Source organism: Oreochromis niloticus, linkage group LG15, assembly GCF_001858045.2.
Source record: "Oreochromis niloticus isolate F11D_XX linkage group LG15, O_niloticus_UMD_NMBU, whole genome shotgun sequence".
Taxonomy (NCBI): domain Eukaryota; kingdom Metazoa; phylum Chordata; class Actinopteri; order Cichliformes; family Cichlidae; genus Oreochromis; species Oreochromis niloticus.
In genome coordinates this window covers 10165637-10275703 of record NC_031980.2, presented here as the reverse complement: position 1 = coordinate 10275703, position 110067 = coordinate 10165637, and the positions used below count along the sequence as shown (strand labels likewise).

Here is a 110067-nt window from a genome sequence, read left to right as displayed (position 1 = left end):
TGCTGTCTTATCATTGTGGCATTGTATTTCCATAATCTGTTTCCCATTTGCAATAAGACTCACTGGAAGATTGGGGAAATGATTATTTTGGTGTGTGTTTCAATCAAGTACCAAACAACTTGTGACACCTGCACCATTTTCACCTGTAAGAGCACAGTATTCTTTAATTTTTAAATATTTAGTTTAACATTGCACTTTACTTATCTTTTTAAAGAAAGTTTAGAGAATCACCAATTGACCTAATCCCTCACATGTCTTTGGACTGTAGAAGAAATCCATATTACCAGGAAGGAACACACACAGACATGCAAACCCTACACAGAGAGACCCCAGTCTGCATTTGAACCCAAGACCTTCATGCTTGCTAAGCGGCAACACCAATAACCACCAGACTACTGCGCTGTCCCAAACTTTTGTTTTTATGTTTTAACTGAGCTTCTGTAACAAAGCAATTTCCCCCCTGGGATCCATAAAGTATTCTAATTCTGATGACCACACAGAAGAAAGAAAAATAAAATAACAACAACAATGTATTTCTGGGGCATAGCTGTGATCCAGACCCTGTTTGATTTTTGTTTTTTCTCACAGCCATTGTTTAAATATTTTTAGCTATTCAGTTTCAGATCAGAGTGTCTCTCGTTTTAAGATGTGTTGAACTGTTCAAAGGGTTTTTTTCCTCTTGACTATTAGCAGTTAAAATATTCAGGCAACGATACAAAGCTGCTGAGTCACTCCTTGACAAAATCTTTAACAGTCTGATCTCATGTTTACTATAGACAGCGACTGCTGGGTTAAGCATGAGCCACTGTGTATTCATTTAAAACTCTCATTTTCAAAGACCTCTGGTGCCCGGGGAAACAAATGGCACATTATGCTGGTGGGCTGGCCTCTTAAAATAGCTGTAGTTTAGCTTAGCTGTAGCTTAAGACCATTCACCTGATTCAAAGATCCGTAAATTCCTGTCTCAATGCCTCATTATACAGTAAGCCAGCTGGAAATGCAAGCCAGGTTGTAAGATGTGTAAGAGAGAAAAAACAAATGTTATCAGATTTATTTATTTTTTTAGAAAAGCACACACACACATAGAGTGAGTGTTTTTGTGGGTTTTATGGGTGTTTCTAATGCCTGGAATAGTGTATGTTTTTGGTCACAGGTGTTTTAACCCAAACAAGTTGTTGTGCAACACTTCACTAAGGTTGTGTTCTGAATTCATTAGTGGGGTAATTTTACTACTTCAGCCACAATAAGGTGCAAAACAGAATCATTACACGACCGACACCGAAAACAGTGTTACATCACAGACAAATGTCCCCAATAACCTGTTTCAGTTCATACTATCGCTCGTATATAAAGTTTAGCGTCAGCTGACGTAAGCCACGACTGGCCATCAGGATCCATCTTCAGTCAGGTCAGTGACCTTTGATAATAAAGATAATGACAGGGTCAACTGTTCACCTGAGACCATTTCTTGGAAATGCATCAATGCATTCTTACTGTATCAACACAGAGGTTATTTACGGGCGAGGTGGCTCTGATGCAAACAGGCACATCCCTAATCAATCCCCTTAATTGTCTTTACCCACACACAATTAACACTTCCCCCAAATTAGAAATTTAAAGGATGGAGTGACGTGTGTTCTTTTATACTTTACTGGGACCTCCTGATTGAGATCTGTGCATTTTTTTGATCCCTTTATTTATGAAAAAAATTAAAAAACAACATTTTTAAATTGAAACCCATTGAAAGAGCTATTTTTATTCTCAGTGTCGTTTTCTCGTTTAGACATTTATGATATAATTTTAACTCAGACGGTGAAGTTCTTGTATTTAACTTGTCAAGGCTGGAAAGGCTAGTGGGAAACTAAATGCATCCATACTAAATTACAATCCTGTATACACTGAATTTACCCGAGGCTTTAGAAAGCACCTACAGTGTTTACTAATACTGAGTGTCTAATATCTAATAGACTTTTAATGTTTCAGCAAAAATAACAGTGAATGTTATTCACTGTGGTCACTGACAGGAAACATGACAACAATAATACTGTTTAACTGACACACTTACAATTCATTCTTTGAGAAGTGCTTGAAGGTAAAGTATTATAGTTACTAGAAACTAATTACTCATGTTGTGGTAACAATACCCATTAGTGGACTAACTGCTGCTGTACATAGTCACGTATGCGTCAGCTGCCCCGATTGTTGAGATAGTGGGTCAGGTATGATCGGTCGTGGCGGGACACAATGGGGATTATCCGGCCTGCTTTTAACGTCTGACATGGACACACACACGTACAGTAGAGCTTAAACAGGAGATTTGGGCCATTGTAGTGCTTGTTAAGCATGCTTAACCTGTTAATTGTTTACCTGTCCTTCACTAATACACTAAGACAATTACATGTGGTTTAAAAAGTGATGCAGCGGTGACGTTGCAGCTTCTTGTCATTTTAATGCTGTTTTAATACCTCTCTGTACTACTGAGAGAATGGAAGTCTTGTAGCAGGGCATTTTGGTGTCATTCAGGTGAAAGCTTTGGTTTTGTTACCTTTGACCACCTTCACTTCATCATTTTGGCTTGTACAAAGAGGAAAAGCTTTAAAAGTGAATTACATGCTCTCTTTCCAGCAGAGGATGACACATAGACAAAGTCAGCAACTAATAAGTGAGTGTAATGCAGAATTTTGCAGTTAAAGAGCTGAACTTTTCTCTCAGGAACTGGCAGAGAATAGAAACATGAAATGAACAACAATGTTGCCTCATAATGCTTAATCATTAAATAAGCAACACTTAAACTTAGTTGACTTAAATAAATATGTCAGTGTCATCTTTGCAACTTATTTCTGCTACCATCATGTGGTCAAAATTCAACATTCTGGGTTTATTTTAAACAAAGAAAAGGAAAATACTGATAATTCAAAGTTTCTTGATTGTTAATAGCGTTTAAGTAACAAACCAACCAAAACTGTTATTGTAGTCATTCAGAAGAGGACACTAGGGATAGGGTGCAATGGATGATCCACTGCCACAAAACCCTAAAAGGCAGCAGCTGAAAGAAGGAGAAGAAGATTAAATAGCAAAAAAAGGTTACTGACACTGTGGATTATGCAATGTTAAAGGAAAAAACCCCCACAACATATCAGAGAAGAAATGTGTGATAGTTTGAAAATTATCTGATGGGGGTGTGCCACAGGGATCCGCCCTAGGACCTCTCCTACTGGAATGTCAAGAATGCAATGTTTCTTTTTTCATGTATCACTGTGCACCAGGCTCTAAGACTGAGTTAGTATCCCACAACAAATAGTGAGGAGTTATAATTGGTGAAAGTGTCAATTTTATGACTCACAGACAGCAACTGGTTTTAAAAAAAGTAAAGTTGGAGTCTGGGTTTTCTTTTTTAAAACTTTGTAATTACATCAAATACTTCCTTTAATTTGATATACTGAGATCAAATTAAATCTACTATCTACTGAGCACTGAGATTCATCACAAATCTTAAAGCATTTAACGGTTACCGCCTATTTTATGCTTGGGTTATGCTCGTCCTTCTTTTAGACTCAGTCTATCAAGGGCTGGGTCTGTGACCCAGCGTTTTGAGTTTATTTTACATTTTTGAGTTCTTATATTGGAAATATGTTAAGTTCTTGTGTGATTATTATCAGCTAGGATTTAGTTGAGTTTTGGTCTAGTTTATGTTTCACCTATGTCTCCTTTTTTATGAGTCTTTTTCTGTTTGTCATATGTTATCTCCTCTTCTATGTAGGTTCCCCTTGTGTCTCTCTCCTCTGTGTCTCTCTCTCTCTTTCTCCTCTGTGTCCCTCTCCCTCTCTCGCTCCTTCTTGTATCAAGTTTGCGTGTCCCAGTTCATGTCGCTCCATTTTTTTTCTGTTTTATTTTGAAAGTTCTGGTGTTTCCATGTTCAGTGTGTTTAGTTTTACTTTTCCCTGTGACGTCATGATCATTTGTGTCAGCTGTGTCCCCCAGGTGTTTTCACTTCCCTCAGTATCCTTCTGTGTATTTAGGTCCTCTGTCTTCCTCTGCTCTTTGTCGGGTTGTCTGTTGTCTTCACGTGTCACAGAGTTTTTTGGCTGTTTTTTTTTTCTTACTACTGCTCAGGTTCATGTTTTGCATGTTCCTGTTCAGTTCCATGTTCCTGTCTCACGTCTTAGTTTTCATAGTTAGCTTAGCTGCTCCCAGTTTAGTTTCTAGTTTTGTTTTGTCCCAGTACGCCTTGTCTTGTTTTCTGTTTTTTTACATCAACCTGAAATAAACTGCTTGCTTTTTTATTAAGGATTCAGTTCCGTCTCTCCCTTGTCTGCTTTTGGGTCCACACCATAAACACACCAGCGATCCCCGCCGTGACACAGTCACCTGTATATTCATTTCCACAAAGCAATTTTACGTCTGCTCCAATCTTCCTTAATGCCCTACATACGTCAACAAAATTGTTTGGGTCTTAGAGTTATTCCCTCTGTCAATATCCGTGAAGCTACTTTCAGATACTCACTTAAACAGAGAGATACCACAACATGTTTGCAAAGTTGAATCTGCTCCTGAGATCAAATCATGGGTCTTTTGCTTGTAAGGTGTGTAACCCACTACACTATGGAAGCACTATTTGTGTCTACAACACATACTGAATTTCACATTTGCTGCTCCATTCACTTACAGACTGCTGCTTATCCTAAAGTTTTAAGTTACCTTAGCTTTGTGGTTGATATTTGGGAATCTTTTTACTTTTCACTCTTTATCTTGGTTTACTTAATTTGTTTATTTTGCTGTGTGTGCATTACAAATCTTTGTAACCACTGCTGATTGCTTATAGCCTGTCTTGAGCGGTGTGTTTTTGCAAAAAGAACTTTTAAAATCATCTTTCATATTTTTCCAGTCTAACAAATGTTGGAAAACTAGCTATTTTTAACACCTTATCTTCTTTACACTGCATTTATGCTCACTGTGGTTGCTCAGCAAACAGGAGCCGGGCTGAGATTAACTGTGACTCAGCAACTATCTGATGAGACCCACAGGTCATTGCAGCAGAACTTGTTAGCCAAGAACAGAGATTAAAGCTTTAATTACTGTATGTCCACAGGCCAACTCACCAAGATGTTCCTAAGAGAATATCTGCTGAGCTGAGCTGTGCTTTAGTCACATAAAGAGTGACTTAAACTCGAATGTTTGCTCTCTGAACACTGCAGGACATAATATATATGTTTGATTTAAACATTAGGTAAGAGTAAAACCACCAAACACTCATGAAAATCACGCAATATGTGCCTAAAGGTATCGATGGGCGAGAAATTAAATGAAACCCTGATGGTTGTGTTGCTGCCTGTATTTATGGGGCACTGAATGATCTCATGAAGATGAATATTACATGAATTTATGCTACTGCCTTCACAATCATCAGATCTCAGCCCAGCAGCCCTCTCCATCACCATCATCAAAATACCAAATGAGGTTGTACATTCATGCCTCAAGTAACGTTTCAGAATTCAAACCCAGACCATTCTTACTCAAATGCAACCATTCCTTCTGTATATTCCAATAAACATTAAAGTCATTATAGTTTTCCTCTCTTTCCTTACAAAACCCTGCCTGTGCGTTCAAGGACTGTCAATGAAGGGCAGGTTAAACACTGCTCCCAGTTAGAAAGGTGAAGACAGAAAAAAGGAAAAAAGGAAAGGTCAGAAACAGAAACCGTGAGGGTAAGTCAGTGAAACAGCATGTTTTAAAGCTGTTTAGCAGGTTTTGGGGTTTTGGACACCATCAGGGCCAGAGCTTGGGAAATGCATGCTTTTTCAATCCTGCATTTGGGATTTTAAACGTAAATATAGATCATGTTTCCACTGGTCTCACAGGCAATTGCACAAATTGTGCTGTATGTCTGAGGGCATTTCCCCTAAGGTAGATGACTTGGCAGTAGCGATGTAGCTCAGCTGTGCTGTTATATCTGCCAGAGGATTTTCTACAGAAGCGTTATCAAACACTTGTAACTCGCTGCTTCAGCACAAAGAGAGGAGACATTTACGTGATCACACCTCGTTAATTTTGAAGTGCAGGCCTAACACCGGTTGGATGTGTCTTTGCATATACAGCTCCTCCTTACTGTTTGGGAACAATCACGCACCCACAAAGCTGCTGTTTCCTCTTTAAGTCTATAAATAAGCCCAGGAAGGACAAAACATTACAAAAAAATACATTTCTAGAGAATTAGAGATCATTGATTGAATTTCTTTTTCTTTTGACTAATGAATCTGGGAATACGTGACTGTGTTTGCATAGGTGTGCACTGGAAAAGATAATGAGCTGCTGCGTTTTAATAAGGTTTATATTTTATTGTTCTATTTATTCTTTTACTTAGTAAATGTGCAAACTTTCCTTTTAGTATTTTTCTAGCAATTAATTCCTTTTAATAGTTCCATTCATTTACTGTTTAAACAAACAAATGAAATGAATGAATGAAAAAACTCAGAAAGCATTTTATTTATTTTAAATTCCAAAAATATAACTTAAAAAATAAAGCTCTTTTGTTGTTAATGAGGTATTTAAAAGGAGAAATAACGTGTGAGTACAACATACAAATTCATAGGGTTAAAAAAGGAAAGGTGCTTTTTCACATAAATCTGTTTATGCTTATATGTTTGTGTGTGAGATACATGTTCCAGAGTCTTTATTTCCCTCTTTATTCTTCACAGACTTGAATGTATGAAACTATTTGCTGAAACGTTACATTTCAGCCTATAAATCATCTATGAAAATCAAATCATAATTGAATGACAGTTCTAAAGTCAGAATAGAAACAGGAAAGTATATAATAAAAAACATTTGGAAAAGCTACATTTTTAATTCTAGTTATCTTGGTGTATTTGAGGGGGAAAGACAGATTAGATATCTATGAGTAGCAACAGTTAAAGCGTAGGAGTCTCTCTCTGCTGATGCTGCTGTTGCTGGTGTTTGGTTATTTCTTGTGAAAGCCCTTGCATAACTGCTGACATTAGTGGGTCTCATTTTGGCAGCACAGTTTTGCAAAACTACCTTTTTTCTTTGATAATACGTGGAGCTGATTTAAGAAGAGGACATAAGCTATAAGAAAGGGACATACAGTATGAGAAGAATGCTTGCTTTTCTTGTGGCCTGCTGTTGGTCAGAGGCTCTTTAATTTTTTTGTTGTCTACATTGACACACTGTTTCTTGTTACAGAGCCCACTGGAGGTGCTGCTGTACAATACATATTATTAAGTCAGGCCACCCTGTTACAATTTCCCTCTTTTCATGAACATGTGGTTGTATTAGGTGATTATAAGGGAGAAAGAACTCTGAAAATACCTACACACACATACAGTCTCACCAGCGGTATCAGGCTTATATCAGGTTTTGTGGATATGCCCCTGATCCCCTCTCATCCATCGCTCTGGTAGAAAAGACATTCAGCTCTTTGTTGTTGGCTTTAAGGGACGTAACAAGAGCCTGCTGAGGTGACGGCTCTGAAACACAAAGGACTTCTGTGTGTGTATGTGTGAGTGTGTGTGAGTGTTTTTGTGAACTTGAATGAGGCAAACTAAGAAAATGTCTCTCTGTCCTGATTCCTGATGTTCTTCTCTTTTTCTTCTTTTGACTGCTCCCTTTAGGGGTCAACACAGTGGTTCATCTGCTGCAGTTTCACCTCATCATGTGTGTGACACCAACCCTCTGCTTGTCCTTCACTGCATTCATGAATCCTCTCTGTGGTCTTTTCCTCATTTCTGGCAGCTTCATCTTCAACATCCTTCGTCCATTATATCCACTATGCCTCCTGTGCACGTCTAAACTGTCTCAACCTTGCCTCTCTAATGGTTGCTCATTAGTAAGATTTCCTGATGCTCCACCCTGAGGAAACACATTTCTCTTAAAACCCAGAAGAATAGGCGTGTTTAGCTGTGCCCACTGTGGCCACCACACTGGTGTGACTGTTGCCAACAAGTGGTTAAACCCCATTTTAATCACTGCAAGTATCACAAGTTCCCAGTATACTTCCACCCATTTTCCCTGTGAGTAGCACAACTGCAACCATGACTGGCTCCTACTGACATAGAGCAGGGCTTGTTCCCAAAGCAGCTCACATGTACATCTATAAGTGGGTCAGCCTTCACCACGACTTGTTAGCAGTTCAATGGAAATGTGACTTTCTGGAGTCAGTTTGGCTGATTTGAAACAGCATGAATCGCCAGCTGTTAGAGAACAATATGTTATTTCCCTGCAGAAAGTGACTTACCAAAAACCTTTAAAAAGCAGAAAGCAAGACAAATATCTGTTTAAATCACCAGATATGATTTAAGCACATGCTCGGGGGATTTTTTTTTTCTCTACTTTGTGAACTGAAGTGATTGACAAACCAGGTGGGACTGCAGTGGAAATTTATGAAACACCAGTATTCCTTCAAATATTTGTTTTGCTGATAATGTTCCCTCAGCTTGTGTAAATGATGGGTCATTTCCTTTCCTCGCATATTGTCCAGGTTGTGCACTTGTTGCCTCCTGAGAAAATGGCTAAAAACAAGTATGCTGACATCTAGTGAGCACATAAAGCATTACCTTCTTTTCATTTACATAGCAGAAAGTTGTTTTTCTTCTGATCAGGACTCTGAAATTTGCAGGATACACAAAAAAGACCTTGTGTTGAGTTCTACTTATTTATTAGCACACACGAATACACTGAACAGTACAAAATAATGCATTTTCAGAGGTGCTTAGTTGTGTATTTAGAATGCTTCAGGTAAACCTTAACGATCCATGACACCACAGCTCAGTTTTACTACTTATAAATTAAAAAATAATAATAATAATAACACAGAAGCACTCTAGTGGCATGCAAATAATCTCCTCTGGCCTTTTGTGACGTCAAAAGGACCTAGTTAAATAAATAAAGGAGTGATGATGGGCTTAAACATACACAGTTCTCATTACAAACTCAGATAATCAGCAGTATTTGAGACATTTTATGCCATTAGTCCACAAACACTAACAAGAAAGCTAAACGAGTAAAGCTTCAGCAATAATAAAGCATAACAACAGCACATTATTTAAAATCACCCTACGGTGATCCATTTGAATCTTTGCCATGCGGTTAACAGACATAAATAAGCACACTTCTTGAACTGCAAAGCGCATCTATATCTCTATTTCAGAAGCCTCTCACCTTTAAGTATAAGCTGATCTAAAAAAAAAAAGACAGAAGATCTTTGAGGGATTGCAGCATAACTGCACCTCCTCTGTGACCTGTTCACGTGCTAAACTGCTTTCGCCAGGTGATTATAACGCAGTCATCTTCACAATTACAGTTTAACTGCTCAGTTTTATTCCCATAGGCGATACATTCATATGCTGTCAAAGTTTTTTTTCCATTGAAATGTATTGTGCACAAAAGATACCCGCCCCCACTCCCAGAAAAGGAGGCTACCTATGTTAAGAGACCGTAGTGGTCATTCATCTACATTCACTTTGATTTACAGTGGGGTGCAAATGGGAGAGATCCAGGTGGATTCACATGTCGGTCCAGGTGGTACCCAGGGTGGCTGTCCTGGTCCCTCTGCCTGACACCAACACAGCAGTGCTGTGTGTCAATCCAGCCAGACGTCCCCCAGTCCAGCTCACATCACAGGCTGGTAGCACGCCACGTCATAGGCTACTAATCTCATTCAGCATGCAAGTGATATGTACATGATTATATACAAAATATGTACACACAACAAAAAAGTGCAAAACAGCATTGCTCGCATCTCAAAGGCTTCACATTTCTGTTTCTGTTAAAGCTTTTTTCTTTGTGCTCTTCTGAGCAGCCAACTGTGAGGAGGCAGATTTTCTTCACTTCTCTGGCATTTTGATAGAGCGGAAAGAGATATCAGAACCCCACACTGTCAACTCTCGACAAGAATTGAGAGTGAAAGCAGACTTCAGTTACCCTGATTTAAATATGCTTCTAATTTGATCTCTCTGTTACTCAAGAAATGCAAGAAGCACAAACAGGCCAAGACATCACAACGCTGGCTTTCCCCCTCCAGAAAGAAGGGGGAGCTGGGATCTCTGTGTTACATCACAGAGTTTGCCAAAATGTCACAGATAAAGCAAGGAATGATTAAAAGATTGAGGATTTTGGAAGAGATTTCTTGAGGCTTGGCTAAGCTGTATTTAGTGTCTTTGAAGACCGCTGATGCATTTTGCTAAGTGCTTTAGCCTGTGAATCTGTCTCAAAGGCCAGCTCTGACTAAATACTCCCACAGTAAGGCACCAAACATGGGCTGGGACTGTGGCTCAGGTGCAACATCAACAACGTTCAGCAGAAACATCAAAAGCTGCCTCTGTTTTACTGCATATAGGTTGAAAAAAAAACAAAAAACACACTGTACTTGAATTGAGAGGGATTTTTAAAAATATATGTTTTGCTGCTTTTTAACTGCACTATCTGAGCCTTAAGGCAACAATCTTGTCAACTCAAATACCACAACATTATAACAAATTAAAAACACAGAGGATATTGAACTTGAACCACATGAAGGGAATAATTAGTAGGGATGCACATAAGAAAAAATACAGAACAGAAACATACAATGTGGTAACATCACTTCAATCGGTAGTTTGAGTTTTTGGGAAATAGCCTTATTTATTATTTATCCCATCATTTTCACTTGTTTCTGCTTAATGTGAATTTTGAGCCAGCAGCAGAGCCTGGAAACAAAATTCATCAACATCCCTAAACCTCACAAAACTGGAAAGTGTAGAAATCACAGTGAGGTTTAGGGGTGTTAGACAGTTTCTTAACAACAAAAACAAACTTTCTGGAGTTCATATTTAATAAGTGTATTTCCCAAAAGAAAAAAAAAAAAGTCTGTGTGTTCTCCATCCATTTCATCTGAAGAGGTGATTTGAGGGCTTGTAGTGCAGTGTGAGCTGGCGTGAGCTGTAGCCGGACATGCCGATACCCACGAGACCCAGCAGGAAAGCCATGCGCGGCGTAGCAGGGCCCTCCCGGCTCTGCACCACAGTCTGAGCTGCCTGGGTCTGAAAGAGAGAGCAGGGGTCACCACCACCACTCAGCAGCCGCGACAACCTCCACCACCGGGCGCCACCATCATCGCCAGGGACAGTGATCCTCCTGGCTCTGGCCGCGGTTGAATCCGTGAACAGGTGGCCCTGGTCGCACACCTGCTTCAGCCCAGCAATTGTCTTACCATAAGGGAACAGCCGCGCCAGAATCTCCACTTTTGTGAATATTAAATATTTGTTCAAGCACCCCATACAGCTGACGCCAGTGTTTCAGTCCTCTGTGGGGGCTTTTGGAGGCGTCTCAGAATTTAGTGCCAATCCAACACATGCCCTGAAGTCAGATACAGATTCAGTTACTTACTGAGCTCAACGCTGGTGTGCCAGTCACTATCCAGTGAAAACTAGGAGTCTCCAAATTTGTTGATTTTATTTTATTTTTTTAAATGGAGAGATCAAGCGTTATATTATGAACAGTTTTTTATTTAAATCTATTCCTAGATGTCTGAAAAATGCATTTACACAGAGCTAAAAACATGAATATTCTTCTTATTTAGGAGATAAAGTTATAAATAGTTAGCAAAGAAGTACAGCCTTTTTTATATTGCTCTTAAAAAATGAAGTTCTGTTTACACAAATCACAATCCTGTTTTACTGGAGTACGAGTTAAGCTCCTGAACATGAGCTGGGATGAGCTGAGACACAGTAATAATCATTTTTAAAACAAACACAAACCATACTGGTGGTTTCTAAAACCAGTACAGTCCCATATACCCTCCAGGGTCGCATGCCATGCTTCTAGAGATCTAATTAGAGGGCATTAACCTGACCCTAGGAAGCGAAGGAATCTCTGACTCAAATCCATTTAAGACAGGCTGCTCTAATCCTCTATCCTCAATCCGACCATGACACACACTAAACCTGGCACTTTGAGCACAGCGATGACTTAGTGGAATCATTTTCAAAAAGGATTTGTGGTGGTGGCCAGTGCAATACAATAACAGAAACCTCATTTTTACCTATGTTATGGAAAATTGTTTGCTCAAATGGCTGCAAAAAGAAATATTACTGAGGTGAAAGTTCTGGTGGTTTAGTTTAAAATCTACAGACTATGGCTTTTTGTTTTTGTTTTACTGAAGCACAGTTAAATTTGTAGGGTCTTGGCTTCAGAGATCAACAGTTGTTTGTTGTTTGAGATACTGCCTCCACTGTTTTTGCCACTGCAGATGCTCCCTAATGTCTCTACTCAAAAAAGAAAATTACCTCGAAGCATCTTACGTACCTGGAGGTATCTAATGTATCCAGGGGTCAGTCGAGGGATGCGAAAAAACATTGTTGTTGTTGTTCTCGCCGATGCTTCACAGGTGAGACCAAAAAACCCCTCAGCGAGTTTCCCTCAGGACGTTCAGCCAGGCAACCGTTTCACTGGTTATCCCTCTGCTTCTTGGTGTTAAGTGACTCTTTGGCCTCGGTTCGCTTCCCCAGCCTTGTGTGGCAGCAACAGCAACTCTCCCCCGTGTCCAAAGACACACACACAAACACACCTCACCCACTCACTCAGACACACACCTGCACAGTGATGATCTCCCCTGAGGGAGTCCAGCCTCTGTAGGTAGTATATAAACCCTTGACCTAATTCCGTAAGCTGGTCACATGGTTTTGGACCGTGCTTGTGTCTTCATGCGGTTGTGCATTTGTGTCACTGATGGATTAGCAGAGCTATTGGAGGTGCAGTGAATTATTATTACACTTGTGAGTGATACTCCAAGTCCAGTGGCCACCGAAACGGTCAATCAACCGATGACAAAGCAGCATGGGATGTCTGGAGTCTAGATCTGCTACCCATGGAAAGCATTTTGTTTATCAATGGAAATCTGTTCTGTCAAGGATGGGGAAACATTTTGCACACAGAAACATCAGTTTCTGAATGAGAACATAGTATTCAAAATAAAAAAAAAAATTTTTTTAAAAACATGTCTGCTTCCACCCTTTGGTAGAATACAGTGCTTAACAAATTTATAAGACAACCAGCCATAAAAATAAGAAAGCAAATCATTTTTAAGTCTCTCTAAAAACCTCCTTAAACTATGTTTAAATTTTGGCAAAAAACAAATTGAATTCATGTTTTTATTCCCCAAAATTTGAGCTGGGACACTGGACACTTTGATAACTAAAACTAAAGTTTCCGTTCAGGAATGAATGTAAGTAACTATAAATAGGCATGTAAAGAATAATAATGTGCGCTACTGTTTTATTTTTCTTCACCCTTCCAAACTAACCGTACTTGGTCAGTCTTTTTCTAATTGAACTTTAACATTTAACATGCAAACTGAGGCCTGTAGAGTTTGAGATGTAGCTCTTGGGGTTTTTGCAGGTTCTCTGAGCATTGCATGGTCTAACCTTGGGGTGAATTTGGTGGGACACACGCCTAAATGGTCCAGACCAGCAAACTACCAAACATCTGCTTTTATAGAGGTGCTCACACTTGCTGATGATCAATTAATCAAGTGCATTTAATTAGCAATGCCTGGCTGCTACTTTCCAGCTGATGGGGTGAGGCAGAATCAATAGATTTGTGTTCTAGCAATAAACATGCTTTACAATGGGAAAAGCCATCTTCACTGCTCAGTAGAAGTCAGGGCTGCTATGTAATAAAGTTGACAGTGCTATTGTACTACAGTTCAAAAATTGGAAAATAAAAACTGTAAGGAAGCAGGACTCTGGTTATGTGTTTGGTGTCACGAAAGCGAGGATTTGACAGTTACTTCCAAGAAGGATTTCACAGACTCATCGATGGCAGCATGTGACTGACAAGCTGCATCACAGAACAAAGAATGTGGAAACTTAATAACTCACCACTATCCACAGTGCTTTGTTCAGTGCTCGGATTTTGAAAGTACACCAAAGGGAATATAAATTTAGCCAGTGGAAGAAAAATTATTTTCACTCCGTGTGCAGACTGTCTGGAGCCACAAAGGTTATGCTCACTTGTTCCTGAGTGCCTTTCTTTCTCACAGGAAAGTATACAAGATACTTTTTTTTGCAAATGATTACAAAGTGCCACCAGGAAAAGTCTAATATTTGTCTTGAAGGGAAAACAGCTCAGGATGTCTTGAGTCACATGCCAGGAACAGATTAGCTCAATCTTATAGACATGCAAGCGTGATTAAAGGAATCTCTAATCACTTAATCACTCAAAAACAATGCATTTGAAGTTTTATGTAAATTTGCCTTCGCTATTATTAGGCACGGATAAATACAGATTCCTTGAATGCGACTTCAAGCTGCCTAAAGCCAGGATGTTGACCTTAGTGTGAGCAGGCAAACAAGCGAGTCATATGATTCTGCAGCAGACTGAACCACTGTAAGAGAAATCCATATAAAGTCTATCAATAATCTGTTATTCAGGAAAGTTGTGAGGCTGGTTTTAAGTGGGTACCTGAGAACCTGAGAAGTACATAAAGATTATTGGACATTATGGGCTTAGGAGTGGGTTGAACTGGGTAAACAAGTGCCTAGCAAGCGTGACTCCTGAGAAACGGTGATACATGGCCAATAATTGAGATCAGACTAGGAAGCGTCAAAATGTGTGTGTGTGGGTTGTTGTTTTTTTTTTTTTTAATTTAACAAACACAAATACAATATGCAAAATAAACAGACCTTTTTCAATTACAAAAGAAGCATATGTAAGTTAATTAAGAAAATACTTCAGGGCATTTTTTGTCCATCATATAGCACTGAGATCTAAAAAAAATATTTTAAAATCATTCCTCCATCCACTGATGTGGGGCTTGATCTGTATATGTTCACATTTATGAGCAATATTTTTTTTTATAACATACTCAGATTGTTTGTCAGAAAATCTTTAAAATATGTTTAATTGTTAAAAGAAATAAAATTTAAAACAAAAAACAAACAGGAGAGGGCAGCAACACTCCAGTTTAGTCTGTCTGCCTCAGAAGAAGAAGAAGAAGAAGAAGAAGAAGACGTCTTTACGCGTCATTATTGCGCGTCCTCAGGTAAAGAAGGACCCACGAAGGCTCCAAAAACAACGCGGGCTAATGTAAACTTCGAAACCGTATAGTCACTACAAATCCTCCATATAAATAAACTGTAATTGGGAAAGCCTGAAGCATATACGGATGTTACGTTCTGTCGATGCTGTGTTACAACAAAGGAGTGAAGTTTTCCCTCCGAGCTGGTAAAAACGAGCCGGCTAACGGAGCTAGCTAACGACCAAAGCTGCTGTGGCTGCGCAGTTTCGTTTCAGCTGAACTCACCGAAAACACCCAGTAGACCTGCCAAGTCTGTTCACGTTAGCTGACCACATATACTTTTTAAATCGGCATGGGTCAGTCTGCAAGACACCTGCAGCGAAAGCAGTAGATAACGGGTCATATTTGAAGTTTTTTTTTCCTCACCTTTGAAGATTTAACGTTTTATGTCCAGTCCTGGTAACGCAGGCTAACAGGTACTCCTCGGGTTTCCTGTAACGTTAACTCTGTTCTGTTTATGCTAATTTTCAATGTAACTAAATAATTTGACCTGCTTATTATATTCTTAATTGATGGTTAGCTGTGCTTTACATCAGCTATCATAACAGGACACAACAGTAACTTTGCGCCTTATTATCCAACTACTGAAAAAAAACCCGATTTGTGCTCTTTGTGTTGTCTTCATATTGAGCATTCATATTTTATAAAACATTTAAGGGTTACAGCAAAAGTTTGTTTCTATCCTCAGCTTTTTAAAAATTGTTTTGACAGCCTAAAGTGACATCTTAACCATAATACAAAAATTGTCGACGATGATTATTTATTTAACACTTTAATTAAAGTGATAATGAAATAATCCACTTATTCTATATCAAAGTGATGAACTTGGATATAGATATAGATTCTTAATTTTGTAGTGAAATCACTGAGAATTACTGAGCCACTAGTCTTGAGCCGTCTCTCATTTCTTTATATTTTGCTAGAAAAATGGGATAAAACATCTGCGAACATAAATGGAAATACAGTTTAAAAGGCACAGAGATAGTTTGTAAAATTCAAGAAAGCTTGAAAATGAATAATTAATATGATCACCTTTACTCTCAACATAGCTTTGAACGCTCCTTGGCAAGTTTTCTTGTAGTTTCTTTAAATAGCCTTCAGGAATAGTTCTCCAGGGCTTTTTTGAAGTTTCTTAGGTTGTTGGCTGCCTTTTGTTTTTTATCAAAATGATCCCACACTGCTTGAGCAATGTTGAGGTATGGGCCTTGGGGAGGCCAATCCATGACTGATAGTGCTTTAGTGTGTGCTTTTACTGAATTGGCATTGCGTTTGGGATCATTGTCATGCTAAAAAATAAATGAAGCTGTTGCCAGTCAGATGTGTTTGAGATGGTATTGCGTGGTTGATCAGATTCTGGCAGGACATTAATTTTGATTAGATCTCCAACCCCACTTGTTGAAATGCAGCCCAGAACATGACAAAGCCTCCAACATGTCTTACAGATGGCTGTAGACACTCACTGCTGTACCTCTCTCCTGACCTCACTTCATGCTGTTGACAGTTCAAAACAAAATTTTTTATCCTTAAGTATGGCTTCTTGACAGCTAACCCTCCACTGAGACCATTTCTGATGAGGCTTAAGTGAAAAGTAGATGGATCAACTGAAGGGCTAGATGCATCTCTCAGGGCATGTCATGTGCTGTAGATAGTTTTTTAGGTCTGCTATTCCTTCTTTTGTCTTCCTTGTGTCCAGTTTCCACAATTAAAAATAAATAAAGGAAAGAAAGTCTGGCTGTTTGGAAGCAAATTATAAAGAAATGGATGTGGCTTAAAACTTTTTCCAAAGTCCTGTATATAAATTAATGTTGTCTTGTTAGGTCCTGTAAGGGCTTGTTTGACCAAATGTTTGGTATTTTGTGCTCTTGCTGTTTGATAACCTTTGTTTTGTTTTTTAATCCATTCATTAGTTACTTAATTAAATCATTATTAAAGAGTTCATAAAATATGAGTCCATCTCATACATGTTTGCATCATGTGCCTTGCATTTTAGTTGACATAAACTTGTAATATTTGTAATACTTATACTTAATACTTATAATCTGTATGCTGTTATTCTTATTTTTTTCTGTTATCTTGGCTCTTTTTCAGCCGTGATGAAGAGACGAGCCGATGTGTCTTTTGCATCACTTCATGGGACAAAGAGGCATCGTGATGACAGCAGTTCAGATGACGAGTCAAGACTATCCCGTCAAGGTAGATAATTAAAAAAAAACAAAGACAACAACAGAAAATAGTCTTATATTTAGGTACAAACCGGAGCTTTTCTTACTATAGTTAAAACTGAAGCACCTACTAGAGATTTTCGGTTATACATGGGCCAACAGCACACTCCTATTTCAGTTTCTATTGTTAACTAAATCATTAAACCAGGCGAAGATCATTCCTGCCTTCAACTGCACAACCAGTTTTATTTTATATGTGGTCTTAAATTCTAAACTAAGGATGCCTCTCAAAAAGCCCATGCCACAGCAGCAGCAGCATACAGATGATTATGTGGAGGAAAGTGCCACTGCAGACTCTGGGGAAGCCGACTTTCAGTTTGAAGTTAGCTCCAGTATGTCTGCTGAGCCTAATCTGGCCTCTTTGGCCAAGGCGTTTAAGAGCTTCATACAAATTCAAATGGAGAGAGATAAAAGACAGGAAAAGAAGGCCGCCAAGCAGGAGGAGAAACTCGGCGTACTGTCGCGTCAGGTCATGCAGCTTCAAATGGACCTTGAAGCCATCAGAGCTGGTCAACCACCACGAGTTCCAGCCAGAGAACCCACGTTACAAAGGTTAGAAGAGTCGGACAACATTGAACATTACCTTTCCACCTTTGAAAGACTGGCAGAGGTCTATAACTGGCCACAGCAACAGTGGGCTGTCCGACTAATTCCACTGCTGACAGGGAAGGCGTTAACCGCTGTTCTGGCCATGGACCCAGCATACACGAAAGACTATTACCTGCTGAAGACTGTTATCCTGAAAAAGTATGGGATTAACAGAAATGCTTACCGCCAGAGGTTTCGATCTTACAAGACACCTGCTAAAGAATCCCCCCAAGAATTATATGCACGTCTGAAGCATTTGTTTTGCAAGTGGGTGGCTTATGACACCTGCACAAAAGAAGACATTATGGAGAAGATGGTCCTTGAGCAGTATCTTAAAGTGCTGTTCCCAAAGGTGAAGGCTTGGGTCAAAAGACACAACCCAAAGACTGCTAAGGAGGCTGCTGACCTGGTTGATGCCTACATGATTGGTCACAAGGGACCAAGGGTTAACTGCTATGCTGGCCTGCTCAGACAAACACGGGGTAAGTTTGGGGTAGGTGGTGGTTCAGCAAACTGTAGTAAACTATATTAAACCCTTCTGCTTGGTACAAAAAAAACCCACACACAAAAGTATACTCTGTTTAAAATGTAATATTTACTTCCCAAGATACACTCTCTGTCACTTTTAGTAAACATATTGATAAACGGGACATTGTATCCCAAATACATTCCTAAAGAACTGTGGGATGTAGAAGACAGTACCCACTGTGTGTGTACATAGATGTAGTTTGAATTTGCCCACTGTATAACTCTGCAAGCACATGAAGTACATACTTTACCATGACTTTGGAAAGTAGCAGCAATTCCTGAGTTGCCATATCCTGTTCTTATTCTGTTAAATCTAATACAAGAGAGTAACACCACATTGTGTGGGAACATCACCAGGGCTAGAAGAACGTAATCAGAGGCTCCAGAAATGTTAGAAAACCAGTGTTAGTTCAGTTAGACCTTGTATGCTCAAATTCTGCCACAGCTGGTCTTGCTCGGGTCATATTCAGTCTCAGTCCACTTCTGGAGAAGCTGCACCAGTAACACATGCAAGCTAATATCGTTCTACAATGTGGATTTCAAGGGCAGCATATGAAGAAAGGCTGGAGAGGTGCAGAGGGCAGTTTGGAGGAAATGCTGGTTCTGTCCTCAGTAAAGGAGTTACCTTTTCTCAAGTGGGATAAGTTGATGCCATCATATCTAAAGTCAAGTGATACTTGGACCTGTGGGTTGGTATAGAAAGTTCATTCCTAGATTCTCTACACTCTATAACTTGACAAAGAAGAACCAGGCCAGTAGGGTTCAGTGGATTTGGTCCATGAGTGTGAAGAGTCCTTTCAGACCCCTACCGAAGAGTTACAGCAGATATTCATTGCTCAGGCTGATGCATGTGTCCTGGGCTTTGGAGAAGCTCTGCTGCAGGTTGAACCAGGAAGCATGCATGCAAGTATTTGAGGATGCAGAATGAACGCCTTGGCATAAAGTGGGAATTGGACTTAAGTGTGATTTGTTGGAAAGAAAGTTCATCCTCTAGAATGGCAACCAAGCACTATAATCGCTGAAGAACATGAGGGATTCCCCCTCCAAGATAACAAGGTGCTTCCTGGCCATTCAACACCTTTGACAATGTCTACAAGACTGTAAAACAGAACTGCATAGCTGACTGCCTCTCCAGGATCCCACAGGTGCTGTCTTCAGCAGGAGGAGGGGGAAGTTGCACGGAAGAAAATTTACATTTTCAACACACTAGCAACTCAATTATATTCTGTTTCAACAAGCCAGCAAAATCTCATAAAAATATCAACTACATGGGAAAAATGAGTGCATGATTTGTTCCTGTAAGAGGAGCTAATCATAAGTGTGCTTCCTCCCCATTGAGCCAGTTCTCATTTACAAGTACATTAATGAAGATATGGTCAGCCATTGCAAAGAAGAATTTTGACCTAGTGAGAGTCCTTTCCAGGTGCAGTGGTATACCAGGAATGGACATGAGGCTGTAGCTTTTAAATGTATTTTATAGATGCGTAAGATGGTCTAAGATTGTTACATTTGATGGATAATTTGTGTGTGTGTGTGTGTGTGTGTGTGTGTGTGTAGACTCTAGTCAAAATGACTCCCTTAGTGACCAGGAGGATCAAAGACCCGGGTTCTCGATGCCCTCCATATCATCATCATCATCATCCTTTGATACCCAGGACAACGACGCCCCCTCGCAAGCCGCCTCCAAGTTCGCTATGTACAACAGTGTGTCACAGAAGCTCATGGTAATGTATCAAAACCCTCTCTAAGCTGAGGTGTTTGACAGTTTTTATGTATTTTAAATTTTGTGTTTTGTTTTGTTTTTTTCAACTTTTCCGAATATTTCCAAAAAACAAAGAATTTGACCTTTGAGTTTTATTAACTTATTTGTTTTTGTTGCTACTTCTTACACTTTCAGGCCAAAATGGGCTTCAGAGAGGGCGAGGGTTTGGGTAAGTTTAACCAAGGACGCAAGGAGATCGTGGAGGCTTCTACTCAGCGAGGGAGAAGAGGTCTGGGTCTCACGCTGCAGGGTTTCCAGGGAGAACTTAATGTTGACTGGCGCGATGAACCCGAGGTAGGCAGTAGTCCTTTTTGGCATTTGTGTTTTTTAATCTTCAGGTTTGAAATAATATATGTGAATGATCAATCAACTGTCCCTTGATCTCTGTTTTGTCTCTTTTCCTGTTTGTCTGCACAGCCCAGTGCTGTCGAAAAGGTTGATTTTTTCCCAGAGTGCACCACAGAGATCCCAGACGCTGATGAGCTTAGCGACTGGATGATCCAGGGACCGGTAAAACCAGAAACTCAGATTCTCACTTACAGATATGCATGCATCGCTTTTGCAGGCTATTTGTATAATTCCTGATTTTCACTCTGGACAGAGAAAACTTAAAATTGAGGATGAGACTGAGTTTTGCACAGAAGATCTTTTGCACACTCTTCTACGATGCAAAGTGAGTTACATCAAGAATTTGCTCCTGTTAAATTTATTCCCACAATGTATTTAAATTGTGGCAAGTGTACACCGGGAAAAAAATGATGGAAGGATCATAGATTACACAAGTTTACATATTTCTCAGCTGTGTAATCACTGCGCCTCTGTGATGTTTAGTCAGTATTTGATGACCTGGAGGGCGAGGAGATGAGGAGAGCGCGGACACGCTCCAACCCTTATGAGACTATTAGAGGAGGTATCTTTCTCAACAGGTCAGTCTTTGGGTAGTAAAAAACAGGAAGGATGAGTAGCCAGTGTCAGTAATATATAAGTCATTTCCTTTTTTAATAGTAGTTTGCTGCTGTGAGTATTAATTTAGGTTGCTTTTTACATTTTTTAAATTTTGCACAGTATTCTATGGCCTGACAGTCATTTAAAGACAATGACGAGATGTATTATGTGCGTTGTGTATTTAGAGCAGCTATGAAAATGGCCAACTTGGACTACTGTTTCGACCATATGTTCACCAACCCAAAGGATTCCCAAGGGGTGAGTGGGTCAGCTAATTAATACTGAACTTTTTTTGTTGTATCACAGCACAAAGTTCCATATAAACAGATGGTGACGTAAAGCTTCTGTCTCATTATGCAGAGACCTCTGACGAAGGACCGCGAGGGCGAGCTTCTTTACTTTGGTGATGTGTGCGCAGGACCTGGAGGCTTTTCAGAATATGTGCTGTGGAGAAGACGCTGGCATGCCAAGGGCTTTGGCATGACGCTGAAAGGACCCTGCGACTTCAAGCTGGAAGATTTTTATGCAGCACCGAGCGAGCTGTTCGAGCCTTATTATGGTACGTTTACAAAAGACGCACGTCACACCCAGGGGACAAGAGACACGGCTTTGTGTTTCCAGTGATGAATGATTCAGTGAAATCTTCACCTCCCTGTGTCCCAGGTGAGGGAGGCGTGGATGGTGACGGTGACATCACTCGGCCTGAAAATGTGACTGCCTTCCGAAACTTTGTCATGGAGAGCACGGAGAGGAGAGGGCTTCATTTCCTCATGGCAGATGGGGTAAGAGTAATATTTGTAGGATATGAGGATAAAATAAAGGTGGACAAACTTCACAAAAGGTTCCTGTGGCTTAATGTTTGGATCAGTTTCAGTATGGTCTCTGTTTTTTCCCAGGGCTTCTCCGTGGAAGGCCAAGAGAACCTCCAGGAGATCCTGAGCAAACAGCTGCTGCTTTGTCAATTCCTCACTGCAATTTCTACACTCAGGACGGGTATGCATGTCTCTTTAAACGCTTGTAAATTGACACACTCACTAGTGTTCCTAAACTTTCTCTTTAACCACCTGTCACAGTACAGTGCGCATGTGCAGTATGTTTATATCCCCACATTATAGCTGTGTCCCAAAACATAGGCTGCATCCTCCTGAGGCTGCATTTGTAGACCGGTTACATCACAACGACGTGAAGAAGGCTGTCCCAATTTGTAGACTCCTCCGAATCCGGCCAACAAATGCATCCTCCTTTTCCCCAGATTTGAAGGATGGGTCGGGTGTATCTTTCGTGGCCCACCATATCCCAGAATTCATAGCGCAGCCCAGCCAATTCCAGTTTCCAACAATGGCGGCCGCTACTAAGTTTTAATCTTAATCTTATTAATCTTTCTGGGTCACAAAATATACTTTTAAGATATTTTCAGGCGAGAATGTAGCTGTGTAAACTTCAAATATCTGCTTGGTTTATCAAGACATCACATATTTGCAAAAGTGCTGGAACGTTTTCGGAGACGTCTGTTACCCGAACCGCTCGATAGCTAGCCGGGGGGTTCAATGGTCACTTGAGCCTGCGAGAACAGCAGACTCCCGGCTTCATTGTTTTCAGGCCCCCGCGGTCTTTCGCTACTCAGGCTAAACATGATATATAAGTCGCTCGGATAACTTAAAAATGTTATTGTTGGGCTTTTTTCAGTGTTTTATTTGTTCCTGAGTAAATCGGTTTGTCTGAGATCAAAGTTATTAGATTGGATTAGATTAAATAACTTTATTAATCCCTCGGGTGGGTTCCTCCGGGGTTTTTACACAGCTGAATAAACGTCAAACAAAAAACTGATTAAACAGAAGTGTGAGATGGTCGAGAATTTACACCAGCTGTTATATTTTAGATAGCAAGGAGCAGACGGCTGAGTTTATTAAACTCCTCCGAAACAGCGGTGACGCAAATCTGAAGGCTACACCGTCCCATTTCACAGCCTCGCACTTCTGGCCTTCTTGGTCCTCGAAGGACCCGGCTCACGTAGACCGCGAAGGACAGGTCCTCAGGAGGATGCAGCCTATGACTTTGGACACAGCTTAAGTCTCACTTTCTCTCCCCTAGGTGGCCATTTTGTCTGTAAGACTTTTGACCTCTTCACTCCCTTCAGCGTGGGTTTGGTGTACCTGCTCTACCTCTGCTTCGAGAGGATCTCGCTCTTCAAACCTGTCACCAGCAGGCCTGCAAACTCTGAGAGGTGAGCCCATGTTATAATGTGTCGTTGTACATGTGAGAATACGATCAGAGTGTGTTTGTAAAATAGCTACATTTTCTGCCACCTACACGCTACACTTAAGGAGCTTTTGTGGCATCCCATTCACCAAGATGGGCTTATAGGGATAGATCGCCATGGTAAATTGTGCTGCAAGTCTAAACTGCTGCAGATTAAATCTCTCAGCCTGCTGCGGGGAAAGTAGGATGATCTATAGATCCAATATTGGATTTATTAGGGGGTTTATTCTCACATTGTCATCCACAGGTACATTGTGTGCCGTGGCCTGAAACCTGGCTCAGACGCAGTCAGGGAATACATGTTCAGAGTCAACCTGAAGCTGAACCAGCTGAGGAACACGGACAGAGACGTTACAGAGGTGGTTCCGCTGAATATCATCAAGGATGACACTGACTTCTACCAGTTTATGGTCAACTCCAATGAGAGGTAGAAATACTCAGTATCCACAAAGCCTTCAATCACTGCTTATCAAACACAGAGACTGACAAAGATGGTGTTTAATTGTCTCTTCAGCCTTTGTGCAGTCCAGATCAAGGCCTTGGCTAAGATCCACGCTTTTGTTGTAGACTCGTGAGTAACCACTGTTGAACATTTATCTTTGCTGCACTATAACCACGTGTTTAACATGGTGTTTTTGTCTGGAAACTGACTGGGTTACACTGCCCCTAGGAATCTCTCAGAGACGAGGCAAGCTGACATCAGGAAGGAGTGTTTGAAGCTCTGGGGAGTGAGTACAGAAGCCGATATACATACCAAACTGAAAGAGAATTTTGAAAGAATGAATAGAAAAAAATACAAGTTTTTATGTACACTTTATGTTTATTTATGTCAATTTTTAGGTCCCAGACAAGGCCAGAGTCGCTCCTACTTCGTCAGACCCAAAGTCAAAATTCTATGAGCTGATTAAGGTCAGTTAATAAATTTGGGTTTAAAGCAAATCCTACTGGGTACTGTACAGCGCTGATAAATGAGCTCTGCCATATAGACGGTAGAAACTAATTAATAATTAAAAGACAAATGATTTTTTCATATGAAACAGTGTTATAAATAGGCTCATTAAACTTCTGAATGTGTCTCACTTTCTGCTCTTGTTCTGCTTCATATCAGAGCCCAGACGTGGAGTCGTTCCAGTGTAAGCCGACTCCTCTCAACTCCACCACACTTGAAAAGTTGCGCCATGTCCTGGACTACAGGTGCATTGTGGGAGGTGGAGAGCAGATCTTTCTTCTAGCGCTGGGGGTGAGTTGGATGAAAAAATGTGGGTCTTAAACTTGTGCTTTGTGTGACACGGAAAACAAAACATAACAGGAAGCACTCCAAGACCTCAAACCTCCACCAAGGCAGCTCCATCTGTGGGCTGTATTTAGTGCTAAGGGAATAGTATTGTATTTTCTGTATGTTGTCAACACACACAACACTTGTAAGAATCATAGTTTCTAACTCATAAGGCTTTTTGTTAGTTCCAGTAAATGGTTAAGATGACCTTGAAGACCTCGGTGGATATAAGCTAAATTTTAATACATTGTTAACACGATCCCACTCTACACTCCTACAGTTTTATCAGCATTACTTCAGGCAGAAAGAATGACACACTCGCACAAACACTACCAAAAACACAACCTTGTTGGCGGAAGTAATGACTGAAACATGTAATATTATTATTAAAAATAAGGCATGGCTAAAGGTCAGCAGTGAATTCCTGGTAGTTAATGCGTTGGATGGAGGAGGAAACTGTCATGTCGCATATTGAGGCAGGGTTTGATGGATGTGCCAGAACGAGTTTGATTCACTGCAGTTCAAAACCTGAAGGGGACTTGAAAGGATCTGTATTAAAGCCGGAGACCATGGAGTGCCTTCAGAGTGCATATTTGAGCTGTTTTGTCAGCATACAATGAGCCAGCAGCGTCATAAATTCTGTTGTGTTTGCTCTTTGTTTTGATTGAACGCTATAACTACCCCAGAGACTTTACTGTCTGCGCGACTTTGATCAAACCTGGTTTCCGATGACTTTTGCAGAAGTCTCAGATTTACACCTGGGATGGGAAAATGCCTGTGCGCTGGAGGAAAATGGAGAATTTCAAGCTGGAGCTGCCAAGAGATACACTTCTAAGTGTAGAGATTGTCCAAGAACTAAAGGGCGAGGTGAGAGAATGGACTAAAACTCTGTGACAGACTCAGGTTTTCTTATCACTTATTATTCTGATCCTCTTGGACTCAAATTTTCTGTTTAAACATTTTTTAAGGTATAGACCTTTTACAGCTAGCCTCAATCAGAATGCGTGACTTGCATTGCGGTTTATGCGCAGCTGAGTAGGATGCTTTCTGAGCTGTGTTACACTCTCCCTTCGGTCCTCAGGGCAAAGCTCAGCGCAGAATCAACGCAGTTCATGTAATGGATGCACTAATACTGAACGGCACTGATGTAAGAGATCAGCACTTCAACCAGCGGTGAGACATTTTTATCCTCTAGCTTAAAAATGGGTCTTTGTATGAGAAAAAAGTAGAAAATCATTAAAAAGACTAGTAAAATATTCCCTGTATATTCATTTTTATATTGTAATAGTTTCAGATAATCTTCATTGTATCTGCTAAATGATGTTTGTTATGTTTCCAGGATCCAGATGGCTGAGAAGTTTGTGAAGGCGGTGGCTAAACCCAGCAGACCAGACATGAACCCCATCAGGTACTCCCATCTGCTTTCTTTTAATTTTATTTTCTTACTAACTAAATATTAGTTTATGTAATCTCACATGGAGTATAATACCTAAAAATAATGCTTACAAGTACTGCTGTGGTAGTTGTGATTGAACGCCGAGCAAAATTGTGAAAGAAATCTTACATGCAGTTTGGTAAATTACAAAGATTACAAAGCATCATCTTTTTTTCCCCCAGAGTGAAGGAGGTTTACAGGCTGGAAGAAATGGAGAAAATCTTTGTCAGGTATGGGAAGACAACCCTCTGAGTTTACTACTGCAGCTTCTTAGATTTGTCCTGTTTTTCAAGATCAAGGCTCCTTTTATGGCGCTTGTCAGAAAAACTTGTCATTTCCTTCCCCACCCAGACTAGAGATGAAAGTGACGAAGAGCTCAGGAGGCGTCCCGCGTCTGTCCTACACAGGAAGAGATGACAGACACTTCCTTCCCACGGGCCTCTACATCATCAAGACTGTCAATGGTCTGTATGTTGTGATTTGTTTTAACTGCGAGCGCAAACAATGCTGCGAGCAAAATTTATTTATTTATTAGTAAGTAAATAAATGCGGGATTTCTTTTCTCCTCCACCATTCAGAGCCATGGACAATGGCGTACAGCAAAAACTCCAAGATGAAGTTCTTTTATAATAAAATAACCAAGGAGTCGACCTATGCAATGCCACCGAACTCTGCTGCTCCTTTCCAGTATGTACCGTCCTCTTAATTTCTCTCTTTATTCCAGAAATTCACATCTGAAAAAGTTCATATGCTTTTTAAAATAAAAATAATAACTGAATGTAATATATTTTAAGATCTCATAAGCTCATATTTTATTCACAATAGAACACAGGAAACGTGTTAAACAGCGTTTAAGCTGTTTTTACTATTTCATGGAAAATATTGACAATTTTTTTTCCTTGCAGCGTATGCCACTCCGAGCGGCTCTTCTGGGCCTGGGTGGATGGGGTTATAGTTCATGATTCTCAGACCAGAGTGGACCCTGAGAAACTGTCCAAAGGTGACGTGCTGGACTTCATACACCAGCATTACCAGCCCTGAAAGACTCCCAGTCACAAGGCTTCGTCAGCTGCAGACTGTACGCTGAGTGCGCCGGGTTGTGAAGCCTTGGCAAAGGGTGCAATGCAGTTCACTAATCGTCATTTCATTTAACAATCAAAGGACGGTTATTAAAATGACTTTACAGCTGATTGTTTTTATGAATCCAATGCTTACTGTCTCGTTAAATATCAATAAACTGCTTTGAAGGTACCTCCATGTTATCTTGTTATCAGGTTGGAGTTGTTTGCTGCTGTTTTTAGCAGTGACATGTCCTCGTAAAACTGATGTTTGACAGACCGGTCTATTTTTCAGTCTTTTCCACTTCCTTTGACTCGACCTTTGATTTTGAATTGTAATGAGGAGCATTGCCTTATAGGACAACATGGAGACAAAGGTGTTTGCTGTGCCCTATAGATTCAGTTTCTCCAGTTCCTCCTCAATGCCACTCTTGTTTTTGCGCACACCGCATTAGCAGTGACAGATAGGGTCACAAGGTTAAACAATGAATCCACATCTGTAATTATTCTTTCTCACTGCTGGAAGCATGACTGGTCTTCTAAAGAAAACACAAGGGTCTGTTTGCCTCATCTTTACGCTAACAGTGTCCTGGTGCTTTCCCTTGCAAAACTGTGTAGCATGTAAATCACCCTTTAAGTCGTTCTCACAGTCATTTCAACGTGCATTCAGAGATGGAGCAGCTCTCTCCTTTCCACACTTCTCTGTCATCTAGACTGCGTGAGTGAAATTTGGAAGGTGTCCCCTTTAGTTTTGAGGTTGTTTGTAGCCCACCTGCTCTTTAAAATTGTGCCTCCATATCTTCTAGTTGTGTCTGGTTTTTGTTTTGTTTTTTTTAATGCTGCAAATGAGTTATTTTTCTGGTGTAAATTTAGCTCTCAATCTCTTTGATGTAAATATTAATAAATAAATAAATGGGAGACGCTTTTCCCACAATATATGTTCAACTGCCTGGTGATATTGGGTGGAGACAGTAGTTGGAGTAAAGGCTGGATTAAGCTTTTAGAAGGCAATGGGTGTGCTCATATACCAACCAAATTACACAAGTGCACACAACATGTTGTAGCTTAGTTGTTTTGCACACAGCTTTAGAAATGTGGTCAGACTGGGAATGTGTTAATGTAGATTCAGTAAAACCCAATTTGAGCCCAGTATAAGAAAAATAAAGCTTTGGGGATACTAATCTGTTCACTCTGGAAGCATGAACCATTATGAATCCATTTCACCTGCTGTGTAAGTACAAGCATTAACAAGTGCAAGTCAACCCTCAAGGAAAGCAGCGGTTTTGCAGGTGGTTGCCACAGAACTGGCTTTCTCCTGATGACTACTGGGGTGTTACCTGCAGCCTATTTAGGTTGCACAGGTCATCCACACATATATGTGGTATTGCAAAAAAGGTTTGCTGCGTTTTCCAGCACACTCTCAAGAGCTGCATGGTGCTGGTCTGTGAGCACTGGCCCCACTAAAGGATGTCAGAAGCTCATGCTGGTCCTTGTTGAGTCCGTTTCTGATGGTTTGGTCAGTAACACACAGGTGAGCAGCCTGCTGGATGTCATTGTGCAGGCCTCCAGCAGTGCTCCTGTTCCTCCTTGCACAATCCCCTGCTGGGTTGATGTTCAGCCTATCAGGTCTGTCCATAGATTCCTCCACTATGGCACATCCACTGGTATCTCTGAATGTGCCATCCTAATAATAAAAGGTCTGATCCTCTGGGTCATTTATTCCACATTAACTTTCTGAATTCTTTCAGTTTGACTGGCAGCTCATAAGATTGAGAGTCGCTTCGATTAACAGCCTCGCAGTCCTCGCAGTTCTGCTGCTTTTTACACATTACACAAGAGAAACATTGTGTTTTACTCAGTGAGCGTTACTCTTTTACCTTCAACTTTGAGCACAATAAAATCCTATTTCACTGGAATTTTTCAGACACGTTATCATTTCATCATCTTACATCAGAATAATACATCCCAACCAATTAGAGTAGAAGGTTATTATAGATGACTAAAAGTAGACGTGAAAATTGTTTCTGTTAACTGAAATAAAGATAAAATTGGATGTAAAACCTGTACTAAAATAAACGTATACGGCAAAACTCTTATGAGTTATGAAAGAAATAATCAAACAGATGCAAAGTTTCAGTAACTGGTTTAAAAATATATATATTTCTAGTAGAAGAATTGTTGTAAATGACTTCATATATAATTGATTTGCCATGATAAAAAGTCTAAATGATGTTGAGCAGAAATTGCAACAAATAAAACATAATTCTATAAAAACTGTAAGTGGCTAGAAAAGACTGCGCTGATTACAATGTAGAGCACAGTATGTATAATAATAAGGACAAGGATACTTGCAAAACAGGTCGTTTCTTTATTTTACATATAACCCCTTTTATAAAGCCTGTTGACTACAGCCTGTCTGCTAATATAAGCAAAGACATTAGACATTAAATAACACACACACACAAACACACATCGGAAATCACTTTTTGGTACGAAAGGGTGTACACAATCAGACCAAACCGGTTTAAATTCAGGCTGAAGTTGAACTTTCCAGGAGAAGGCTTGTATTTACTCGGGGGCGTGTCCCATTGTGACGAGACAATCGGTCCGCCAATCAAAATGCGCATTTATGTAACAGGAAGAGATGTTACGAAAACAAGCGCTCCTCACAGCACACACCTTGTTCGCCCAGACATTGGTTACCAAACACTCGAGTTGACTGGTAATTATGTCTTTTTCTATCTTTATATATTATTATTATTTTACTGTAAAAATAATTTTGCTGTGTTTTGATAAAAAGCTACACGTCCACCGAAATAAGAAAAAAAAAATCGTAATTGCGTTTGTAGAGAGTTGTTGAATAACCTAAGATGCGCGGTTTTACATCATTGTGTAACTTTGCAGCGGCTGGAAAGCTGAGTTTGCGTTTGTCTTGTCCTTGGAAAAGGAGGTTTGGATCATCAGTCATGCTGAAAGCTGTGGGACAAGTGTTGTTCTCAACTGGTCTGCAGAATCCGAAATTCACTGCAGAGGAGAAAAAGGTAAGTGCTCTGCAGTTTAGCTCATAAAACTGAATATTGGACCTTTGGTCTGAGTTTGTCCCCACTGTCACGGGACAACAGGGTGATGTGCATTAAATGGGTGCTTGATGTTCAGTCGACAGCAGAGGAAACCACAGTAAACATGGTTAAACTATTAACCCCTGTGTCGTGTGTGCACCGCGTTATGCATATTTCCACTTTTTGAATTTTAAGTTGTTATGATGCTGATTTTATCCAGTAGATCATCCAGATGTTTGTGCTGAATAAAGACAAATTCGAGAAAGTCTTGTCTGATATAAGTTTTTAACTGATTAACAGCCCTTTTTTGTTGCATTTTTAATTTCATAATGAGCTAAATGTTTTCAAGTGGTGAAATGTGTGAACTGCAGGCAGGTCAGTTCCGCACCCAGACTCTCCTGTTATGAAGCTGTGCTATTGTAATAGATGGAGTATGTCGTTAAGCATAAATATAAAAGGCCTTTTTTGAGAAAGACGTCATCTGGATGCCAGCTGTATACGTTGGATAAGCTGTATGTGTTGTTGTAAAACCTGTATATACAGCAGGGGTGGAACTACAGGAGGGGGCAGACAAAAGAAATGTCTGACAACAGAAATTTTCCATTTTGCTTCAGTGCATTTTAAATGAGCGTTGGCCCAGAGAAGAAGGTAGTGTTTCTGGATCATGTTTCATATAGCTTCCTCTTTGCATGACAGTATTCATGGATGGTGAACCGTGTTCATAGACAGTGATTTATGGAAGGGCTCCTGAGTCCATGCAGTGATTTCCATGACAGACTCGTGCCTGTTTTTAATGCAATGCTGCCCGAGAGCACAAACGTCACAAGAATACAGAATTTATTTTGGGGCCTTTTCTCGTGCACACGGAAATTTCTCCAGATTCTGAGATTTTTTTGATATTATTGTGGCGAGCTCAGACACAGAGGAGACAGTGGTTTCTTGGGAGCACAGCCGTTTATTAGAATCGGCCCAGAACACTGCCGCTACCTCCCTCCTCAGCGCGGCAACAACAACATAACAACAAAAAAAGGCGCTCTCTCACCGGAAAAACCGTCACTCATCACCATGACAACAGAAACATAACTATAATAACAAAACCCCAAAACAGCCCTGACCCGCTACATAGCCCCCACCTAAGGGGTCAGTCGTCCCCGACAGCCCCATTACCCCACACAAAGTCCTGTAAGTGTCCAGGTGCCTTCTTTTGGCACACCGGCCGGTCTCGACCGGCGGGGGAAAAGTCACTCGGATCAGAACCTGGGATGTCAGCAGCATCCCCTGCCCCGGCGTCTGCTGAAGCGAGCGGTCGGTAGGGTGAAAGCCTGTCCCGGTGCAACACCACCATGCGCCCCGGGCCCGGCATGCGGATACGGTATACCACTTCCGTTAGCCGCTCCACGACCTCCGCCGGCCCTTGCCAGTGACTGCACAGTTTGGGGGACACTCCTCTCTTGCGAACCGGGCAGTACACCCAAACCTTGTCGCCAGGCACAAAAGCCTCCCCCCGGCACTTGGTGTCGTAGGCTCTTTTCTGTCGTACTCCGGCCCTGGCCTGGGCCTGGTGGGTGTAGTCGTGAACCACCTGCAGCCGCTCCCTCAGCCTCCTGTAGTAGTCCATCTCTGGCCCACCATCAATCTCCGGCTCGGGGGGGGACCCAAACACCAGATCCACAGGCGTCCGGAGCTCCCGCCCAAACATCAAAGCGGCAGGTGTGCACTGGCTGGACTCCTGAACCGCAGTCCGATACGACCAAAGGACCAGGGGCAGATGTCGGTCCCAATCCCGCTGGTGCCGACTGGTGAGAATGGCGAGCTGGGTAGCCAGTGTGCGGTTAAAACGCTCAACCAGGCCGTCGCTTTGCGGGTGGAGCGGTGTGGTTCTTGTTTTCTCCACCCCCAGCCGCCGACAAATCTCCCCGAAGACCTTCGATTCGAAGTTGTGCCCCTGGTCACTGTGGAGCTCAACCGGGACCCCAAAACGGGCGAACATCTCCTCCACCAGGCTCCTTGCCGTCGTCGTCGCACTCTGGTCCGGCACCGCGTAGGCCTCCGGCCACTTTGTGAAATAGTCCATCGCCACCAGCACGTACCGGTTCCCTGACTCCGTAACGGGGAAAGGCCCTAGGACGTCCACTCCCACTCGCTCCATCGGGGCCCCCACCAAGTACTGCTGAAGGGGGGCAGTGGAGCGTTGAGTGGGGCCCTTCTGCGCCGTGCAAGTGTCACATCAGTGCACGTGAAGTTCCACATCCCGTCGACAGCCAGGCCAGTAGAACCGTCCTCTGAGGCGGCGGAGAGTTTTGGCGTTCCCATAGTGGCCTGCCCCCACCGAGCCGTGGACAAGCTCAAGCATCTGCGACCGCAGCGACCGAGGCACCAACAGCTGCAGGAGATCTCTGCCCTGACCGGGGCCCGCCATCTCCGGTACAGGAGGCCGTTGTGGGTCTCCAGGTTGTTGTGCTGGGAGTAGTAGACCTTCATCTCGGGCTCCTGACCCGACACCCCCGTCCAGTCCAGGCGTTGCGCCGCCTCCAGCCAGGCCCCCACCTGAACCAACGTCGCGTCAGCCTCCTGCTCCCGCTTCAGCTGCTGCGTTGTCAGTGGGAGCCACCCCCTCCGCTGGCTGTAGCCTGAGCAGTAGCCACCCCAGCGCCTCCTGGGCCCGCTCCTCCTGTCGCAGACCGTAGCGGCACTCGACGGCCATGCAGGGCCGTCTGGAGAGGGCATCAGCGTTGCCATGCTGCCGACCTGCCCGATGCTGGATCTCGAAGTCGTAGCCCTGAAGGACCTCCAGCCAGCGGACCACCTGACCTTCTGGGTGTTTGAAGTTCAGGAGCCAGGTCAGAGATGCATGGTCAGTGCGCAGGAGGAACCGGCAGCCGTGCAGGTATGGCCAGAAGTGCCGCACCGCTAGCACTACGGCCAGCAGCTCCCGCCGGGTCACGCAGTAGTTCCTCTCGGCTCGCCCCAGAGCACGGCTGAAGTATGCCACCACTCGTTTTCCGGCCTTGCCCTGCTGGGAAAGGACCGCCCCGACTCCTACATTGCTAGCGTCAGTGTCCACAATGAAAGGTTTCCGGGCGTCGGGGTAGGCCAGAACTGGGGCTCTGGTGAGGGCCTCCTTCAGCTGTGCAAAAGCCGCAGCGCAGGCATCACCCCAGCCAAACGGCTGGCCCTTGTCAGTCAGGGGGTGGAGGGGACTGGCTATCGTCGCAAACCCCTTGATGAACCGATGGTAGTAGGAGGCTAGGCCCAGTAAGCTCCCCAGTTCTTTGACGTTCGAGGGAGTCGGCCAGTCCCGGACTGCAGCCACCTTTGCGGAATCGGTGGCGATACCTTGAGCGCTGATCACATGGCCCAAGAACGTAGTCTCTCTCGCCAAAAGCCGGCACTTCGCAGGGTTGAGCCGCAGCCCAGCTCGACGGATGGCGCTGAAGACCTCGCTCAGGTGAGACAGTGCACTGTCGAAGTCGCCACCGTGCACCAACAGGTCATCCAGGTACACAACACGGCGGCTACGAGGGATGTTCACGAGCACCCTCTCCATCAGCCTCTCAAACGTCGCCGGTGCATTGCAGAGCCCAAATGGCATGACCCTGAACTGCCACAGCCCCTGTCCAATGGTGAATGCAGTCTTAGGCCTTGCTTCGGGGGCTAGCTCCACCTGCCAGTAGCCACTGCGTAGGTCGTGGGAGCTGAACCAGCTGGAGCCGGTAACGTAATCCAGGGCCTCGTCGATCCGTGGAAGCGGGTACGAGTCCTTCTTGGTGACTGCATTGAGACGGCGAAAATCCACGCAGAACCTCGGGCTGCCATCCTTCTTCCCCACCAGGACCACGGGTGCCGCCCATGGGCTGTTGGATGGCTCGATCACCCCAGCCGCAGCCATCTCACGGATCTTTTCCTCCGCCACCTGCCGTTTTGAGAGGGGCAGCCGGTGTGGGCGCAGACGGATGGGTTGAGCAGAGCCGGTGTCGATGGTGTGCTGGACCAGCCCCGTCTGCCTGCAGTCTTTGTCACTGGCGGCAAAGATGTCCACATTCTCGTCCAGGAGGCACCTCAACCGCTGGCGCTGGTCAACATTGAGACCTACGCTGCTGCGCTGCCACAGCTCACCAACAGCCTCGGTTGTCTCGGTCGAGGGAGATTTGTCGGGCTGAGAGGCCGGGGCTGAGGTGAGTAGAGATGACCTGGAGCCACCGGCACCCGAAATCTGCTGAGCGGCAGCGGCCCGACACCTGTCTCGTCTGGCTCTGGTCACCTCCTCTCCCTGCTTTTGACCGCACTGGAGGGCAAGAGTCTCTGTGCCAAAAGTGATCGCCCGCTTTGCGGTGTCGACGGAGGCCCCCCAGTGGGTCAGCAGATCAAGGCCGATGATGCACTGGTCTTGAATGTCAGCAAGCCAGAAGTCGTGCACCAGCTCCAGATCCTTCACTCGGATCCGCAACGGTTTCTTCCCCCGCATATCAGCCCTCTCACCCATCACTGTAATCAACTGGGTGTCGGTGGGCGACCAACCCTGCACCAATGGCCCGGACGTTCCAGGGAGCACGCCAGGTCGTATCAGGGAAATGGTAGACCCCGTGTCCACCAGGGCCTGGCATGGCTGGTCCTCAACACAGCAGCTCAGGTAGAGTCCCTTGAGGTGCCCAACTCGGCCCACCACCGTGCATCGTCCTTGGAGGGGGGCAGGAAGCTGGAGCGGTGGTCCCCTCGCTACACCACTCCCTCCCCGTTTCCCTGAGGCTGCATGGTCCTGGTCTTCAGAGCAGGGGCTGGGCAGTCGCGCGCCACGTGGCCAGGCTCATCGCACCGGTAGCAGCGGTCGGTCGGTCGACGAGGACGCCTCCGGGGCACCGAGGGTTGCAGCTGGCATATCTCGGCGACCTCCCCCTCCCCGTCGCAGTCTGCGACTCTGATTTGGGGGTAGTTTGGGGGGGGCACCTGCTGGTTAGGTTGCGAGGTGGACACCAGCTCGGCCCTTTCAGCCTCAAGGAGCGCCTCACGGAGAGTTTGAGGCATGGCCAGGCGGACGTGTTGGTGTAATCGCTCTGGAAAAAGTCCTCGCAGAAAAGCATGCAGGCTAAGCTCCTCACGGGCTGCTGCTGGGAACTCCGGGTAGCCACGACGAGCATGCAGCAACACGTCCGCTGCAAAGGTGCCCAGGCTCTCCCCCGGCCGACGGCTCCGGTTGGTCAGCTGCTCTCTGCTCTGATCAGTGGAGTGCCGCTGCCCGAATCGCCTCTCGATTGCTATGGTGAGGGCCTGGAGCTCATGCTGGTCTGACGGGGCTAGGTCAAGGAGTACCTGCAGTGCATCTCCTTCCAATGCTAGTGCTAGGCGTGTAGCAGCCTCTTCGTCGCTCCAGCCATTATGCCTCGCGGCTAGCCATACTTGTGAGAGGTAGGTCTCTAGCAGGGTTAGCCCGTTGTATTTCGGTACCTTAGCTGGCGTTGCAGGCATCACTGCTCACTGTCGGGGGCTCGGTGTGTCGGTCGACAGAGGCAGCCCATGAAGCATTGCCCCAGCGTCTGTCGCGACGGGCCGCCGCCGCGGTGCGCTCGCGCCGTCGGGACCCGTCGGGGGACTTACATGGCCGCTCGCTTCCTCTCTCCTCAATCGCCAGCTTCCCAAGCAGCGGATGCTCTCCTCGACAGCTTGCTCCAGCCTCCGAATGTCTCTCTCCATTATGGCGGGGGTGAGCTAATCCCACTTCTGACACCAATGTGGCGAGCTCTGACACAGAGGAGACAGAGGTTTCTTGGGAGCACAGCCGTTTATTAGAATTGGCCCAGAACACTGCCGCTACCTCCCTCCTCAGCGCGGCAACAACAACATAACAACAAAAAAAGGCGCTCTCTCACTGGAAAAACAGTCGCCAAGAGAGCGCGTCACTCATCACCATGACAACAGAAACATAACTATAATAACAAAACCCCAAAACAGCCCTGACCCGCTACATTATATATTGTAGATGATGCGATATTTAAAGTCTGAGATGTCCTTTTTATACTGTGTCATGTTACTGATGGGCTGACAGTTAACCTAATTAGTGCAAATTAGTGTTACTTTTTAACACCACCAACACCACCTTGAAACATGTTGCAGCCATCAAATTCAAAATGAGCCAATATTTTTCTTAAAAGTTTTATATTTTCTCGGTTTAAGCATTTGATATATTTTTTCTGTTCTACTGTGAATAGAATATACTTTTATGAGTTTTGCAGATCATTGGGTTATGTTTTATGTGCAATTTTCACACAGCAATTTTTTTCACACAACCCCAATTTTCTAGATTTGTGGCTAAATGAGTGATATTTTTGTTGTAACACACATTTGAAGATAAATGTGATTGTATTTCTCAGTTTCGAGGCATTTTGTATACAAAATCTTGGATTTTTTTTTAATTGCTCAATAATAACCAATTGTCATCCTCACTGTGTGCCTGTGCGTGGCAGGGACAGGACTATGAAATCCGCACCTACCAGCCCACTAAGTGGGTGAGCACCTCTGTGAGCGGGATGCAGCTGGAAGCAGCCTTGTCTACTGGCTTCCGTAGACTCTTCAACTACATCCAAGGCAACAATAAAAACAGTGAGTTTCATGTTACTGCTATTACCTTCACGCAAGGTAAGCTGAGCCTGTGTTGCTGAGGCTGTGGGAGTTGTTTAAGGCTTTCATTTTGTGGCGCTGTGGCAAATCTGTTACAAAACCTACACGTCACAATGGCAGTATTTTAATGTTGCACAATAAATTTACAGAGGAGTTCCAAGGCATCAACGGATGGAAAATTCAGAGAAAGTGCACTTTAGTTCCTGCTCAGCACTTTGCAACAGTTCCCACTCTCTTACTTTTGCCTTGCTCAGCAGTTTGCAGCAATATTTATGAGAATATATATTGTTTATGTTGCTGGCTCCTGAGGTCAGCAGCATAAGGAGATTGTGATCTGTAAACATGGCGTTTAATCCTGTTCATCTGGCGCACATCGTGGTTACAGCCCAACCATCTGTTCAGCTGTCACCATGCACCAAAGTTTCGATTCAACAGCTGGCGACTGATAGTTTGTTTAGGAAATTTAACATCTGTAAATCTTACACAAGCTGGTTATATTTCAGCCCTATTATCATCATGATGTTTGGCATGTGCGGCTACTCTTTTTTTTTTTTTTTTTTTTCAACAAAAGAACCTCCTTTCTTGCCGGTTCTACAGAGGCCAAAGTGGAGATGACGGCCCCCGTGACATGCCACGTGAAACCCGGGGCCGGCCCTGCGTGCGAATCTCAGTTCACTGTATCCTTCTACATCCCAGAGGAGCATCAGGCCACTCCTCCCGAGCCCAACGAGTCCGAGGTGTTTATAGAGCACAGGAAGGAGTTAACGGTGTATGTCAGGTAGGGTACAAACAGAGCCGCCAGGTTAGACTTTGGATTGTTTATTTTGTGAAAGTCCAAAACACATACAGTGATCAGCCATGAGTGGTTTAGTTTTTTTTCTTTTCTTTTTTTTAAAAAAAAAAGAAATCAATCTTTTGTCTATTCCTCCAGGACATACGGTGGTTTCTCCAATGATAACATGAAGCGTGAGGAGCTCCTGAAACTTATGGAAAGTCTGAAGAGGGATGGAGTCCAATACGTCGAGAAACCGTACTACGTAGCCGGGTACGACAGCCCTTTCAAACTGACCAACCGCAGGAATGAGGTCTGGGTCCTCAAGAACGAAGAGGAGCAGTAGAGCGTTCCTGGGTCACACTCTATCCTATCAAAATGTTAGTGATGGGAATTTAAATGTGATGATTCGATACATTTCGGTTTGACCAGAAAAAAAAGTTAGATTTGCTACTTCCACTAAAAGTTACTGATTACTCACTGGAAAACTTGATAAGGAGACTAATTACATGACAGCTAGAGGTCCTGTCGGCCATATGAAGCAATATAACCAGCAGGTGGAGCCAAGTAGTCAAGAAAATGTTTCTTATGTTAATAGAAAACCCCACAAGTGCGTCTTAATTAAAAAAAACAAAACAAATTTTAATGAATATTTTCAAAATACACTAATTTTAGGCTTTTGATTATGCATGTTGCTAACCTCCTTTTTCACAGCAGATGTTTTAGCCTGACAGGGCAGGGACAGCACCCATGTAACCGATAACATTCACAGTGTGAGCCGGTTCCAGGGGGGCAGTGTAGGCTGGCTCACTGTGGGAGCACACTGTGTACCTTTCCTGTGTGCGATGGACACGAAGCTTCTTGCTTTTCATTTACACGCCTACGCTAGCAGGTGAGAGCAGCCACGTGTCACTCAGGCGACGCTGCTTAGATTTGGCGTGTCATCAGATGTTTCCATCAACAAAGATCTTTAAGTCATGCTGACACCATAAATATATCTATTTTAGGATCATTGGCTACACTCAGAATATGTGAGACTTGCAAAAGTAAACCAGAGTGTGTGTGTGTGTGTGTGTGTGTGTATATATATATATATATATATATATAAACCATTCTTCAATTGCATGTAAAGAAAGAAGGCTACATGTGTATTGTGCACCCTCTTCCTCTTGAGGTAGACTAACAGTTTCAGCTGCTTTTTCCTGCAACGTCAAGTCGAAGCCTTTGCTGTGAAAAATGTTCAAATAACATGGCAACTAACTACTGCTTGTTTACACTCACATATTGATGTGACAGGACTGTGTGTAGGAAACAAAGAAAGCAAAGGAAATGTTTGTATTTGGTTCTGAAGTCAGTCCTGAAATAATACCAGTGCCTTTATGGACATTAAAACACGGATAAATCCAGTCATCGCTGTGTGTAAAAGTGCAGTCTGAAGGCTATTAGATGCAACTGTGAGGCTTTGTCAGTCAGAGTTACGTGAATCAGCGGTCAAAATGGGGGAAAAAATAGTGTTTTGCAGTTTAGTGAGGACTCACGGTCCATAAAAAAGTAAATCCACACAAAAATTATCAGTGCATCTAAAAGTGCAGAAGCCTCATATTTGTTTTCACTGAACTTTGGAGTATAATATTTGCACACGCCACGAGTTCAGCCTGTGAAAATGTGTCTCCTGGTACTTGGATTTGAGTCGCATTATAGAAAGGGATCTCATCAAATCCGTTATGACCAGAGGGATCAAGTGCAAGGGATTAAGCATTAAACATATTTTGACTTTGTAGATCAGCTGCACAGTTTAGCAGAAGGTTTTGTTGTCAGTCAGCTCTGGCGCTGGGAAGGTGACTCTGCCTGGCAGGCGGCCGAGCGTCGTTAAATCTCAGTTTATCTGCTCTCAGACTTCACTTACTGCCACTGCGACCGCATCTGCATCCATTGTGATGAATGGCTGGGCCCGTCACATCACACGTCTCATAAGCTGTCATTTTTGTCGAATATAAATGTGTGTTTAACCAGCTTTGTGCTCAGTTGCTCAGACTGACCATTTTTGGTTTAATATTGGCAAAGAGAGCTAACAAAAATGTGCCTTTTTTCTTTTATATCTTCATATAATCATTAAGTGTGTGTTTATTACTCATGGTAGTACTTTTATGAAGAATGATGGGACGAGCACTGCACTGATATGAATATTGGGAAATTTGAAAGTTTAAATAATGTAAATTGTGTTATCTAATCAATAACTCATGATTAAACCATTATTCGGATCATAAATGTGTGTTTAAGTATTTGTCATTTGTATTTCATGCTGGGCTTTTTCAGTCACTGACCACATGAAACTGTAATCTGTAACAGATAAAATCTGGATCGTCCTCGGCACTCGTATTGATGGTTTGTCAGCCGCGGCTCACTTCGCCCTTCATCCTCACCTCACCTCACGTCTCCTCTCGCGCCCTCAGCCCGATTGTCTGCTGAGTCACTCATTTTATTTGTGGCAGAATTGTTCCCAATATCATGTTCACACACTCAGCAGAAATTGTCCTTTTTTTTTATCCTCTGTGAATGCACACACACACACGCATATTGATCTCATTGGCCGTGCTCAGCAAGGCGAAACATGCTGTGGAGGGGATTGGTATAATGAGGCTCACTGTTTTAATCTAAACACCACAGTTTTGTATTTTAATTTTATCAAAGTTCTGGTGAGATTAACTGGAGAAATTTACTGCTCAGTTTGGACGCAACAGAAACTGTGTGGATGTACAGGAGAAGTCATCCACACATCTCCACATTTTGGCAAATCCAACACTGAACCAGTTTCACGAAACTTAGCAAGCAGTTTGCTAACTGTAGCATGGGAGATGGGTGGTCTCGTAGGGTGTCTTGCATTGAAATCTGCTGCAATGACCCGGTTACTGCGTTCACCAGATATCAACACAATTTCGATCCGCTCCTCACGTGTTAACCTCTTCGACATGTCAATGGCTGTGAACAAAGAGAAACTTGTAAATAACTCATGAAAGAATAAAGTTACGTTGAAACCAAGCACACCATTGTTTTTCTTGTGACATTACCAATAAGTTTGATGTGTCACATGGCCCTCTTCCTATTGAAAAAACAAAAGTTGTATCCAAGATGGCTGACTTCTAAATGGCCACCATGGTCACCACCCATCTTGAGGAGTTTGCCCCCTCACATATACTAATGTGCCACAAACAGGACTTTAATATCACCAACCATTCCCATTTTATTACGGTGTATCCATATAAATAGCCCACCCGGTAGTATTCATATCTCATAATGCACATGTAAGAACTTTGTCTTCTTTTAGATTAATATAACTCCTGCCATTCATTAACTATGGTAGTTTGGCTCAGCTGACTGGTGAATGAATGCTAGAGTTTAACACAGTTCAGACAGAAACACCTAAACACCAGTATTGGAAAGGTTTGGGCGAAAGGAGTCTACATAACTGCTTCATTATCCTCTAAGCGGGTCCCCAAAAACTGTTTTCTTCTGTGGTTTAAGCCCTTATGAGTTAAAGCGGAAGTATTTAGCTTGATTAAAACACTTTCTTCTACTATTATGCTTTTTTTTTAATAGTGTTCTTGTGTTGGAATCTTTAAATACTTTCACATTGTAAAATTTTATGCCCTCCAAATCAGTCCATCCACCTTTCTTTCCCTTATCCAGACATGAGAAGGTGCTGGAGTCTATCCCAGCTGTCATATGACGAAAGGTGGGGGTACACACATAGGTCTAACACCTATGGTCAATTTAGACTAACCAAATTACCCAACATGCACGTCTTTGGACTGTGGGATGAAGCCGGAGTAACCGGAGAGAACATGCTCCAACAACTCCACGCAGAAAGGTCCCAACCTGGATTTGAATCCACATGAAAATTATTAGCATAAAAACGGTGGTTAGCACTATTGCCTCACAGCAAGAAGGTCCTGGTTTGATTCCCCCATCCGGCCGGAGTCTTTCTGTGTGGAATCAAGTGCAAAAAAGGTAGATGTTTAATAAGTGAAGCAGCACTCTGTTCACCAGCCTAAACACATGCGGTTACTATTCCTGGCCTCCCTGCGATCAGCCCTGTTTTATTTGCCATGCCTTATAAACACTCTCCATTGAGTGGTCTTGAATGTAAGAAGACTGGGGGAAGCGGTGACGTGTCAATAGTGTGATTATAGCTGCGGGGAGTTCATATTGATTCCCGTCTCGCAGCCAGATGGACGCTGCGTCAGAGGGCAGGTGGCTGCTGAATCAGAGGTGACGGGGCTTCATTTAAAATACTAAGACACTGTCTGCGTTTCTGTTCCCCTGAGAAGACTGAACGGGCCAGTGGCACAATGGTATTTATAGGTCTCTCTCTGCAGGACGTTGTTGCAGGAATATTGAGAAGTTGCAGCGTCAACTCTGGATGGCTCAGCGCTAACTGGGAGTCACGCGAGAGGCTCTAACCCAGTGTGTCCTAATAGGATGTCCAGAAGGAGATATAAGTGATGACCCCTGCAGAGGGAGGAGGGTGAATAATGGGAGTTTTCCAGATGACAGACGAGTGTGGGTGCCATGGCGACGGCTCTAATGAGGCTGTGATTTGGGGTGTTGAGCCGGCAGATGGCCGTGAATCACACACACACACACACACACACACACACACACACACACAGAGAAATGACACAGAGATGCGTTCTTTAAATATCACCTTGTTTTTATTACACAGACATACACGAGAGCGTTAGCAGCCTGCCTTCAGCTCCACTCCCACTACTTCTTCTGTCTTCTCTGTCTTTTCACAAGCACAGATGCTTTCGTGAGCGTTCAATCACAGCCTGGCGGGCTCTGGGAGACACATTTTTTGGTCACAGGTGATTAACACACAGGCAGTTATGGCTGTTAGGAGGTTATGAAGTCTCACGACTGTCACCTAAAGAGACCACGTTTATTCAGCTATGAGCACCAGTGTGGCATGACTTCAGATTAAAGGCTGGTTAAAATTGATATTATTATCTTTTTGATGCGTCTTTAACAGAATAACGGCTCGCTGGGGTCAGCCAGCTAAATGTGGCGCTTTGATTTCTCTGCTTAACCCCTAACCTCTCTTTCCTGTGCCTCAACCACCCGTCAGCTGACTCTGACCAGTTAAACCATACCGACGCCCTCCTATGTGAAAATAAATAATCTACAAAAAAGGAAACCACTCCCTTTCAGCAAACAGAGGGTTCTAAAAAATGTACAAAGTCTTTGAAAATAGGTCAAGTGTGACTTAAAACTCAATTCTCTATGTATTTACATACAGAACCATATAAAACTGCAAAAGGATAAACAGAAAGGTCAACAGCATTATAGAAATTATATAGAAATCGGCCCCCACAGGGTCTGGTGGATGCACGGGGGTGTCAGACTATCAGATTGCTGTCACGTCCAGCTCCGTTTCATTTTTCAAGCTCTTTGGTAACCCACACGATCACTAAAAGATAATAAAATATTCTTTTACTCTAATGTTATCGTTTCATACTTAACTTCCAAACACGTGACATGACATGATATAACTGGTTTATTAAAACAATTTTTTTTTAAGTCTCAAAGTGAAAAAAAACCTGTGCGCAGTGCAAATTCTACAAACTAACTTTTATGAGCCTTTTCAGAGAGTAATTTTGATGTTTTGGTTGAACCTTCGTATCCCCCAACTATTTTTCCACACAGTTCCCCGTCACTAGGTGGCAGCACTGAGCCCTCTGCACTTCCTATGGACCCCTGAACACACCAGCTCTGCAAACTAAAACCACCGATCAAAGAGCGGGAAAAACAAAAAACCCCGGTGGTAACCGTAGGTGAAGTTGTACCCCGGAGCCATCTGCTGTACCACGTCCTCGCGCCCGTTCCACGTATTGATTGGCTGTTTGAAGCTGACACTTGCAAGCCATGGTGCTCTCAAACACTTCCCACAGCCAGCAGAGGAAAAGCAGAAACTGAAAACACACTTTTACATTCCACTCTCTCCTAGCTACGTAGCACCACAGCAGCAAAGTTAAGCGAACAGTCAGTGACTTCTCCATTCCTTCAATTCACTTAAGTTTGCCATCTTAACTTTTAGTCCTTTGGTGAAACTAAAAGGACTCCTGCGGGATGAAGTTAGAAAGAAAACAGAAAAACAAATGGCAAACAAAACTAGGAACACCAGGTCTAAAAGAAACACTATTCTTTGAACAAAAAAAGGTGAATCACCAAACGAAGGAAAGAATGAGAATCATGGCAGTCTTAAAAAGCTGGAGCAGGTCCACTTCTCTGCTTCAGACTGCGCTCTGTCCGGTCCGTGATGGAGCCGCATCCAGGCCCCGCATCAGGACCAGACATGTCCACTCCCTCAGAGGGCGGGGGTGGAGCTCAGGAAGGTGTCTCTAGAGGGCCTTGTGTTGGGCTCCTCTTCCAGCTCCCTGCCTGGCTACAACGAATAAGTTCAGCTCCCCAAAGCTAAGGGGCGGCTCCTGCTCTTTTAACTTCTGCTTTCTTCAGATAAAGTGCCATTGGAGTCTTTGAGCACAGGGACAGCCTGAGCCGCTGGCTGACACAGACTTTCTGCCGTGTCTCCGTACTCGCTCTCAGCCAGTTCCCCTTCCCGCTCGCAGATTACCGTCATCGGGCTGCTGAGGATTCGGCTGCGGGCGTTGTACTTGCTGCTGGCAGCTGAGGGCGGCGTCCGAGAGCGCCCGTACTTAAATCCGCCCATTGAAAAGGGCGATGAAGTCGGCGAGGACAGGGTAAAGGCATCATAACGGCCCCGCTCCTCAGCTGCCCTCTTACCCCGGCCTGGGAACCAGCCGGGCTGTGCAGAGCCATCGGTGAGGAGGGCGAAGCAGTGGGGGAGTCCAGCGCCGATTCGGAGCGCGTTCGCTGAGAGCGTGGGTCAGTGGAACGAAGCATTTCAGCGGCAGACATCCTGAAACTGGTCTCAGAGCGGCTTCCCTTTTTCAGGAGAAGTGCCTTGAAGTTGTCGCTGCTGGTGGAGGACTTGCGGAGGTTGCGCTGGATGGATCCCGACTGACGGGGCAACGACGACGTCATCCCTGGAGACAGGCTCGTTGGGGTGGTGGGTGGAGATTGCGGGTGGCTCCCAGGCCGGGTCTTGTCTTCCTCGGACTCCCTGCGACCCAGGACCTTGCGCTTTGACCTGTGGAAGAAAAGATGATTTTAAAATCGTCTTGAGGAATTCTGCTTAGCGAGCGAGCGGAAGCACTGCTGATCAAATTCATTTTAGGGCAAATAAATGCTGACTCGACAGAGCAGAATACAGGACTTTGAAGAGAAATGACTAAGTTACTGGGGCAGTGTTGTCAGGGAGCAATGAGCTCAGATTTAACTATTCATCCATGTGATTTCACACATGTAAACCCACTCTTGTTGATGTTTGTGCTGCAGCTTAAAAAAAAAAGATTACATTTAAAACTCTGCTGCCCACGTTCCACAAATCTTTGTCCCAAATTTGCCATATGTCAGCACTGCCCCCAGCAAACAAACATGGCGGCGTATCTTGTAAATAAATCAGGGCTAAGCGAGTGGCATGTCAACACAACAGAAGGATGTGAAGAAGAAGAAGAGTTACACATTTCTGGTTAAAAGAAATCCGGTGAGGTTTTACAGCAGAAGCTGCAACGCTGCACGAGAGCTCAGACGCGGCACAATAAAATTAATCAAAAACAAACTGAGGAAAGCGCCCAGAGCAGTTTTAATCACATGAGGACGAGGCGGCCTCCTCTCAGCAGGGGGCGGTTGGTGGTGGTTGTGGTCGGTATCAGCGTAGTCTGCTGCACCACTCATCCTTGAGTGTTGATAACTCCTGCACCAAAGCATGGCAATAAAAGCTGCAACTGGCAGAATTAGGAGGCGTTAGGGCTTGAGGCGAAAACAGCCTTATTAATCTGTGTCTGTGATACCGGGGGTGGTGGGTTGCACCAAGGGATTACTGCTGCTAATCCCAAGGCAGCATCAGCGTGGCGGTGGTGAAAACAAGGCTCGCTAATTAAAGGAAAGGGGCTACTTGCCACTACGCACCTCTCTAGAAACACTGCACCCATTCCCTCTCTGCACAGTGGAAGAAGAGAGGAGAAACATGATTAAAGGAATTACAACTACACATTCTGTGATAAGGGAGACAAAATTTTTTAATCCTCAGATTAGATCGTTGGAGGGAAATCTTCCCTAAAGGGCAAATAACCTGTGGGGATGTACAGCGCTGTGTGAAGGTCAAAAAAGTGCGAGGGAGGACTGAAGGGATGGAAATGGTTTGTGTGAGAATCTAACGCTGCAAAATATGTCTGTGCCCTAAATTCAACCTCCATCTAGCGTCATCCCCTGTGAGCTCCCTTTCCACATTAGCCCATCAGCATTACATAAGACTTTTCTCACGCACAATCCCACGTGCGTGCACTCAAACACACCTGAATTCAATGGCTCCGTTGTGAACTTGCAGTGGCAAACACCCAAACAGAGAGCGCAGGTGCCAATCCCAGTTATAGAGGTAAACAAGGAGGCAATATAAGCATGGGAGCACTGGATCGATTTCTTTCTGCTGGCTGGATTACATTCGGTTTGGACGATTTCTCTCACAACAAACTTGTGTTTTTGGCCGCTGCTGTGAAGGAATTTCAACTCGAGGCTTTTATTACTCTCTGATTTCACAGACAGTGAGAGAGAAAGGATGGGGGAACGTGAAGGTGAAAGAAAATAAAAACAAAAAGAACTGGGCAGGTGGTATTACAGGGGTGTTACAGTTAATACCCGGTGCTTCCACCCTTGAACAGTTCTCGATTGAATTTACAGTTTAGGGCACTTTTTGCAGATTGAATTTGTGCGAGTTCATTCTTTTGTTGGAGGGATCCTCTTTAGTTTTAACAGCACCACTGGGAAATGGTCATCACTTCCCAAATCTGCGAAATTATTCTATATCTCCCACACTGTGAGGGTGCGATAGGAGGAGGAGAGTGGTAAGCAAATGCTGCCTTGACTGTAAACGCGCACACGCAATATTCACGTTTAATTAGGCAGCGCAATAAATGATACATGCACACGTGACGTGGGGACCATAAATACAGCAAAATGAAATCCTGGGATGCTTAAGAGAACTCCAGAATGCTGCTGCTGTTGCTGCTGTTGTTGCACGTGACCGCGAAACCCAAACTGGCGGGCTGCATGAGAAATTTATGTCTGTGCCGCCTTCAGTCACAAGAGCACGTATGCAGTATATGTCAGAGACAGCGGAGCACAGCGGCAGCGGCGTGTAGACGGAGAAACGGAGAATGAGAATGTCTCCAGTGGCCTCTAACCCAGATTAGGACCAGGGGGTGTCGAGTAGTAAATAATGGATGAAGCAACAGCCTTTTTTTTTTCCTCCTTTCTTTTTTCTTGCTGAAAATGAGCAATTCTAATCTAACTACACTCCCAAACACTTACTATATAAATTAACTGTTGCCTTCATGCTTTACACCCCATCGCTGGCCAGAGATCAGCTTTCTGACAGATGTGTACTCTTCTGTATGTGATAATGCTGGATAAAGTTATGACTGAGAGGTGGAGGGCAGAGAGTGGGGGATGACTGAAAAACACAAATCAAGGGTGACACTGTGGTTTATGAGGATGTTGGAAAAGCAGGAATGACAGAGAGAGAAGGGCAGGTGGAGAGGGAAAAAAAGTAGGAATAATAGGAAGCAGGACTAGATCGGGGAAATAAATTATGTATCCAGAGCCGAGGTGGGAGAGGAGAAAATAAGTTGCTGTGGTGCTAGAAAAATGAGCAAGGCGACAAGGACATTAGATGAGTGCATTGTCGTACCTGTGAATGGCAGCAAAGAGGTCCTCTGTGGTTCGGGGTCGCGTGGGAGTCGGGGTTACCATGTTCTTTTCGGACGCCCCGTTTGCTGACGGGGCTGGAGACGACTCGGCCGTACTGGATTCAAAGACGTCACCTGGGTGGAGGGGGGCATATACAAGTTACATCCAACACAGTCAGGAGAGAGCAGACTTTTAGGGAGCACACACTCCTACATCCATCCTGTCGCATTAACCTGGCCGCCTATGAAATCTGAAGTCGTACGGAGGAGATGCCCAACTGTCTTCTTACATTCTCTTCCCTCTCTAGATTTTCCTCTTCTTTCTTTTGCTCTAGTTTAGCCTTTTTTCCCCCTCCTCCTCCTCTTCCTCTTAACCTCCACGCTCACGTCTGAGCTTCGACTGCCTGAGCCGCTGCAGGCAGTCTCACTTTACGCTCTCCCCATCCTCCCCTTCATCCCCTTACCAGATCCGTTCCCCTCCCCTCCGATACAACCGAGCCCCTCCCCCCTGTCCCTCCAACCACATAAAGCATCTCCTTTGGGATACTTACCCCCCTTCCCTTAACTCAGAGAGGGAGTGGGACAGAAGGACAGCTGAGTAGGAAAGACACGGGCTGAGCGATTAACACAAAAAAAAGAAAGAGAGCAAGAGAAAAGGCAGAGAGGCAAAAATGAATATTTGGACAGAAGAGAAGGATGGATAGTGGAGAGGAGTCGAGTAGACGGCGGAGGCTGAGGTGTGTGTACGTGTGCAGCAATGCAAAGGGGGGGGGGGGGCAAAAAAAAAAAGAAGGGGACAGCAGCCAAAAGAGATCTCCGCATATAAAATATAGAAGGAGGAGTAGAATAAAGAGTAAGCGGGGATGATTGCATGAGGCTGCAGAGCTGCTGTCCCAGTGATAAGGCGTCGCTCCCGCTTCGTTTTCACACTTTTCAAACCTTTAAAAGCTTCTGCCTTCAAGTTTAGCTCGCTTGCTCTGGAGGGCAAAATGAATTTTACAGCAGCTCAAAAGAACCCATCGCACAACCCTCAGTCTGCTGGATCACTTCTAACCTCTTAGGATTTTGGCAAATAAGTACATTAAGGCTTTCTGTTTCCGTTTCTGCATTTCTACGTTTGTTTTGTGGAAACATATTCAATAAACTACGAGTCAGACTCACCTGCATCGTCGTCCTTGGAGCTGATGGACCCTGTGGTGCTGCTCGTCCCATCACAGTCCTCTTCCTCTTCTTCATCAGCCTCTCCGTTGGTATAAAGCCCAGAGGCATTACTCGTCTCCTTGCTAACAGATGTAGTGATACAAGATTCGTATCGGGTTTCAGTGGATGCTCCTTTGCGCTCTGCTAAATGCTCTAAAGTGTCTTCTCTCTCCTCCTGATGCTCACCGTCCCACTCTTTTACCTCTTCTTTTGTTTGTCTTCGCGGAGAATCTACTTGGTCTTCTGTTTGGGGGATGTTAGTCTCTTCCTGCTGAGATAGAAACAGTTTATTTATTGTTTGGGGGCTTACTGGTGGGACAAGGGAAAATTTAGGTTTCTTGGAGACTGCTGGGGGTGGGGCCTTCTGCTTGATGGGAGAGCTTTCGTGGCTCTGTGCGGGACTGGGCAACGCTAGTTCCTCCTCTTTTTCATTCCCATTCACAAGTGTGTAACTCTCATCATCAGCTTTTCCATTTACAATGGCAATGTCTAGTGAGTCCTCTGTGATGCTGTCATCCAGTGACAACTCTTCCAGGAGCTTTGACACAGGCGATGGTGAGGAATAATGGGAATCCCCTTCCAGAGAGCTGTTCAACAGGGGTAAGACAGTGGGATGCTCCTGAGAGTAACAGCTATCCAGGCTCAGAGGCTTTAGCCCCTGAAGGAGGTCCATCCCTGTTTTCTCAGCTTTGTTGTCATCTGTGATCTCCTTCTCTGGTCGCTTGACTGAACGAAGCTGAACGCTCTGCAGTGCAAATGGTGTGATGAGGGGCTTAGGTGAGTTTGTGGGACTGTTAGAAGGAGCTGCTTTAGGAGCATCATTTAGTGCCTTCTTAAAAGATGGGCAGGAGGAAGCTGTAACAGCAGCCGGCAGAGGAGGAGGAGGTGGGGGTGGTGGAGGAGGAGGGGGACTGAAGCTCCCATTGGGAGATGAACTCGGGTGAATCAGCATCTCGGGGGATGGAGGTGGAGGGAATTCTGGGGAGGTGGAGCAAGTAGAGTTCAGGCTTAGAGAACCTCCCTGAGGAGTGGTTGGCAATGGGGGAGCTGGTGGAGGAGTCAGGGAAGCTGTGCTAGAGCTTGCCGGTAGAGGGGGAGGGAAGGGTGGAGGTGGGCTGAGAGGGGTGTTGGGAGTTGAGGAGGAGGAGAAGAAGAGAGGTGGTGGTGGTGGAGGAGGAGGACCGTTGCTCTTGAGTGAGTCTGAAGTGTTGGAGGAAAGGGAGGTGGAAGAGGAGGAGATGGAAACTGATGAGAGGAGAGAGGACTTCCTCTCGGGGACTTTGGGTTTAGGCCGGCCGCCCGAGGGAGACATGGACCTGGCGAAGGCGGGCACTGGGGTTCCAGCTGTGGGAGTGTTGGACTGGCTGGAGTAGCCACTAGATGGCGAGGTGAGTCTATGCACCCGGTCTGGGGAGGAGGTGGAAGCTTTGGGCTTCGCCGACACCTCTCGCTCCTGACCTGGAGCTCCAGGTGTCTGACTGTTGTGAATCCCTCCTCCATTCTGTAAGACTCCTGGGTGAACGCCAGCTGACATGTTATCTGCGGCATGGGCCGGGGCTGTCTGCTCCCCCTGATCCCCGTTGTTACGAGGGTAGTCCATGTAGTAGCCCCAAGAGTCGGCGTAGTCAGAGCGCAGGCTGCTGGTGTCACTGTGGGCAGGTGTCACATGGCATAGAGAGTACACGCTAGACACGCCGCCCCAGTTTGCGTTAGCTGCTAGTGATGCCGCAGAGCTGCCTGCACTGATGCTGCTGTGACTGCGTGGCCTGAGGACCCAAGGGTCATCATAATCGCTGCTCGGGCTGTGAGAGGTTGATGATGGCGACGCACCCTTTCCCTTCCCCCCTCTCAACCCCATCTGCAGGCTCTGCTGCAAGCTTGCAATTAGAGTTTCATTAAGTGTTGTACCCCTGTCCCCATTAGCACCGTTGATGGCGCTAACACCTCCGGGGGGCATTTTTGCAGCTGGCTTGCGTCTGAGAGAATCTGTGCGAGCTGGTGGCAAGGGAGGCTTCTTGGATTTGCGTAGGGAGATGCTGCGTGATAGCGAGCGGTCACTGTACAGGCTTCCAGAGTCCTCTTGATTGGCCATCTCGCGGCACTCGTACATGCTATGTCTGGTGGCCCGGCCAGCTGCCACCCCGTGCCCGCTACCGTGACTGCGGGAGCGCAGGCCTGAGTCCAGGTGCATAGAGGTGTAGTATCCATCATTGTCCTGGGAGTAAAGAGAGCTGGAATCAGTAGTGGTCCTAGAGGACTGATCCAGGCTGCCATAGAGCTGGTTGATTGGAGTGGAGCAACTGGAGGTCAGAGTGCGGTGTGGAGTCACCACATTTTCTGGTGTGTCGTAGATCCAGTTCTCCTCCGGCAGACAAGATGGTGGAGTGGGGGCCAAGGTGCTGTGGCTGTGGGCGCTACTGTCAGAGTGACCTGACTCACTGGCAGGTGCTCTGACTTTCAGGCCACTATCCTGTGCTGTGTGAGTAGGAGTAGACGTGGCCAAGGCAGGGCAGGTGGAGCTGTGGGTGAAGGCTGCTGGACTAGAGATCAGCGGGTCAACGTTAGTCGGGGAAGCCAGACTGAGCGCTCGAGCTGTGGGGTAAGCTGAGACCGGGGACTGGGTGAGCTGGCTCGAGTTGTTAAGGGTAATAACCTCAGCAGAACTGGACATGGTGGCATTGGGGATGAATGAGGTGGAATAAGCAGCATGAGGGGAAACCACACATGCCGGACCCCCGCCCCACTCACTGGACTGTGTCCCCTTCACCTCCTGGGACTTGGGCCTGGGCAAAGTTCCTGTCCTTGGGGCGTTTCTCATGTGTACCACAGTATCGTCGACCTGAAGCTTTCCAATTTGCCTCTGCAGATGTTCCTCTGACTTGATGGGCGTGCTGCTATAGATGGGATCGGCACTGAGGGACACTCTTGCGCCCTGTCGGGGCAGACTGTGAAAACGCGACGGGTCTCCATTAAAATGCTGCGGCAGCATCAGTATTCCAGAGCTGTCGCTGCTGGAGATGGATATACTTCCTGTTGAAGAGGAAGCGGATATGCCAGCCATCTGAGCAGCGATTCCCTGTCCTCTCTGCGCTCGAATTCTTCTCATGGACGGGGGCACGATCTTTACTTCTTCTGTCTGGCAGCTCGAGTCTCTGGTCACCGAACGTCGGAGAGTTGAGTTGACACTCCCAGTACGGCCAAGTGTGGAGTACTGTCCAGGGAGGAACATCGAATGTGGCCGGAGATCTCCGCCGTGTCCTTTTGCTGCTGTCAAAACAAAAAAAGAAACATATCAACATGTGATTCCTCTTCCTGCTACCCCACCTTCACCCCCCCTTGCTATAACTTCTTCAGCCACAAACCTTTCTGCTCTTCTGGCTGGAATGTCAGATAAACTGTGGTCACATGGAAGCTAATTAATTTGATTTGGCGTAACCTGATTTACGTTAATAACTTCTGGTGTTCTTCATTATGGAGAAAAGGATATGAGGAGAGACAGAGAGAAGGAACAGGGCTCTCCTACTACGCTTCCCCTGCGCTGGCTACGTCAGATAGAAAAATGAAATAGTCTCCTTGGGTGCCAGGATAGGCAGCTGGTTAAGCATTAGGCAGAGAAAAACCCCCACAAAAAACACAAATAGGAACACAGACATACAAGAAGACACGTGTGCATGCCAAGCCAGCCCTGTCATGCACAAGGACAAACATAGAATGCACATAACAGAAAGATGCACACTGAACATACCAGCTAATAAACAAACAGTTTGAAGATTGAGTTGTAAAACGAGAGAGGATGTCTACTGTGTCTCCCATCTGTGGTGGCTTCTACTGTTGATGCTCGTCTTCCAAAACATACACACTCTTGCGTCCTTTCTTCTCTCTCTCTCTCCATTCGCTCTGAACCACACATACACTCTCCTCCTCCTTTGCTAAAAGCTGGACTGACAGCTCGGCTGTTGCTGCTGCGATAGATTAAGCTGCAGGTCTACTTTGCAGGCAGCTCTGGTGCAAGGAGAGGGGAGGGATGGAGCACTGGGACAATTATCCCGGCCCAGTAATCATGACATTCAGAGGGTGTTGTCAGCTGGGCACTAACCAGACTTTAAAGCTCTTTTCCTATCAGCCTGGGCGATGTTATCGCACAGAGCAATGACATTTCCCTTAAATGGTGCTGTCATCCCGAAGCTCAATGACGTGTAAATAAACATTAGCCATGCGGTGCTGTCAGAAGAACACGGTGTCAGCTTAGTGAGCTTAATACTCGCTTAACACTGGGCTCAGCTGAGTAACTCTGAGGGGACCTCTGCATCTTTACATTTCTGATGTAGGATATGATGATAATGCTCAGAAAGTGATGGGAGCATGTGAAGGTGGCTTATCGACCTGTGATCAGGGCTTGTAGTCTCATAGTTTATTAATAATCTTATGCTACCAGCATACACTAAGGCACAGATATACACACATCACAGCAAAAAGGACTACAGAAAGTTGATCCAAATGATCAACCAATCAGAAGCAAAGTCTGACGTTACCTTCTACCATGTGACAGAACTGGCAAACTCTAAAAACAGCTGCTGTTATGTTAGAAGTTTTTTAATGAGTAAAAAAAAAGACAAAAAAACAACTACAAAAAATGATTTCATAACTTGTGTTTGGCTGTGGATACTCGGGTGGAGGAGAGTGAATGAGGACAAATGATAATGTAGACATCAGCTGTAGCAGCTGCACATCCTTTATCCAACACTGTGAGCTCACATGAGTCACTCTGTCCCTCCCGGGCTCGCCAAGTTTCCAACTGTACATAGTTATGTGTGATAAAAGCATACACCTATAGAGAACAAGGTTGCTGGCAGTAAAGAAAGGAAGAAGGGATGCTCGTCTAGCGTGTTGGTACAGGTCTGTGGACAGCAGAGGGCAACATGTAGCTCCACAGTGATCCATACCTAGCTCCAGGTTGATGTTGTCAGGCAGCCCTGATATAGTCTTTCTGCGTTTGACCTTCTTGGGGCGGCGGGACACGGTGTCAGTGTTAATGAGGGAGCGCCGGATGCTCGCCTGTCGGTCAAACACTGCCCCTGGTAGCCGGGAGGGCGAGAGCAAGGCAGGCGGACAAACAGGCAAACAGCAGTCGGTTAGTCAGAAGGAACAAACTCAACGGACATGCGGAGGGTTTTTGTTTTTTCCAAGTTGGACATGCAACGTCAACAGGGCAGGAAATATTAAGGTCAGTTCAACCAAATTACAAATCAGCATTTTCTTCCCTTGCTGTTATTTTAAGTCTCAAACTGATTTGTGCTTCTAAAAACTTAAGATTTTAGGTTTTTATTTGAGTGTTTGTAACATGGATATTGTTGGATACGCTGTGAAGGATGAATCCATTGCTTTTGTTTTTTAAGGATGACATTACTCAAGAGTGTCTTTGAGGATTTCTGCTATATTAATGTGCAAAATCACATACTGGAAACCTCTCGTGTGGAAGTGGAGACTGCTCTAAACAGATAATAAATGAGAATATAGTAAAATACGACAGGAGACGTCACAAGTGTAAGTACAGACTACAACACCTGCACCCCTTATCCTCTACAGATAAAGTAAAGTTAATATGATAAGAGAGGCACCTGAATTTCAACTTTATTTATACTCATATTTATTTATTAGAGCCATTTTGTTATATTTTGTAATATATTATATTGTTTAATTGGAACTTTAACTGGTTAGTTACTGCTCTGCGTTACTTAACAAAGTATTTGATTCTGATTCTTGTGATACAATTCTTGAAAAATACTAAACATTAAATACCTAAAATCATTCTTATGTCTGGATATCCAACATATTTATATCCAAACTGCTATCTGGACTTGAAAAAAAGCCATTTGTATCGCTAATAAAAAACTGCCATCAGTGAAGTTTGCATTTTTCTGAACTAAAGCTCTATTCAAATAGAAAGGTTTAACACGTTCTAGTTAACTATGGTTATAATCAGTGGTGGGATAAGAGTGATCCACAAAATCATCATGTTGTGCAGCAAGCCTGTGAGTCTTCCTCTTCAACACGAGAAAGTTTCGCCTAATTGAGAAAATGCATTGTGTTATTTGGGTGAACTGAACTTGAGTTAAACTTTTTCACCAACCAGCCAAAGTGTCTTTTACAACCCATGGAGAGAAAATGGTTGTGATGCCGATCAAAAACAAAAGGAAGGGGTCTGACAAAGAAAACCTTGGCTGGCCTTTATGCAAACTTCCATTACGGGGTATAAACATACACTGATGCAAGATGTGTGAGATGAGAAGTACATGCTCTTAGCACAACGCTCAACATGCAAAAGGACAGATATGGGATGAAAGGTGCTTTCAAACTCACACACGTACTCATGCAAACATGAACTGCTTCGCAATAACCTCCTCGCTTTGAGTCCGGTTTCCCTGAAGGAAGAGTGATATCTCACTATGAACTTCTGCTCTTTCTGCTATCTCACTAGCTGGTGACAGCCTGCAGGCGTCAGGGAAATAGAAACCGATATAAGGGCAGATAGCCGCGATCACAATTTCCTCTCAAAGTGGCAAAGTACCTGATCTCTCGGTGTGTGTTTTACGCCTTCTTTCCCACTAATTTGAAGTGACAACACTGATTTGTGTGGCGAGGGACCACGTTAAATGCTAATTAGTGTCAAAAGGCTATAGATTGCAGATATATTAACTGTGACAATAAAATATAGATGTTCATGCTGAACTGAGAGTTCTGTGACTCCATCCCACCGCTGGACTCCTTCCAACAGAATCTCATGAACAAATCTTAAGATAAGTGTACCTATGAGTGGTGGAAAACCTTGAAAGATGTGGCACGCTAACAGGGGAACTGAGTCGACACAAATTTGCTGTGTACGAGTGTTCATCTGTCAAACGGCCAGTGATCTGACACAAAGGCGATGAAAAGCCTTGACCCTGGCATAAGCTGTCAAAGGACTTACAGGCATAAACACACGCTCACGCATGCATAAAGGAAGGCAAAGGTCAGTCTGCAAGAGGCATGATGGGAGGAGTGAAGACATGGTTGAGTGGCACGTGCAGGTTTCCCCCCGTCTGTGGATGACTGGATACAGTCTCTATTATTCTGCAACCACTCATTCACAGAAGGTTGATTAAAGGAAATATCTGACTTTTTTTTTCTTTTTTGTAAACAGCAAAGGTGAAAACTAACTAAACTAATAAACTGAAATGCAAATTTCACATGACATGTCAGCGTGCTGACACTCTCTTTATCATCGGATACCTCAATCAAACTGCTAAAAAAGTCAGAAATTTCCCTTAAGAATAGCAAAAGGCCTCTCGGTGAGATGGTAATGCAAAATAAGAGACACCAGGGACGAATGAGGCCGATTAAACTGTACAAAAATGGAGCTACGGATGGATCGGGACATTTGTTCTCAACCTGGTGATGAAGAATGGTTGCTACTCGCTAGCAGTTGAGAGACGGACTGAATGAAGTCATGAGGTGTGACATACCTGTGACATTGATGGCAACTATGTCTGTGGGTACGGCCTGAGCTGCCTGCCTCATCTTCTCCTCTGGGGTGGGGAGGAGGGCAGCCTTGTTCCATACCACCTGTCTGTCAGGGTCGGACCCCTCCCCTCCTTCGCCCATGCCCTGTGGCGTCTGAGACCTCATGGAGAGCTGAGATTTGTCATCCTCCAGCGATGAAGCGGTGGACTGATTGAGAGAAAGATAACATGTTAATGAAAAGGTAAAAGATGAAGAAAGAAATACTAGAAAGAGAGGAAAGGAAAGAAACAAGGAAAGAGGTAACATGATGCGACACAATGAAAGATAATATATGAAAATACCATCAGATCGAAGCATAAAAGTTATTAATAAGAATAAATGTCTATATAATGGTATAAAAGGTGAGTGGAAATAGAATATCATAGGATTTACTAGCCAGACCCGTAAATGACAGATTGTGCCAATATGACCTGAACAAACTTTAATATATTACACTGCTGTGACCTTTAGAAGCTTGCGGCCCCGTAAACATCCTATCCAAATGGAAACGGTCAACCATGCACACACAATCACACAAATAAACACCCGCCACAGAGAACTGACAGAGCGGTCGGAGATGGGAGGATAAAAGCTACAGAGCAACAGCGGGGAGAGACACAGAGAGAGAATCACTCATGTAGTAAACTGTGTTGACACGCTAAGGGCCCTGGATTGTGAATTTACAGCAGAAAGCAACAGACAGCGGTGCTTTACCACAGCATCCAGGCTTGAAGTTGAGCAGTTAGTCCAGAGCATGGCAGCAATGTTGTTTAGGTTGATGTGAGTGCCATTTGTTTCCATTCAGAGCGAAGAAAATACAAATAATTCTAAATTGTAGTAATTATAGGTAGTTACAAAATCCAGATGATTGCCACCAATTATTACTGCATCACTCAAACTTTTCCTATCCCCTGACTGAGAGTGCATTCATACAAACAATGCACGGATGGATGGGTAAATATGGGGGCAGCAAAAAGGGGAGGTGAAGAGAGGGGATGTATATAAAAAACATCTCAGCAATAGTTTGGTTTCAAGCATGGCTTATTACTTTGCATAGCTGTGGCTCAAGCGGGAGCCCTGTTTCTTCTTTTGAAGCTGCTGTCAGGCAAAGTTAGGCTCAGCGGTCTCGGTACAACAGGAAGTGATGGGGAAGAGAGCAGGAGGGGGACAAACAGCAGAACAGTGGAAGAAGGGGCAAGGAAGGCAGGACAGAGGGGGATTGGCTGGAGCTGAAGAGATGGGGTGAGTGTGCAGAAAACAGGAGGACAAACAAGAGGTGGGAGGTGACAGTTTAGAAAGACAACATGGAGGTCAGGGGTCAAAGCGAGGATGAAACCGAGGGGCTCCAATGGACAACACAGTGAAAGACCCACTAACCCTTTCGAGTGCCCTTCACATCACACTGTGTGTGTGTGTGTTCGAGATAAAAATGAGGAAGAGATGAGGAATATGCGGCTGTCTGACCATTTACACTTCACTTCACACAAATTGCCTGTCAGATGGAAAAGAGCAAGAAATAATAGTTTTTGTCTCTGATTCATTTTCTTGTCATTTTTTTGTACCCGTCTTTATTTCTGCCTCAAATTTCTGTTTCTCTTCTTTAGTTTCTTTCTTGAAGTGTTTATAGACATCAAAAAAAATCACAGGCCCCACAACTGTGGTCAACAAGTGTGCATTTCTTCTACAATGCTCTGCAAATGTTTCAAGGAACCCCTTGCTTAGTTATATTTTCCTGGGAAAAATGTCAAGATGATCCCACACTGTTTCAATAATACTGAAGTCTGGGCTCATGACATGACTTTCGGATTCTGTTCATCTGCTGTAAACACTTTTTTTTTTTTAGGTCTGCCACTTCTTCTTCTCCAGTATCCTCAAATTTCCTCACGCCATGGTGAAATATGCAAGTATTTTAGCTCTGTGCTATCTTTCATATTTTTCATGGATTCAACAAAAGATGTGGAAATAATTATGTATTTATGTATTAGCAAAGTTCTCTGTTATGTGAACACAGGCTTGGTGTCTTTTTAAATGCTTGAATGATTCACAGGTCAGAGTGACTGGGCTGGAATGAAAAAGAGTAAAAACGCAGCCAATTTCTTGAGAAAAACTTTGACCTTCAGAAAGTCTGGAGAACTATTGCTCAAGACCACTTCAAAAAAATTACAAGAAAGTCTGGCGCCTTAGAAGAAAAAAATAAAGAAACGAGGGGTGGCTCAAGACTTTTGCACAGCACTAATCACGCTCACCTTATTTGAGAAATTAGACAGAAAAATGGAAAGAGCGAAAGCTACATAATGTGACAAGACTGAAACTTGGATAAAATGTAGCAATTTGTTTTCCAGCCACTAGAGGGGAGCCTAACACCATTTAAATTACTGCTGTTGACTCAGCAGTGATGTGCTCGTGTTCTGCACCTGTATGCAAATAGAATGTAGAGCCTGTTGTACCTGCTACATTTGAAAGCATAAATTAAATTAGGTGGGTATGCATGCATACTGTGTTTATGCATACCTTCTTATCATTTTCATCATCCCCGTCATCCTGCAGGCTGCTGGACTGAATGGGGTCAGAGAAGGTGGGACCCTGAGAGTAGTACTGGGAGCTCCGGAAACCATCTTTCCTCAACTTGTCACATTCTGGAGAACAAAGAAAGAGACAGAGAAACAGGTCTTGAACATTTGCTTTGGTGGCCTTTGATGAGAACTTTTTGATCATGTTGAAAGGTATAAGGTGCAATTTGCAGATAATAAAAGCAACATTTTATTTTTCACTATCTAAATACACTCATTAGAAAGATTTGCTTCACTCATTTCCATGAATATATAACCAAATAATCTAAACAGATGCTATTAAATATTCAAACTTTCATCCAATAACACAACGATAAGAAGAATGTGTGAAATATTTATGGGACATAAACATAGTGTTGTATTATCAAATGTGTACTGTAGAATATACCATTTGCTGTCTGTGTGTGTGTTTTCGCTAAGTTCCCTGCTGGACTCTGCCAAGCGTGCCTCACACCTCTTCTAGTCACCACCTGCCGCGATGAGGTTGTGATGTATGTACGTCAAAGTGCGATAAGACGGCAAGTGTGTGCGTGTGTGTCTGTGTGTGTGTAACCAGAGGAGGGGGGTATCAGTTTCAGTCTGTCACACACAGATGGCAGAAGCGTCCCTCTCTCTCGCTCCCTCATCCTCCCCCTTTTCCTCTCAGGGGGGGAATCTAGCACATCATCTCCCTCTTCCTCTCCCTCTGCAAATATCTACTAATGCATCCTTTGTTTGGTCTTTAGGAGGCAATTAAATTCACATACTTCTTAACCATCCTCAGAAAAAAGCCTCAAGAGTTGTTCATGCTTTTACTGATGAAGGATAAAATGATCAAACACACTATGAGGCTGCAACCTTATTTAAATAAACATAAAATCCAACTTCTACGCTTCTCCCTAAAATTAATGGCACTTTAAAATAAGCGCGTTTCTTTTTTGACACCTCATCTTTCTCTGTGAAGTAATCCTGATCGATTCAAATGTAAAAACCCTCCTGTAAATGACAGCTTTTTTTAATCTTCCATCTTGGATATTTATTCAGTGTGTTTCGCACGATCAAACTCCCTTTTTGGTGAATTAAACATGCGTGCGTGCTCAACATCACTGTTAGCCCGGCACCTAAAACATGCTGCTCTTGATCCCTTTTACATCCTGTTTATTTCCACTGCTAATTACAGCCCATCTCCACACAGAGGCACACTGATGCATGTATAATGCTGTCAGTAAATGGATCCTGATGGGGCTCGCGTGCGTGGATACTGTAACAACAAGTTGATGCAGTGAAACGGTGGAAGATGGGACTCAGAAAGCAATGATAATGAGGACGATGACGGGAAGTGGAACTGCTCAGATGATTGGTGTTGTACGATTGGGGACGGTAAATGAAATAAATAAGCTCTGATGAGCTAAGTGTGGCTTGTTGCTAGGCAGAACTGAAAGGGGTAGGTGCGGGATAAGTAAGTGATATGAAAAGAAAAGCTGAAACTAGATACGTCTCTCAGATACTTTTAACAGTGAAGGAAATCTTCTATTAAAAATGTGTTTTTCATTAGGTCTTAGTGACCCTGACCTTTGACCTGCGGAATTTAATCTGTGCCAGGTAAAGGTGTTATATTGTTTTCATGTGGATGGGCTAAATGCAGGTACAGATGTACAAAGAAAAAAACCTAAAGACTGCATTCGTCCACTGGTTTCACCACTAATGTGTCCCAATCTGAAGCCGATACAAATTGAAATAGAGGATAAAAAGACAAAGGTCCAACTGTCAGGGCTACATGTAAAGCTGTGACAGCTGCAGGGAACTGATGACGTTGATTCTGGTCTAGGTACTGATGATGGTGCATGACTATGATATGACTGACTGTTTTTTTGGGTGCAGGGGGAAAGTATTTAAACATTATTTTTCTTTCATTTCATCGTAAACACTGGCAAACAAAATGGATCCTGCAGTTATCACTCGATACAGTGTTATGTAACTTTTAAAAATTTATTTCAGCCTGCTGGCACATTTTCAATAATCCACTAAACACACGCTGAAGCCCATGTGAGAGTTTTAGAAGGACAAAGAGGGGATGCACATTTCTATCCGACTGGATATCGATTATTAGGCTTTGCAAAGCATAAATCAGCCTCGTGGCACTGTGTAGTATATATGATTACAATACCCAGGGACTGATTCTGGTTTCACCTCCACATAAAACTTCTAAACTGTTAGTGTTGTGAGCGTAACGTTTACTTTTGTGATTTATTTGCTATTGAGTTTTACACCAGATCCCCTTCCTTACGAAATAATAAAATATAATTCCTTATGAAACCCCAATAACTTTTATAAAGTGAATGCATTAAACACTACACCAGGAGTGTCAAATATAAAGTCAGGGGGCCTGAATCGGCCTGGCAAAGACTCCATCTGGCCCACTGGATGGCTTTGGAAAATAATGTAAATAAATGTTGGACTTTTAACTGTTTTACAGCTTGTCCTCATGATGAAGACGTCCCCCATGGCCATATGGACTGAAAGTTCCTATCGGCAAGTTTTTGTCACTATGGACTTTAGAAATGTTTCTGATAATGGGTTTACAGTAAAATATGAATAAATAATTTTAATCTAACCCAGTAACATCTCATTGTTTTGCCCTATACTTGTATTTACCTACATATTGTTTCACTTCAAGGCTCATTTTCAATTAATTCATATCCAGGTTGAATAAAAAAATAAGAACAACTGTACAAGTTTCAGGTTAGAAACATGGCTGCACTAACATACGTTTCCTCTGTTGGCTGAGATGTACAGCACGAAGATAGGCCGTAAAGACTTATCAATATATATTTGCATTCCCCTAATTAGACGTCTATAATCGATATCACAGACTGATTGATAATTGCCCTGTGAGATAATGGCACAAACCTCATTAAATAAAAAAGATCACATACAAAGTACAGTACTAAAAGTCAAAGCTCATTGGAAGTCAGGTAAGCTCCGCTCTCCAACAAGGATAAAATCTAAAACAGTAAACGTTCTCTGCTGCTTAGTGTCCTTTTTAATGTTACTGCTACTAAAAAGTGCTTGACACTGTGTTTGTAAAGCGCACTGAAGCTTAAACAGACACCACAGGTGCTCGCTCACTGGACACCTGTTGTCTTGTTGTTAGGACCCCCGGGGATACGTGGTGTTGTCAGGTTGATAGGTCGGTGACAGGCTGAGAGGGAGGGGGGCTGAATTAATCCCACCTACCAGGTGGTGTTTTGAGAACAGCAACAGTTCAGGGGTTTGGAAATTGGAAAGACAAAAGACAAAACAGGGTGTGTGCATTAGAACCGGTGATTAACCCACTAACAGTAAGCATCAGCTTTCAAACACTTTCCAGTTTATCTCTTTTATCTCTGTGTCTAATCAGCTGACACACAAGGCCGGCCCTTGTGAGCATGTAAACAAATGTAGTACAGTCATACACTCAGTCCTACACAGAAACTCGGAAATATGCACACATGTGAATTTTTCCCAAACTGTTATCTGTGAAATGCTTGAGGGGCAGCTTTCCCAGGAACAGGTGTCAGTATTTGCTGGTATTCCCACTTCCTGTTCCTGGGAAAGTTGTGAGCAGTTTAACAAGTTGTCACTCTGCTGTGAGTTTCTGTTTGTCAGCAAAGCCTGAGCCTCTTCCCCCACTGAGCGGGACAAACAGGTCTGTGATGTCGGTTGAACACAACTTACAAGTCGGGACATCTTTTTTAATTTACAGGCAAATGTACACATTCTGGGTCGTCCTCCTCAGTGTCACGAGCTTACTCTGATAAAAGTGACGCCACCTACCAACAGTCCCATGAGTGAGATTCATTAGCTTGTATCTGGTTTGGCTCACGTTCAGCATTTTCCCTTCGCTATTTGTGTAAATATATACCATGTACATTTCTTCTTACTTAGATATTTTATTTACATATCTAACATTTTGGCAATTTTATCTATCCTCCCATCTAAAACTGATTCCTTCATATGTCGCTCCGCTGTATGGTGTATAAGGTGCTCTATTTTGATTTGTGTTTACCTCGCAGGGCAGTTTTGAGGTTGACTTTGGCCTGGCGGTGGAGGTCTTCTACGCAGGGCGGCCTGCTTCCCGGTAGGAAGACGTTCTCCTGCTGGTGCCACGGAGCTGTGTAGTGAACCGTCCACTTGCTCTCCTCATCCAGGTTAGACACCGCTGCAGAGATAAACAAAGCAGATTAAGGATCAGTATAGTTCCCTCCGCATGATATAACAAAAAAAAACTCTCCATCAAATCTGACATAAATATGACGGACAGCGAAAATAATAATGAACTAAGAATAAAAACAAGTGTGGCCCTGCAAGTCTTCCAAAGAGCAGCATTGTTGGCCAACTTAAAAAAAAGTAAATAAAGAATAAAGTAATAAAGAAGTGGTGGAAAAATGTCCCCAAGTACTGACTATTCAAAGTGTTTCATTGTATTTGCAGATGAAAAGGAAGGGGACGGAGGCTTAAGTGTTTTGCATGAAGGTGGCAGTCTTAACAGCCTTCAATCAACATGACACTTATCTGTGACATCACACACATACAGTAGGCCTCACAAGTCAAGAGGGGGAGGGAGAAGCTTACTGGGACAAGTTGGAGGGAATCGCTGATCAGTCGATACCCACTCAAAAAACTCTTAACTACTGGAAACTGATCCTTCCTCGAAAAAAATAAAGTACGACAAAGACACCGATACCAAACAGCCCACATTGATGGACACTTTGGAAGCTTACTATTAACAAAGAGACTTTGAGGTTACACAACATACACCACTGTTTAGATTGAAAACACATTAATTAACAAGGTCAGGGAGAGGCACAAAACCCTTCTGTCAGTCATATCTGCCGATAAAGCGTTCACATCTTTTCTGTCCCACTAGTCCAGTCACAGAAACAGAAGCTCGTGAGGCCATCACAAGTCACTGTGTGAATAAAAATGCTGTCTAAATGTAAAAAAACACACACTCTTCCTAATTCTTAAGCTTACCAAGTGAGCGTATCCAAGCCAAAGTGGGTGATCGCGGATGTAAAACTATCTCCATCGACGGAGACAAAATGTAAGCGAAGACCTCTGAATTTGTCCCTTTCTTTGCGAACGCAACATGTCCAGCTGCCTGAGAGAATGGCTGAAGTCTGGGAGAACCAGGAGGAAGGGGACGGATCATGGCAAGGCCTGGGAGTGTTTTGCTTCGGGGTTTCTTTCACAGGTGCAAATGAGCTGAAGTGTGTTTGTCGGGGGGAGGACAGACAGCCCCAAGGTAGTGGGTTAGGACAGGAGCCTACATCTGCAAATGGGCCCTTAATGACAGTGTGAGACGCTGCAACTGCTTTTATATATAGATAACTGCTAACACATCCCAATAATGACCATGTTAAAAGCACTGTTCTGTGTTAACCACTTAAAAAGTACAGAGTGGGTGTAAGTGGATTATTTCCACTGTTGAAATAAGCCAAGTGCATACAACTTAAGCTGGCTTTGTTGACCGTTGTGCAGGTTGTGACCACCTTAATATCTCTACTGAAGGCTTCTGCTGCTCTGGTTCATGCAAAGGCTGTCATTTTAACTCAAGTACAAAAGGCCCAACTAACAAATCTCTGAATCATGTTTTTTGCTTTTATCTAAGCAGGAAGTTCCACTTTGATTTTATTTTGAAAGTTACGATCAGGTTTAGGCTGAATTAACACTTGATGTCAATGCCAGATGTAGTTCTTCTCAGCTGTTTTTCATCCACCATGCTGTCATCTGTTTACAAAATAAGTTGCACCTCCCATGACGGTCATCCTTTTGCCTTTGCTGAGTAGGCTTCATGTGGGGTAGGAAAGTTTTAATGACGTAATCTTTGCGATTCATCTGAAAAGCAGTCCACCATACAAGATTGTCAGATTACTCACCCGTACATAAAAGTTTGTTATCTCAGTCGGATTGATCAATTTAATGGAAGTTAATGAGAGGGGGAAAAAAAAGATGTGGTGTATATATGTGATGTAATCACTGCATATGGAGTTGCTGACTATCTATCTGTAGTCATGCTGTTTTGCAGCGTGCTTGCACTGGTCAGACAGTCAAATGCATCACGAGGCAAAGCTGCTGACCACAAGTCGGTCCCATGCTGCTCCCAGGTCCAGACGCACAAAAACGCGCAGATGCCACATGCAGATACTTACACACCAGGGAGTGGCAGTGCAGATTGAAAAGTCAAGGTCACACCAACAGTTCAAAGTTATAACATGCCTTCGAGCAAGTCACTGACGCCCCAGGCTGCACGTGAACGGGAGCTGTTCCCACATCAGCTTGCTTTATCAAGGGCTTTTTTTTTTTAAATACAATTTGAAATTTCCTTGATCTCTCTCACACACTAAGCACAGGTAGCCCCTCCCCCACCCTCCTTTTAGACCATGCGGTTTGAATAGACCTCAGTGAGGCTATAGGCAAACCAAGGAGATGGGGACTAAGGACACAAAGCATTTATTGTCCCTTTGCATCAGTCTCCACATCAGGCCTTTCAATACCACAATGCCCCCAAGCTCCTCAACACACACACACACACACACACACACACACACACACACACACACACACACAGAGTGGACTCTGGCGCGAAAGTCTTTCAGAAGTCCCCTAATCCCTCTGTCCATCGACATCCCAGCCCTGCCTGCGCTCTTTAACAAACACAGAGAGCAAAACGATGCAAATACTAAAAATGCAAAGGCTGCATAAATCCTTTTGAGATACATTAGCAGTCGCGAGCGCACACACACACGCGCGCTGTGGAATTAACTGTGTGATCAATAACAGCAATAAAATTCCACTGGAGAGATCTATGTTAATCCTAAACTAGGTCCTCGATCACCCCCAAACACAGGGATCGACTTTCAAACATGACTTTTAATTTGTAAAAACTTTTATTTTTAATTTGTCAGAAAAAGGAAACAGAGGTGACTCTAAAAACGCTGATATCTAAAATAATAAATAATAAAATTAAAATAAAAAAAGGCAACTAGCATCTTTTGTTTGTGTGTCTACAGCAAACAAGTTTTTGTGGACAACATTTAATCCAAAGTTTACACTGATAACTTCAACCATCTGAGGAGATTTGCACTGATCTGCATATAAAAGCATTGGGATTGTCACGATGCGCAGTTAAGGTGCAAAGTGCAGGCATGTGCAAGACAGTAGCACACGACTTGTTGACTACAAAAATGCTGAGCTAATGATTAAGCGCATCACTCCAGCTTTAACTTCAGCACACACACACACACACAGAGGCTATAAATAAACCACAAATCGCAGTCTTCACAAGCAGCTTGCTCTGCATCAACCACGTCTTTGTTACAGCCTCATCTGCTTAATACCAAACCATTGATAAAATAATAACTAATCGCCTTAAACAAAATCTACTGTACACAAATGGCACTTTAAAAAGTACTTCTCATGAGGTTACTGTGGGTTTAACTTCCTACAGGTGTCACTGGGGTTGCAGCAGGTTTTTCAAAGTACAATAATGAGAAACTACAACAGTTTCCAGGTAATACACAATTACTGCTAGTTCCACTGACCCTAAGTATCAACAAAACCTCATGTGATACAAGTCTGACAGACAATAGAGGTGGAAAAAAAATGACAATGGACACGTGCAGGCGAGATTCTACCATCATCCACTAACGGCAACTCTCACTGTCACCTTTAAACAAGCTGTTGGGTCATTTGGTGCTACAGTTGTGAAGTCCTGGCCCAGCGGTTACCTGGTAACGGGGTGCAACAGAGGGTTTTGTTTGTGCTTAGCTGAGGCAGCAGGGAAGCAGTTTGACCACAGGACACCATTAGTTCCGATCAAATCAGAAAGATCATTACGGCGGGTGTTTGTACACTTTTGACACAGAGAATCCTTAATGAAGCTGTTAAATCTAAATCCGCTTCAATAAATGGAACGCCGTGGGAATTTCAGACACAAATGCATATCCTGTCAAAATGATTAAAAAAGTCAAAATCACTAACCAACCACATGCAGTATTGATAGGGAGATTATTCAAATGCACATTAATGATCAGTATGGAACAAAAAATGTCTTACCCTTCCTTTTGAAGTACTTAATTACAGATTTTAACGAGGTCCCGATAAACACCATTTTTCCAGATCAGCGTATATGTCTCCCTCTTAAAAAAATAATAATAATAAGTGCCTTTGTTGAGGCTTTAAAAACAACTAAAAAAATCCAAGGAATAAGAGAGAAGACGGGATGAAGGTGTGCTGGTGCTCTTCCGCTCACATTCTCACGGCTTGGCTGCGAGTGTACGTGAGCGTCTACTACGCTGACAATAAGTCTCTACCCCTATCTGTCTCTCTGAACACGCACACACACACAAATCGTCCGCCACTCCCCCCCTCAGGCAGTTCAGTCCTTGGAGACAAACACACACACACAGCAGGAGGGGTGTAGGACCGGCCCCTCTGTTCCTCTGTGCTTTGGTTACCAAGGAGTTCTGGCTGCCTTTCCCTTTATTTTTCATCATCAGTCATTCTCCCGTGCTCTCTTTATTATCGCTCTACACTTTCATTCTACTTTGCTCAGAATATAGAAGTTTTTATTAGCATGTACAGTCGCTGTGTTGCTTTTTCGGTTTGGGCATTAATACTCATTTCGTTCTTCGCGCAGCTCTTTTTTCACACTTTCCTCGGGTGCGCAGCCTCTCAGTGAGGGACTCATCTGCAGAAGAATATTTATGCATCTAATTAAACTTCGAGTTACCCCGCAGAACAACCTTGCACATCGTCAGGAGGGGAAAAAAACATGTTGAGCTTTTCACAAGGTACTCTCAGGTGGATGGTGCTTCAAGCAAAGTGCAATGCAAACAGAAAATACAATTACCTACAGTAAATTACACTCATGCACTGAGATGCACTGGCATCACTTTGTAAAACAATAATCCAAAAATGTGATCATCTCCTAATAAGTCAATTTTGCCTTTCTTTAAATCAGCATTTCCTCCTCTGATCATTCCCAACCTGCTGTGTATGGCAGTGAATCAGTGCTACATGAATACAGACTTCATACAATCCTCCCATTGTCCAATCTGCTCGCAATCTATCATGCACACACTCCAGCACCCAGCCATTCAAACACACACCCATGCACACACCCATAGGGGAAGGACAGCCCCGCCTTTTGCGACCGTATTTAATTTCAGCCCAAATGGCTGAAGAGCAGAGGGAGGGAGGGTGTGTGTAGGGGGCTCCGACAAGAGCTTGAATGGCACTGCAAATGATCCTTGAATTTATGGATAAAAAGGTTTTTCCCTCCTCGCTGTCGCCATCCCTCTTTAATCCAAACCTCTCAGTCCATATTTGTTCATGCTTCTTAACATCCACTGTTCCTGCACTCCTCTACATGCATGAAGCTCATTGCTGATTTTCTATGCTTTGAAAGCATGCAATAGGTCTCTAAACATCATATAACATGTGTTTGAGCTGCTAATGAAAATCACCTTCTATAAAGACATTACGCCATCCTTAATTGGAAACCTACTGTAAAATATGGAACAATCCTGGCAGAGTAAAGGTGTCAGGACAGGTGACAACTTAAAAGTTCTTCTCCATACGTCAAACATACAGCTTGCCACGTGTACAGTATTAGGATAATTTATTCGTGAGACTAAGCAGCATCTCTCATTAAAAAGCCTATTGTTGTCACACACACAAACGCCCACATGCGCGCACACAGTATAACAGATAGGTCACCATCTCTATATCCGCTGAAGGAGGTCTTCAAATGTAGGCCACCTCCAGGATTAGGGATATCAATTCAGCCATACGTCTGTCCACTCCTTCCCACTGAAGCCCCCTGCAACACCCCAGCCCAAACAATATTAATCTTTCATCTGTTCATACTTCTAAGCAGCACAAAAAGGAAGCACAGAGTCGGTGAATAAAACATGTGGCCGAAGTAAAAGTATATTTCAAATCAAAACCTAATTAGCTAACAAAGTAGCTTTGCAATTACAATTCTCACAACTCCACCGACTTCACCGACAAGGTCCAGAAACTTACCCTGGATCCAGATGAAACCATGGTGTCCTTTGATGTAGTCTCTCTCTTCACTTGCATACCCACCACGGAAGCAGTGGAGACTGTCAGAAAACGACTACAAGAAGACAGCTCCTTGGAAGACAGGACCAACTTCACACCCGATCAGATTTGCACACTGTTAGACCTCTGCCTTACCACAACATACTTCAAATACAACGAAGGCTTCTACAGACAAAAACATGGCTGTGCCATGGGCTCCCCTGTGTCACCTATTGTAGCCAACCTTTACATGGAGGAAGTGGAAAGAAAGGCTCTTGGCTCTTTTAAAGGGAGAGTACCCAGCCACTGGTACAGATATGTAGACGACACCTGGGTCAAAATCAAGACACAAGAAGTGGAATCCTTCACTGCGCACATTAACGCCGTGGATAAAAACATCAAGTTCACCAGGGAAGACACAAAGGATAACTGTTTGCCTTTCCTGGACTGCGCTGTGCACATTGAAGAGAATGGCAACCTCAACATTGAAGTTTACCGGAAGCCCACACACACGGACCAGTACCTCCTCTTTGACTCCCATCACCCTCTGGAACACAAACTTGGAGTAATTAGGACCCTACACCACCGGGCAGAACATGTTCCCTCTAAGCCTCAGGGAAAAAAGAAGGAACACACACATGTAAAGGAAGCACTGAAAACATGCGGTTATCCTAACTGGGCATTCATAAAGTCAGCAAAGAGGCACAGAAAAGAAGACCAGACACCAGCGAGGGAGGATAAGAAAGACAGACGCAACAACATTGTCATCCCCTATGTAGCCGGTGTATCAGAGAAACTCAGGAGAGTTTTCTCCAAACACGACATCCCAGTGTACTTCAGACCCAGCAACACACTCAGACACAAACTGGTTCACCCGAAAGACAAAACTCCAAAACACAGACTGAACAACGTGGTGTATGCGGTACAGTGCAGCGAGGAATGCCCGGACCTCTACATTGGAGAGACCAAACAGCCACTTCACAAGCGCATGGCACAACATAGAAGAGCCACCTCCACAGGACAAGACTCAGCAGTCCATCTGCATCTTAAGGATAAAGGTCACTCTTTCGAGGATGCCAATGTTCACATATTGGACAGAGAGGACAGATGGTTTGAAAGAGGAGTGAAAGAGGCCATCTATGTCCACTGTGAGCGACCATCTTTGAACAGAGGCGGTGGTTTACGACACCAACTGTCTGCCATCTATAATCCAGTTTTGAGTTCCCTCCCCAGACGCCTTAACGCCCACTCACATCCTGGGCCATCTGACCTCAGGAATTCACATGACAAGGTGGGGCCAGGTTTCACAATGGGCTCACCCGAAACCCTGGCTGATTAGGTCCCACACCCGCTTTCACACCTTGGCGCATGTGATTAGAGGATCACCAGGGGGTCCTTTGTCCCTCCTTGGGGGGATACTCCCACTGGGTTTAAATCTGGGACTCTCGGCCATTTGACCTTAGAACTGAAGAAGCTTCTCGGATGAGAGGTGAAACGTCTTCAAGCAACTTAAAGAAGTCCAGACGCTTTTCTTTGCAAACTCCTTTGACTACGATGACCTGGATGACTGAGAACCTTCACAGACACTGAGAACCTTCACAGACAATTCTCACATTATTTAACTGTTGGTATTTCTTGCTTTGACAACCAGCCAAAACCCAATTTACAAATGTGAGATTATTAACCTACTTTTTCCAATTTATGCAAAAACTGACGACAACATCCAACAATTACTTGCACTGAATACAAAATCAAAACCCGTGTTTCATTAGTATTATTCCCGGCGGACAGACAACAATTACTTCCTCTTGTAATACAACCAGATGACTCGTGTCAAAAGCTAATGATAGGAAGTGAAAGGATAAATTGGAAAGGAGACGATGTGAGCTAGATGTTCTAATTAACACACACAGTGATGAATGTGGCAGGTTGAACAGAGAGATTGATGAGGGACTCCTGCTCTTCCTCTTGTCACCGCACTCCTGTTTTCTTTGTCCTGTTTTCACACCCCATTTGGAGCTCCCCGTCAACCTGGCAGAGGCAGCTGCACATTCCCTCTCACAATCATTATACTTTTTTTTTTTATTCCAGACTTCTGAGCTTAGCCCCATTTCCCTCCAGATCCAATTCAATCATTTGATCAATCCCCAAAAGACAAACACACCTTCACCTTCTTTTTTCAATATGAAAGATCAAATAACCCCAAAATCAAACAGCAAAATCAAACAGTACCCAGCTTTTATTTTTCTAATTGGCCCTATGAAGACAGAGCTAAGCAAACCACCTAAAGCCCCTCCACTCTGCTTGATCTGCCGATGTCACATTTCTCTCGCCCCCAGTTTCCCCAATTTTCTTTTCCCTTCTTTCCTCCTTTTTAATTTAGGCAACAGCGCTTTCACAGTTGCTAATATAATCAAGGCTGTATTGATTTTACACCACCCTCTTCCTCCCCTCTTTCATTTCTTGTGCTACTGTGTTCAGGCTGTAGCCTTGAGCACCTTTTGCTTGATAGGGAGAAAAACTATAAGGTGGAAATAAACAGGAAATATGAATTTTTAACATACGAAAACAACACATTTAGCACATTTTGCATCCATGTGGGATTGATGAAGTGTATCGTTTTGACAGTATCATTTTGACAGGCAGCAGGATTTACCAGAGACGATTGAAGTGCTCATATCTCCTTAAATCCTGACTCCTTCACTGGATCTGTACCATCCTAACTAAACTATCCTTATTTCTTTCCAGATTTGCGTTAAAGTTAGACAGGAAGTATTTTAAAAATTTAAATTTTTGCTTATAATAATCTGAAAATGCTAAATTTGTAAACCTGCAAGCAGCACGTGTTTCATATTTCCACTCCACAGTGGAAAATTTAAATCACTCAAACAGGAAAATATACCAAAACCCCTGAAAAGATGAATACTCCTCTTCTACCCCCCCATCTACTTTTTTGTGAATGAAAATCTATAATTTATAGCATGTAGAGGAACACATTGCTTGCTCTCATCCTCCCCCATTACTTTTATATTTACACCTCTTTGAATGAAAGCGTAAAATCAGGGGTCAAAGGGAATCTGATTACTTTGGTCTTCCCAACACGGAAGAAGATATGAATAATCTCGCAGCAACAAAGATTTGGAGTGAGCAAGTGGGAAGATCAAGGCCGGGGGGGTTGATACCTGTTATCGCTGCATTGAAGATATTTGTGTACAAAATGTGCCACTACGGCTGATTTATCACCCTCATAAATCTTTACTTCCCAAGTTCCTGAACAAGGAATACGCTGAGTTGATGCTTAGCTGTAGATGTGCTTCTACAGCACTCGTAAAAAGGCAGTTAAATGAGGTTAAACTTCAAACTTTCTCCTGAATAAACACCAACTCTCAGCTAAAGCATCACACACATACGAACACTGAAAGTGACGGACAAACTAGGCTGTGTAAACAAGTTAATAACTGTTTTTTCTCGCACTAATGATTCTGGCACGGGGTAAAGTTCGCATGCACGCTCACCCACACAAACACAGTTCAATAAATTCTCGCGTAGCAGTTTTATGACACTGGGGGAACACACGAAAACTCCCGCGGTCTTCCTCTCCTTCATGCTTTCCCTGTACAGTCCTTTCCCCCAGCCATCCCTCTTCTGGTCTTCCCATCTGACCAACTCCTCTGACAGAAGGTTTTCCATCTCTCTCTTTAACATTTAAACTCTCTCCAGCCCACAACTGTTGTCAAAACAAGTAAAACGACCGAATGTTCAAATCACTGCCACTCAGCCTGGCCCATCAGGAGAAAGTCAGTGCCTGCAAGGCTTTTCTTTCTGGAGGTTTTCAATTGGCCCATTAGCGGTGTTTGTTCAGGATGGCTGGGTTATAAACCCACTTAAGAGGCATCCTGCAAATATTTGGGACAAATGTACTTGAAGGTATTGGAGTAGCTCAAAAAATGTTAGTGCATTTGTTAAGTGGGGATTTAGACAGGTGCAATTAAAGCATGCAAATAGGAGGGCGTGCAGTTTGAATTTAAAGTTCATTGAGCGCATCTGGGATGACATTTTACTCTAAATCAAGGTTCTTGCTACATAAATTGTGTGTGGGGTTTTTCTTCGTTGTGAGCACAAGTTAGCAGTGTGTGTCTGTGCGAGTGTTTGATTATTCTCCTGAATGAAAAGCAGAGGGGGCCTCCTTCTATAGGCTGCTCCTTCTTTGTGATTCATGACACCCTGCAAAACAACGCCCTGAACTCGCACACATCGTCCCAAAACACATGCAAAACCTTGTCCTTTGTGGCGTTTTCTGTTTCACGTGTGCGTATCCCAGCCTTGATGTGGTGACACACGCATGTTTCTTTTTTATGTTCAAACATCATGAAGCTGTTCTCACACAGAGTCGTGTGGGAACGTGCATCAATCAGAAATATGCCTTTGTAATACTGATGGGGATGGCATAAAAGGCATGTAGACTTTGAGAAGAAAGAGAATGAGGTGGAAAGCAAAGTTGAATCTGCAAAAAGCTGAAGCGTGCTTTGATGTGGCAGAAGCGGAGCCATTTGATGGGAAGCGATGCAAGGGGAGAGAGAAAAGGAAGCGGTTAGAGGGGAAAAAAAAGAACAAAAAATAAGAGCCGAGGGACAAGCTACAGGTGGAATCCAGGAAAACAGATGAAGACCGATAAGGAAAAGAAGGACAGACAAACATACACCAGAGCCCAGCAGTTTTTGGCAGTCACGTCTAATTTTCTCTCCCTTGGCGTCCGACCCGGTGCTCTCTACCGACCCCCCCACTTTGAAATTCAAGCCAGGATAAAAGAGAAAGACAGAAAACAGATAGAGGATACACAAATATACCTCTGTTTGAGCTTGTGGACAGGCAAAGTGCATTCGAATCTAGTCTCTGAAACCTTTGACATAGCAGCAAAATGAGAAATCCAAAATGAAGAAAGTGTGCAGCCATTCAAAAAATCTTATACATTCCTTTAACAGGGAAACTTTTATGGGCCAGCTTGGACACAAAAAAGCAGCTCACTCTTAAAGGGAGTTAAAACATTGTTATATTACACGCAGGCTGATTTGTACCCCTTCGCCTTTGGGGTCTTTTGAGAAGGTGGCAGTTTTGTTGTTGATTTGAGACTTTTATGCCCACCGTCAGAGCGAATTTGTAGCTAACCGTGTGTTTCCTCCCTGGCAACAGAGTTTTAAATCTAATGAAATCCCCACCCCCCATCTTAAGTTAGCAGGACAATAAACTGAAGCCAAAACAGGCCCGTCACATGGTGGAAATCTTGCATGTTGATGTTTTTCCTGCTGCTTAGTTTGACTCAAGAAGGTCATCTTAGTCAAACATATATATATATTTATTTATTTATTTATTTATTTATTTATTTGGGTTATTTAAAGTCTTACTTGTTAGATTAATACATTATGAAGCCACAACATGGAAAACTGCAAATAAAAAAAAGCTTTTAAAAAATAGATTTAACTCATTGCACCACTGTGAAGGCCTAAGCTCGGACTTGGTGTTTAGAGCTCGGCAACTGTGAAGTGGAAAGGAGTGATAATTGCAGAAATACCTAAATGAAGATTGTTTTTTTTGTTTGTTTTTTTTGGCTGTCCAAACAAATAAAAAACAGATTGTCTCCAACACCTGTTGTATAAACAGGACCAGGCTTTAACTACAGTCATGAAAAGGATAGAGTCCTTTAACCAGGTAAAGGTCACCCAGATCCAGAAGATGACTATTGAACCTCTAAAAAAGCACCTTTAGGTGACTACTGTTGTGATTTGGCGCTACATATATACAATTAAATTGAACTGAAATGAACTGAATGAATTGCAGACATGTAGAACTGTCATCATATCCACAAAGCTGTGGCTATATTTCTCAAAACTATCTAGCTTTGCATGTGATACGCTGTGATTGTTCGTGCTTTGGAGCTGGAATAAAACTTGGTAGGCGACCAGTGCTAACCTTGACTTAAAGGACCAGTGCTTAGGATTTAGAGGGGTCTATGAGCAGAGATTGAATATAGAATTGGACAGTTTATGTTAACACAAGGATCAGTTCTTTTCCGCGGAGCCAACCATGGTGGACGGAAGATATTCAGTAGGCTGATGCCACGAAATTATACATACTGTTCCTTCAAGAATTCAACTTAATGTGTGTTACTTCTCAGAATCGTGACCATGCTTGTGTATTACATGCCTGACATGCTATTGAAGAATAATTTCCCAGTGGAATTCCCTTTCTAGTCACTGGTAGTGCAACATAAAGACACCCCACCGATTACATTAGGACCCATTACCATCCAGCCATGCTGTCGCCACTCATATTGACTCCCGGCCCTTTTCACTGCCCTCTGAGGATCTGCCATATCAATAACCACAAAACCTAGGTGTGTCTTTGAGGAGCGTGGGTAAAGTTTTTGTCTGTTTGAGGCATTAGATGTCTTTCTAACTGCTTTTATTATACTGGTTTAAAGTATGCTGGATGGGTTTGTGTGCCCACTGCAGGTCCACACCACTGAATTCAGACAGCTAACATTCTGGACATAACTCTTACTGTACTGAATCACTATATAACCTTCAACTGTTTGGTTTTTTTCTGTTTTTAATCAAGCATCTGCTCTTACAGATACAAGCCATAAGACAATACATGTGCATGTGCCTGAATCCTATATGCACTCAAGCATGTAAGCATACACACATGCATGCATGTAAAGATGCCTGCACAGAAAGAAGAGAATATGTTGGCTGCTGCACTGGTTTCCTGACCTACATTTCAACACCAGAGCTGTCTGCTCGTCTCTCTAATGGTCTGTGTGTGTGTCAGTGTGTGTTGTTCCACCTTCATAGCAGCACACAATCATTAATCCAATTTCATAATTAACTTCACGCAGAAAACGCCATAAATCTGGCATTAATTACAGATATAGTGCACTGTGGGGAGCAGCAGCTGTAGGGGTCCACTGTGTCCTATATATCTATATAAACCTGTGTGTGTATGTGGGAGTGTGTGCGACTGTCTTTACAATAGCAGACTTTCTACTTCATGACTCACTCAATAAAAAGTCTGGAGTGAATGATGGCCAGGCTGGGGTAACTGCTAACGATCAATAGGTCACAGCTGGAATATGACATCATTTGCATTAACAGTATGATTCATTCGCATCAATATTTCACTGGTTTAAGATATTTAGCCAACACTCTTAAAATATATTCAGCCAAAGACAACACAATAGCAAAAATACGGCTCAGAGCTTTGGTCACACATCTTTTTTTTGGGCTGTTATCATGACCTCCACACTCAGCTCATGCTGCTGAGGCGAGGGTCTTGTCTGATTTAGGCACAGAGGCACAGAGACAGACTGAGCTAATTTAGGTTAAGTGCCTCCAGTAGCTCAAGGGCACAAAACAACAAGCCACCTGGGGCTAGCTTGTTTTGCAGGGAGGAAAAAACAAAAATCAAGAGTGTGCATGTGTTATATCAGCAAAAACACAGGGAGACCAGTGGGAAGTGGGCTAAAGCCATATCAGCCACAATGTTTGCATGTGTTTATCTGCAGCACCTCCACAACTGGAGCAATAATTGACGCTGTGGTGTTTGACCCATTTCCCACATTGCACCTCACTTCTCATCAACAGTAAGACTAGGTCAGTCGGGGTGAGTACTGGGAGTGGGGGGGGTGCGACACAAAAGCATCCAATCAACTATTAGAGACACAGCCAATTGACTAACAAATTAAGGAAGTGAGCAAGACAATCAACCTCGAGGATTTAGCACAAGTGGGGGGTTAGTTATGAAGTCGGATGCAAGTTCTGGTGGCCGACATTGATTACTGTTATTAACCGATACATTTAAAACGCATGACTGCTTTTGACTCTGCTCATCCGGCCTATAACATCGATCCAATTAACATCTGCCTTTGCAGGATTGTTCCAGGATGTTTTACAGACTCCAGACTGCTTTTAGTCGAGTAAAATCTGTCTACAGACTAAAGTTAGTTCCCTCAGAGAGAAAGTCAAATCAAGTGTATTTAAATTCTGGAGAACACATGAGATGATTTCAAATTTAGAAATAAAATTGTGTTTCCTAGATGAGTGGAATTATAATGGCATGGATGGCAGCGGTGTGGCAGATAGATATAGTATAGTATCGTGATATTTTGTGTGGTGATACTGCATCATTCCAGGTACACGAAATATCTATATTTTTATAAATAACGAGAGAGCTCATTGCATGCACCTTCATGCTGAGGTACCCTTAGCCGGGCAGCTGAAAAACCACTTGCAAATCTAATGGACACACTTGGCTTGACAAAGCTACCACCTGATTCAGAGCAAGCTAATGGCTCAGTAACACAAGTAAAAATATTACAAGAACATTTAGGCTGATTGCAATCACTCTTCAAACAAAAAGTTCCTGTCTAATTCATAAATGCAGTCAGATTACCGACATGTTGCCATCAGTCTCAGTGAGTCTTGAATGAACTGGCCCCATGCTGGTTGTAATTTGGTTACATATATACATATATACTATGAATTTCTGTCTATGTAGACAGCAACATATGTGATTTTCAATAACTTACCACAGTTAACTGCTGTGCTATCAGAAAAAGATTGTAGGTAATTGCCAGCACGACGCCATTCAGTCCCAAATTGATCACACACTGACTCTGTCTCATGGCAACATTTTGAAATGTTTTAGTAATGGCGCTGACATGTTTGAAAATCTAATTTTGCAACAAAATTAAAAAATAAAGTGACATAATTTTATCTTATTGGACAAAACAGATATTGGGGACATGTTAGGGACATAATTTACTTTACCTCTAACTTTACTGTTTCCCTTTTCACCTCTCAATCAGCACTAATTCCTCTGCCAGCATTTAAGTCAGGTTACACGACGCACAATACCAGGACCCTGAAACTGAAGCAGGTGACTAGATCTCAGCCATATTTAATTGTATTTTTTTTGCACCTCTGTCCCACCTACATGTCTTCTGTAAAACTCAGTATTGTGGTATGACATCAGCAACAGTCTGAAGCTGAAGTCACACAACGCTTAGGTCAAAACCATAATCTTTATGTTGTACATATGCATGTAATTTTTGCCACACAGTGGTGTAAGACTGCACTAACCCAGAGAGGGTTATATGTATATTAGGATACGCTCAGAGTTCACTGACTGATGTGTGTCAGTATCTGTAAAACACTTGTACACACCGAGAAGCTGCGATTGGTGGTTTCATGTGACTTATCGATCATATATGGGCATGAATTATGCAGGAATTTATATGTGAGCGCACATGCGTGCATTAAGCCTGGGTTCCTCCACTGATAATCCTATGCTGAGACCTAGTCTGGGAAAAGGCACAACCCCTCCTTTCCTCCATCTCTCCCCGTCCCTCCCCCTTCTGTCCCATCAGAGCAATAATGGAAAGAGGGATGGGGCCTTTAATAGAAAGAGCAGACCTCTCTTGCAGGGAGTGCGCCCTCCTAATGGCCCACAAGGGAAACTAGTGTAGCTCCCTGATCAAATAATCCCAAAATTTAAAACCGCTATTATTCCAAATTAGATTCCTTGTGACACCTCATGTGTCTCATTTTGTTGTAGATAAACACATGCACAGGGGCTAATAGGCAGATAATTGAATCCAAAGTCTTTCAGGCAATTACAATAAAACCTTCAAATATTTTAATTTAGCCTCATAAATTAACATTTATATTGGGTATAAGTGATGCTGTACAGATGAGCGACTAAGAAAACGAGAAAATCGCTGTAAATGCTGCCTGTTTTATCTTTAGTGCAGCTATGTTATCACGCCACCTTGTGGTGAATGAAAGCAGCAACTGCACGCTTCTCTGGAATTTAACCACAATAGAGGAATTTAACTTCTGCTACAAACAAACAACATTAATGCCAAACGCTCCCCTGTATTTTCACAAACAAGGAAAATAGCTGTAGCTTCCCGTTCCCTGCATTCTTCTCTCTTTTTTGTCTCAACTCTAATCCTTCTATGCATGAGGCATGGAGAAAAAAAAAACCCTGAAAAGGAGACGTTGCCATGGTGAGGACAACTCATTAACAAGACAGATTTAAAGAGGCTCTTAAAAATCACTTTCTCTCTTCCCTCTCCTTTTATAATCAGTCTCTTTGGGGGGACATGAGCTTTTCAGAGGCTCGGCTTTGCTCTCAGAGGCTTAATTGAACCTCCAGCTGACTGGGACACAAATAAGGTCTGGTGCTGTGGAGAAGGTAGGAAGAGGGAAGATTGGAGTTGGGGGTGAACAGCGGGGAAGCGAGGGGTCCGTGAGGCTGGTTAGACTATTGTCACCAGATTTCTCTTTTGTTTTGCTCACTGGTATCTTTACATGAGGCTGAATTTTTCATTTAAATTGGTTTTTAAATCCAACAGCAAGCTGCAGGAAAATCTTACAGGTAACAACTAGAAATCTACGTCTCGCTTTGTGGTAGCAATATTGAAGTAACTAGTAACCAAATATGCCCTTTTTTGTGGTTTACACAAACTGCGTTTTAAAAACAGAGTAGTCAGGAATGTAACTGCATGTACAGAAGAGGGAGCAGACTGGTCAGCAGGGCAAATGGGGCCAGAAACCTCAGAGAGCCAGACTCGAATCAGCATGAGGTGGAAAAAAGCTCCTGCTAATAGCAGCTCTCATTAAAGAAATGAGCTGTGACCGAGGTCTGTACAGCCAAGCAGTGCTTAAACGCACTTATCCTGCACTACGGCTCAATTAGATTTTTCAATTACTAACAACAAGCCCGCTGTAGAACTGCACGAGCAGAAAGACGAGGGCAAAAGCTGTTGCTGAAGCAAACGGCCCAGATTAAAGTCTTGAAATCGCATTTGTTTCTAAGACCTGCGGGCATTTTTAGAATGTTAAGAAAAACTTCTGTGTTCACTATCAAATTGAGTTTTAGCCGTTTTGTAAATAGATTCTTATTTGTTTGCCAGTGAGCATGTGTTTCGTTTTACCGCACGCACAAGCCTGACTGAAATGAAAAGACAGAACTTAAACTTATCACCATGAATAATCAAAGGCCTGCCAATGACCTACATAGACTGCCTCACTAGATTTATTAAAACCTGGAGAGAAACATATACACAAACAACTAAACACTATTCGTTTGTAAGGAGGATCGATATGGAGAGTGTGTCAGTGCACGATTAAACTCTGCAGAAGCAAAAAGGAGGAAAGAAGAAGAAGGAGAGAGAGACAAAGACAAAGCAAAGTGCTAAAGATCTGCATGTATCATGTCAACAAGGGCAGGTGCAGAAGATGACACAACCACCAGGAGGCTCCATACGTCAACAGGGAAACAAGACACTTCCTGCTGTCTTGTCTTCTTCATTGAACCCACTAAAGTAAGTGTAGGTTCACAGAATAAGGGAAGGAAGAAAAGCAACAAGAGAGTCCTAAAAGTAAATTAAATTCCCTGTAAATGATAGTAAGATTTAATGTTTTCTATTAAAGCTAACCAAGTCCTCTGCTGTGTCACAGCTCCCACAGTTTCTCTGCTTTGACACATTTAGTCAATGAAAGGATAAATGTCCCCACAGACCCCAGTGATTATCCAGCCAATATGTCCTGATGTAATAATCAAGCCATTAAGTAAAACTCAGTTGTTACACATATGGGGCTCTGAGGCCCACTTACACCTGATCCCTCCTTCTCCATGACTCAGTCCTCTCCTCTCTTTCTCTCTTCTCCAGCATCGCTAGCAACCAAGTAGAGATGCACAAACTGTAATTTTTCTTTTCCCACTTTTCCTTCTAAGAGCTTAAACTGACAGCAAATCCAAGCCAAAAAAAAAAAAAAATTAAATCAGAATTTCTTCAAAGCAAAATATTATTTTCATAATAAAAATAAAATAAAATAAAATATTGAACTGCAGTAAGTAAGCACATTTCCTCTCACTTAAATGAGTGAAAATGAGTTGCTGTACACTCACTTTTACCTGACAGATTTTATAGTAAGCTTTCTTTTTCACTTGTCTCCAAAATATTCCCTCTAATTGCTGATTCTTTGCTAATACCGAGGCTGCTGGTTGGTGGTTGACTCGGAGCCCTTTGTTAGCTTCTTTAAAATGCCCATGTTCAGCTGCTAATGGCTGAGAGTGTCTGATTAGATTGGTTGCTATGAAAATTTTTGTGGTGGTCCTCCTAACAACAAGTTACTGTGTCTGTGAATACGCACGTCACATATGCATGAAACGGACCGACGTGTAATCGGACACACGTGAGGCCAGTCACTGGTTTGGACTGAGCGTGCTGGAAATAATCTGATTCTGGCCCCCGGCTGCTCAATCGGTGCATCTTTATATTAACTTTATATAAACACAGTTGTAATAATAATAAATGTCTTCTTGTGAGAGTTACAAGGCTGCTGTAAACTATATTGTGCTCTGAGCCATTTTCTATGTTTCCTCAGCGGGTGTGTGGTGAATAAAAGAAAGATTTTGGAGGGTAATTTGAGCAGACACAACCACCATGCTTGAGCAAATAAAGAACAGTGCAAATCCAAATACACTTAATTGGGACAGTAACATCTGGAGACCACTGCCAGTGTCAAATAAGCGTCAAATACAAAAGGATGAGTAAAAAGAACTGGGCAGGGAGGACCCTCTGGATAAAGACGCAGACAAACCTCCACACAACTGAATTAACTCTCAATATTTGTCAGTGATTACTTCATTAGCCCTCGGTCACACATGATGGAAGAGCACCTGTTTAACCAGTCATTGGAAAACCATTACCTATTAGGCCTTTAACAAGCTGAGAGGTCTCCATCTGTTAGATACACTGCATTAACTTAAACCTCCTTTATGCCATACTCACATAAACATATACAAGGATGTGAACAGGGATGCTCTAGCATTTATTTTCTAAGTGGGTAAATGGAAAAGAAAACATGCAGACACGTAACCCTGTGCACAGAGAGCAACAGCATTAAAGACTTCATTAATGAAAGAGAGGAAAGTGGAGGTGAAGCAGATTGAGATAGACAGGGTTGCAAAGAAGAACAGAGCCTTAACCCATTTTTACAGTTGAATGACCCAAAGCAACCCCTGACCCCCAATTCCCAAAAGTGTGTGTGTGTGTGTGTGTGTGTGTGTATGAGTGAGAGAGAGAAAAATCCCCCTCTTTTCTTTATCTCATTAGGCTGTGTGTGTCATGCTCTCTACTCCATTGTTCTGCTACCTCCTAACTGCTAGTGTGTGTGTGTGTGTGTGTGTGTGTGTGTGTGTATGTGTGTGTGTGTATGTGTGTATGTATGTGTGTGTGTGTGTGTGTGTGTGTGTGAAATAGCCACTAAAAAAATACCACTTGTGTTTTGTCACAAAACACAAAAAAATCCCAGAATCAAACAAGAATCAAACAAGACCACATTGGGGCGTTAGTGTAGAGTAGTGATTCCTACTCAAGAGTACAAGAAATCCAGAAGGTGCTTTTAAACCATCTTCTTTTAATAAGATTTATTATAAATCCCAATTATTTTGTTATTCAAATATATTTAGTTCATTTCATTACAGGCCTGGAAAAAAACTGCTAGTAGGGTTAATACTGGATAGACTAAGTAGTGACCTAAAGCTATAAATAAAAAGTTTTAAGTGAGGTGCTAGAAGTACCTAACACTACAGGTTAACATCTGGAACAGCAACATAATGCTAATAAATAGGTGATAGCGACACATAATTAATGGATAGGTGAAATCTGATGAGCTTCCCTGTACCCTTAATGATAAGTTTTTGACAACTTTTACAACCACAAAGCTGTGGTTTGACCATGTGAACAGTTTACTGTTTTTTCCACGGGTAGCTGTATAAGCAGAGACCACCACCATCAGGCATTTTGTTCTACAAGCTGGCCTGAAACATGACAGAAGCAGAAGCACAGACATATGACAGAAGCTGCTTATTTTAGGAAAAAAAGCTTAAAGGGTTACTCTTAGCAGGCTTTCAAGGGGTCAAAGAGAGATTAATGGTTGAAGCAGGAAGATAATAGTAATGAGCATTTGAAACACTTAAACATGTCGATTTTTAGAAATTGCAAGCTGAGTCGTCTTCACACCCAGGGGTTTTTGAGGTTCAATTCAAGTTTAGGAACTAATTAGTTGCATCTTGAGTAGTTTTAGAAAAATGGGGGAGAATAATGACAAGAAAAGAAACACTCTTTTGCTTTAGTCTTTTGGTTCACTGAGCACAGGGAGCAAGGAAGGTGGGGGGTGGGCTGTTTCTCATCTCAACTCCTTGATGTTTTGATTCAGATGTGTCTCCAAACTCACGGGTTTCATCTTCTTCTAAAAGATGGGATGAATGAATGTACCACATAAAGGAAGACGAGGATAAAGAGCTGAGGCTAGAACCAACCCACCCCTCCAGTTCCCACTGCCAAAAAGATATTTAACCTAACTGATTCTCAGCAGAGCTTCCCCTATAAACGCAGTCAATCCATTTCATTTGGCCTCATTCAGTTACTCTACAAGCATGGTTTCCCTCAGGTGCTCTTCCCTCGGGAGCCATTGGCAGTGACTGGTCGATAGTTGAATCTGACTTCCCACCAAGGGATTATGGGGCATCCGGTTGAACACCTGCTCCACTTCTAAACTGATAAAAATTAAAAAATAAATAAAGGGAAGGTTGGAGGAGAAGCCTTATAAAACATATGCTGGAAAAAATGCTGGAATCACCCTTTGATTGCCCATATAAAGTAAAAAAAATGTCGTATTTATAAAAAGAACTGGAGAATCATGTGTTAACAAAGGAAAAAAATATCCCAGAACAACAACACAGCACACAGGGACAAAGAGACAAACACACACACACAAAAGGCATATTAGCCAAGTTCCAATTTGTGAGTAAGAAGGTTATCCGTTCAGCCGTGCATAAACACAGACTGGAAGGCTGATTCAACCTACAGAGCCCGGACAATACTGTACCGATGGCAGCAACATCTTGAGCTGTCACGGCGTGTTAGCCAAAGCAGGCGTGAGGAAGCGCCACAGTCCTGTGGAAGCATATTGTTATGCACACATATTGGAATAAATGGTTTAGATTTAGCTGTGCATACATGGAGAAAAACTTTAAAAGAGTAATTGGAAGACCAGTGGATGGACAGAAAGACTCAAAATGGGCCAATAAAAACAACAAAAGTTATCAAAGTTGGATTCTCAGGAAGTCTCTGCCTTGCCTACTTCCCTAATGGCCTCTTCTGTTTTATATTCATAGATCCATTAGATTCCACTGAGCTGCAGTTTAGGAAATGTGGACACAGGTCAGTCTTTTTGTTATCTTTTAACACTCTTTCCTGCCGCCCTGATGGCTCCTTTATGTAGTGCTGAGGTGAAAGTGGGTCACCTTCATAACCCCTTCAGTGTCACTCCCATCACCCCCTCATACTGTCAGCTCTCTTACATTTCCCTGAAGGCCTGGCCCATCACCTCCAGCTGCTAGCTATTATGTCTTGTTCCCAGGGGTGGCCACCCAGAGGAGCATCTTCAGTTATGTCTGTCCCAAATGACAGTGAAGCATAGTCTAGATGCAACCATGCACATGGGACCAAATGATCCATGCAAATAATATGTGTGTGAATGAGTAAGTGTAGGCTCAAACTCATGCCCAAGGTTAGTAGGAAAGTCTTAAAGTATGCACACAAGCAACTAGAGATAACTCAAAGCATTTTACTTCCTGGAGAACCTGTCTCATACACAAAAGGTCAAAGGTCTTTCAGGTCACAAAAACACAACACACAAACACATAGAGATGCACATGCAAAACCAGATGGCACAGATCACTCAGATACAGCAGGATGGAAATACCCTAACAAGACGCGACAAAGCCTGGCTTTGTGGAAAAAGCTTCCATTGCGTCTGCTGTGACCCTGGCACTGTTACATACAGCGTATCGTTATCTCCTAAAAACACTTCAGGTGACTTAAACTCTGAAGCAGGAGCCTGTTCTGCAGCCAAGTCAAACACCACAATCATTACAGTAGCAAAACAGCATTGTAGTGCTAACAGCAACTACTACCTGGACACTGCAGTCCTGTAATCACAGTAGATTTCAATTAAAGACTCATATCATCTTGGAAATATACCTAAATATCTTATAGATAATTAAAAATATCTATTTAGTATTTCTTTAGAAACTAAAATAAACAGCTTCCCAGTACAAACCAACAGCCATTTGTTGTTTTTGTTGTTTTTTCTCTCTAAAAAACAAAACAAAACAAAAACTGCAGACTCTCTTTAATCTGTACCTTTGCCATCATGGGAGGGATGCTTTTTCCCTGGCGAGCCCTTAGCCACAGATCCAAGCAGCGGTTTTGGTGTCCAGAGCGAGTCCTGTTTCTGGTGGACTTTTGACACAGAGAGTAGACGTTTGTGCAGGCAGCCCTCTGGCCTGGCGGGCCTGGGGCTGGGGACGGGCGGATGCTGCAGGCTGTTCCCCATCTTGCTGGTGGGCTGGAAGGAGCGCAGAGTTCGTTTCTGGCCAGGGGAGTCCTCATAGCAGCCCCTGTGCAAGCAGTTGACCACCGGCTCCGAAGAGAGGCAGTGCACGTATGTGATCATCCCCTGCTAAGACCTAAAACCCCCCACCACCTGCCCTCCCCTGCTCTATCCAGGACCCAAAACCCCCCAACTACTCCTCCTTCGTCTTACACAACCCTCCTTCTCTGAAGCGTCCACTTGTAGTGTTGGGATGGACGGGTGAAGGGTGTATGTGCGTGTGTGGAGACGCCACCCCCCCTTCACTCCCAAACTCTCAATAGGCCCCCTCCTCTCTTTCTGGAAAGACAGGATGGACGTTTTTGCATCCCACAAGGGAGCCAGTGCTCCCTCTGTCTCCTCCTACTGTTTTTGTCTTTCCTCTCTTTCTCTCAGGGGAATCTCCTATTGACTTACATTGATTTGCCTGACAAAGAAAGCTGCGCTCCGTGTTCGATTACAAGATTTATCTCCAAAACAAATATTTCACAGAAGCATTGCAGAATAAAACTACTGAAAAACATGACTGTTGGTTGGCTGTCTTAAAGAAATGCTGGCAACTTTTAAAAAAACAATTCTGACCCTAAAATAAGACCACAATAACATTTCTAAATAATCCAAAGACGCAAAAACTAAGGTTTAGAAACTGAAAATGTCTGTGGTTAAAGCGTGTTTTCTTCTACAGTGTGTGTCCTTTGCAGAAACCTAGAAGCATCACCACAAATTGTGCAAAAAAATCCACCAATTGTCAAGAAAGTGGTCGAGGTCCAAAGACTAGAAAAAAAATCAGTCTATCCAAAAGGGTATTCAGCCAAGCTTTCAGCATCGAAGAGCATCCTCCTTCTTTCTTCGATCTACAGGAGATAGAGCATCAGGACTGTCCAGTGGCGTCCACACGGTATGTCCTGTGGGCTCCTCCTCCTCCTCCCTCCTCTTTCCTCGGCGCTGCTGTTCTAATCTGTAAACCCAGATTATCAAGCCTCCAGGCCTCTGATTGTGACAGACACAAACCACAGATGGACACCAGGCTGCAGATAATGAAGTACATCACCTCAACTTCACAAATGTGTGGAAGTTCAGGAAGTCCTGACGTGCTGGCGTGTCAGTAGGTTAAACTCGGATGACGCAAACTCAGATGTAAGACGCATGCATGTAGGCCACTTAAACTGCTGCCTCAGATTTAGCCCCACATGACTGCTGTTACTAAGCAGATATTCACCTGAAACCATCATAAAGCATGCACACACGAGGAAGGCGACAACTGGTAAATGCAAAAGGATTTAAACTCAAGAGGAAGCTACAGATGACCACAGATTGGGGAGTTTTAGATAGCGGTGAAAAACAGTTCACTGTAAAGACGGCAGCGACAAGATTAAAAGATAAAAAACAAAGAAACAGATCGCAGATTAATAAACACGGTGAGCCACTTGCCTGCCAGGTGAGGGTGTGTATAATCTTTAATCTGCTTCACTGTGAGTGTGAGGTAGGCTAAAATTATTTGAGACGCTCAGATTAATTAAGAGGAGGATGGAGTGACACTGAACTGAAGAGTGAGTAATAAACAAGTGTAGCAAAAGTGAATGAGAGCTCAAACACAATCTTGGTAAACTGAATAAAAATGGGGTCAAATGGAAAAGAGTAAAGCAAATAAAAAGGGAGAAATTAATTGAAAGCACCAAAGGTAAATGCCTCCCTCTGGTGGTGGCTTACACCTGTGCAGCACAACACATCTAAGCTATAATCATCAAAACCATTAAAGCTTTTTTTTTTTCAGAAAAAACTGTAAAAAAACAAAACAAAAACTAACTCTGTGGTTGAAGTCTCTCCCTCTGCGAGAACCCGCTGAATATATTTGTGGTTTGAGGACTTGAATCTCAGAAATTGGATTAGACACCTTTTATTATTTTCATGTTTTTAATAGATAACCTGAAAAATAATGTGCAGACTGATTCATGAGAGTTCTGTCAGTGCACAAATCTTATGCAACTTTGGTGAAACTGTGGCTGTGATCCTGCCAAAGCCACAGCAGACAGCTAGAGGCTAAAACAGCCATTACTGATGGTTATCATTTCCAGCGCACGGTGAGGCAGCCAACACGCAAGCTGATTACAAAAACCAAAACCACTGTGAACACACACACACACACACACACACACACACACACAACATAATGAACAAACCACAGAATGCGTGCGCGCAGCCACAAACCCGCTCGTATAAAACAGTTTGTAGACACACGTAACCCAATGGGCAAGCCAAAAGATTCTGGCTGTGGCTGCACTTAAACTGCACTTAACGCCGTCGTTGCCCTGAATCCATACATGCATGGACACAAAGTGTGTCACCCGGCCCATTGAGAGAACAACATCAGGGGGTGTGAAGTCATGTAGGCCAACACAGTGAATGGGACCATCATCACAACAGGGGATGTTTCAGTTGTGACAAAGAAACATTACAACTCTACAAACAGGTACAGTACATGTATGTGCGTGAGAGGAGATGTTTGCGAATATATGTGTGTAGTTGATGGCTGCGTATTACCTGGCATGCATTGCGGTAAGTGTGTCACATTCCACTGATTATTAGCGTGTGTGTGTGTGTGTGTGTGCACACCTAGTCTGAACAATGTAAAAGTCACACTGGAAGGGTTTGTGTGTAATAATAGATGCGTTACACGAGCGTGTATGTACACTAAGTTTTGTACATAGTTTCTATGTGTGTGTTTGCAGCCTCGGGGGGGGGGGGGGGTTGGACAAGAGGAAGGCTTTGGGAAGAGGACAATGGTAGCCATGGAGACACAAAAGGTCTGAATGGAGTGAGAGGAGCACCTGCATGCTGAGTTAGACTTCTGTCTGGGGAAGTCATCCACTTGCGGGTGAAGTTTGAAAAGACAATGGCCGACTCCCTGCAGACAACAAAACACTTCCAGCATTGTCCCAAGAAAAAAAAACAACAACTTCCCATTAACACTCGCTCGCTAAGAAAGTTTTTCTGCATTACTATTGTCTCAAACTAGAAAAAAGACACAATAAGACCCAGTTACTGACTCCTACATCTTTCCAAACCTCTAAACTTTGCCCCCAAAAAAGCTATTGTTTTGAAAACTCTTTTCAGAAGACAGAAGGCTCACTGGGTTCCTGGCAGATCCCATTCACAGGCCACTGGAAGTTAACGCTCTATTGTTTACTTATCAAGACCAAGATCTCTTCTGCTACGACTTGTTTACAGAGGTCAACATCCCATTGTGAACTTCCTCTCAAACTCCCATGCTCATTTACATATTAACATGATTGATTTACGACCAAGTCTTGTATCGATCACTGACAAAACCTGCAATAACTACCCAAACTTTCAAAGCCATCTACCCATGAGGCCATTTATCTCCAAGCTACATCTGTTTTCTTTTTAACTAAAAAAATTCTAGCTAAAGTCTAGCAGGCAGCACGAGTGGTCTGACTACATTTTCTTAAAGTGTGACTCACTTTAACAAACAGCTAGGCGATGGTTTTAGATAACATTTAAAATGGTAATATCTGACTTTGTATTGTAGCTCTTGACACACAATCCTTTTCTATCTACTTAGATTAAAATGCAGATGGGAACAAGCAGAAATATCTTCATGGTTTAAACATGTTGTCGTTATTCACATTAGTTTAAGTGCTATGTCACCAAACTGGCTTTCAAAAAGGTAGCTGAGATATCCTAAAGTCTTTCACAAGCCATGTTTTAAAAGCCAACTAACCCTCAAGGAATACAGACAAACTGTTGCCTAGATGTTAACACCTCTCTCCTGTCTGCCTCTTTTCCCCCTCCACCTGCCAAACTGAGTGTGAGAACATCCATCAACACTCCTACCCAGAAGGCCAGGGGGCAGGTAGTGGGTCAGCCTCCGGTGAAGAGGTCACAATGTCTCAAGAAACACAGCACTAGTGGAGATGTTACTGGAGGACTGTCCTCTTACAAGTTCAAGCAAGTTCCCAAGGGAGGCCGTTTAATGATTCTGGGAAATAAAGGTTGTGGACAAGAATCTCTTACTGAAAACACCACTGCACACGATACCTTCATGTGTTTCAACATGAAAATATTAACATGGAACTACAGTGCAGGAGCTTAAATAGGTCATTAATCTATTTTTCTGCTAGAGATCATTGTTTGCTGACATGTTTGTAGTTTTTAATGGTGATAATCTACAGTAAAGCGCTTGAATGCATTAGACATGTAGGAAACCTGGAACTCAGTTTACACAAATTCTATACCAAAAAAATTCTCATCACTCATGCATGTGCTAACTCTTTACAAGGTTAAACCAACAGCTCAAAAACCCAGACTGAAAAAAGACCACTTGCAAAATATACTTTATTTTTGAGGCTGAAAAAAAAAATCCTCTGTGGAATTAAGAATAAAGTCATTGTAGTTTGAAAGCTGAATTTTCTGATGACTAACTTCAATGAAGTTTTGGTTAAAAGCTTGAAAGTATCTGAGTAACACTGCAGAGTCATACTGTCTATGATGACGGAATATTTGGTCATTAAATAAGCATCAGAACATGTCACAACTGCTGTCCATTATAAAAGAAAAACATATGAAGCATCTGTAATGAGTGAACTGCACACAGGAGAGCAAAATAAACCCTAGAAAAGTCAGGATCAAGAAGTGGACATGGCCTGAGATGCCCACAACTGACCTTTCTCTGAAATTTCTGTGCTAATCAAGGCTTACATTCATCAACATGTACAGAAATGTACTTTCTATATCCCCAACCCCCGGAAGGCTGCAGGAAACTTCCAATTTAAGTGAGAATGACATTTCCAGCTCAAACTAATCCCTGCTCATGTCCCATCTACTGACTGGGGCTTAAGTGCATAAATAACTTATGTAACATACCAAAATGCACACCAAGTCACAGAGCCTAATTCTGGCCCTGCAAATGGCTTGCACTGCAACGCAAAGGTTTACTGCAGGGGTGGTGGTGGTGATTCACCCTGGCCACACAGCACAGCTGGCTGTGGAAGAACATGGGCTGAAATATGTCACATCTGTCTCAGAGCTGGCAACCTCGACTGAGCGAGGGGGGGTTAATATCATAACATTAGTGGACATTCTGTAACTGGCAGCCAATGTAGAGTAATCTACTGGTCAGATCATGGTATTTAATGTAATACTGAGTATTTGGGTCAGTTTGTCATCACTTGTGAAGCTAGAAACCCAAACTGGGAATCGTGCTTGTAGCTGATTAAAGTGAAGCAGCATCTACATGTCAATAACCCGATCCTGGTGTGACAACTTTTAAACACTCAGCAATCTAAACATTAAATATTAATCCTCCTCTTGCTGTACGGTTAGTTAGTTATTCACTGCTGACCACAGAAAAACATGAGAAAAAAAAACAAACAAAAACTGGCAATCTCGTGTAAAAAATGGCTTCATCTAAAAAAGAAAAAAAAAACTGAATTCCTTCTCCGGCTCAACTCCCACAACATCTGTTTCTCTCCATTTTCCAAGCCGGACTCGAATCTCACAGTGTAACTGACAACATAAATTACTGCATACAGCTGATGAACTGGGAGACTGCCACGTATAGTTGATGTGTTCACTTTATATTACCTCATTTCTGGAAGCCATTAATCTGCAGGCTACAGAACGAGAAGAAACAACCCTGGTTTAACAAGACAGATCATTTCCTCATTTCTGAAATAACAGCTGATTGGATCATTTACCAAGAAAAAACTCAGTTAACATCTTAACTTTCTTGCTTTTGACTGGGTATCGTTTGGCACTGCAACCCAAAACTAGGTCAAATGAGACTATAAAATGTTATTCTTCATAATAAAACAGCTCATGTGTTGTCAACATTAGCACATATTTAGCTGCATGTGATCCCTGTAGGCATGACAGGTGAAGTCACCACCATGATGTTCTGGAATATGACTCAAGCAGCAGGACTAATAGTTATGGAAGGACAGGAGCGGGCAGGGAAGCGGGTTTTCCCTCTTTATCAGCAGCATTGTGTTGTCTCCCAAACAGCATTATGTGTCTATTCTTTGTAGCATTTTTTCCATGAATGTTTAATAACAGAAAACAATGTCAAACGCAGTAAAAGACGAGCGAGTTTCCCCTTTATCTCATTTCAACTGGTCAGTCAAGTAATAGCCAACACATGGCCCCCCACTCTGCAGGACAGCAGACCAGCAACTGCTGCTCTGCCAGCTGTTACTGTGAACAACGTGCACACTGAATACACACCGATACGTACGGGTGTAAGCAGCTCTACACATCGCTCATCGCCCCTGAAACCCACACCAAAGTTACGAGAATGCAAACAGGATCACAGCCAGCAGCGTGCAGAGACACTCTGCTTAAAGTCGAGAATTATAAGAGTAAAATGAAAGGGAGGGGAATCAAACCGCAGTCAGGAAATAAAGTATGTTTGAATTCAAAGACCCTTAATTAATCAGAGACGGAACGAAAGAACAAAGGAAGAGATGATTAAAGTGGAACAGGAGTGTTTCCTTCACTGAAGAAAAAAAAAGACACAAGGAAGGATATTGTGCAGAGGAGGCTGCTGTGAGAGAGATTACTTTCCAAACAGGGGAGGGATGGAGTTTAACTTTTCTTTGTCTCACAAAAGTCCCGGGGAAAACTCCACACTCACACCGAGTCAGTGCCAGAGCTTTCATGCAATGAGCGGCTACACTCACCTTTCAGACAGAACATGATTCTTCACTTATTTCCCCCAAACAAAACTGCAGTTTCCTCCTTTTTTCTTGCGGCTCACCATTTCCTCATAACCATCCTGCTTGTCCTCCTTTTCTCTTCCTCTCTCCCGGTTTCTCCACACCGCTCGCTCAAGCCGATCAAACGCAGACACACTGATCCTGACACATAAACTCCACTCTCCATCTCCCTCCCCTTCTTTCCCCTCTCACACATACATGCACACGCTCCGAGTGGCAGCTAGCCAACTTCTACACTGCAGGAAACTGCCTTGCGACCCCCCCTCACTTTGCTTCCCCTCTCTCTCTCCCTACATCCCTGGATATCTCTCTACCACACTGACACCCCCCTACCCTCAACCCCACCCCATCTCCCCGCCCATCGGAGCTAGAAGCTCAGCCTCGATCTAAAACTCTTAAATCCACTGTCAACCACAAGCCCCCCGATTGGTCACCTTCACAGATACCCAAGTACACACATATATGTATACATATGTGATATTTAGTCAAATACATGGTTTTAAAGAATACATTTGTTGCTTGGGAGGAGGCAAAAATAAAAACATTAATATATACACATACACGAATACGCACAGTGTGAAGCTTTTACTGGATAATGATGGCAGAGAATCTGGGCAGTCAGCAGTTCAGAGTGAGACAGGGGGCCCCGGCTTGAGGCCGATCCATTGTGCGCTGATCAAATATAATCGCTTTAATCCCCACAATTCAACTGCTTGTTATCAGACGCAGTTACCAGCGTGGTGCATCACATGCTCTCCAGGCAGGCCGATCCCAATCACCCTCAGTGTCGTGACAGTCGCAGACAGAAATACAGGCTCACTTACAAGATTTTGGAAACACACATGAAAATACATCTGGTTTATGGGTGTTAAACTGATGTTTTTGTTACCACCTTGTTCAGATGTGCAGCGAGAATAGCTTATGGATCTGATTCTGGGCCATTCCTCTATGACTTAAAGTGCTTTGTAAATCTCACATGAGGTAAACTTTTCACAAAAGGAAGATTAGTTTTAGGTTTGTTGAAATGATAGTAATCAAAGACTTTAACTGTGCTTTCAAATCTAAAAAAAGAGGGGAAAATCATACTCTCTACAAACCCAGTAAATCAATATATGCAGCTAGACAACACAGTGCACATTGACAAGAGTAAATTAAAGAGTCAACATAAAGTTTGGCTTAGTCCAGACTGGATAGCAGAATGCAAAATGGCATTGATTACCAATGATGCACTGTAATGGCTTTCTCTTCCTCTGCAAAAACACATTTGGTGTGGCAGCCTTTGATCTTAAGTGATCTGTGGTAAGTTATGTAAAACCCAGAACCCTTTGCATTCATTTATATTCCAAAGCCCACACGTACAGTACATAACAATGCGTGATGGCTAAGTCCTGTTTGCTATGAATCTGCCCAGGGCTACTGGTGACTACTGAACTTTATCAGAAGAGGAATAGAGCCGTCCAAAACAGAATGGCGCTGTGTTAGCTGATCCAAGAGGCAAAACCTGTAATTCAGGAGGTGATCTACCAGCCCTCATCTATAGTTAGGGTTATTGTTAGAATTGGAAAGAGTGATAGCTTGGAACACAGATGCTGGTACTTTATACTGTAAGAAACCAGTTAGGTTGGTTCAGGCAACTAAACATTAAACATCCATCCTCTTACATTTTGGATGGATGGATGGATGGAAACTTTAACTGTTAGCTTTTCATTTTACATCAAGAGAAAATACCCAAGTAGACAACCTAGAATTGGTGCACTGTAAGCTGATCCAGTTTTGAATAATATGACAGTGATATTGTATAGGGGTGTGCTCACTTCTGTTGTATACTGTATAAACAGATGTTTAGCAGACACAAAACAGACAAAGGCTTACTTCGTGTCTTTAAGATGTTATGGTTCCACTACACAATTACAGCAACGGTGATTAACCTTGCATATAATTAATGCTGATATTTATGACTATTACCTACTTACTTGGCAGAGTGTACGCTCTGTGCAGATGTTCCAAAAGAGGATTAAAGTGGCACAATCATAATAAAACTATGACGTCCAAGCGTGATTGTTGCTTGCAGGCTATAACACATCTGTCTCGACCAGATGTGGCCAATTAGAGGCTGACTAGTGTGCAAATGTGTAAGTGTGACCTCGTGTGACGCGGAGCCTCAAGGAAAGCATGATTGACTGAAATGAGAAAGCCACAAAAACGCAGCCTTGGAAGAAAAATGCGCTGTTCAAAATACACACAAATGCTTGAATAAACCCATCTAACCAGACAGTAAAATCTCACTTCATCAAACCTTCACCTTAATTGGCCAGAATGGCTTTAACTTTAACCTTCTCCTATAAAACCTTTGGCTTACAAGCAGCATTTTGAGGCCTGCGTAATTACCGCTCTCGCAAAGCTGAAACTGTCAAAGCAGAGAGGTGGATTTCCTTCGCTTTTACACACAAACACAGTCTTGTTAAGATTAGTTTCAGAAGTCAGTGCGAGCCACTGGTCGGTATAGCAAAATTTTACAGCGTTCTTGTTTAAATGATCTACAAATAAAGAAATAAACTTAATTCCAAATATTTACTCAGTCTTCTTTTCTCACGTTTATAAATTATATATTTACTATTGCAATTTTGAAAATTCAGCCCATAGCATGCTCTAATTGAATCGTTTCATCAAAGATTATCTTCTTCAAGTATATTTCTGCACATGGACTACATGGCAGCACACAGTGACAACCTCTTTCTGTGGGTGCAGGATGCAAACAGTACATACAGGGAGATTTCAGCTTCTACAATGCAGACTGTCTTCAGATTAAACACCGTTTTAGGACTTGAATCACGTCAAAGGGCCCGTATCAGAAACACAGACAGCATCTTATCTAAGTGTCCAGGACATCCTCTGTCATATCCACTGCTGTGCAAGTATGCCATGTTTTAACTGCGGCACGCTTTGCATTAGAGATAAGACTAAATAGCAAAGGCAGATAAAAACTAAGCTTGTTGTAGCTTCCACAGCTCAGATATTTAGACACGCGACGAGAAGGAATCTGAAAAAAATCTGACTCTGCCATTAAAAAAAAAGGAAAAAAAAGAAGCGATTAGTAGCAAAAACACAAAAATAAACAAATAAATAAAAAAAGAACACTTGTAAGGATAAACATGAACATTTTGGCTCTAAAATGATGGAAAAAGATTATTTCTGTTGGTATTACGTCATCATAATTCACGCATTTGTCGTGAAGAGGTCTTTTTGTTACCTCGCCACTGTGTTGGGACAATATCAGTTCATCCTATCAAACTAAACCCCGAGACCTCTATCCCCTTACAAGCTGCTAAAACCATGTTCACCAACGTAATCACTTGTTTTTCCTCTACTTGCCCTTTTTTCACCAGTGAATCAGGCCTTTTGTGGATTAGATCCCACAACACAGAGGTAATGGGATACATACAATATGATTCAAAAGGGTGGGTGGGGGGAAAAAAAATCAGAGATTAATGGATTGGGAGGGGGGGGGAGACTTAATTTGAGCTAAAGCTGAACTCTTGTGTGTACCGGGATTAGGAGCATTTCAGTACACAATAAGACTGATCTGGGGTCAGCTGGCAAAGAGATACAAAGGAAGATCAGAGAGGAAGAAAAAGTTTGGACTTACCTGTGATGGTCACCGAGAGCAGCACATAGGAGAAAAGAGAAAAATGATTAGAAGCAGTTTATAAGTGTATAACACTTGTTATAGATATGCTTTTTTTTAATGAATGTTTCGCGTGTTTCTATGTACAGCACTGGTGTGTTTACAAGCCCTGGGCTGTGGGCCACATCACCAGATTTCTGTGTCTGTCTTTTAATGAGGCCTTGCTGGTTTATACATCCATCTCCTCTCCCAACAGCAAATTATCATCTGCTAATCTGGATTTACACAACGACTACACGGTAATGATGAGTGTGTTTCTGTTGGTGCCTTTATAAAACCCTCCACAAAAAAGACAGTTATGCAAGAGCTTGGTCTGTGAAGCCTCTCAAAAATTTCACCAAGCATCCCACAAAGAGAAATATGTACTCAAAGACCCTTTTCTTACAGCCTGCCCTAATAAACACGTCTTCAATAATGTGGAACCTAATTCTGGTTCTGCCACAGCTGTGGCGTGTCAAGGTATGGTTAATATTTAGGTCACTGTGCTCCTGCCCCAAATATGTGACACAGTGACACACTGTAGAGACAAAAAACTACATCACACGTAAAACTCTGCTGAAGACTAATCCCCAAATCTCCAAACTTCCATGTTAACACGGTCCAGGCACACTTGCCAAAGGAAAACATCTGGATAAACAAGAAGACATTGAGTGCACCTTCATCTGGTGGCTTGATGATCTATAAATAACAACCAATAAGGAGGAGTACAGTTAACAACTGAGACCTAGATTCCACTGTCTGATGGGGTCCCACCAGCTGAGACATACAGCCACAAAGGGGGAGATCAATAAGGCGATCAAGGAGATTGATCAGATCATTTTGTCCCTGCATGAATCTGGAAGTGAGAAGGAAATGAAAAAATGAAGAAAAGAAGTATATCTGATTTGATACTGACAGAAAGAAGAACAGTGAAAGGTGAAAGATCTTTGAGTTAAAATAATTGGATCACAGGTTGGTTCCAGCTTATTCAAAATGCTGCCTTTTATGCTTTTCTATGACAGTAAATTAAATATCTAAATTTTGCGATGCTTCTCTGACACGGGTGCTTCCAACTGCCCCTTATCAAAAAGGGACAAAAAACAACAAAAAACAAAAAACAAATGGTGGTAAAACAGCTCACACACAGAAGAATAGGAAAACATTTTACTATCCCTTTATAAAGTTTAATTAGCATTGTGATATTTTGTGACGTTTTGGAGATCAGGGGTCGGACTGATTTTGCTGTTGCTCCAAATCCACAGTTTTGTTTTTGCAAGATGGTTCATTGGAACTTAAAATGACACTGTCTGGTACTGAGCTATTAAATCAAACAATGACATTATATGAAAAAAACAGTTAGATAATAAATACAGCAGTCGTATGCAGCCTAGAATTGGGACACAGCATAAGCCATTGGATCCTAACTGGATCCTTCAGCACAGGTCAGGTGCCAGCTGCAGGAGGAAATTTATTTAATGAACTGATTGTTTTAGTTTTACTTTTATTCCCTTAGAATTCTTGGTAATGATATATTTATCTACATTTGTTTAAACTAATTTGACATACAAAAGAACTGGGACCCTATCACCTGTATTTCAATTCCTAAAACAGGAAGGAATAGCCGTTACAAAATATAGCTATATGTTACACTTGCTCAAAGTTTTTTTTAAGAATCTTTGTTAATAAATAGTTCAATAAGCAGCAAAACCTGGTACGAATGTCAATTTGAGCCACACCAGGAGCACTTTTGCTATTTTCCGCCTTGTTTTTGTTTTGTTTTGGTTTTTTAACTGAAACGTGCAGTTTTTTGGTAACATGCTTTTTGGGCCACATTTCCTGTCATTTGGTGGGTGTGTTGGAGGTTTTAACCAATCAGCAGCGATCTGTATAACCCCTAACTATAAAGGCATTGCAGACAATGAAACGGTTGGGTGTCTGACGAGCCACCGTTTCTTTCTGGAAAAAAAATATATATATATATACACACATCAAACCAATAAATAAAACAACTTTTGCAACGTTTTGTCGGAGCTGCAACTGGCCCAGGAAGCACTCACTCACTCACACACCCGTTACCTCAACAACCGAGGCAAACACCCAACCAGCCGAGCTGGAGGCTACATCAAAATTGCAGGTTTTGCATCCCCAGGCACTCATTTTCGGGCTATATTTACACAGAGGCACAGTGCGTGGCTGCCCATATGCCTTGTAATGGGTCTTGGCAGGCGTGTGGAAGCAAGATCCAGATGTTAAAAATACTTAAGGTTCAAACTGGAGACTTATTCCCGAGACATTTCCTCTGTGTGCAGTGTGCATCTGTACACTACGTATATATGTGTGTGTGTGTGCATGTGTGCACTGTAGATGGAGTAATTTTATATTGACCTGTCTATGACACTCTCTCTGGCCTGGAATTAGCTATAAAAAGATATAGTCTGTCTACAACAGAGGGAAAGAGAGAAAGACTGAAAGAAAGAAGAGGCTGTGAAAAGAAACAGCAGGAGAGAGAGCATTAGCTTGTAAAAATAAAAAGTCTAATGCAATAAGTCTGATCGGTTCCTGTCTTGTTATTGTTTAAAATCACTTATTCACACTTGAATGCATCATCTTCATCTCCAAGCTTCGTAGTTGGAAAATGTACCCCTTATTTCCTCTGAATATTTAATGGGGAAATGATTGGTTTCTTTAAAATGTGAGTGAAAATTTTAGATTTAAGATTTTGAAATCATTCCGAGAAAGGACTGAAAGAGATCTGTGAAGAAATCCTGAGGCCAGCGTGAGGGGCAAACACGGATGAGATAGGCAGACAGCAAATAAGGTAGGATGATCTTCTTATGTAAGACAGATCAAACAGTGGAATCACATGCGGTGTAGTACATTTAGATAAAGATTTGGCTTGAATACAAAGACATTTTCTGCCACTGAACCACATGCTGGCAATAAAAGGGCGCGTTCTTGGTTTGCAGATATAAAATCCATAAAGGTGTAGGCTGCACCACAGCACTGCAACGCTTATCTCTAGAGTTAAAGGACACAAATAATATTATATGTAATCTCAAGTTCAAGATTATAACCAGGAAAAAAAAAAAAAACTATCCTTCAGTTAAAACTAAAAACAAAACACTACATACCAATATAGTTACCATATAAACTTTGACCGGCTTCTGCTTTAACCCTTTAACTATGAGAAAAATGCCAGGACCTTAAACCACTTCAGCTATGTGCGTCTCTGAGCTGTTTTAGGAAGGGGCAGGTTCAGAGGTGATAGAGAAGGAAGGAAGGGATGAAACATGCAAAAACTTGACAAGAGCAGCAACAAGCTCCACTTTCCTGGAGCAACAAAATGTCATCATATGCTGTCAGGTGACACTACTCCAGCCCTGACCACCAATAGGGACACAGATTCAAAATATGTTCTTAACATCGACAGCAGACTGAGACTACATGTGGCGCCTGTGCTGCTACGTCATTGTTATTGCTCCATGTAAGTCTCCATGCTATTGTGACAATCTTATCCCAGGAAGCTCGGCACCGATTGGTTGGACACATTGAGATAAAGAAAGTTCAGATATGGAAGCAACTAGTCGTCATGTTGCTGAACTGCTTTGAAAATAAAACGCAGAGCCAGGCAGAGAGACAACACATGTAATTTGCCTATTCAAGCTGATAACAACTTGTTATGTTACCGTTAGTGTAATAGCGAGAAAAACATGGGCAGATGCTGATCCAGAATATCTGAAACTTAGGCTACAATATTGTTTTTTTATTTGGTTTGTATTTTTGTGGAGATTTTTGTCCCACTTGCCTCCCCAAAGCCTTTGTGTCCAAGCATGTATGCATGTATAACCTATCCTGCTCCAAGGGTATCTAAAGTAAGGCAATATTTTAATGTTAATGTACAGTGTGAGTGAAACTACCAATGGCAGCAAGTGTCAGAGTTAATGCGACTATCACTGGTGTCTTTTTCCATTCTCAGGTAAAGGTTAGGCTACAGTTACAACCACTCTCCCCAAAGTCTAACTGACACCCCTGACCGAGTATGCACAGATGCATGTACCCCAGCCACACAACTAATGAACCAATCAATAAATAATGAGAAACTGGAAACTTAATACTCCTAAAATACTGCCAGGTTTAAATTTCATTCTTACCTCAGACAGAAAGATGTCCAATATTAAAACTCTAAACTAAAGAGCTGAATAAAAGAAACTAAATAATAGTTTCTTGGTCTCAGTGATGAGCTATCCAGGTCTAGACAAACACAAACACACCCTCTCCCTGGCACCAAATCCTACACTCACATTGGTACCAGCCTGTGACATCATTGCACCCGCTTCCGGGGCTGATGTATCATTGCTGACTTATCACACAGGGACAAAGTGCCCTTTGACCAGCCACAAGTCCTGCTGACCACAAACACACACATCCAGCTTAGTCTCAAAGGCAACCAGGAAGTGTGAGGGTTGTGGAGATTGAGAACAGGGTGCCATAAGAAAGAGAGTGAAACAGTACTTTCTTTGCTTGTGCGGGTAAACACATCATTCGCTGTCTCCCTAACTGAGCTCGAGAACAAAGAACCATTCTAACAAGCTCAAAGAGACGTAGCCAACACACATGGTTAAGTAGGTGTGTGTCCAGTATAAAAATAAAATAATCACTGCTTCTTTTTTTTGTTTCCCCACTCTCACCTATTTTGTGTTGAGGCCGGTACACCCAGTTATCGTCGTCCTCACCCTCGTCTCCGTCTGAGGTGTGAAGGTGACTGTGAGACTGAGAGTACGAGTGGCGGCTGTGAACCACGTTGAGCTCATTTTGGCTCTGGAAGACGCGTCTGCTCTGGCGGGAGAGGTTGGACACGTTGAGCCAGCTGAGAGCCCGGGAAAGACCCGCTGGTTTCTCCTTTCGGAATGATGCGGATCTCCTGTCTCCTCTCATTGTCCCTCAGAGAGGTCTTCTTTATAACTAAGCAAAAAAAAAAATATCCCCAGCCGTAAATCCTTAGGTTGGTAGGTAGTCCAGATATTCACACTTATTGAACTGTTTCAGACTCTTCAGATTCAACGATAAGCACTGAATTAGTTCCAGCAGGACATTCACCCATATCCCACTTTGCTTTCCGTTTGCTTAGCGCACTTCCACATCATGACTCGGACCCACACAGCCTCCTCCTTCACTTCATCTCTCTGCCGCAAAAACTTAAATCATTTTCTCCTTTCTTGTCCTCCTTTGTGCCTTAAGACTCCAGGCGTGATTCCCAAACCCAAAGGGGTAATTAAGCAATCCAGCAATCAGGAAAATCACCGCCCTTCCGCGGCGCACACTTCTCTGTGCACAGTCCCCTTTTTCTGTTATGTTCCTCAGTGGTGCATGACAGGGTGGAGAGAGGTTTCCAAATTACCCTACGATTCTTTTCAGTCTCAGCAAATCAGCGGTTGTTGTTTACGACCATGTGTGCCCCTGAGTGTTGTTATCTCCAGTTGTTAGCACGCGCCAGCTGAGTCGCACCATCTTAGAGCCAAGGCCTGACCAAGGGGTTAAGAGGTTCCCGGGTTTGTTGCCGTCCTGATGAAGTTACTTGCATGCTCACGCGCTGGCATAGGCACACTCACATGTGAAACTCCCTTTGCTGGGTGTGCAGCAGAAATGAGGATGCCTGTCGAGTTTTTCCAGAGAATTTACAACCAACTTCTTGTGAATCCTCATGCGTTTTCCTGTCCGTCCTGTTTTGATCCCTTTTCCGCAAATATTACCGTCACTAGTGGTTGAGGAAAAGGCGTGCTAAGCAAAGGCTGTGATAAAGGGTCCCAGTGTTGACAAAGCTCTGGATCTCCAATCAGCTGATCTACACCAGTGATAAAGCAAGAATTGGGAAGGCAAGCCCACACCTGCTTATCGCACCCAGGTGAGTTAAAAAGAAAGGGTATGCTGGTGAGGATTGCCCAGACTCCGCTCTTCGTGACTCCTGAAGTCCTGCATGTGCTGTGAGTTAGGTTAAGTTCACCCACCCTTCACACATGAAGCTGAATACGAGTCGCCGTCCCTTCTTCCTTATTCTCTGCCTCTCTTCTTTCTGTTTTCTGCACTCCCTGATCTCTGCTCCGCCCCGCCATTCATTTACTGGCATGGCAACCACTCCTCACACCCTCCTTATGTCCTTTCCTACCTCCTAAACACCTTTTTTCCACCCCACATACGCTTTTATTTACATTCCCTGTTATCAATATCCCACAGGTTCTTTCATTTTGAACACAACAGCTTTAACCCCAGCCTCAGCAGTACTAACCCTTAACTACTGTTGGGAAACATGCAGTGTGTGAGGAACACAAAGGCCCTCAGGGATAAAAACATGTATGTAGGGGGGTGGAGCCTTCCCACCTGAGTGTAAACGCATAGGGAGCACAATACCACTAAGGTGTGACAAAAACAGAATGAGTGAGTACACAAACACACGTAGCCTTGGCTGAGAACCCATAACCCTAATCAACCGTTCTCACCTTCTTGTTTACCCCAGAAAAGGAGGAAAATTAGAGGATCGTCAGATCGTCAAGACAAAGATCTGGCACCGTAAGGTTATTTTATGGATCCATTACGCTACTGAAAGACGATTCCAGATCTGTGACTGCGATGCGGTGTAAGCTTAGACTCAAAACCTTATTGCTCTCTCAGGTCCCCGACCTCATTTGAGTTTCCCCTTTAGAGAGAAAATCTACTACATCAGCACTTGTTTGTTCACAAAGCCAGGTGCTCATTTCCAAGCATAGCTTGGAATATACAAATATAGGCAATCAAGTACACACCACAGATATATTTTTGAAGACCTTCGGTCACAGTGGTGACACATAAAGCCATAAGCCCTTTAATATTTAACCAGCATTACTCTACTGTGCAGCAGTGATCAGTAAGACATGTCAATAAAGTGGGAGAACAAAGTAGGTTTTATTACAGTAGAGGGAATGATGTAGGGGGATAACTAAGGACATGACTAATAGTTAACCTGGTGCTTTGTGACCTTGACCTGTAAAACTGCAGCAAATTATAATCAGTCCATCCTTGAGTTGAAGAAAAAGATTCAGCCCGGCGTGTAAAAAGATTTTTTCTTTCCTTCCCTAAGAAATCACAAGAAAAGAAACCAACATGTGGTCACAGCAAGTGAACATTTCACCACGAAAATTTAAACTTTGGTGGCAAATTTGAAGGAATTTCTTTAAGGTTGTCAAGAGACATTACAGTCACAAGAACGCGATTAACGGACAACTCAAACACAGAGCATCTGGCTGCATTCAGGACTAATTTATTTTCTTTTTTGAGGAAGTGAAGCTTAATGACATAACCCATAAGTGGAGTCAAAATTTCATCACAACCTCCTCCTCCTCATTTATATTTAATAAAGTGCACATGAGGGAGATAAAGCACTGACAATAATCAGTATATTAAACTGTAGATTATAGACAAGTGGACATTCAGCAGCTTCAGCTTGGTGGCGTGTCATCAAAAGAAGAGCGTAAACATCTCTGACTGCTTAGAAGCAGAAGCACAGCTTTCACATGTCTAATCCATTAAAACCTTGATAATGTACACAATTAAATTTGAATAGAGCGACATGGAGAAGATGTTTTTTCCAGCTATGATCAAGGTCATTATAGTTAACTAAAACTGGATGTGGAAACATATTTTACTTAACTATAAATCAAATACAGACCATTTTCTTCCCTGTTGTTGGCATTAAATACAAAACACATTTTAAGCAGGCTTTAATCTTTCATCAGAGACATTACAGGCTCCAAAAAGAGTGTCACGTTACCTCAGAATGTAAACACGATTATACCATCAGAGCCGTGTGTCAGTGATTAGCTTTGAAAACGATGCCGACTCTAAACACACTGGTGTTTAAACAGGAAACCATGGGTCACTAATGTCATGTTGGGACACTACTATCAGACGTGACAAGAGAGGACAAGAGGAAAAGCAAACAAAAATCCAGACAGTGAAGAAGTACAGGGCAATTAAAGCTAAATTAGTCTAAATCTTATCAGAGTATTGACTGGATTCACACATTCCTGCATCAAAAAGACATGCGGTACAAAGTTAGAGCTGACCAGGTGGGAAAAGGAACAAAAAGAAAGAGACTGAATGGACATAACTGTGTACTCTGATAAGATTTTAAATGTATAGATTTTAAATATAAACACACGCTGCCACCGCTTGTGTGCCACAGACATAAAGCTGGGACATGAGGGCCAACCTGTTTGTCAGGTAACCCAATCAGACATTAGCGGCTGGGTATACCTGACACTGATACACCCTCACCACACAAAAGGTAAATACAGCAGATAAAGAAGCCCAGCTGGAAAAAAGGGGGGGGGAAGTAGCATTTAGTGCGTCCAGCAGTGCACAACTGTCTTATAAAAGCCTCGGCTGAGTGTTTCTGCCAAGTTTCAAATCCCAGTATGTGCAGTTTCACAGTGTGTCCTTCTCAGCGGTAACACATTCACACAGGCAGTTAAACACAGGGGTTCAGCTCCACCACAGAGGAAGGCTTTTATTACACCAGAGCACCCCACATTTACTGGGACAGTTGGTGCCTTTGCGCATGTGTGTGTTTGTTTGTAAAAGACCACTTTTGGGCAACAAATTCTAAACCGTACGGTTTGACACCAGCTGATTAAAGTCGTATTTCTGGAACGCATTTGTTTCCCCGATTTGGTTCGACTGCAGTCACATTCAGTGTTCAAGGAAATCTGCTTTACATTATGGTACATCCACAGGGCGGTAATGTAAGTAAAGGAAAGCATGCTCGACTTCTATGTGCATGCGTGTGTTATATATTGGATGTCCTATATAAAGTTCCTCCTGGAGGTGTTGGAAACTTGCACACACAAGTGTCAGATTTACCCCTGATGAAACTCAATTACAGCAAGAATATATTTACACCTGCAACTTACAGGAAGATCTGCCCACTTTACAAAAATTTCTACCTAAAGAGACGTCATTACTTATTTGTTGGTTGTCTTCTTTGTAAACAGGTGTTATTGCATCATATTGGATTTACACAATAATACTGTTAAGAGTTACAGGAGGTTGAAAGGCTGGTGTGTGAGAAAGACATTAATCATCAGTGTCGGCCGCCCCGGTACGACACCTACGCAACACCTACGCAACACCTATACACAGATAAAAGTCGTACTCAATGTTCCTCCTTTGCTCCTTCTGGCAAAAACTGCATATTAAGAAATCACAACTGATAAAGGCAACCACAAACAAACCGCAGGCACACAGGGAACACGGGATAGGGAGTAAAGTGATTAACTCATGTGATAATAGACTACTAGGGAAGGAAAATGTGAGTCACACAGTATAAAGGGTCCTCTCAGGTTAGCTGCTGAGCAACTTCAGACCTGCAGGGGGAGAGGTAGGTAGGCCAGGCCTGGAAGCCCAGCAACAGCCCTCTAGTGGTGGGCTGCTGGACCTCTGGAGCTTTGAAGTCCACTACCATGCTTTTTTTGTTGTTGTCTCATATAATCTGCATCACAATATTCATCTGTTTCCATGAAATATGGTACAGTTTTTTGTTTTCTTTTTTAAGATTAAGTAGTTGATTCACTCAGAATGAACTGGCTCAAATCATTTGGAAAATAAAACACTGGTTTCGGTTGATTTTTTTGATGAAAAACGACAAACATCGTGTGTGCTTTCGGTGGGAATCCAGTTACTTTGTGCTAAATAACAGTAGGTTTCGCACTGGAGAGGATGGAGAAAAGAGGAATTTTTTAAGACATCATTTTTGGGTCTTCTAGCAGATAAAAATAATCATCTATTATCTGAGAAAAGAGGAGATTAATCAGTCGTGAAGATGATCAGCTGTTGCACTCTCAATAGTATGTCTGTCTTTTTGAAAACATTTTATTTGATACCCTATTTGTCACACTTCACACTGCATCTGGACACTTTTACACAGGCATAACTTACTGCAGAACTTGTTTAAATCTATTAGAAACTGTGAAACATATGGTTTCCCACAAATTGGGGAAAAAAGCCTGCCGCCTCACACATTTAATCACGTGAAAACAAAGCTTGCTTTCTTTTCTGCAGCCTCTATTGTGCGCAATTACCACTTCCAGCCACAGGAGGGGGCCATCAGACTGAAATTACTTTCACCCCTTAGACAAACTTTTAGCTGCGGGTCAGAGGAGCCTTGGCACTTCATCCAAAGGTTAAATCGTCCAGAAAATGTTGTCTGTTTATGTGTCAGTTCATTTTTGTACGTGCCTAACAATTTACAATCAGATGACAGTCAGTAAACAACACTATCACAAGGCCTGGAGGGAATAAAGCATGTTTGTGTATTTATGGTTGCGCGTGCCTTTAAAGATAGCGATCTTTAATCAGGGATAACACAGCTATTTCAACAGTTCTTTCAAACATTATACAGTTTTTGGTTTCTATGGAATAAGTCTTTGATGACACACACACAAAAACACATACACACACTCAAGCTCTTGTTGAGTACTTCAAGATTAAACTCTCTCAAACCTTTGGAGTCAACTTTTGTCACTTCCCCCTGGAAGAAGACAAATCCCACATCCCGCTGCCCACGTGCTCCATCATTCCACAGTCCAATATTCCAGCTGAAAGTACTTGTATACTGTCATTGTTGTGTGTGTCTGTGTGTTTCTTATACTGTGCTCCTGAATTCTTTTACTTCTTGGTAAAAAGTTGCAGGCTTAACTAGGAGCACCATTCTCCTGCGGCCCACCCGTGTTGATCCATGACCGTGTCTAAGACTCATGTGTGAGTGCAGATTATCCATAGAGATAAAGGCAAAAGCGCAAAGCAGGTAATGACCTCTGACCTCTCACCCCTGAACCCGAAGCAGCAGCTGCTGACTCGACACTCTTAATAGTGTGCTTGTAAGTCTGCCTGTGCGCTCTAGCATATGCACACACGCACTGTGTGAGCAAATACACTATCACTGGGACAAAGAACAAGGAAGCTCAGACTGGGTGTGCATCCGAGCCACATCTGTGAAGCAGATAAGTTCAGCATGAGAGGCTGCATCGAGTTCGACGATACGTCTACAGGCTCCCTGTGCTCATGCCGCAGATTTACGATGTGAAAGGCTTCGTTTCTGTTCATCTTTTTGACCAAACAGTCTGAAGCGGACAGACAAAGAAAGCCAAAAGAGCAAACAGGAAAGGAGAGGGGGCCAACAAGGTGATACTTTAGCATGAAAAGAATAAAAAGGAGTGGCACTAGAGCTTACAAGACAAATGAACTCCGGTAATCTGAGTAGGGCATTCACACACTCAAGCACAGACAGACAGACACACACACACACACACACACACACACACACCCAGCAGGCCTGCGTCCAGTGGTTGAAGGGGAGAAAGGGTGCGGTCGACTGTGCATTCCTGATCAGTCATGCCTGAGCAGAGAAGTGAGTCCAGCAGACCTGGGGCCAGATGTGGTTTGCACATGCATTGTACTTTTCATGCAGAATATGGAATTTGCAAAATTGTGCACAGATGGTGAATTCCAAAGGAGAAGAACTGGTGTGTTAGTGATATCTGAACAACTCCAAGTTGGAGTGTCAAGATTAGTATTTTAAGAGGTATATAGCTACATTAATTCAACATTTAGTTTCTTCTTTGAGCTCAAATCTGAATACCTTAAAGATATGTCTTTCTCTAGTACACTATGACATCGAAAATCTAGCACGAAGCACGTTTCTAGTCCAAAAACTGTTCCCTGATGCACTCCTGAACCGCAGGGCAGCATGTTTGTCATTGCTACAGTAATTAAAGTCAGCTTGGGTAAAGTTGAAATGTGGTTGAACCAGATTTGAAATGCAACAGGTAGGACTGTGCTCGTTGGAGAGAGCGTGTGTTTGGGATCGTGTTTTTTTCCCCTTAAACCCAAGTCGTGACAGCAATTTCACAACAGCTGTTTAAAAGGGAAGCACCCGTCACGACAGAACAATGTTCAGTTTATTACCACATGCTGATACATGAATCTTACTTAAATACTGTAAGCATGCCAACATGTATATATACGCATATAGGAAACTAAGAGCGAAACATACAGGGGAGAAAACAATGCCATCATGAACCGTCAAAATAGCAGTTCCTGAAATGACTCCTTAAGGTGACTATACTGATTGTATCGTGATTACCAAATGTGCTGTCACCACAACCCCATAGCGATTTAGGGGTCGCCACGCTAGGATCATCTGCCTCCACCTTCTCTATCCGTAATTTTCCCCCTCCATTACACCAGCCCTCTTCTCATGCGCCATGAGGAGAGTGTTGTTGCAATTTGTTGTTGCACTAAAGATAAAAATGAATTGAAAATTGACTATCCTGTGATCGCGCTCTTTTCCCCCTCCCTGGCAGCTCCAAATCAGTCCTACATTTAAAGTCCCTACTCTCATCTGTACTCTCCTGCCTTTCCTTCTCTCTCACTGCCTCCTAACATGCCTTCCCCCTTTCCTCTTCCTTTGTTTTTAAACAACAGTTGCACAGTTTCCACTGGCACCCTGTTGGTCAACAGCACTGTAGGTAATCATTAACCAAGACCCAACCAGTCCTGTATGGAAATATTCTTTTCTATCTGTATGTTTGATAGAAAAGAATAACAGCAGTGTCAGCAGTGCATCTCCCGAGACTTCAGAAGACCTGCTGCACTTTTAAATGTTCTAACTCCAATTGCTTTACAAGTTTGAAAATGACGACAGCTGGACTTCTTCAGTTTGTGGAGCCTTTTTCCCCTCATCCAAGAGGCTTCTTCGGTTCTTAAACCACTGGAAGTCCCAGGTAATGAACCCTTAGTGCAGATGGTCTTGAGGGTCGATCGTGGCTCAAGAGCTGGCAGTTCGTCTTGTAATCGGAAAGTTGCCGGTTCGAGCCCCGGCTCCGACAGTCTCGGTCGTTGTGTCCTTGGGCAAGACACTTTACCCGTTGCCTACTGGTGGTGGTCAGAGTTTGGTTGGTTTGGTTTCTTCTGTGCACCTAATACACTATGTTGTTTAGTTTGTTTTGGGGTATTTTGTCTTTGGGATGAACCAGTTTTTGTCTAAGGGTGTTGCTATGTCTGAATCTCCTGTATATTTAATTTTAATTTCACAGTTGAACTGTCTAGCTGGGCTATTAATTAAGGAAATATGAACCATATGAATGTCACTTTTAAAATAAATGCAGTTTCTTATTAGACACTTTGATTTAATGCCAATCCCAGTGATTCGTTTTGTCAGCTGTAGTGATCTTGAAAAGGAAAAAAAAACTGGGTAGGGACAATGACGAAAATATTCAAATGTTCATCACATTTGAATATTAACTAGTGCAACAAATCATTTACTCTAGACTTCAGTCGCATTAAAGTACAACAATTTTGAGCTTCACTCCCAAAAGAGGAATGTCAAAAATAAAAGGGTCAGAGCTGGATATTTAGTCAGAGGCGAAGTTCAGCTCATCTGCTGACAGCCAATCTGGCAACCCACCAGGATTCCAGTCTGGCCCATCAAACCCCACTGGGACCTGCTCACTACAGGTGCCGCAGACCACTGCTGAAACTGCTGTCTTTGTGTGTGTGTGTGTGTCAGAGGGAGAGGGTGTGAGTTAAAAACAACACAGCAGATAATTACGCCATGTGTTTACATATATAAAGCCTTTTTAACAAGCGCACAAGTGGAACACCGTGAGAGGAAAACTCTAATAAAAGCCAGGATGTGTGAAATAGCAGTAGCAGCAGCCTCGCAGCTCAGCCATTCAAGCGCGTGTGTGGCCCTCACCCACAACAAGACTGGTGTGTGTGTGTGTGTGTGTGTGTGTGACTGCGTGTGTAAATGTGTGTGTGCACAGAAACTCACACGAGCTGCAGCTCTTCCAGAGACACTCAGCGGTGGCATTAACGCTGATTTAGAGTGGGGGGGGGGCGATGTGGAGGGATAAAAGAAGACATAAAAGTAGAAAAGAAAGACAGATGAGGGTTAGATGATAAAGAAAAGCAAGGCACAGAGAGATGGAAAGATAAGCAGACAGAGAGAGAGAATGTGATTGAGACAGGATGAAAGACAGAAAGACTGAGAGGCAGAATTATGCTGATTAAGCAGACGGTAGGCCGACCGTTATCGTGACAATAGAGGCTGACTCTGGGTCTGGCTTTTTGCCCTCTACAGCTGTGAGCTCTCTGACACACACACACACACACACACACACACACACACACACACACCCACAGAGGGAGGCAAAAATGTTCGTTATTCTGAGCTCATCCCTCTTATCCAGGCTCGTAACAATACATCAACCCGACGCAAACCTCCTCTAAACGCTGGACTGGGACCAGCTTTAATTTAGCAACAACACACACGCAC

The 110067-nt window shown here is 43.1% G+C and overlaps 3 protein-coding genes across 4 annotated transcripts; 2 read left to right on the top strand and 1 right to left on the bottom strand.

Annotated features, from left to right (window-relative positions):
- Nucleotides 1–14948: 14948 nt before the first annotated feature.
- Nucleotides 14949–28081, top strand: cmtr1 (cap methyltransferase 1). Of its 2 annotated transcripts, none has more exons than XM_005454697.4 (24): nt 14949–15034; nt 17159–17263; nt 19966–20132; nt 20306–20464; nt 20588–20680; nt 20772–20843; nt 21002–21096; nt 21301–21373; nt 21476–21674; nt 21779–21897; nt 22012–22108; nt 23207–23339; nt 23622–23801; nt 23889–23945; nt 24045–24102; nt 24215–24283; nt 24483–24614; nt 25392–25517; nt 25732–25823; nt 25990–26058; nt 26268–26315; nt 26437–26549; nt 26664–26772; nt 26991–28081. In XM_005454697.4, the coding sequence occupies exons 2-24, from the start codon at nt 17164–17166 to the stop codon at nt 27124–27126; spliced, it is 2496 nt and encodes an 831-aa protein (XP_005454754.1). In that variant the 5' UTR covers nt 14949–15034; nt 17159–17163; the 3' UTR covers nt 27127–28081. The 2 variants fall into 2 exon arrangements, with proteins under 2 accessions (XP_005454754.1, XP_005454753.1); XM_005454696.4 differs by having other exon boundaries at nt 15012–15486.
- An 8577-nt stretch (nt 28082–36658) lies between these two features.
- hebp2 (heme binding protein 2) lies at nt 36659–39677 on the top strand. The gene is made up of 3 exons (XM_013274246.3): nt 36659–36796; nt 37386–37592; nt 37746–39677. Exons 2-3 carry the CDS (start codon nt 37426–37428, stop codon nt 37930–37932), a joined length of 354 nt encoding a protein of 117 aa, XP_013129700.1. The 5' UTR covers nt 36659–36796; nt 37386–37425; the 3' UTR covers nt 37933–39677.
- A 2599-nt stretch (nt 39678–42276) lies between these two features.
- nhsl1b (NHS-like 1b) lies at nt 42277–85400 on the bottom strand. The gene is given in 9 exon segments (XM_019345847.2): nt 42277–44427; nt 44430–44757; nt 47416–47548; nt 48575–51880; nt 53557–53688; nt 56116–56320; nt 58664–58788; nt 62750–62902; nt 85073–85400. Coding segments are annotated over 9 exon segments (5040 nt in total). The 5' UTR covers nt 85386–85400; the 3' UTR covers nt 42277–44082.
- Between the last annotated feature and the right edge of the window lie 24667 nt (nt 85401–110067).

What these genes read in the sequence shown, in the direction of transcription:
- cmtr1 (XM_005454697.4), top strand. Translation starts at nt 17,164, where the DNA reads ATGAAGAGACGAGCCGATGTGTCTTTTGCATCACTTCATGGGACAAAG. An exon ending in GGAGGTATCTTTCTCAACAG is followed by an intron (nt 21,097 to 21,300) that starts GTCAGTCTTTGG and finishes TTGTGTATTTAG; the next exon opens with AGCAGCTATGAAAATGGCCA. An exon ending in AGTGTTTGAAGCTCTGGGGA is followed by an intron (nt 24,103 to 24,214) that starts GTGAGTACAGAA and finishes GTCAATTTTTAG; the next exon opens with GTCCCAGACAAGGCCAGAGT.
- hebp2 (XM_013274246.3), top strand. Translation starts at nt 37,426, where the DNA reads ATGACGGCCCCCGTGACATGCCACGTGAAACCCGGGGCCGGCCCTGCG. An exon ending in GAGTTAACGGTGTATGTCAG is followed by an intron (nt 37,593 to 37,745) that starts GTAGGGTACAAA and finishes CTATTCCTCCAG; the next exon opens with GACATACGGTGGTTTCTCCA.